The 121,896-nt window shown below is 38.2% G+C and overlaps 1 protein-coding gene across 1 annotated transcript; it reads left to right on the forward strand.

The window, feature by feature from the left end:
- The first annotated feature begins 39,538 nt into the window (after positions 1-39,538).
- gc (group-specific component (vitamin D binding protein)) lies at positions 39,539-114,539 on the forward strand. Its single transcript, NM_001015745.1, is given in 13 exon segments — positions 39,539-39,617; positions 83,471-83,540; positions 85,863-85,995; positions 86,770-86,981; positions 88,887-89,019; positions 90,935-91,029; positions 91,247-91,376; positions 93,214-93,413; positions 97,450-97,582; positions 98,608-98,705; positions 100,681-100,813; positions 108,782-108,835; positions 112,881-114,539. Coding segments are annotated over 12 exon segments (1,449 nt in total). The 5' UTR covers positions 39,539-39,559; the 3' UTR covers positions 112,881-114,539.
- The last annotated feature ends 7,357 nt before the right edge of the window (positions 114,540-121,896 follow it).

Genomic DNA, 121,896 nt, shown 5'->3' on the forward strand with positions numbered 1-121,896 from the left:
ACAAATAACTGGCATTTTTATAAAGCCCCCAGGCTTTGTACACCTAATGAAGGCATGTTTTGACATCTATGATAAACTCCAAAAATAAATGTTGGTCCAACTGCATTTTTTATAAACTAAATAAGGCATCATCATAATACGCCCTGTTCAGAAAATCAGTTACAAAATAGATGAATCAATGGCATACTAAATAATTCTTTCCTTGCTTTACCCTGTTCCTGATGCCAAAAAAACTGCCAGGGAAAATAACTTTGGGGCCAGTGCACTATTGCAATAAGAAAATGAGAATTTCACTTACCCATTGAAAACCCCATACTGACATGGAAGAAATTAAATTTAAGATATGAATAAAAGTGAAATGCTCATTTTCTTTTGCATCCCTTCCATGTCAGTATGCATGGGATCTACCAAGCCATGCCCCTAACCGATAAGGGGTGGGAATAAATAACGTATAATAAGGCTGATGCCACACGTGGCTATGGCGTTTTTCAGCCTAGTACTGGTGACGAAGCAAATCCCGTTTCCATGGTGCTAATAGTGCGAAATAGTAAAAAAACGCCGCGTATTTCCGCTAGGTCTGGCAGCTGCCTTTGTGTATACATAGGAATAGCTTGCTGTGCAAATACTGGCGTATTTCAGCAAACGCTTGAAAAATCTGTGGTAAGACGTTTTCTAGCGTATTTACGCATTGTGTGGTTTGCTTCGAGTCTTTTCAAGTTATTTCTGTGGATGATGATATTGTGCGTTTTTCAGCCGCCAAGAGAATTAGAAAATACGCAGCGTAAAAACGCCACGTGTGGCATCAGCCTAAAGCAACAGAGGCTGAAAAAAAAAATCAAGCATCACAATAAAAACTGACCAGAGGGATTTCCACATTATGGTTGCCAAAATATCCAACACCAGCTGTGGAGGATCCTCTATCAACAAGAAGAAAACTGTCTACATCTAGCCCATACCTGCTTGTCTGCAAAGAGGACACACAAGAAAACATCCTTGGATATCAAACAGCAATAACACAATGCCCCAAAAGGATGCAAGCACTTTACTAGATAACACTGGCTCATCGGCAAAATGCAAACTCCAGTCAGAACCCTGGAGAAAGGTTGCTTATTAGGTGCAGACTTCCTGGGGGAAAGGAAGGAGATGACTGCTACAGCAGTGCAACCCCCCAGTCAGTTCTTGAAGCACCTGATGTAATAATGAACTTCCATATCTGCTGTGTCTGCACAGAGAATTCAGGCTCACAATAAAAAACTTTAGATATCGGGATACCCACAGTCGGGATACCCACACCTGTATACCTTCTCAATAAGCACCAGTTTGAATACTGTGCAAAGATGGGCATACAGCAGGGGGACTATTTTAGCACAGGGCTATGACCATGGGTATGCCCACACCTGCATTTCTTCCCAATAGGCATCAGTTTGCCTACTTTGCATATTGGTGCATTAGGTAAATTCTTGTCCATTACCTGGGAATCATCCCTCTGTGTGCACACAGAGGTAAAAAATAAATAAAGAAAAAATAAAGAAGAATCAAAACTGTGTATCACTTTCTAGACTCACATATGGGTAAAGAGGCAAATCCTACCTGTCCAGTAGGACAAAAATAACAGTGGTGAGGAGGAAGTCAGGTGGTCTTATAGGTAAGGTCATTTTCATTGACTTTGGTATACAGTAGGTTCTACCTCCTGGCTGGGAGGGGCAATACTGCCATGTGTACTGACATGGAAGGGACATAGAAGAAAAATTTAGCTAATGTTTGATCTGTTTGATCACCATGTGGGAAGACGCAAGGGATCAGTAAAGTGTTATACCTTGTTTCCCATACCCCCTTCTCCTTTTAGATTGAAGGCACTTTTGAGGAGGGCACTCTTTACCTCTTGTATGGATCAATTTTTGTATGTAATGTCTGTTTTTCATGTATACACCTATCTATTATACAGAGCTGATGTATATGTTAGCACTCTGTAGATGTGTGATTGCTTTAGTAACACTAAATTAAATTCCTGTTATGTGTTAAATGCCTGTTATTCAATTGCATGGACACTCTGATCCAATTTTGTACTAGTGTTTAAAATGCGGCATATCTGTTGCACAGGTATGGGCATCCAGAGAGATTTTGCAGAATGTTGGCCTCTTCAAGGGTGTACTTTTCTGCTCTGGGTGATTTCTTCATTTTCTTGATGGTTAAGTATGGTTCTGTGTTACCCAATGTAGCAAGCCTAACCTGAAAATAAGGAGAAGAGATAATAAATTGAATGTACCAGGAAGTTACAATAAATTGGAATTTGATGAAAGACAAGAAAAAAAGAATCAGCTGCATTACTCTAACAATAAAAAAAAACTTTTTATAAGATGAATATGAAGAGCTACTATTTTATGAAACTGTTATAAAACCCTCTCTTACCTTGCCGAATCCTCCTTCCCCCAACATTGAATAGAATTCAAGTTGGTTAATCTTCTGCCTTGTAGGACAAACATGGCTTTATTTATTGATGACTTTCACATAGTGGGGAATAGAGATCTTATTTATGGGGCCTTTACAGCAAAAGAATTCATTAGGGGTTCAGCAATCTATACAGGCCAACACCTGCACTTGTAGCAGGGCCCACTGATCCCATTTTTATTGTATTGTGTCTTGCCAGAAGTAACAAGCATGCAAAAAATAAATATAGTATGCTGAATTCAGAATAGAGTTTTCTGTAACTGGGAAATCTTTTACAGTGCATGTTTCTTGGCCCTGAGGTGTTCAAAACTAGACATGTCATGTCAGGATCTTGCCAGGCAGTCTTGCTGATTTTAACCATAGCACTTGACAAGCTGGGCAAGTATAGCATAACCAGTGCTTATTGGATGGTGCATAGGTAGATGAGAAAATGAGATGCAATGCAGCTTTTCTTCACTACTTGCTGGGCAATATAAGTGCTAGCAATGCAAATCAGAACTTGAGGCCCAGTTTCTGTCTTCTTGTACAGAACTACTACTACAGTTTTCCATAAGGCAGTCAGGGTATGTAGAGAGTTGCCAACATGTAGCAGACCCCTGGCTGGCTGTAACTGCCCTATGTCTGCCTGTTTTCTTGTGATTAGGGAGGGAGAGTGTTGCACAACATAGAAAGAAGGACCAAGACTACATACTATATAGTGCTGAAACATTTCTGCTGACTCTATAGTAGTCAGGATGTTCAGACTGAGAACAGGCCCTAGCATTTCAACTACACAGTGGTAGAGATGTAGCGAACCTCACAAAAAAAGTTTGCGAACTTCCGCCAAAAAGTGCGAACTTTTGCAAACTTTGCGAACCCCATAGACTTCAATGAGAAGGAAAACTTGAAAAGCCATTTCTGGCCAGAAAACTGATTTTAAAGTAGTTTAAAGGGTGCCACGACCTGGACAGTGGCATGCAGGAGGGGGATAAAGGGCAAAAATTTCTCTGAAAAATACATTGTTGACACAGCATTGCGTTTTGTGCTGTAAAGGGCAGAAATCACACTACATTTCTAAACTTGTGTAATAAACTGTTTTAAAACGTCCGGCGTCTACATGCCAATCAAGTCGTGTAAAGGTTACAGCCGGTTCACACGCAAAGTGGATACGGAATATATTATTGCTGGTGGAAAAACATTGCTCAGGTGATTTTATTGCAATGCAATGTCACTACTATGTGTAACGTGTTTGGTGCACTACTATGAATAACAGCAAACAGCACTGGACACATTAAAGAACAGTAAGTTAAATTAAAAAAAAAAGATTAATAATAAAAAAAAGTGATCTCTGGTTGGTGCTGGGGGTGAACTACTAGGAGCAGCACACCAGTCCCCAACACAGCTAGACTAATAGCACTCGGCTCTAAAAATTACAGTAGCAAAGTAAAAAAACACAAATAAAAAAAAATTATGTGAATGTGTGGTTGGTGCTTAGTGCACTACTAGGAGCAGCACACCTGTCTCCAACACACACAGACGGAGCTGCAGTACACAATGAAAAGAAGAGTAACAGTAATCAGAAAATAAAAGCAGTCCTTACAAGGACTATTGGGTTACAGCAGATTAGATCAACAGGACAGCTGACCACAGCAGCTACATACAGAGCAGTAGAAAGTAGATTACTAGTCAGCAAAGCTACCTAAACTGTCCCTCAAACCCCTGCACAGCTCTCTCCCTATGCTAACTCATCAAGCACACACAGGCAGAATGTAAAATGGCTGCTGGGCTTCGGTTTATATATGGAAGGGAGTGGTCCGGGGGTGGTCCAGGAGGGAGAGCTGCCTGATTGGCTGCCATGTATCTGCTGGCTCTGGGGTGAGAGGTCAAAATTTGGCTCCAGCTAAGGCGAACCCAAAATTGCGAACATCGCTAAAAGTTTGCGAACTTGCGAACACCCGATTTTCATGCGAATTAGTTCTCCGGCGAACAGTTCGCTGCATCTCTACACAGTGGCCCAAACAGCCCCCCAAAAGCCAAATAAATAGTAGCTGTCTCAGACATTATACAGAAGCCCCTGGCATTTGCCAGAATCTATCAATTGGCAGTCTGTATCTGTCCTTCTATTATTGCCCGACAAGTCTCTGGGATGATATGACTATAATTCTATGCTGATATTCAGCTGAAACTTTGTGATCTGTAAATGGCCCAACCATGTTATTCTCTTTCAACTTACATAGTTCCAAAAGCCATTGCTTGCTCCAACAGGACCGCTTCTACTTTTTTTTTTGTTGTGATTCTACCAGCATTATTGCCAAACAACAAAAGAGTAGCCATTAAATTTTCATTACAAAAATCCCTTGTTCAAATGAAGTTGTTCCAAATAATCACATAAATTAAATGTTTTGTGTGCATTGCTGGTCTGCCAATTGATCATTCCTGTGAAGTAATGGATAGGCAAGACAGAGGTCTAGATATTAATTTTTCATTGGTTCACTTTATGATTGATCTTACAACTTCCCAGCTTAAACCTTCTGTGTGAATGCGGACACAACAGCCCCCTTTATATAGCTAACAGATTATGTGTATGAGACATTTAATAGAAACACTGTACACTTAATTTCTTAGAAAAAGTTGTTGGGTTTATTTTTCAGAGAAACGTTTTTTTTGCCAACCAGTAATAAGTTGAGTTTATCTAAGAATTTGGGACAGGAGAATTCTGAGGCATGTCGCATTTAGGGATATTTGAATCATATAAAATACCTTAAAGAGGAACTATCATAAATATAAAACTTGGTGTAGGGAGGAGGGATTTGAGTTTTTAGAGAACTAGGCTATCGGCTACAGCAGGGGTGTCAAACTGAATCACATAAGGGGGCCGGAATGTAAATTGTGGGCCGAATTTTTTTTTTATACTTAGTCTTAGTTACTGTGAGGAGAATGGAGCCACTGACCTTGCTGAGTTGGAGGCCTGTATCTCTGAGTCTGGAGACATTGCTACTGTAGGAGACTCCATACCTGTGAGGCTGCTACTGGCAGCAGGTGCAGGGACTCTGGCACAGTTGTGCCTAGTGCTGGATGCCATGGCCAGTGGCACAAGGACAAGCCAGGACCAGATGGGAGTGGTGGGACAGGACTGGATGAAAGCTTGACCAACCTAGGCCACAAACGAGCAGAGCAGAGGCTTATTATGTGGCCCCGTGGTGACTGCGTCTGACCGTGCAGCTGACTGACCTATTGCCTGACTATGCTGTGACTGTGTCTGACCGTGCAGACCAATTGCCAGACTAAACCACTCCAGCCAGTGGCACTGTGACTGTGCCTAACCGAGTATCTTGACCAACTGCCTGACTGCAACAATCCAGGCACTCCAAGGGTGCATGGTGTGTATTTTGTCATTCTGCACCACACACCCTGCATGGCAGAACGAAAGCGGCCAATTGCAGTGTCTGGAGCGGCGCATTCAGGCTGTTGGTCACACTGCTCAGTCAGGCAGAGTCACAGCGTCATGGGGAGTGGAGCGGCGCTGTCAGGAAATTGATCACTCTGCACGGTCAGACACACTCACCGCGGGCCACATAAAACAGCCAGGCGGGCCAAATTCGGGCCTTGTTTTTTACTTATGTGCACTACAGGGTCTTTCCCAAGGAAGGGTTGCACCTCAGTCTCAATGGCACAACTGTATTGGGACAGAGGATGGTTAAAAAGTGAAAAACATATGGGGTTATTGAAATTAACTCTTAGTACAAGTTTATTCAGGGACTGGGCATTTTGGAGTCAGGGAGGAATTTTTTTTCCACCTGAGGCAAATTAAAAGACAGATTTTATGTAGGCAAAAAAGCTAAACCTAATGGACATGTGTCCTTTTTAATCTTCATCTACTGTGTTATGTTTTATGTTTATATAAGCTTTATTTCATGGAAATGAATGGCTTCTCTCTCTCACACAGCATGCCTTACCGATGCTGCCAGGACTATACAGTGCCCAAGCTTCACCCGAGTTGTCTCTGCAAATTCCACAGGTTCTCCTAACCTATACCTGAATGCTAACAGTTCAGTGGTGCACAATTGCCCAGGGGCTCTACCCAAAACTCTTACTCCTCGCTGGGGCTTAGACTGTCCTTGCTAGCTGTTATGTTTACATCTCACTCCTAGTTGCAAAAAATAAATCCTTAACACCCCGCCCCAAGCCATATCCTAGTTAATCCCTACCAACTATTTTCCCCATTCACCCCTCCCCTAACTATAATAAAACTGGTTTTATCTTCGACTTTTATATATAATAAGAAAACTGTAAGATGCACATTTTATACACTGTAATTACTAAACAACAGCATTATTTCATAAAGTTACAGTATTTTTTCAAAGTAATAAATAAATAAGAAATACATAATTCATCTGTTTAATAAAAGTTACAATTACATTTCAATACACCGCATTTTTTTATTTTGGTTGCTAGAGGGGCATTGAAATATAACTGATCAAAAAATTAGGATTAAAAACATTAAACATTGTCTAGAATCAGCCCATCTACAAGTTAAATTTGCCATTTAAGTGAGCATGAAACAGAAAAAAGAGAGGGCTACATAATGTAAACCCCCATATTTAATTTAAGCATATTTTAAAAAAACCTATTAGGCTAGGTCAATAATTTATAGACAATATTCAATAAAAAGTAGGTAAGGCAATATTCAGATCAATATTGTAAGCATATGGCTGGCAAATGAGATTACTGTTCTTCACAAAGAAATACTAAGTCTTGTAAATGCCAGTATTGCTAAATGGCAAGTGGTAGAGATGTAATGCTAGTGCGCATGGAAAAGATAAAATTACTTTCTATTTCTAGAGTAGCTGAAAGCCAGAGGTGTTCTTGTTAGATGTAAAGCTAAGCCTGAAATTAAATGCCAAAATATGATTCATAATTAATGAATAAAAATGGGCTTAATCTATTGAGAGGGCATTTTATCACTGCTCAGTGTCTAAAGTTATGGTTGCCATGATATCAACGAAGGAATTTATGAAAATACTTCCCATGTAGAACTAAGCCAAATGTTTTCCAGCCAGTCTACTTCACAAATAGATATTGGTTCATTTGTTAACTATAGTTTGCTGGCATACAGCATAACCAGAGTAACAGGAATAACCCAGAGTAAAAGTGGCATAGATTTACTACAATAATGGATACACCTCCAGACAAACAGATGTTGGTTATGCATGGCACCTAAAATGATGCTGAAACAATGTTAAGCTTTATGTGCTTTTTACAACTGAGATAACTGTGGTGTATCTCACACAATGACAGCTTCAAAGCCGTTTAGATCACACAGTGACAATGTGACCACAGGGTTGCCATATCAACTGAGCAATAAAGCAGTTACTTTTGTGAAATAATTGCTTGTAAAAAACCACAAAAATACATTGAAAGATTCACTCTTTTTTAAAATTCATTTAACCAGCAACCTGGTACAGGTATAGGATCTGTTATCTTAAATGCATGGAACATGGGGTTTTCCCGATAAGGCATGTTTTTTTAATAATTTGAATCCCCATCCATTTCAAATACAAAAAAATATTCAAACAACCCAACATGACTGTTTTGCCACCAATATGGATGTATGCAGCTTAGTTAGGTACAAGAGACAGTTTGCAATTGGTTTCAGTTTTTATTGTTTGTATTGTTTTAGTTATTTCACTTTTTGTTTAGCAGCTGTACAGTTTGGAGTTTTTAGATGCTATCTGGTTGCTAGGATCCAAATTACCTTAGCAACATGGGAGTGGTTTGTATAAGAGGCTGGTATATGAATAGGGGAGGACCTGAATAGAAAAAGAAGTTAAAAAAAGTAACAATGGCAAAACTGTAGCCTCTCAGAGCAATATTTTTTTTTGGCTGCTGGGGTCAGTGACCCCCATTTGCAAGCTGCAAAGAGTTAGAATAAGAAGGCAAATAGTTAAAAAAAACTATATATAAAAAAAAAATTAAAACCAACTGAAAAGTTACTAAGAATTGGCCATTCTATAACATGCTAAAAGTTTACTTAAACGTGAACCACCCCTTCAAAATGGACTCTAGTGGAGATGGCCTTCCCATTATTATGAGCTTTCTTAAAGGAGAAGGAAAGGCTAAGTCACTTGGGGGTGCCAAAATGTTAGGCACCCCCAAGTGACTTAGAACGCCTACCTTGTACCCCGGGCTGGTGCCCCTGTACGGAGGGAACAGCACCAGCCCGGGGTAGCTGCCGGCGCTTCCTCCTTCCTCCTCGCATGCGCCGGCCGGCGGATTTCGCCGGCAGCGCGCAAAGGAAGGAGGAAGCGGTGTCTACAGGTGCCCCGGGCTGGTGCTGTTCCCTCCGTACAGGGGCACCAGCCCGGGGTACAAGGTAGGCGCTCTAAGTCACTTGGGGGTGCCTAACATTTTGGCACCCCCAAGTGACTTAGCCTTTCCTTCTCCTTTAATATTGAGTGTCTGGATTAAAGATGTCATATCTGTAGTATGCAGCTTTTCAAATGAATCAGTACATACTAAAAATAATAACACATTTTAAAAAGATCTTAGAGCTTATTAACAAATGCAAGTGCAGTGAGCAACATGCAATGTCAGATGCAATTTGCCCTCAATGCATAATTTTCTCCCACAATTCCAACTTAATTGTGGCTGAGCACTGAATTGTTCCCACCACACTTGTGCCAATCCATTAAATTGGATGCAATAGGGAACTGAAGGCATCAGTTGCTCGAAGGCTCCCCTTTATTAATACGGTACGTTTGCATGTTTGCATTGTCTTTGGAAGTATGTACCTTACATAAAGGGCATCAATGCATGCAACCAGATTAGACTACAGATAATGCTGAAAGTCTGGGATGGTGGGAACAAAGATTTAAGTCATCCTCTACTGTTGCTTTATTATGATATATATCGTTTTTATGCATTAGTCTTTCTTATACTGTATAACTGTCATTCAATGATCATGTTCACAACTTTTTTCATATCTTTATAAATTAACTTAGCCTTAGTCTTTTCTGACATTTTTTTTTGGTAAGCCTATGAATAAGTATGAGCTAGTGCACCAGGTATCAGGCCAGATCCTGTTTAAATAAAGTATGTGACTCTGTGTTGCCATTAAAACTTTAGTTGGAACAGAAAGTTGAGTGGAAGTTCATGTGGAAGAAGAGTAAAGACCATGAAACTGTGCAAATCAAAGTGACTGACAGGGCTGAAAGAATACTTGCAATAGCACTTTCATGTGCTACACAAACCGTGTGATATATTGAGGATATCACAGTAATACATTTTCTCTAAACCCTTTCAACTGGAACGAAAGAAGTCTGTTTTTATTCTCCACAGTGTTTGTAAACATGTAAATATTGGTTTCTAATGCAAAACAAAAGCAGTATTTTGACCAGCATCATTTTGCATTTACATTAACTCTTATTATTGAGGTAATTTTTGTCCCTGGAAATATCATGCAATGTAGCATGCACTATTGGTGATGTAGAAAGAATAATCGCCATGCTTATATATTGCTTTTTATTTTTTTACAGTAAACAGTATTAACTTAACATGGCATTTTTTTTATTAAATTATGGAAAAACTGATTTTCTAATATTCTTAAATTTTCTTCAATTTGTTTTCTTTTACACTAAATGGATTAACAGAAACCACTGAATGAATACCGTATGTATCTGAAGTATACAGGAGCAGATTTGCACATACTGTATGTTATACTTGTATATTAGAAGAAGCATCTGAATTTTAATAAGGCATGTTTCCTGCCCTTTCTCTATTAATGAACTAGCCCATTCCAGGTTCCTGACCCTTGTTCCTTGCGTTTTTGGACCCTGCATCTTGTCTGCCCTTTCTGTGCTGAATTTTGGTTTTGCCTGTCTCTTGTGCCTGTAAATCATCCTATCCCTGATATCTGCCATCTAATCCAGTCAATATTTACACTGCCTTGGTTTCTTCAAGATAAAGTAAGACTCAGATCATGACTCCATACCTACAAGTTTATATTGGAACAATCTATGGCTTACCAGCTATTGCAAAGCAATTCTCTTCTGAGGGGTTTCTTAACTTAAGGGCTCTGGCACACGGGGGAGATTAGTCGCCCGCGATAAAACTCCCTGTTCGCGGGCGACTAATCTCCCCGAGTTGCCTACCCCTGCCATCCCACCGGCGAACATGTAAGTCGCCGGCGGGATGGCAGACGCGGCGGGGCGATTTCCGGAAATCGCCGAAAAAGACTCACGAGGCAGGAGTGAGGGCACGGGGCCATGATAAGGCTAGGAAAGGCCCCGGGGTGATGTGGCTTTAAGAGGGCAAGGCATTGTGGGAATTGTAGTTCCCAAGCTGATTGGCAGAGGCGGAAGGAAGAGACAAAAAGGGGTGTGCGCAAGACAAAGGAACGATTTTGGAGTCAGCAGCTCCCACCCTCCCTCCCTTAGTTATGAAGGGGGGATAAGGGTAATAGAGGATAGATGCCTAGAAGTAACTTAGTCGCAGCCGGGATGGATTTAGCTCAAGGTAGGGCGGAAGGTCAGACGGAGGCTAGTGAGTACAGCCATAGGTTGGTGGGAAATGGGGGCTGTGGTGGCTAGAGAAAGGGGGTTCCTAACCTCAGGAAAATGATTACGGTGGGGGGGCAGAGACAGCTTCCACAAAGCAGCCTTCAGTGGCTTATTGTTACGAGGTTACCAATGAGACTGTGATGTTATGTTATGTTATGTGATGTTATTTATTTACAGTAATATGTTATTGTTTAACAAATTTATAAGGTTGTAAATAAACAGGCTGCGGCCTTTTCTATCCACAAGAGGTTGTCGTGTGTACGCTTATTGGGGGAGGTGAGGTAAGTGAGAGGGTAAGGGGGTTAGTTTGGGAGGGCCACAAAATTGACGCTGCACTTACCAAGATCATTATTTTCAGCAAAATAAAGGCAAAGATTGTTTTAATTGCTTATCTACCAGCGTACACTGCAACAAGCCCTCACACGGCACAGCACTGGGACTATATGCCCCTTTTTTAATTTGAACATCCTTTTCTGTTAAAGAAATACTAAATCCTAAACATGAATATGTCTAGAATTGCCATATTTTTATGCTAAATTAACTGCACCAGCAAAAAATTAGGCTTGCCTGTCATATACAGTAAGCTGATGATACAGGGCTGATAAATAGATTTGGGTGCTTATTGCACTGATTTCAGAGCTGCCACATAATGTGACTGTGAATTGAAGTGGTTGGTGGTGACGTTTTAAAGTGAAGAGGGCCCTCTGCAACGAATGGCGACAACGTGGAATGGCGCAACAATTATTGACTTTGTGTGCATCGCCCAATCAAGTATCAGGGGAATTGAATGGTGGTGCAGAGATTGCCGTGTGCAGAACAACATAAATATGGGCAGACAAATACTGATAATTTGATCACTTTCGACATGTATAATGTGAATCCAGGAGCCAAAATCATTGCTAATTTGATTTTAGCCATGTAAGATTTTGCCACATGTACATTTCTGCCCTACTTAAAGGAAAACTATACACCCAAACAATGTAGGTAAACTATAAAACCCTACTTCATCTAAATAAACCATTTTCATATAAATGTACTTTTTTAGTAGTATGTGCCATTGGGTACTCCTAAATAGAAAATTGCCATTTTAAGAATTAATGCCAATCTCCTGGGATCTCAGTTTAGTAAGTTACTTTAATAGGTCACTTAACATATTATAAACTGTTGGTTAAGTATTCATTTTGGGGGTATAGTTTTCCTTTAAAGGAGAAAGAAAGGCAAAGTCACTTGGGGGTGCCAAAATGTTAGGCACCCCCAAGTGACTTTAATCGCCTACATTTTACCACAGTGCCCCTGCTCGGAGAGAACAGCACCAGCCCGGGGTAGCAGCGATCGCTTCCTCCTTCCTGGTTCCCTGCGCACGCATGCGCTGACCGCTGGCATTTTCGGAGAGGGAAGCAGGAAGAAGGAAGCGCTGCGCTCCAGGTACCCTGGGTTGGTGCTGTTTTATCCGAACAGGGGCACCAGTCCGGGGTACAAGGTAAGCGATTAAAGTCACGCGGGGGTGCCTAACATTTTGGCACCCCCAAGTGACTTTGCCTTTCCTTCTCCTTTAAGCTGAAGTTTGTTACTACTGCATACTAATAGATGTGGCACAGTCTTAGTTTGTCCATCTTCTGTCACACCTGTGTTGAATAAATCTTATTTAAGCATCATTCCTGCCTGTGTTATAGTTTACACTTCAAGGTACAGCTACTTACCTTTAACCACAGAAACCAGAATCTACGATCTGTGGATGAAAGGAATGAAGTGTCACAGATCATAGACTCTACTTTCTGCTGCACTTCTGGGTTTGGGAGCAAAGGGGCTGCTTTTAAAGCCATTTCTTCACTCCCCACTCGTTCCGCAGAACCCTAGGCAAAGAGCAGAAGTGAGAAACAAGTGGCCCCTGGGGCGCAATTGCCTAGGGGCCCCATAGGAAACAACAGGCTTGTGAAAACTACGTGCCTGCTGTTTTCCTTCTCTTCTACCTCCCCCCAGTACTGCCCACTCACCAGATCAGAAAAGGAAGAGGCTCCTCCAGTTCCTGCTGCAGCTCCTCCGGGACAATTTCACTCCCTGACAACCCCAGGTTAATGTCAACAAACACAAACACACACTTATTACTCTAATACACAGTTCTACTGACACACATACATTTTGGGGGGGGGTATATATAGTTTTCCTACTTAACTAACCCCCCCCCCCCCCCCCCAGTAAATGCCCCTAAAATGAGAGAGCACAAAATGTCAAAACTTCTGTCAGCAAGCGTAACTGAAATGTGAAATACTGCTGGTGCTTAAAGGGTTAATCTGAGCAGGGGTTCTTCTGTTGCCAAATTTGCCATTCATCATTTTACTAGTTTTAAGGCCTCCAAAACCATTCTAACCAGTTCTGAACCTGACATGTGGTCCATTTTTATGCATTTTTTTATGCAGCAACTGCTCTGCTTATGGCGAGGCTGTGGTGACAGAGATTGCTTTTTTTTAGTTACATCTTTATTCCCCATGTATGCTATGTATGATTATATAGATCAGTAAGTTATATACATAGTTTTAAATGTATTCAGAGAATAACCCTAACAATAAAGTGGGTTAAACAAGATTTATCTTCCTACAGTCAGCATTCTATACATAACTATATCTGGCTCACATGGTAGTCTACTCTATAGTAATGTAATTTACTCTTTACTGTTGCAAAAGAGACAATGGTTGTTCTTTAATTAAATGTCACAAGACATTAAAGAGTACTGTTATAGTGGGGCAGCAAAATAAGTCATTAAGTCGCTGAGTAATACCAAACTGACATCAATGAGAACCACTATTATCTTGACTAATTTTAGGACATGCTATTTTTAGCTGGTTATTTGAACAGTCACCTAGTAATTACAAAACTATTAACTACTATGAGGCATGTGTCATTCTAGTCCTGCCCTTCCTGAACTTAAAACATGGCACATCACAGAACTGAATTCACAATCAAATAGAATGGTACATTCATTCCTGCAAAAATCACTGTAAATTACTTTAACTATAGAAGCAGAATTTCACTTGGAACGCAAGTTAAAAATAATTGTCTACCTGATCATTTATATATACACATATACAATTAAAGCAGCATCTGTAATTATTCTTTGTGTTCTTACTTCTTACTCATGTTCTTAATTAAATTATGCCTTCAAATTTCTGCAGCTTCTATTGTTCACTGATCATGGAATAGTCACATTATTCTACTCTTTTCCAGTTGCTCCTGTATGTGTGATGAATTGCTAAGGCCAGCATTCTCAGGAACCATTCCACAAATGCAGATGGAGTAATGGTTTTGTGGCCAGGATAGCAGATGCACAGGATTTGCTCGTGGTACAGAACGCACATCTGTGTTTTGTTGAACACCTCCTGTTATAAATTTTCTTTTGATGATAGCTGGAGGTGTCTGTTTGATTTTAATTGCTTTTATATTTCTGTGTTAACTTTGATTGCACATTTTACCTTGTGATTGTGGTGCTGTACTTTGTTCTTTCCATAAGGTGAGTTTTATGTATTTGCCCACATAATTTTGTTATAATTATTTGCATACATGAATGAGCATTCACTTGGTTTTTAGATCTTAATAATAGTTAAATAAGGTTAATGTTAAAGGGACAGTAAGACAAAATGAAATAAATTTCACACAGTAGATAAAATATTATGTACAGTTGCCCTGCACTGGTAAAATAAACCCTATTATAGTTTATATAAAATAAGCTGCTGTTTAGCCATGGGGGTAGCTATTCAAATTAAAACATGGCTAAATGGCACAGGTTACATAGCAGATAACAGATAACATTTGTAAAACACCATTGTATTCTCCAGAGTTTATCTGTTATTTGCTATGTAACCTGTGCCTTTTCTCCTCTTTTTCAGCTTGAAGGCTGCCCCCATGGCTACACAGCAGCTTTTTTATATAGACGTAGTGTTTCTGAAGCAAACACACAACTTTTACCAGTGCTGTACAACATTACTAGGAATGTTGGAACTACGGGTAGGCAAAAGAGGCACCTGCCATTGGCGCGACAGTGAGAGGGAACTAGGCTGATACCTCTGTTGCCAACCCCTAGTTCAGTATCTCTTACCCCCACATTTGATTTCCCTGCACTCCCTCCTTGCAAGCTTCACCCTTTACAGTGTCCCTGCATGTCCATGAGTTTGTGCCCGCCGGGGGGGAAGCGTTGGTTGCGAGGTGGCTGGCTGGGTCACCTAGGGCACCCAGCCGATTTGGCCCACCTCTAAAACAGTAATTTATAATTTAAATACATTAGCCCACTTTTATTTTTTGGTGACAGTGACACAAGGGGTCAGGTGTACTAGACTACTAATCTATTTCTATTCCATTCCTTATCACATAATTATGTTGCTGCCATCAAAAGATCATGAACTGATGAAACATTATTACAGGATTAAAGCACATTTATGGCTTACATAAGAGCTTAGTTAGTACAACTAAAGCCAGCATACTTAAATAAGTAATAAATATTTGCAAAAATTTTGCACACAACAATAAATCAATCCTGATAGATAGACACAAGTTGCGTTCATGTTTTGATTCCATCAGTGTGGGTGTGAAATACATTATCTGATTGCTATATCTGGTTCAGCAATGCTCACAACACTGGAAATTAGTAATTAGTAATGAGCAATTTTTTTTACCAGGCATAGATTTGCAGCGAATTTCCACATTTCGGCATTGGCAAATTTTTTTGCTAAACTTCCGAGAAAATTCGCCACCGAAATTTGTGAAATCATGTAGCGTCAAAATGGTCAGAGGCGCGTCAAAATGGGTGCAGTCGCCCCAAAAAAGGTGCAGTCGCATAAAAAAGCACGTGATCGCATCAAAATGGGTGCGGGTGACAGAAAAATGATGCGAGCGACAAAAAAATTGTGCAACAAACATGTTTCACTGAATTTTTGCCATTTCACGAATTTTGCTGTTGTTTCGCTAATTTTTCGGCGCAGCAAAACGGGACAGATTCACTCATCACTACTGGAAATATCCTACATAAAATGTCAACTACCCAACCCAGGCAGGTTGAGAGGGCAAGTGAAAAAGGATAGTTTTCCCTGCATCTATACATTTCTTTGTTTACTAACCAAATATGATCTAAACAGTCCCTGTAAATCTAAGGATTTATAGGGTATATACAGGTCCTTCTCAAAAAATTAGCATATTGTGATAAAGTTCATTATTTTCTGTAATGTACTGATAAACATTAGACTTTCATATATTTTAGATTCATTATACACAACTGAAGTAGTTCAAGCCTTTTATTGTTTTAATATTGATGATTGTGGCATACAGCTCATGAAAACCCAAAATTCCTATCTCAAAAAATTAGCATATTTCATCCGACCAATAAAAGAAAAGTGTTTTAAATACAAAAAAAATCAACCTTCAAATAATTATGTTCAGTTATGCACTCAATACTTGGTCGGGAATCCTTTTGCAGAAATGACTGCTTCAATGCGGCGTGGCATGGAGGCAATCAGCCTGTGGCACTGCTCAGGTGTTATGGAGGCCCAGGATGCTTCAATGGCGGCCTTAAGCTCATCCAGAGTGTTGGGTCTTGTGTCTCTCAACTTTCTCTTCACAATATCCCACAGATTCTCTATGGGGTTCAGGTCAGGAGCGTTGGCAGGCCAATTGAGCACAGTAATACAATGGCCAGTAAACCCTTTACCAGTAGTTTTGGCACTTTGAGCAGGTGCCAGGTCGTGCTGAAAAATTAAATCTTCATCTCCATAAAGCTTTTCAGCAGATGGAAGCATGAAGTGCTCCAAAATCTCCTGATAGCTAGCTGCATTGACCCTGCCCTTGATAAATAACAGTGGACCAACACCAGCAGCTGACATGGCACCCCAGACCATCACTGACTGTGGGTACTTGACACTGGACTTCAGGCATTTTGGCATTTCCCTCTCCCCAGTCTTCCTTCAGACTCTGGCACCTTGATTTCCGAATGACATGCAAAAGTTGCTTTCATCCGAAAAAAGTAATTTGGACCACTGAGCAACAGTCCAGTGCTGCTTCTCTGTAGCCCAGGTCAGGCGCTTCTGCCGCTGTTTCTGGTTCAAAAGTGGTTTGACCTGGGGAATGCGGCACCTGTAGCCCATTTCCTGCACACGCCTGTACACGGTGGCTCTGGATGTTTCTACTCCAGACTCAGTCCACTGCTTCCGCAGGTCCCCCAAGGTCTGGAATCGGTCCTTCTCCACAATCTTCCTCAAGGCCCGGTCACCTCTTCTCGTTGTGCAGCGTTTTCTGCCACACTTTTTCCTTCCCACAGACTTCCCACTGAGGTGCCTTGATACAGCACTCTGGGAACAGCCTATTCGTTCAGAAATTTCTTTCTGTGTCTTACCCTCTTGCTTGAGGGTGTCAATGATGGCCTTCTGGACAGCAGTCAGGTCGGCAGTCTTACCCATGATTGTGGTTTTGAGTAATGAACCAGGCTGGGAGTTTTTAAAAGCCTCAGGAATCTTTTGCAGGTGTATAGAATTAATTGGTTGATTCAGATGATTAGGTTAATATCTCGTTTAGAGAACCTTTTCATGATATGCTAATTTTTTGAGATGGGAATTTTGGGTTTTCATGAGCTGTATGCCACAATCATCAATATTAAAACAATAAAAGGCTTGAACTACTTCAGTTGTGTATAATGAATCTAAAATATATGAAAGTCTGTTTATCAGTACATTACAGAAAATAATGAACTTTATCACAATATGCTAATTTTTTGAGAAGGACCTGTATGTGTTCCCAGTTGTACATTTAGATCCTAGTTGGTTATTTAATAAGGATTGTAAGGATGTGGTGCAAACTGCTGTATATCTTGCCAATATGTACAATTAAAAAAAATCCCAATCCTTTATTACCACCCAATCCTGTAACATGGCTCAGAGTAACCTAGCTGCCAGTCACAATTCTGAGACAGATCATAGGCATTGCCTGGACTCCAGAAGATTTTAAATTATGATATTCTCACTCAGTGTCACCTAGAGGACATGGGCACTTGTGATGATTGAATCTATCCTGTTTCGCTTCAGCAAAAAAAAAAAAAATTGTGAAAAATTCTCAGAACCGCGTAAGTTTTTTTTTATGTGACCAAGCCCATTTTAATGCGACATGGTGATGTACAGTTGAGGCAAAACTCAAGAACATGCACTAAAAAGGAGGCACCCTAAAGCTGCTGAACTTTTTCTTACTTAAGTTAGCCTGCTTGGGGAAAAATACCTCAACTAATGAGGTTGTTTTTACCAAAACCCTACGTGACTTCCTTAACTCACACAGGGTTTCCCTTATGACTGTTTGAGGCAAAAGGCTTGAGCAATCATAAATCTGCCACTTGAAGGTAAAATGCCTAGGTGCCTTTCCCCATCCACCTGCACAGCCTTCTCATTAGGCTGCTGATTTGTTTCACTTTGCTCATTGGGATCAGGAAATAGAATGCCTCTTTAGTTTGATTTTCAAACCTTGCCCTGTTTAAAGCATTAAATAACAAAAAAACCATAGACAGGGACATTTAGGCCACCCTAAGGAAGCAATAGTGGTCTCTGAACTAGAAGACTTGAATTTAAAATTCTAAATTTCGGCTCTTAAAGTTACCAGAAAAGGCTTTTTTTCAGGGGTGCTTCTCAACTTGCCTCATGGCAGCAGTATCCCTGACCATAGATATTTCTTTATTAATAGGCAAAAAACAAGCCCAGTTCATTGTTTCAATGTTGAAAAACAGGTATACTGTCCCCTTAACAATCGACTTGTTGGCTATTAGGCACATGAACAAGGGCCTCGGCCCCATCACCTAAAAGAATTCCTACAGGATGTCACAAAAATTAACACATTCAAACAGTGAATCATCCCCATGAGCAACTTCACTGCGTCAAAACAAGTGAATATCTCTGGTTTACATAATACAGCACCAGGTACTTTTACTGCCAAGAAACTACAGTAGAAACTCTTTGTGCAATTTGGGACTGAAAAATTAAAACATTAAACCTTTTGCTTATCACTGCTACTATTCATTTTGATGTTTTACTTTTCCACAAAGTGTACCATTTCTTATCCAGAGCCATGAAAAAATGTCATTACAGTTTGACTGTAATAAAAACCATTTTTTAAAAATATCTTTTACTTCAAAATAGTTATACTTTGTTTGTAAAGTAAATAAACCAGGCAATGTGCACCTTGGGAACAGTTCAGTTTCCATTACAGTTTTTGCATTACCACTTCCTCTGATAGTTACAAGCACCATAAAAACATCACCTACTCATTAACAAAAACGTTCACTATAATAATGAATAAGGCAAAAGAAGAGTATTAAAAATATAGTTTTCATTGCAACAAGAAAGCAGAAAGGGATCTGGGATGCAAAAGGAGAAAGTAAAGTGCTATGCATTTGTACTAATACAGTACTTGAGGGAGCAGCTGTTAAATTGTGATAAAGGAAAATAAGTAGGAATAATGTCTTATCAACAAGAGCATTTTTCAAGTAAGACTGCTTACATATAACCTTTTAAAAGCTTTAAAACTAGGCAGAATTTTAGCGTAAATTTGTAGTCCTATTTTACTGCTGAAAGAAATTCTGTCTGATTTCCATTTTTTGGTATTGTAGGAGTCTGTGTCTCTGCTGTATGGGAGAGCACCCAGGGTCAGGACAGAGTGGGCTGTAATATCCGTCCCTGGGAAATTCTCTGATCCACAATCATGCACACAGATAAGGATAATAGCTTTATTTGCAGGGCACTGTACCTGTGTACCTGTAAAGGAACTGTTCAGTGTAAAAATGAAACTGGATAAATAGATAGGTTCTGCAAGATAAAAAATGTTCTCAATATAGTTAGCCAAACATGTAATCTATAAAGGCTGGAGTGAGCAGATGTCTTACATAATAGCCAGAACACTAGCCAGAATCACTGACGTGAGGGGGTCCATGTGGGACCTAATTGTTCAGTTAATTTGCTATCTATTTATTTAGTTTTATTTTTTACTAAACTGTTACTTTAAATAACATGCACACAGTGCGCCAGCCAGGAGCAATGTTACATAATATTATAGACTTGTTCGGTCTCTGAGATGCTGGTAGATTTCTTCTCCCTGGCAAGGACTCACTTTGGCTTTCTTCCTGTCAGCATCTCTCCCAGCACTTCCTCTGCAGGCCTTCTTTCCTGTCAGCTTCTCTCCCAGCATTTCCTCTGCAGACCTTCCTTCCTATCAGTTTCTCTCCCAGCACTTCATCTGCAGACCTTCCTTCCTATCAGTTTCTCTCCCAGCACTTCCTCTGCAGGCCTTCCTTCCTGTCAGCTTCTCTCCCAGCATTTCCTCTGCAGACCTTCCTTCCTATCAGTTTCTCTCCCAGCACTTCATCTGCAGACCTTAGTTTCTGTCAGCTTCTCTCCCAACACTTCCTCTGCAGGCCTTCCTTCCTGTCAGCTACTCTCCCAACACTTCCTCTGCAGACCTTCCTTTCTGTCAGCTACTCTCCCAACACTTCCTCTGCAGGCCTTCCTTTCTGTCAGCTACTCTCCCAGCACTTCTTCTGCAGGCCTTCCTTCCTGTCAGCTTCTCTCCCAGCACTTCCTCTGGAGGCCTTCCTTCCTGTCAGTTTCTCTCCCAGCACTTCTTCTGCAGGCCTTTCTTACTGTCAGCTTCTCTCCCAGCACTTCATCTGCAGACCTTATTTTCTGTCAGCTTCTCTACCAGCACTTCCCCTGCAGGCCTTACTTCCTGTCAGTTTCTCTCCCAGCACTTCTTCTGCAGGCCTTCCTTCCTGTCAGCTTCTCTCCCTGCACTTCATCTGCAGACCTTACTTTCTGTCAGCTTCTCTCCCAGCACTTCCCCTGCAGGCCTTCCTTCCTGTGGTCTCATTGGGGTTGGGACTCCTCTCCCTGCACAGAAACGACACAGAGGTTGGGACAGTATTGTTTATCTCCCTACATGTGTAGTTTATACCAGTGTTTTTCAACCTTTTTTGGGCAAAGGCACACTTGTTTCATGAAAAAAATCACGAGGCACACCACCATTAGAAAATGTTAAAAAATTTAACTCTGTGCCCAGCAGCAGTGCCCCCCTAGTACATTGGTGCCCAGCAGCAGTGCCCCCCTAGTACATTGGTGCCAAGAGCAGTGCCCCCCTAGTACATTGGTGCCCAGCAGCAGTGCCCCCCTAGTACATTGGTGCCCAGCAGCAGTGCCCCCCTAGTACATTGGTGCCAAGAGCAGTGCCCCCCTAGTACATTGGTGCCCTGCCTACGGCACACCAGGCAACATCTCTGCGGAACAGTGGTTGAAAAACGCTGGTTTATACTTTCCCAAATTATTTCAGTTACTTTATGCTGCTAACGATTTGTTTTGATCTTTGTATGGTTATTCAAATTAATGTATCTACTTACCGTAAACTGATTTGGCATAAGATACAAGACAAAACGTTTTTTGGTGGTTCTTTAGTAGTTTTTGGCTATTATTTGTTTATCTCTAATGCCCTATCTACCTGCAAAGGACATTGCGAGAAAAGGATTCATGTTTAGGCAGACTGACTTTAAGGAAGGTGATAGACGGGGTGATAGAAGCCCCACGACAAATCTTCATTGCCACGGGCGACTAATCTAAACTAATGGCATCCCACCGGAAAGAATGTAAATTGCCGGTGGGATGGCATACACATCACTACGATTTCGGTCGTCTGAAGTCCCCTTGAGAGGAAACCATGCATATTTGCCTATGTAAAGAGATCTGTGGCAACTAAAATATTTTAAATAATTAATCATAAGTAATTCTTAGGGGCAGATGTATTAGCAATTTCAAACACTAGCAATTTCAAAATCCTACATTTTATAGAAAAAAGTATAATAATTCAAGTGTAAAAAGATTAGAAGTTAAATCACAGTTAATTCACTGAAATCGCGCCGCCGCGTATGCCATCCCACCGCCGATTTACATGTTCGCCGGTGGGATGGCATTTCAGGGTGATTAGTCGCCCGCGAACAGGGAGATTTGTCGCGGGCGACTAATCTCCCCTTGTGCCAAAGCCCCTAAGCTGCATGATAGTCTGCAGAGGGATACCTAGGACAGATAAGGTTAATTTTCCCTCTCAGTCAGGTAACTAAGTGGCAGCTGAGAGAGGAGCTGCCTATGGAGGTAAAAGGGGTGTGCTCCCACACCTACAGTATGGGGGTCTTCCTTGGATGTCTGGCAGAAGACAGGGCTCTCCTGTGTGTCTGGAAGAGAGACACAGTCCTTTTTGTTCCTGGTGTGTGAGAGGAAGCTTGAGAGAGGGCCAAGGAACCTGGTGAGCCTGGGACATAAACAACAACACAACAACAACAAACATTTGTAAAGCGCTTTTCTCCCGTAGGACCCAAAGCGCATAATAGAGAGACTGTTATATATTGATGGCATATAAAGAGAAGCACCTTGTTGATTTGTTTTGAGTCAATAATTAAAAGCAAATTTGAACATTCTGCTGCAAGACCTGCTGTCTGGTTCCTTCACTGCCAATCGCCCACAGCAGTTTTTCTCAAATAAGTTTAGATTAGTGGAAATTAGCAATTGCAATTGGCATTGCAGCAATGGAAAATGCTCACAATATTATTACTGTGGCATAATGTACATCTTAATGTAAAATACTGTTAGTGTCAAGTGATGTGTGTAAATGCCTGTGATCATATGTGTCAATGTGTAATAGCAGATCTGTGCTATCTGTGACATTCAAAGTGGCATCCCATAAAGTGAACATTCTCAGATGTCTATTGTGACTTCTAAAATAATGCCATATTGCATGTTTATCCTCCATGCAACAATCACAAACTGTGTTCAATCTGGCACTTTCATATTTACAGATGCATGCGCTTAAATTTATGTGAGGCAATTTTGTCTACCATAAAACATGTATTATTACATTACATAAATTGCTATGTTACTATGCCTACTGTGGCCAAAGTATATCAAAGAACTGCAGAATGGCTTTACAAAAAAATACTGAAGTAAACAAAAAGATTTAAACAAAAGACAATACAGGAGAATGGTTTCCTTTTTTAAAACTGAATCTCACGTCATAAACCGTAAAGTATTGCTTTCTTATGGAATGGAATCTGGCCTGTTATTTGAAATGCTTGGAATCTGGGTTTTCTAGATAAGGGATAGTTCCATAATTTGGATTTGGAAGTTATAGGCGAGATTCAGTTGGAGGAGAAAAAGGTTTTCTTCTAATTTATTTCCACTTTTTACCATAGACTTAAACAGAGTTTTCAGGCCATATCCAATTCCATGAGAAACCATTATTTTATGGTTTGTCACATGGAAACTTATTGGTGAGAATTTGAGGAGAAAAAATGTTTCCCCTAATTTAGGTCCACTTTTGTCCCATAGACTTCAACAGAGTTTTCATATGATAAACAGTGAGCTAAGTTTTTCTGATTGAATTGCATCTGATTCTGTAGAACAATTTAGAACTGAATAAGGACATAAGTCTTTTTCATCTAATTCAAACATGTGTTGCATCAGTCACATTTATAAGTGTCCTAATTTATCTCATAAGCATTGTAGACAAGCAAATGGCTTGGCAAAAAGATTTGCAATGCATTAAAGGTGAACAGGGGCATTTTTGGTTCCTGGGTTTTTGGAGTTTTTTGGTTTCAAAGATTAGATCTCTTTTCTACTGATCACTTATATAATTATATCATTATATAATTATATATTGGATCACAAAGGGTGTATTGTTAAGAGAAAATACTACACTATATTTTTTTTTTTTTTGCTGTTCCTGAAGTTTTTCTTGTTTGTTTTGTTTAAATTATTTATTTATTATACTTATAAGTCAGTAAACTAAAAAGACTGATATATTTTGGTCTTGTTGTAAAATAGGTAATGGTATTGAAGAGCTTCTATGCATACTTTGCAGAACTGTGATGTTATTAACCAGCAGTCTTCAGCTGTTGAACTGTTTATAAAACTGGCACTGGTATCACTGGCATATACTGCTTGATAATACTAAGGTTGTCTGATATTAGTTGTCAAAAACAACCTTTTTGTTCAAATGTAGCTTTGAAGTTAATGCTAATGCATTCAGAATCTAAATTTTAAATAACACAACTGATTAATGTTCTGCACATGGAACTAGTTGCTTCTAGGTCAGAGAGCTTGTAAGCATATAATCAGGTCAAAAGGTGTTCATACACCTGATACATCTGACTCCTACCAGTTGCTGAGCTAAACTGTACTGTTAGGGCTTGTACATATTGCAAAAGAATAGAACATGCATTGTTACAATAATAAGTTTATTATTCTTATTCATGATGGAGCAATGCATTCCTTACATGGATACATAACAAGCTAGCAAGCTCTAAATTCACAATAGTATTGAAAAGGGCTTTGTCACTACTAGGTGGGGGACAGCGTTCAGTGTAGGGTTACATGAACTCCTCTTGGCAGTGTTCTGTGTCCTTGCTAGTATTCTGGAAAACAACTACATTGTTACATGGCCACTTCATATGCAGTGACTGGCATCCTGGATGGGGTAAAGTGTCATTTACACAATTAGTTAATCATTAGCAAGGAAGGTATTGTATTGTGTTTAATAAATCTGTGGTTGACTTTCACCCAATAAGATTGGTGCCTGTATGTTTATTTGTGGGTAACCTGGTTTGATCAGGGGCTCATGATTATTTGATGGTGAGGGCAGCGGACTTTTATCTCAATAGTCATAACACAAGGTAAGCACAGAAAAAGCATCTGTGCACTGCCCTCAACATTCTGAGGGGGGGCATTTAAACTGCACCTTTTTTGGGTTGGGCTTTTGTTGCCAAAACCCCCCAAAAATGGCAGAAAAAAATTTAATTTTTCTGAAATGTATTATGCAACAAATCCAAACATATGTCAGCTAAAACCAGCTGAGATCATGAAGCAGTCAATGGCAGATGTCTCTTTTACAATTGAAAGATCTTTCTTTGTTTCATGGTTTTAGAAGCTTTTGGGTTCTTTGATGCTGGCTTTTATGCAACAATAGGAAAAAGCTGCGTTATCATGCGACAAGTCAAGAAAGTTTCCTTTTTTGTGACTTTTACTCAACATTTTTAATTTGTACTTTTTCAGTTCAGATCTTCTGATAAATGCATGCCATTCTGTGAAATTACTTTTTTGTGGTTTCAAACAAATATAAATTTTAAATAAATTGAGTTTTAGTAAATCCCCCCTTAGTAATAAAAGTCTAAGTGCAGACAATTCTTAGGGTGAAGACACACTGAGCTATTTAGAAGCAGCTACTTGTCACGGCCACTAAACACCAGAAAATACTCTGCAATAGACTATACTGAGAATTGTCTCTGCTAAAACACACATAGAGACAATTATCAGTAAATGATCAGAATTGTCTATTTTAGTAGCCATGACAAGCAGCTGTGTCTTCACCATTAAGAGACTGAGCACATGTCCTACCATCAAAAAAACCCATTCCTGTTGGTAATCCAGTGCCCCCACTGCCCCCAAGAGAGTTAAATTACACCATATTATGCCATAACTCGACCAAGCATCCATCAACCAGCTGCCATTCAAGCAAGTTTTGAATCTTAATGATGCTGCCTTATCTGTAAAAAATGGCAATTCTACATTGGTGTTAGTCTGTATCAGTGAATATGACCTCCAATGAGGTAGAAACCCAACTTCTTCCCCATGACCCATTGTAGAAATGTGTTAAAAGCTTCAAAGTATGAGCACCCCATGAACAAACACCTGTCCACATAGAAGGAATTCCCAAAGTGGCAACTTAACATATACAAAGAGTCTAGAATTACTTGTAAAAGTCGAAAAATAGCTTCTATATCTGTCTTCATCATTAAAGCACCAGGACCAGTAGAAGTGTAACACATCCCAGTTAACTTATATAGAGGCTATATCTTTTTTTAGGTTACAACAAATGATGTAAAAAGCCTGTATTTACCCTACCTGAGCCAGATCTCACTGATAGTTCAGAAAATGAGAGCTGACCTGAAATGACTGAGCAAGCTACTGTTCTATATTTACTTTTGTACATTAATATATTTCTACAACACGGAGCAAATAAATGAATGGTGTGCATGTGCCAAAAAAATGTCTAAGTTTGAAATTTATACCCTTCACATCTGAAAAAAAAAATCATTTCAGGTATAGTTCAATGTTGACAGCATATTGACAGACAATCAATTACTCTATCATTATGCTTCTGCTATTAAGGAAAAGATGTCTAAAAATAAAGCATTTCTACTATATTAGATATGGAACTGAACCCCAATTGTATTGCTACTGTAATTAAACTTGGTTCTTAAATACAGGAAGTTACAGCACAGTATTTGCATGTTTAATAAGTTTTAATTGCAACTACAGAACAGTCATACAAAGCAAAACAGGCCATGTGGCACCAAGAAAGAAAAAAGATTATGTGCAGCAAGAGCAAAACAACATTATTTGGTTTAATATTTTATTTATTAATTTGATTATGAAATGTAGTTGTAATTCAGGAGGAATTCATTGACAAAATGTGTCACAAAACAGACTCATAACTGACAGGCTTAATTAAAAAAAATAACCGGAAGTATTTTTTAAGTAGAGAGGAAGACTGTGCAAAGTGCAAAAAAAGGGCAAATTGTAGCCTTTTATTTTAATTTTGCACACATAGAAATAAGAACTATAAGGGTTGATTCACTAAAGTGCGTTAAAATGTGCGCTATTTATAGCATGCGTTAAAAATTTAATTGCGTCTAATTGTTTGCGTCTTAACGCACGATTCACTAAGAACATACTTGCGTTAATTTAGACGCGATACTGCTTGCGTTATTTAAGTCGCGAAGACTATTTTCGTGCAGAATTTGACGGAACGTGCGCATCGCGCACAAATAGTCGCCACATGCGAAAAAATGTACGCCATATTAGCCATACACGACATTACTTTTGTAAAACTACTTTCATGAAAATGACCATTTCCCTGCAAACTGGAAGATGCATCACTCTAGGGCCAACACAGACTTGAATAAATCACACTGCAAAGTCCATATTGTGTTGCCAAAAGCTCATGAACTGTACTTTTCTATAATTACCGCCTGCCTCAAGTAGGTGTTAATTTTCGCACAGACAAATGCGATATTTAGCACGTCTAAGGGGCTGATTTACTAATCCACGAATCCGAATGAGAAAAATTTGGATTGGAAAACAAACATTTTGCGACTTTTACGTATTTTTTTGCGATTTTTTCATCACCGTTACGACTTTTTCGGAAATTATCACAACTTTTTCGTAACCGTTACGACTTTCGTGAATTGTCGCGACTTTTTCATAGCCATTATGACTTTTGCGAATTGTCGCGACTTTTGCATAGCCATTACGACTTTCGCGAATTGAGCGGATTGAGCGCTCGAAAATTTCGCAACAATTCGCGAAAAAGTCGCAAAATACTGATCATTACGAAAAAAAACGCATTCAGACGCTTTTCGGATGTTCGTGGATTAGTAAATGTGCCCCTAAGTGTTTGTGAATCATGCGTTAGTATTATTTCTGTGCGCTAATTAATGCAATGCGGTAAAATTAACGCACGCGATATGCGACTTAACGCATGCGATAATACTTTAGCGAATCACACTTTTTTTGCGTCAATTTTAATGCAAAAAAACGTGCAATAAAACTTATCGCACTTTAGTGAATCAACCCTATAGTGTAGTATATTTAAAATATTATCCACATTTTTATCACCTCTGGATTTCATACTTCTAATCCTATTTTGGCATTATAAATCCTTGATAAAAGATAAACGTTGTTAATGTTAAACAGTGTTAAAAGTGCAAAAAGAGCCCGCAATTTAGAGCACAGAGACCTGTGCAGATAGCGCTCTTGAATAGAGAGCTGTCTGCATTGGGAAGTGCTCTTTCCGAGAGGGGTGGGCAGGGAGAGGCATGTAGGCATTCCTCCTCTTGCTCCCTACATGTGGTTCAGTTGCACAAGTTAGGGAGCAGGAGACGCAGACCACAATGAGGCCCTGTCCTTGAGCCAAACTGTGCTTTTATTATGTATAGTTTTTTTTTCTTCATCCTTGATCTGACCTTTCCTGAACTTTCACATTTTAAACAAGAGTGTGAGATCCATTTTAATAGGAGTTTGATTATCCTCTATTAGAATTGGACCAGTATTGGCATAAAGGGTCTGCTAAACCTTGCATCTATACTATACAATAAATTGATGCTTAGCCTTTGTTTTTAAGATGTCCAATATTAAAGTTGCTGTTTGTAACTCTGCTTCTGGCTTTTTTTTGGCAGGTTTCAATTTTTTGCTTTGTTTGTGAAGAAGATAGTGGTATAATAATGACATTAACTTATTTATGTAACTCCTGTATGTTTTGTCCTTCACTAAGATCTCTGCAGTTTGCCACTTTTCTCTCATTAAATTGAAGGTTTTTCCAGGTTCCCGAAGAAATCCAACAGTACAAATTTGCCAACTCTTGCTAGTTATTGTGTGAAATTGTCCAGAGTAATATAGTTTAAGCTACATATCTCAAATGTTGTTGAGTGAATCTCCAGCAAACGGCTATTGGTCCTGGATGGCCATACTAAGGAAAAACAACCAAATTGGGCCACTTTATTAAGGTAAGAAAAAACAAGTTCAGATTATTGTATCTTTTCCCCATATGTAGAAAGAGCAAAAGAGATTTGTTAAAAAAAATGATGGTATAATTTTTCAGGAATATTCTCATGGAAAGGTTTATAAGAATCACCTTGGTTAGGAAGTATGCAGGCAATTAAATTGCCATGTTTGTCAGTAATCACAGTGACTGTCAAATATCATCCTCAGATACATAGGGTCTCATTTTCAAAAATACCGCAAGGTTCATAGTGCAAAAAGTAGGTGAAAAGCACTGTATTTTATACTTCACATGATGTTTTAATTAGATTTACTGCTGCACTCTGACCTGGGACAATTCTTTGTTCTCCTAGAATGAAGCACATTCAGAAGACAAAGATGTGGACTGCTGGGGGATACATTGTGCTAGGGAGCCCTGTACTTAATGTCTTATTATGGTAAACGTTATATAATGTGCTCCTTTGCCATTGCCACAACTGATCTGAGCCCCTTCCACTAGACTTCTAAGAGGCAAACATTTTCACCCCTTACCCCTCTTAGACTTGCTCCTGTACCCAGATCTGGGCCACAAGGCAAAAGCTCTCCCTGCTCAATGTGGCAGAATCATCCCTACTCATCTGGACCCCTGCTGGTTGTCATTTCCCTCTGCACATAGCTACCTCGCCACCATTATAGTCTGAGGCATGTGCCTTTCCCTGCCTGTCCATTGGTAAATAAACCGTGTTTTGTTCTACCAGTTCCCTACCACATCCGGGGCATGACCAAACAACTAAGTGCTTTTTACTTTTTATACATAGGTGAAAGTGAAAGAAGTTTATTGAAGGTATTTGGAGCAACTGCAGGGAGGTCATGAGGTTGTGAGACTTGGCTTGGTAAATTGGATCTATAAGTTCATAATGCACAAAGATAAATAGTAATATTAGAAATATTAATTGCCTTTCATGAGCAAACTCATCAAAGCAGATCACAACAGCATGTCCAATGTCCAGTGATGCCATGCTTCCTAGAGCAGAAGAAAGTCATGGAGAACTCTAAGGCCACTGGCACATATAGATTTTTTTTTGCCATTTTGCCACATAATTTGTCCTGCATGGAAAATAAACCAGCAATTTACCCCATTGTTGTCAACAGGAATTATCTAAAAAAAAATGCCAACATTAATGATTTCCATGCAGATCTTTGGGAGAAACAAGGCTAACTAAATAATCTGATATTGCTATATGCCTTACGGCATATATACTGATGCCATATTTGACATATAGCCTGTGGCAATTCATAACATTTTGACAGGAATTTGGTACTGATATCTGAGGGACACAGGTGGCATTTTTATTTGCTTTAAGTATTTGCATTGTTTGCTTGTACTCCCTAAAATTGCTTTGACCTTTTTCATTCCAATCAATTGAAATTCTTATAATATTTCATATATTCAGTACACAGTCACTTTTAAGAACATTTATCTAACACCGGTGATATGAATTGGATTATTTATCATTGCTTCTGCTTTGCTACTTTCAAAGAGGCGTGCTGCTTAATAGTCAATCCAGGTATCTAATTATACTTGATCTCTAACTCAGGACAACAGCAGCAAAATGCCCCCACCCAGTCTAATGTTGTGTATTGGCGCTGCACTTCACCTCTGGGACTCCTGCTTGAAACTGAGATTTCTCTACCTAATTAAATGTTCATAATACTCCATTATCCGGACATTTGTCTTACCTGATAATAAGCCCCCTTTATTATTGTCATAAGTTAATGTTGTGTATTGTATACATTTGTCTGATGTATAAATAAGGGAAGGTTAGTTTAGTATTAACAACTGTGGCTTTTGCATAGTATTATTAATACTGACTAATAAAAAACATTTTTCCTTTGAGTTGAGTGTTATATCTTTTATTGCAAAATTAGCAAATATATTCTTTCCTGGTATCTGCAAATCAAGCAAACCATTGTGTTGACCCTTGGTTTTCACTGCTGAGTGACAACTTTTACTTATAAGAGTTTTGCTGGGTTCTAAATTTTAAATCCTCTACGGAATTATTTCTCTTCTTCCAGGCTTGTGTATGCAGTGTATTTGAGAATAATATGTTAGGCATTACCTACCTCTGTTCATTTCTCTGTGAGAGATCAAAAACCTTTGCATTCCCTTTTAGTTTGCTCTACGATTTCTCAGGACTTCTCAAGTTTCTTTTGTGTTTGGCCTACAAAAAATTCCCAGTTGATCAAGCAGTGATTCTCACTGAGATGTTGCAACAGAATGCTTTGTTGCTGATTTAGAGTCTCCACATGTAACATGTATCTTTTATATACAACACAAAGACCTGTTCTGTCCCCTATGCAATGGACAGAGTATTTTAATGACTATAGTCCTCTCAGGAAGAACCATGGTGCCCATGCCTTCTGGCACACCTGATTCCCCTTTAGGATAATGACAGACCCCCTGCCAAAGAATTAAGCAGTAGTAATATACGAGAAACCTTTTTCATATAGGCCATATATTGTTTTTAAGTTAAATCTCAGTTATTAGGAATATAAAAGTTCTTTTTCTTGTTTTCGTCATCTACAGGCAAGACGTATACAGTTGCATGATTTCCTAGAAATGCACCCCTCTCCATTCACATTTGGAAAGTGTTTCTAATTTAAGCATTAGTAATAATAATTATAATGTACTGTTTAGCACTCGTTCAGAATATGCCGACCCATCTCACTAATGCATTCATACATATGCACAGAGTGATAGCAAAAACAAGACAAAGAGGGAATAACAGCTCATAACTGGCGAGTGATTCAAGAAATCAATTCAATGACTTTTTTTGTATAAACCTAGCCAGATTATTAGCCCCATGTAGATACAAAATAAACAGCATGAAGTTTGTTAGAGGAATTGTACTAACCTGAAAAGTAATAAAAAAACAGCTTTAACTTTGAGGTAGGACACAAGGGAAAAATTTAAGTTGCAAAACTATTTCATGTATTTTTAATAGGATCCCTTAAATAGCATATCAATATATTTTGCATGTAAACTTTTTCCAGAACATTTTACATGTATTTACTGGATGCTAGTAGCCTGAAGGTGTTTTGTTGTACTGTAACAAACACAAATGTCTGACACTGATACAAAATGTATAGCTGTCAAATGCATTAAAGTGTTTTTCTAGTTCCAGCAACCTGCTGCTTTTAAGAAGCTGAAATCAAGCTGTTTTAAGCAAAATGCCTTAAAGTTATAATATTTAAGAATCAAAAGTGCATGTGTTGACAAAAATGAAGACTTGAAGAAATAAAATATAACTTTCTTTCCTGTAATATTGGGATAGACCAACTAATCATCAGCAATTTTGCTTAAAGTATGGACAATCTTATTTTTCGTTCTTGTGTGTGAATTTACAATACATTAATAAGAATTAGGTTCACATATTGCATATTCTTGTTAATACCCAGATTAACAAATGTGGAAGAATTACACAATATGCAATGATATTTATGGTATATTGTGCACTGATTGCAAACTTTGTTATGTTATCTGGTTATTGGCATATGCTACTTACTAAGGTAATGTGAACCATTCTTGAGGCTACCAAAAGGTCACTGTGTAAAGTTCAGTGCTTCCATTCTTTATTGACAAGGGGACTCATCAATTGACCCTTCACTTTCATACCTTAATGAAACACTAGGAGCCAGAAATCTGTAAAATGGCCATAGCATTTATTAACATTTAATAAAAAAAATAGGACCTTGCCAGCCTCACCTCAAGGCTGTAATCAAAGACAGAATTCCATAAGAAATCACTACTATGCTCTGCCATTCCTTACTGAAGACTTGAGATCAGCACTATGTAATTATATCCACCAATGAGTATTAGGCTACCTCTACCTACAGAGAGGATGGCCCCAAACTCTGCTACCAGCAGATGCTGCATGTCCCATCATGAGAGACGTTTAGCAGCCCTGCTGCCGGTCCTGAATCTGCAGTGCCTCTATGATAGGAAATCCAAGCAGACTGTCACCTAGCACAAGCAGTAGTAGCATCTGTAATAATAATAATAAACCCACTGTGCAGTCAAAAGAGAGAACCTCCTTTCTCCCTCTTCTAAAATTAGCTGTGCAGTACTCTGGCAAGGTCCTACCGATTTGGTAATCGGTAGGATAAGGATTTGACATGCAGACTCTATACTGTATAACATTACCGAAACCACAATATAACAGTGCATATGGAAAAACATCCACATTCAGTGATTAATAGATAATATGAGAACATAAAGAAGAGAAACACCTGGCATTTTACATGTTTCTACCTGCTCAGAAGATAGGAAGTGAACTGTTTCTCTTGTGATATCACATCCCTATCCTTCTCCGCCCCCAGCCCAGCTTCCCCCCCCCCTTAACTCATTGCTTCGCACCCAATTACAGCTGCATCTGATTCTGCGAAATTTTAAACATAAACCAGTGTAATCTGGCTGCTGGTCATTCGGATCCCTTGTCATGCAGCATTATAGCTCCAGGGCTTTCCTTTTCTTCAGTAGTTAGCATACATGTTTTCTGTAATGATATCTGCTAGTGGTTAGTAAGTGTTATTTTGCAGAATTAAAGCAGTTTTTACATTGCTATACTGTGAACTTAACCAAAACTTATGGAAATTGTAATGACATTTTTGCCTGTCTTTTCTTTTTGTGGTTGTGGTTTTTTTGTTCAGCACACTTCCAGTTGAGGGCTCTCCCAAAAGCTCCAATGCACCACATCCCAAATCTAACAAATCACTAGCCAATCTGGGGCTTTATGATCAGTAGTTCTCATTCCTGATGGTTAGTGTTCAGCACTCTGGGAAGAGATGCGAGAAAGTATACATAACTTTATTTATATAGTGTGTAAGAGATGAGCTGGGCATGATGTATTTTCCACCAGTATTAAAGGTGATATACAATTAGCCTAGACAACAACAAGAGATCCTCTGCACTCCATTATCAATATATATATATAGGACATTAAGACATTATATACATTAAGTTACCAAGAAATGCCCTCCCCTTAATATCTTTTTTAATTTAAATATGGCCCCATAGTAAGGAGGCTTCCCACTAAGACCAGGCCAACAGTTGGCAAAGATGGATTGCTTCATAGTATTTCTGCAGAAGTGGGATTCCTAGCCCTCCAAATCTTGTAGAGGTAGTCAAGGTTGTTTTGCCAATTCTATGTCGTTTGTTTCCCCATATGAACTTGTGAAACATGGTTTGTGTATTTTAGGGGGAAGAGAAACAGGCAATGTTTTAAATTAAAACAGCAATTTAGGAAGGATGCTCATTTTGAGTGCAGCTATCTTTCCAAACCAAGAGAGTGTGGGCTTCGAACAGCGCAACAGTGAAATTATAGTCATATACTGTAGCTTATTGTATGAAGAAGAAATGTTTGTTCCCAGGTAGGTGATAAAGTTCAGTTTCCAATTATACTTAAATTTAGATTGTAAGATCTTTAAAATGGTCAAAGTTAGATTAACTGAGAAGGCTTCAGTTTTGCTCAAGTTGATCTTGTACCCTGAGAGAGCACCATATTGTTCCAGAGTTTAATGTAGGGAAGGTAGAGATGAAATGCCCTCCCCTTTAAGCAAAACAGGGATTGTTTGTCCATATATTGCAATATACTTCAAGCTGGCTACGTCAAAGTCATCCCTTCTGGCCAGTCCTACACTTACTTATTTGATTCTTACTACTACTATTTACTACTGCTTCAATATACATTTAACAAAGGGACTGAGTTTTACCTTCAACTTTCTTGCTTTCAAGGTTAAAACCCCCCAGTGGTTGCCCTTTTATTGGCTCTACTGGGATCACCTGACTGTAGCTGAGAAGGGTGGGAGCTACAACATGGAGCTGGCTATTGCACCTGTATAAACTATAACAAAGTTAATTTGGTGGGTTATAGGGTAAACATTTATTAACAGGAAAAATGCCTGGTTTTGCAGCAAGTAATGTTGTTTTTTTGTTGCTGGTTTAGACAAAGCCAGATAAATGTGTCCCTGAAGTGAATGGAAGGAGAGTAACATGGGCCTTCCATTGAATACTCCATTTAGTGTTTTCAGTTGGCCAGCTGTAAGTAGCTGCCTGATTAGGCTGCAGGTGAGCAGCAAATAAAAGCGCTGTGGGATTACACAGCAGGAGCTCTCCAGGTGTTCGAGGGAGGCCTAGATCTCTCAGAGCAGGGGACAGAGCAGGAGGCAACCTGCCTGTGCTAGGACCTCCCAGAGGGGCTTGGGGTGCTGCCTGGCACTGCAATGAGCAGAGGGAGTCGTGACAAGTGTACGAGAGCTAAGAAAAGCTAGACCATTCCAGAGCTGGTGAGCTGGTATGCGTGAGAAGCCCAAGTGTTTACAGGTGTGAGAGCCTCCATGGATGTATGAATGTCATTGGGGATGGTGAGAAACCTGAAAAGGTTCCATAGTGTGAAACTTACCCAGGAAGGTGAGAGTCCCAGAATAGGGATAAGTCTTGAATATGTTAAAATACTACCGAACTGTGTTCCTGTGATGTTTTGTTGGGAAGCGCTTGCCAGAAATAAACCTGTGTTTTTGACAGACGTGGTGTTTCTGTCTATATGCTCCAGATCCTCTGCTTACCTGCCTACCATAGCTAATTTCCCCCTTAACACAGGCAGACGGCACCTCACAAGGGCTACTAGTATAAGCAGCTCTGTACAATACTGATAAGTATATCTAAGTGGGAGAAACATTGAAACAAATCAATATACAGAGGTTGCTGTCATTTTTGGCGCTCACCATTAAAATAAGGTGGGCTGACACAATGCAGGCACAACAATAAGCTTTTTGTAGTGAAGGGGCAGATTTCTTGGCCTGGGCTTAGAATTTGCCACGCGTGGCAGTAGCCTAAAGCCATTCCTTGCACTTGTGGGTTTTGGAGTGATGTGCCTATGCACCTGCAAGTTTTTTCTCATAAATAACATTCAGATGTTTGGTTGGTATAATTATGGATGCTTACTTCATCTATATAAAAAAGCTTTAGTTTTAGAAAACTGTGAAAATGTGATATGACTTCAAGTAACCCCCCCCCCCCCCCCATTTTATCTTTATTTACTATGAAGTTAAATATAAAAAATGTTGTCATTAAAACACAAATCAGTTAAACAGGGATGCTTTTTAAGGAAGGAAACCCACAAGTCGAAAATATACAAACTTCATGCAGTACATTTGTTGAAAAACTGTGGATATGTAATATAGCAACAACATTCACCATTCAAATTAAGAATATTTGACCATGATGTTTTAAAATAATATTGAGATTTCCAGGGTAAGTAAATTGAACAAAGATAACATCAGCAAGCAGGAATGCACTCTGTGACATAGCTTTCAGAAAGTTGAAAAGGTGCACAAATTTTGATCTGTTTATCATGGGCACATAACCTAAATCCAAAGTGCTGTTAACTTTTATTCATTTCATATAATTACTTTTTTCACAGCAAACACTACCACATTACAACTCACAAAGATGTTATTAAAGAGTACAGAATATTGCAGACGTATGAAGAGAGGAAAATTACGGAGCTGCGTTCCAATCAATAGATACTGCACAGCAAACAAATAACAACAGAAAATATGTTATTTACAAAGGCATAATGCTGTTTAACAAGGAAAAATGCGAATTCTGAGTAAGCATTTATCAGGAGTTGTCCAACTGGGCCCACTAACAAATCAATCAAATTGATGGCACTATTTTTTTCTTTAAGAGTGATGAGAACAAAACATTTCAATTTCAGCCCTATGTTGTTGGGTTCTAATGAGTCATGCTAATGTATTCCAAGTTTGTTATAATTAGTATTATATTTATTTATTATAATTGATGTAATTAAGATGTCAATGTTTCCATGTTGGGGTATTTATCAGGGTTCTGCCTCAGAAATAAACATATTGTTCTAATTTTAAATAAGAGTTAAACACACCATTTTTACCTGCAGAATTTCAAGAAGCTGCAGACTGCTTCCTTTACCCTGTATTATAATACAGCCAGCGCCGGATTTCAAATCCACCCGCCCCGAGGCCGCCCCCCATTCGCGCCCCCCTCTCTCCCCGGAGCGCATGCGCAAACAAACCTCCCTGCCATGCTGTGCTGCGCCGACGCAAGTGCCATTTAAACTCCTATACGGAGCAGTGGGGAGAAGTCCCCATTGCTCCGTATGGCCATTAAATGTTAAAATTTCGTTGCGGCGAGGCGGCATGCCGCCCCTAAAATTGTGCCGCCCTAGGCCTAGGCCTTTGTGGCCTCGCCACAAATCCGGGCCTGAATACAGCAGTTAGGAATATGCAGTATTTTATTTAAGTCATACATGTTAAGGTTATTATGATATTAAACCACATATAAAAAAAAACATTGGTTACCCAGAAACCTATTATACAGAAAGCTCTGAATTACGTGAAGGCCATCTCCCATAGACTCAGTTTTAATCAAATAATGCAAAATTATTGAAATAAATTATTTTTTCTCTGTAATAATAAAACAGTATCTTTTACTTGATCCCAACTAAGAAATAATGAATCTTTATTGGAGGCAAAACAATCCTATTGGGTTCAATAAATGTTATAATGATTTTTCAGTAGACTTACGGTATAGAGATTCAAATTAAGGAAAGACCCCTTAAAAACAAACTTAAGGTCCTGAGCATTCCGGATAGCAGGTCTCTTACCTGTAATTGTATTTGTTTACAATATTTATAAATGCAAATGTATTATAAATGCAAATTTATATATATTTATAAATGCAGAACTCTGCAGAGTTTTTATGGAGATATTAATTATTAACAGCTGCCCCAGTGATCTAATTGAATCTTTTATACGCTGTGGTCAGGTTGATGTGAAGCCAATTAGTCTACCATATGTTTTTGGGTTCTGGGATATAATTTATAAACTTACTGTCCGTACAAAAATGAATTTTAGCAGACTTAATCCTTTTATTTTCTCACCTGCACCTTCCTCTGAGTGGAAAAAGTTCACTAGACAAGAACTGCACTTACGTTAACGTTATAACCTCTTTCCCCACTAAAACTATCTATTTAGCTCTAAACCAATATTATCTTAGGGAAACTGGTTAACCCTCACCTTATCTAATTACTTTATTATGGAGGAACGGGGCAAAGGTTACCTTGGTCCAGTAAACCATGTTATCCCAGTTGACAGTTAGCGACGGTATTACGGATAATATTATTATAAGTTATTTGACCATGCCAATTACAGTTTAAGAAACTGTATGCATGTGCAATATGAGGTCTAACCCATTATTTTTGCATATGCAATTATTTTTCATGCATGATATGATTTTATTAGCCTTTACTACTGCTACATGACACTAAGTGCTGCAATACGTCAGTCTTTTATTCACATTTTTTGTGGTGAGCAGTTAATATAAAGTGCAAGGTACACTTAAAAAGCTCATCATTTTAAGACAGTTACTAAATCTTTACACTCACTCATCAGCAGTTAATATTATCTACTTAGATATTTATACCAGAGTTGTATTCTGTGTACCATAGGCCTTAAATATTAATCTACTACTGCTTTCTTGGAATTCCAAGAGGCAGATTTATTAAAGCAGTTAGTGACTACACTTTTTTGTCATGAATGAGCGTATTTATTATAGCTGATTTGTATTTGACTTGTCTGTATTCTACAATAAGTTTCCTCAAGCTATAATGGTGTATAGTAAACTTACATAGGAGTGTAGGAACCCTTAGGGTTAAAAATCTCCTATGGCTTTAAACCCCTACAAGATTAGTTCCCTTACTTACTTGGCAGAATGAATTGTATCTATTTTAGTTTATTTACATGTGTATGCTATTGGATAGCAGGTGGGGTGGCCACTTAATATAGCTTTGGGACAAAGGTGGCACTTCCTCCTTGGCCTCCACCCATGTAACAGGGTGGATGTTGCTGGGAGCCTGGGATGTAGGACCCAGTAAGGAAAGGTCCCAAGAGTAGTTGGCCATTGGTGAAGTTCAGGATACAGGGACTCCTGGAATAAGGTGTTGTTAATGATAGGTTTTGCTTTATCAGAGTATGTACTAGAAACGTAAGATAGGAAGGGAAGCTAGTAACAACAGCTTGTGCTTCAGCAAGCATTGATAACTGAATGTAGCTCTCCCCTCAGGCAAGACTGCCCTGTAGTGTAGGGACCATAATACAGAACAGGGATTTAGGTTATGTGTTTTCCTTGATCTAGTGTGCGGATCCAGGCCATTGAGAGAGGCCCTGCTGATGTATCTAGAAACCTGACAGGCAGATCTCCAAAAGCGTATTACAAATTTGTGCTCCGTTGATTACTACCCCAAAAGGATATGTGAGTAACCCTGTGTTGTGAATAAACTTTCTTTCTTCTTTGGTTTGCAAGAACCTCTGCCACCCTGTTTGTTCTTATTTTCTATATAGCAGCATGGGAGGTGCAGTCTCCTCTTTAACTTAACGAAGGCCCATTCTGGGTAAGAGAGTCCAGTGTGACCCATGTTCTACAGGTACTAGTCTGGGAAGGGGCAGTTGAGCCAATTATAAAAGTCACAGGAGTAATGGAAGGCTGTAATGCAAGGCTGTTTATTGGCTAAGAATTCTCATAGTAGCTGGAAGGGTGCTTAAGGTATTTTTAAATGTATGTAGTATTATTATTATTATTATTTTAGTTATTATTATTATGGTATATGAAAAACAAAAAACCCAAAAAGTAAAATTAATTATCCATGAACCCATTAACCAATGCTGGGTTAGTTTCCTTTTATTAATGATTGACTGAATGACTGAATTTGCAGAAAGGTTCCCTTTGCATATTTGTATTTTGCTGTCTTTTTTTGTTTATTCTAAATCAAAGGTCAGGGCTGAGCTTGCCTTGCCTAATGCTTAAATTAATGATTTATTACAATAATATATAAATATGTAGAACTATCTGTTGGTGCATTTGTAAGCACATTGTCTGGCAGCACAAATCATTGAAAAATGAGGAGATTAATTGTTCTACTGCTAGCCATATCCATGAATTATGCAGATGAGAGAGGTAATGTACATATGCAATATATAGATATTTACTTATAAATGTATTTATATAGGCTCTGGCTTTTTACTAAAAAGTGTTCAGCTAGACATAGGCTTTGTGAAAAGTCTGTTATTCCATATGTGAATGCAGCTTATAGGTTAGTGTTTGTCTTTTGTGCTTGTTTCTGACATAGTGATAACTGTCTAATGGGTTGTCAGGGCATTATATATCAACTGTTGCTTTAAAACGAAATGCTTGCTTTCTAGGAATAGAGAGAGACAAAAATATAAAGGTGGGCAAATTTGAATTGGGTGGGCAAATTTGAAATCTGCATTGTCCTTACTTATTGAAGTCAATGAGACTAATTCAGGCTGTAAATAATTTCTGGTATCAAACGTTCTATGTAAAATGCTGTTTAAAAAAGCACAGCAATTTGAACATTTTTGGAGAAGCTATAAAGTTGCTAGGTTACACAGAATGTGCAGTGCTACTGGAGCTGCTTTATACATTTGTGTACGGAATTATTTGCCACTTTACTGCACTGTAACTGTTTCCCTTGAACAGTTAGCAGCAAATGTGCAGCCAGCTACTGGGAAATTGTAAATGTAGGGCCAAATTTATTAAAATGTGTATTATGCATACATTGCGTACATTTCTGACAAAGTGCACTGTTTTGCATTAAGCATTGAATGTATTACAAAGCATGAAGTACCCTCAGAGAAGCTGACGTGACAGTTACTCAACCCATCAATCTGCTAGCTAGCTAGTTAATTTAGGCATATGGTGCAAAGAAGTGTATCTGACAGTGTTGCAGCTCTTCTCACTTACACATTTGCCAATGCGCCATGCATGCCTAAATTGACAGATAAAATATCAGTTTGTACAAACCAGCAAAGATCTGAGTAGGATTAACAAACAGTCTAAGAAAACTGCCACTATCCAACCCCCTGAGTGCTCTACATGCCCAGATGATAGGGAAATATGGCCAATAATAGCCATGCAGGGCTATTGGCTAGTTTTATTGACACAAGTTTTTCACCATTTTCTCATTGTATGTTCATCTGCAATGTTTTTTGGGACCTTTATACAGGTATAGGATCCAATATCTGGAAACCTGTTATACAGAAGCTCTGAATTACAGGCCATCTCTCATAGACTCCATTTTAATCAAATCATTTTTTTAAAAATGTATTTCCCTTTTCTACATACATAGTAACATAGTAACATAGTAACATAGTAAGTTGGGTTGAAAAAAGACATACGTCCATCACGTTCACCCATAATGACTATATATATAACCTGCCTAACTACTTTCTCTGTAATAATAAAACAGTACCTTGTACTTGACCCCGGCTAAGCTAACAATTAATCCTTATTGGAGGCAAAACAATCCTATGGGTTTATTTATTGTTTAAATAATGTTTTATTAGACTTCAGGTACGAAGATTCAAGTTATGGAAGGATCTCTTATCTGGAAAATTCCAGGTTCCAAGCATCCTGGATAACAGGTCCCATATCTGTACTAAGGACACATTCAAATGCTTCAGTTTTGCTGCAAAACTGTTGCCTGCTGAGTATGCAGAAATATTACACCTCTGTCCCAAAAGATTCTAAAACTGTATTATGAGTTTTTCTGTGGGGGCCCTTGTTTCAAATCAAATTTGTCTAATTTCATACAACGAAGGAGAAGACCTTATACCATTTGCTATACATTTATATCTATTGTAAACTGTATTTTACCATAGTTTGTGGAATATTGAAGGGACAAAGGATGACTGCTATAATTTATATTTGTTTGGCAGCATGCTGCTCTCTGCAGTAATTTTTACCTTGTATAATATACCTGTAAATTCCAAACCCCTAGCAGTAATTGTCTTTTTTATATTGCATTACAGTGCCTAGCTGTTTTACAATGATTTGTATACTGTGCCAATGAGAGCACAAGATAAGAAAGCAATGTTGATATCAGGCACAAAGACACGATTCTGCTGTGACCCTATTTCTATTCAAGGCAGAGGCACACGAAAGGGATTATCTGCTTTTATCTGCCTGAATTTTTTTTACCTAGGCGGATTGTCCCAGGCGGATTTCTTCATATGCTCCATCTTGTAGCTCCATTCACAGGTATAGCATCAGCCTGCGTGGAGCTACATGGAATGCTGGAATGCAAAAGTATGCATTTTTGCACTAATATCTGCTCCATGTAGCTTCACACAGGGCAATGTCATGCCTGTGAATGGAGCTACAAGAAGGAGCACAAGACAGTGGAATCTTTTGCCAGTCACAATTCTTCTCTTTTCTGGCATCTTCTTACCAAGTCACTGTCTACAGATGGAGTGCACAAAAGAAAATTTGTATTTGGATCAGTTATTATGAACCTACTTATCACAGTCATAGCTGGCACTTAAATAGAAGAAAATGCAGTTTATGCCAAGCACGCCAGGCTCATACTTGCTAAAGCTTAGGAATCTGATGTTACCCTTAAAACCACTTTGTCACCAAACTGTACACCTGCTCTGTGCAGTCAATATAAGTTTTTATCAAAGCATGAACTCCTTCTTTTCTATTATTTATTTTCAATATTGTTCTCAAATGATTCTTTTTAACTCAGAAATAGTTTTAAATTAGAATTAAGGTTGAAAGAGATTCATAGTTTTTACAGTTCTTTTCATAAGTATCAAGGGAAAACAAAAATGTTTTAAGACTCTATCTTTATCTTACGTCTGAAAACCATTATATTCAGAAGGAACTTGCCATTTAGAATACAGTATGTATAATTCAAATTTGATAGATGTCATAACATTCATTTTTATATAGAGCAGAAAGGGATTTTATATTAGTTACATATTAAATGTATCACCTTTGTTAACAAATGCTATAAAGTAAATGGAAGTTTATGGTGATACATAAAATGTAAGGTTTAAGATGTTATACATATTTAAACAATAAGTGAAGAATCTAGATCAGGATTGTGTGTACACCATTTAAACAGGCATTTTCTCTTGGTGCTGGCTTTTGGAAATGTTTACTGATCATGCCCCAGAGGGTTCCTCATGAATTACCGTTTATTTTATATTCAGTTCTCAAATGCTTAAGTATTCAAGACCGATAATCCATTTCTTTTAGGGTAATGCATTACTGTCTGCTCATTGCCAGTTAAGGTTAAACACTTATGGCTGAAGGGATTTTAGTTTCAGTAGATTATTATTAAAGATTTTCTTATTTTCACAGATTCCTACACTGCTTATCTTATCACTTATCCTGATAGCACTATGGGTAGAAAAAAGATGAGAACAGAATAAATCATACCAAGGCAATCTGTAATATAATCTAGGTTGTGCTCACATTGGGATTATTTAGGAATATACTTCCCATACCCCAATCTTCTTCCCCATGTTTAGTACAAAGCCTGTTCTGTGGTTATGTTACTTTCATTTCAGACATTGGTTAGAGCTTTTAATGTTTTTAAACTTTAGATCAAAATCACTTATACAATTTAAATGCACCCAGAAGCAACGGGAACCTTTATTAAAGGAGACATATTGCATAAAAAACAAGAATGTGCCTGTGCATTATATTCCTCTAAATATAGAAGGAATGTGCTTAAAAAAGTAATGTTTCAGGCTGATTTATTAGAAATTCCTTGAAAACCCCTACCAGTCCTATCCATCTGTTCCACTCCCTGCTGACTCCTTTCCCAGGCTGTGCAGGCTGGCGGCACTCAGCACAGCTAGGCAAACCTGATAGGGGACTGAAGCCTGCCTTTGCAGAACTGTGCAGAGATGCAGAACTGTGATTGGCTATTCCCCTCCTACTGTGCTCCTGGCAGGGACTGTTAGAACATGCTTGCTAGGGGGTTAAGTGTGTATTACCTACACAAAAAAGCACAATGGTGCTGAGGGTGTTCATTGGTCTCCTTGATCACAGTGACCCAAGGGTGAGAAGGGTGCACTTTAATTGCCTACCTAATGCAGCTGCAGATAGTGGCTGGCATGGCAGGCAGCCCATTTGTGTTAGCTAGCAGGCATTTCAAGAAAAGGGTGTAAGTTGAAAAATGTTGATTTTACTTAAAGATCTGTAACCTAAGTGTTTATTATGCCATGTTACGATCTTGTTGTTTAATTGTGTTATGGGAAGGTATGGTTTTACAAGTTCTTTGTTTGTATTGGAAAACTGTCATTGACACTGGACAAAATGATTAAATTAAACCTAAAATGTTACAGAGAAGGCAATTTAAATTGCTGTTAAGGCATCTTATACATAGCCCTAAACTGATAGAGAAGCGCCTTTGCACTATGCCACAACTATTTCTCGTAGGAAAATATGTTTTCCATTGTGTCAGGGTGATTGTTGGTCCTTAGTGGGTAAAGGAAGATCTGTGATGTCCCGTGATCACCTGGACTTTAGGCCACAAAGAAATATATGTTCTAATACACCAAGACTTATAACTTTTTTTGGTGTAGGGGCTCCTGGCTTCCAATTTCCAATGCTAAGGTCCAGGGTTCAATTCAGACAGTTGGTGGTGTATTTATTAACATTAGAAAGAAACATCACCGGCGATGTTGCCCAAAACTCGCGTCTCTTCCTGCCTGTCCGCTATCTCCACTTGGATGTCCCAACGTTACCTTAAATTAAACCTCTCTAAAACTGAACTGGTTCTCTTTCCCCCATCCAACACCCACATTGTTCCCGAGGTATCTATAACGGTTAACAATTCTACCATCACCCCATCTTCCCAGGCCCGGTGCCTTGGGGTTGTCCTTGATTCTGCCCTGTCCTTCACTCCTCATATCCAATCACTTATCAGATCATGTCACTTTCACCTAAGAAATATCTCCAAAATCCGATCATTTATCACCCAAGATGCTGCCAAAATTCTTATTCACTCTCTTATAATATCTCACCTGGATTACTGTAACTCCCTATTAATTGGCCTGCCCCTCCAAAGATTGTCCCCTCTCCAGTCCATAATGAATACTGCTGCCAGGCTCATACACCTCTCCAACCGCTCCTCCTCTGCCATCCCACTCTGCCAATCCCTGCACTGGCTTCCCCTACCATCCAGGATAAAATTCAAACTAATGACCCTCACATTTAAAGCAGTCAATAACTCTGCCCCACCCTACATCTCTGAACTCATCTCTAGATACCATCCAACCCGCTTGTTACGCTCCTCTACTGACCTGCTCCTCAACTCCTCTCTCATTCCCTCCTCACACGCTCGCATTCAAGACTTTGCAAGGGCTGCCCCCCTTCTCTGGAATTCGCTCCCACAAACTGTCAGACTTTCTCTCAATCTCTCTGCCTTCAAGAGATCTCTAAAAACACATTTATTCAGAGAAGCTTACCCTAATCTAGTTTAGCAATACCCTGTGCCACACCTCTCACAACTCTGGTCATGCCCATTCCCACACCTTGTGTCTCAACCCTTTCTCCTTGTAGATTGTGAGCTCTTTTGGGCAGGGCCCTCTTCACCTCTTGTATCGGTAACTGATTGCTTTATATGTTACTCTGTATGTCCAATGTATGTAACCCACAGCGCTGTGGAATGTGTTAGCGCTTTATAAATAAATGTTAATGTAATGTAATGTAAAAGCATGCCAAAAGAAACTGCATGAGTGTCAGAACAAAATGGCATAATCTGAATTTTGTTAGTATTTTTTTAAAGTAAAATAAAATACACAGCAACACATGCATTTTGGCATGAATTCACAAAAAAAATTGCAACAGGCAAAATAGTGTATTTTTCCACAAATCCATAAAAGGCATAAAAATTTGCTCCTCAAGTCCAAGTTATAGCTGACCTGGTTTTGTTCTCTGGCCTGTAAAACACATTTGTTTGTTTGCCAGTTACCTGCCCTGAACTGTAGCTTCTTTACACAATGTTACACAGCACATAGGCTCCATCCGGCCAGTGCTACACTTGTGACAATTGTATACATAGACTATGACCATCTACTAATGCATGACCTTTCTTTTATATAACAGTTATCCACATGGCCTGCAAATATTTGCAATATTTCCATTTATCTTTGGACAGGAAATGCATGAATAAACTTAGCAATATGTTCTTCATATAAACCCAAGCAGAAAGCTATTTGTTACTTCAGTTTCTGTAAATCAGTCAGGGCAGTTTTAATAAATGGGTAAAAGAAACATTTGCCAAGGGCACGAGAACAAGAGTCCCACCACCAGATATCCGGTGTCAGACTGGCCCACCAGGATACCAGGAAAACTCCCGGTGGGCCCAGGTGTCAGTGGGCCCCCCTGCTTACTCAACCATTTGCCTTGTGTGCCTATACAGGTATGGGATCCCTTGTCTGGAAAGCTCCGAATTATGGAAAGCCCATCTCCCATAGACTCCATTTTAATCAAATAATTTAGAATTTTAAAACTGATTTCCTTTTTCTCTGTAATAATAAAACAGTACCACCTATGATATAAATAATTCTTATTGGATGCAAAACAATCCTATTGGGTTAATTAATGTTTTATTGATTTTTTAGTAGACTTAAGTTATGGAGATCCAAATTACGGCAAGACCCCTTATCCGGAATACCCTTGGTCCCGAGCATTCTGGATAATGGGTCCTATACAGTGGCGTAGCGTGGGCTTTCGTCGCCTGGGGCCGACCGGAAATTTGCCGCCCCTCTATTTAGTTATTCTTAAAAAAAATAGACAAAATAAAAAAAGCAGCATTAAATTTTTTTATTTTTTTTTATTGAATTTGAAATGCGGTGCGCATGTCATAATTGTCAAAAGTGGATTCAGCTGTGCGTCCGTGGCTGCCCATGGTGGCAGGGCCGCCATCAGAAATCACGGGGCCCCTCCCATCAGTACAGGACACACAGACATAAAAAGTATTAGGGTCACCCTACCACAGTGCCCCCTAACACTATGCTGGCCAGGCCCCCCTAACGCTATTCTGGCCACGGTCCCCCCATACAACTGCCCCATAGACAGTACCCCCATACACAGTGCCCCCAATTGCCCCATACACAGTGCCCCCCACACACATTGCCTCCAATTGCCCATAGAAAGTGCCCCAATTTCCCCATAGACAGTGCCTCCAATTGCCCCATACACAGTGTCCCCATAGACAGCCCCCTCCACACAGTGCCCCCAATTGCCCTTAGACAGTGCCCCCAATAGGAAGTGCCCCCATACACAGTGCCCCAATTTCCCCATACACAGTTCCCCCATAGACAGTACCCCCCAAAGACCTTGCCCCCCCCCACAGAAAGTGCCCCCATACACAGTGCCCCAATTGCCCCATACACAGTTCCCATAAATAGAAAGTTCCCCCAATAGAAAGTGCCCCCATAAACAGTGCCCCCAATTGCCCCATACAAAGTGCCCCCAATAGGAAGTGCCCCCATACACAGTGCCCCAATTTCCCCATACACAGTGTCCCCATAGACAATACCCCCCAAAGACCTTGCCCCCCAATAGAAAGTGCCCTCATACACAGAGCCCCAATTGCCCCATACACAGTGCCCCCAATAGGAAGTGCCCCCATACACAATACCCCACAAAGACCTGGCCCCCCCCATGGAAAGTGCCCCAATTTCCCCATAGACAGTAGCCCCCACACAGTGCCCCCAATTTCCCCCATAGTACATACCCCCAACAGACCATCGGCGGCGGCTCCTTCTCTCTTACAGGCAACAGGCGCTTCTATAAGGTTGCGCCTCGTCGCTGACGTGTGACGTCATACGCACGGGCGCAACCTTATAAAAACGCCTGTTGCCTGTAAGAGAGAAGGAGCCGCCGCCGCCCCTTCTGATACGCCGCCCGGGGCCATGGCCCCCTCGGCACCCCCCTCGCTACGCCACTGGTCCTATACCTGTACTATGGCCATTACTCAATTCTATATGAGAAGAAACAGAAGAAATGGAGGAAAGGATAGATAATAGTATGTAAAAAGAAGTAATTAAGAGACTAAAGAAAGTGAGTGAACAGAGAAGGAGAGAGTGGGCCTAGGATCTAAGAGTTTTCTGGTGGGCCCTTGGACACTGCAGATATCTGTCTGGTATAAATTTTAAATAAAGCATCTCTCAGATTAGACAGAACCCCAATGAATCGACTGTAAGAGCATTACAACATAACATCAACATTTTTATTCGCTTATTTTTTTTTTTGCTTTAATTTTCTACTGGAACATATGATTTTTTAATAAAAAGTTTATATGTTTAGAGGAGACATTTTGGGATTTCATATAGTATGGAAATGTGTTAGCTAGTAAGATATTTAAATATTCATTTAAAAATAGTTGCAAATGAAAAATGAAAAATTGAAAATTTTTGGTAGCATGAAATTTAGGTTTTGGCAAATTGTTTTGAATAGGGCTGCAAAAGCATGGTTTGTGTAGCATTTGGGTTACTGACATGTTAAACAGAATCATCATAATTTATAATCATTTTAAAACACAACACTGAAGAGCAGATTACAATTCGAGTTTGTGAAAGAAACATGAGGTGAAAAAGATAACCAGGACAAAACTCATGTGACTTTTTTCAGGAAGAATAGCTTATTAAGAGACAGAATATTCCCAGGTGACTTTTGTCTTACATGAAATAGTTACATATCGTTACATAATTACATAGGGTTGAAAAAAGACCAGAGTCCATCAAGTTCAACCCATCCAAGTAAACCCAGTACACACAACCCACACCTACCAATCTATACACTCACATACATAAACTATATATACAACCACTAGTACTAACTGTAGATATTAGTATCACAATAGCCTTGGATATTCTGCTTCTTCAAAAACTTATCCAGGCCCCTCTTAAAGGCATTAACAGAATCTGCCATTACCACATCACTAGGAAGGGCATTCCACAACCTCACTGCCCTCACCGTGAAAAACCACCTACGCTGCTTCAAATGGAAGCTCAGTTCCTCTAATCTAAAGGGGTGACCTCTGGTGCGCTGATTGTTTTTATGGGAAAAAAGAACATCCCCTACCTGCCTATAATCCCCTCTAATGTACTTGTACAGAGTAATCATGTCCCCTCGCAAGCGCCTCTTTTCCAGAGAAAACAACCCCAACCTCGACAGTCTCACCTCATAGTTTGAATCTGTAGTGGGGTATATACAATACCAAGTCCTCAGCGCTCTAGATGTGATGAAATTCCATACAGTGTGCAGTCAATATAACAAATCGTATTGCGTTTAAGCTTGCAGCTCCACCTTAGATCAACCCCTTTGACTGGGTCCCAAGACGTTCATAGATATAGATAGCTGGAGCGCATATGTGGAAAACAAAAAATATATAATAGTGCAAAAATGTTTACATAAAATGAGCCCTTCTCCCCATATAAGTGAACTTGTGCTCTACGAACATATATAAACACCAAAGTGCAGTAGTATAAACTGCTTACCAGATGGCAATGTTAGCAGGCCAAATGAATTAGATGTACTCAAGTGCAGATTGTAGCTAAATGGATAAAAAGTGATCCTGATGCAGATTGCAACTGTATCCAAGTGCAGATTGTAACCAAATAAGTCAGATGTATCTTGTTGCAGATTGTAGCTGTATCCTCAATGAGGCACAAAGAGAAGAGCAGCAAATGGTGCAATATTATTTATTATAGGAAAACTGCTAAAATCAATATAACTTACAAGATGTAGAAGAAATACAGGTTCTTAAGAAGCCCAACGCGTTTCGTGTACTGGTGGTACACTTCCTCAGGAGCATAAGTAACAGTAAATCAAATAGTCACATCACCCCAGAAGTTATCCTTATATAGCCCTTTAATGTAGGGTCAGTACCACGTGTAAAACTTTCGTCTGACGTTTATGACGTCATCCAATGCCTACCTACGGTCGCATCAGTATTTTAAAAAAAAAAAAAAAAAGGGGGAGTGTCTCAAATAAACTAATGCACACCTATGGAAGTGTGTGAGAGAACACAGCGCCAAAAATAGGTGCGTAACCATTAGGGATGTAGCGAACCTCACAAAAAAAGTTCGCGAACCCGTTTGCGAACTTCTGCCAAAAAGTGCGAACTTTGCGAACCCCATAGACTTCAATGAGAAGGCGAACTTTGAAACCTAGAAAAGCCATTTATGGCCAGAAAACTGATTTTAAAGTTGTTTAAAGGGTGCCACGACCTGGACAGTGACATGCAGGAGGGGGATCAAGGGCAAAAATTTCTCTGAAAAATACGTTGTTGTAATCATTAATCAGAAAATAAAAGCAGTCCTCAGAAGGACAGCTGCCCACAGCAGCTACATACAGAGCAGTAGAAAGTAGATTACTAGTCAGCAAAGCTACCTAAACTGTCCCTCAAACCCCTGCACAGCTCTCTCCCTATGCTAACTCATCAAGCACACACAGGCAGAATGTAAAATGGCTGCTGGGCTTCGGTTTATATATGGAAGGGAGTGGTCCGGGGGTGGTCCAGGAGGGAGAGCTGCCTGATTGGCTGCCATGTATCTGCTGGCTCTGGGGTGAGAGGTCAAAATTTGGCTCCAGCTAAGGCGAACCCAAAATTGCGAACCTCGCTAAAAGTTCGCGAACTTGCGAACACCCGATTTTCGTGCGAATTAGTTCTCCGGCGAACAGTTCGCTACATCTCAAGTAACCATCAGACGAAAGTTTTACCCGGTTACAATCTGCACTTGGATACAGTTGCAATCTGCATAAGGATACTTTTTATCCATTTAGCTACAATCTGCACTTGAGTACATCTAATTCATTTGGCCTGCTAACATTGCCATCTGGTAAGCAGTTTATACTACTGCACTTTGGTGTTTATATATGTTCGTAGAGCACAAGTTCACTTATATGGGGAGAAGGGCTCATTTTATGTAAACGTTTTTGCACTATTATATATTTTTTGTTTTTCACATATGCGCTCCGGCTATCTATATCTATAACCTCATAGTTTAAATCTTCCATCCCCTTAACCAGTTTTCATCCCTTGAGTCAATGCCCTTTTTTATACAAGACAGCAAAAATAGAAACATTACTCTCTATGCCCACCTCCAGGTCATTAATAAACAAGATAAAAGCAAAGGACCAAGGACTGACCCCTGCGGTACTCCACTAACCACACTGGTCCAATTAGAAAATGTTCCATTTACCACCACTCTTTGTAATCTATCCTTCAGCCAGTTCTCTATCCAATTACAGATACAGTATTATGTTCTAGACCAATATTCCTCAATTTGATTATTAACCTTCTGTGAGGTACTGTATCAAACGCTTTAGCAAAGTCCAAGTAGATGACATCAACTGCCATTCCAGCATCGAGGTTCCTGCTCACCTCCTCATAAAAGGCGACTAAATTAGTCTGGCAAGATCTGTTACGCATAAAACCATGCTGGCACAAACTTATAGTATTGTGAACTGCAATATATTCAAGTACCCTATGCCTTATTACCCCTTCCAAAAGTTTTCCTACTACTGACGTCAGACTAACAGGCCTATAGTTTTCAGGCTGAGAACGGGATCCCTTTTTAAATAACGGCACCACATTAGCAATCCGCCAGTCTCTCGGCACCATGCCAGACCTCAATGAATCCTGAAAAATTAAGTGAAGAGGTTTGGCAATCACAGCGCTTAGCTCATTTAATACCCTGGGATGAATCCCATCCGGTCCTGGACCTTTGTTAACCTTTACATTGACGAGAATCACATTGTCCATTAATTTCCAATGAGGCTAAAACTAAAATACTCAAATGTTTTAATGAACTGGCTTTTACTAGCTTTAACTTGTTAAGTTTTTTTTTTGGTGACTTATTTTTTCTTTAATAAATACCGACTATTTGTGGTTCTTAAGAATATTCTCGAGCATATCTTGCCATCACATTTTTTCGGTGAGTTTTTTCTTGAATCATGGAAAAATGCATACTTGGATTTTGATAAATCAGCCCCCTAAAATTTGCTTTGTTTAAGAGTGAGAAAAATTCTTTAATTATTATGCCATTTGCAAATATTTACAGTTCAGATGAAGGTGTTCATATGTGTGATCCTTGGGACTCCTCTACTACAGTACCTGTTAGATTTGTGGGTTAAGGTTTACTATGTGTAACAATATGTAGACTGTTTCTATACCATTTAAAAATGAATGCATTGTCCAATACAATATCATTTTAATACCCAACTCACCTCATATGCCTCCACTAAGTAATTAATTTGATAAGAGCATACACAAAGTAAGAAAACAAAATGGTTACTAAATACCGATGTTAAGGAGTTTCAGTACGTCCATCTTTTGGGACAATTAAATAAGAGGCTTCAATTATGACTGCAACACAATTGCAGTTGCCCATAAATGAGTATCAATATACTGTATGTAAACGAGCTCCCCACTCTTGCAAGTATTGGCACCAAGTGCCATTGCATATATTTAGTCTTCTCAGATAAATCACACAAGGGGGGCCTATTATTACAGGAGGACCCCAAAGCTACCACCACCTTGAAGTGAAACAAAATAAAAAAGTATAGGAAATCCAAAACTATCATTTTACTGGTACGGCAGTGGTGGAAACTTCAATTCATCATGTTTTTAGTCTACAGCTAAGAGAGGCTTACCATTGAAATCTTGATCACCAGAATTTATTAACCAGCTGTACTCTAACTGCTGTACTAGTTTTCACCCACTTTTTTTGTGCACTGTTAAGATGTTGAATGTTGTGGCAAACTGAATTACTTCCTCCTAAATAGAAATCACCTTAGGGGTGCAATTGTCAGGCCCTGACAAATAACTAAGTGTGCAACTTATAGTGCCAAGAGCATATACACAAACAACAGTTTATAATTACAATATATAAAAATAAGTACAAGTTTGCAAATTGTGTATATTATTTTTTTTAAAAGTATACATAAGCTCATTTATTATCTTGGCAGGGGAGCAAAGTGCAAAAAAACAAGTAAAAAGCCCTCTCTGCACACAATTCTGCAGTCAGAAAACAAAGTAATAGGGTTCTTGCACTTTGCTCATGACTACAGCACTGCTTGAGCTAAGCAGCACTATATTCATAAGGTGCAAGTTGGAGAAACATGTAGTCATTCTTTTAAATTGTGAAGGATGCCTGTGGTCGGGCGGAAACAGGACAGGACTTCCTTGTACCTGCAGTCACAGTGTGAAGGTTGTGTCAGATTTCTAAAAATGAACTAAGGGGCCCAATTTTGTGTCCGGGGTATGGGTAAATGATGGTAAATGACTCCTATAAGTTCATTAAATTGTTTCCCATATTTGTACAGACATGACATTTTCGGTGTTTACTTTTGTCAATGTTTTACATTTCCTAAATTAAAGTAGCAGACCTAGTAGTAGTATGCCTGTGTTATTGTTGCACAACTCTATGGGGCTGATTCAGCAAAGTACGAGTTTGAATCGTATTAAAAAAAAAAATCGTATTAGTCACGATCATATTGTATTGGTGATCCGAAAGTCCCAAAATCTTTGTATCCGAACGATCATAAACGGCGATAAAAACCTTTCTGACTTTGATCCTTCTATTTTTGGAAGCCTCCCATAGGACTCAAAGGCACTCTGCAGCTCCAACCTGACCAAAGGAAAGTCACGATACCGAAGCTTGAATGAATACAGAACTTTTGTACTAGGCGCGACAAATACGTTTTTGTCGTATTTTGCGCTTTTTGGCACAAAGTACGAAAAAGCTGCGCAAATTAATGAAAAAGCCACAAAAAATACGCACAGTACGAAAACTTAGAAAAAATATGAAATATTTATTCTGAAGCGATCGTACCTTGATAAATGGTCCCCTATGCCTATTATTTCATATTTAAAACTGGAACTGCAATAGAGCAGGTTTAAACAGAAACCTTTCAGGGCTATACCAATTGAAATTATCTGACTGCTGCAGCAGTCAGAGAGACCCCCCAGAGGTCAGAAACTCTTTTACCATTTGACCTCAGTACCAACTATCATAAACCACAGGCAACACATAAAGTTGACATAGATTACTGGACAGGATCATACTTTATCCATGTAAATATATATATAATATATATATATATATATATCTTTGTTCTTTATATTGTGACCCTAATACATTTTTTAGCAGCTGTGCACCACTCGGACTGTATATATATTGGTCCCTTGGCAATAATATATCTATTCTTGTTGGAGTACCTTTTGCACAAACAATACAATATATTATTTATTGAATTATGTACTGCTGAAACAGAACTGACAAAAAAATAAATGGCAGTTAATCATCGCAATACATCCCAAATGGATTTAGCGGTTGTTTTTATCCATATAATTGGAAGAAAGTCCAAAAGCGTGAAGATAAAACACCTTCACTAACACACTATTTTGAACAGATATATTGCTTGAAGTTATTTCTATCCAGTTTAAAAATACGTGTGTAACAATGAGGAACGTGTGGGTAAATGGTTGACAAGTCATAAATTCAAGTTAGCATGTTAAACCAATATTTATGTTCCCTGGTATATCTTGACACATTGCAACATCTGGTACAGATAGAGAATCGGGGACACAAATATCAGCAAAATATTCTTTTCTGGCACCATAAATCTCTGAATGATTTAAAAAACGACCTCAGAGAATTATTATAACCTCCTGAGGATGAAATTGTTGTACAGGTATCGGACCCCTTATCCGGAAACCCGTTATCCAGAAAGCTCCGAATTACGGAATGCCTGTCTCCCATAGACTCCATTTTAATCAAATAATTCAGAATTTTAAAACTGATTTCCTTTTTCTATGTAGAAATAAAACAGAACCTTGTAATTGATCCCAACTAAGATATAATTAATCCTTATTGGATGCAAAACAATCCTATTGGGTTTAATTAATGTTTTATTGATTTTTTAGTAGACTTAAGGTATTGAGATCCAAATTACAGAAAGACCCCTTATCCGGAATACCCTTGGTCCCGAGCATTCTGGATAATGGGTCCTATACCTGTACAAGTATTTATTTCTCTTGCAAGCAAAGAGGTCTAAATGTGGCCATACACGAGCCGATTTTTTACTTTAAAATGACCGATTCCAGAACGATCTGATTATACTGTTAACTTATCATATAGTTGATGGTGTATGAACGATCGTCGGCCCATTAATCAGCCCGACATTATCGGGAAAAAAATGAATCGGCTGGGTTTAAAAAGTTTTCTCGTTCAGCGATAAAATCTGCCAGTTGGTGTGAGTGCCAGACTGAACATGTTTTTTTGAGTAGTGCAGCAAGTTGCAGGCAAAACTCCCCAGAACTACTGGTAGAGTAGGGTATGGCACACACAGGGGCATGGGGCAGGCAGGAGTATGGCACACACAAAGCTAAGGGCAGAGGGGTAAATTCTGCTGGGACGGCCAAGTTTCTATTATATGCTTTAACCTTTTTACTGCCAACGACGTATGGGATACGTTGGCATTTAAAGTCTTCTCTTTGCAGCGGCGGCATGTGCCGCCGCTGCAGAGAGTTTCTAGCGATGACAGCCCCCCTGGGCAACGAGCCAGGGGGGCTGTCATGAGGGTCCTGCGAAGCGATCATCGCAGGACCCTCCTGGAAGCAGCAGACGTGATCGCATCGCGTCTGCTGCTTCCTGCTTCCCCCCAATGCCGCCACCCACTGCTGCATGGAGGACCTGGAGGTGATCGGGTGCTTCAGGACAGGTAAGGTGTTTGGTTTTTTTTTTTGCACTTACACACTTACACACACTTACATACATTTATACACACTTACATACATTTACACACACTTACAGCACACAATTTAGCAGGTTTTTTTTTGTTTGTTTGTTTTTTTCATTTTTCACACTTATTTACACTCATATACACACTTACACACTGTCACACAACTTTTACACATGTACACACATGTATACACAAACACTTTGTTTTTTTTTTTCATTTTACCACTTTGTTTTTAGTTTCTTTTACCTAAAAACTGTTTATTTTGACAGCGTGACTATTGGATCAGATATTCTGACCACTAATTACACTGTCATGTGACTTATTTTGTTGTTTCACTGATTTGCACAATTTTTGTGGTTTTATCGCATTTTATCCCTGTATAAGTGTTCCTAATCTGTTTTTAGCGTAGCTTTGCCAGGTGTAACTTTGGTGTACAAAAATAACTTTACCTATTTTGAATTCATCAGAATGTGTACTTTCCAAAAATATATGGTTTTCTGGGGGTCTCTGTATAGTTAGGGGGGGTTACTGCACATAATACGCTGTCAGGGGGCTCTGTGCAAAAGCTGAGTTGGCAGGCGAGAAATCCATATGCGCTATTTTCATTTTGGGGTCAGTACTTACCGCAGACTTTGGTATATCTATGCATATTGGGCATCAAACTGTTCAGTAGACCTTAGGTGTTCCTATTTGGGGTGATCTGATCTTTATCAAGAAATTGTGAGAGATAAATGTGGCAAATTGCAACATTTTTATGCAATTTTCTAAATGTCATATAAATCTGCAAACTTAGGAAAGCTTTACAGCTTGGTACTTTGGAGCAAAAAGAAATGTTTACCTATTATAGATTCGGGGGGATGTCTACTTTCCAAAAATATATGGCTTTCTAGGGTGAGTGTACTTTTTTTGTAGCATTATCCCACATAAAGGATGTAAATGTGTTGATTTTGCAGGAGCTGTAATGATAGATCATATGGGGGTATGTTCCCATTGGGGCCCCTACATGCCGCATACTTAGGTAAACCTATACATATTGGGCATCATACTGTTCAGTGGACCCTTGGCGTTCAAATTTAGGGTGTTTTATCTTGGTACCTAATGCTATGTGGGAGATAAGATGCTGCAAAGTGTTAGCTTTGAGGGGATTTTTGGAAATGTCATCAAAATTACTAACTTTAGAAAAGCTGTGTGGCTTGGTACTTTGGAGTAGAAAGATATGGGTACCCATTTTAGATTCGGGGGAATGTGTACTTTCCAAAAATATATGACTTTCTGGGATGAGCGTACTTTTTACTAGCTTTATCCCACATATAATGATGTAAATGCATGGATTTTGCTGGAGCTGAAATAACAGAAATGATTAATCATATGGGGGTATGTTCACATTGGGGCGCCTACATGCCGCATACTTAGGTAAACCTATACATATTGGGCATCAAACTGTTCAGTGGACCCTTGGTGTTCAAATTCAGGGTGTTTTATCTTGGTACCTAATGCTATGTGGGAGATAAGATGCTGCAAAGTGGAAGCTTTGAGGGGATTTTTGGAAATGTCATCAAAATTGCTAACTTTAGAAAAGCTGTGCGGCTTGGTACTTTGGAGTAGAAAGACATGGGTACCCATTTTAGATTCGGGGGAATGTGTACTTTCCAAAAATATATGACTTTCTGGGTTGAGCATACTTTTTACTAGCTTTATCCCACATATAATGATGTAAATGTGTTGATTTTGCAGGAGCTGAAATGACAGAAATGATAGATCATATGGGGGTATGTTCACATTGGGGCCCCTACATGCCACATACTTAAGTAAACCTATACATATTGGGCATCAAACTGTTCAGTGGACCCCTGGCATTCATATTTAGGGTGTTTTATTTGGTTACTTTATGACCTGTAGGAGATAAGATACTTTAGACTGGAAGCTTTGAAGCGATTTTTAAAAAAAATCACAAATTTTGATAAAAACCAATAACTTTAGGAAAGCATTGTGACTTGAAAGTTTGGAGTAGACAGAGAGTTGTGCCTATTCTTTATTCCCCAGAATCTGTTCATTCCAAAAATGTACAATTTTCTGGGATAAACCTTCTGTTAGTTAAATTTTGTCCTTGAAATCTAAAGTATGCAGCTTTCTGGAGCAGTGCTTTGGAAATTTGGTAGTGTACTGCTGGGAGTTTTTGACCTATACAAGTGAGAAATCTCCATAAAACTATATATATTTGGTATTGGCATGTTCAGGAGACATGGGACTTTCCAAATCAGTTGTATATTCGTGCATAAAATCATTTTTGTTTCTAGTATGTGTGTTTATATTATGGAAAATTTGATTTTTTTTGCATTTTTAGACATTTAGAAGTCTATATCTTGTTACAGAATTGGAATTACACAAAAATTCTACCATATTTTGAAAGCTTAGGTTGTTCTGAAAGAAACGATATATTATTTTCTTGGGTAAACTAAAAGTCCCCCGAGGAAAGGCCCCTAAAGTGAAACAGTGCAAAATGTTCAAAAACTGTCAGGCAATACAAGTTCCGCTTTGACCAAAACGGCTGGCAGTAAAAGGGTTAAAGTCTTTTCTTTGACTTAAGCGTAATAACACACAAGGAGATTTGTATGTTTTTGTTTCCCCAGTAACACAGTATATTTCTTTGAAAGAGGGGGCCAAAACTCTACACAGCTACCCCCCATCCATAGTGAATAGAAATTGCCACAATTATGTTGTGGCCCTGCATTTTTCTTGGCCGAATCTCAAACTGAATCCCGTATTTGGTGCATCCCTACTGTATAGTACAGTAATTTAGTAGAAATCAAAAAATCTAGGTGTAAAATATCATTAACATTAGATTCAGTTACAGTACTTACACATGGTGACTCCTTCAGTAGATAGTGATAACACTCTTTGAGGATATATTTTACCTTTAGTTGAGCTCCCAACATTATAATTCAACCAAAGATTTTGCTTGGATCAACTAAAAACACAGGGATAAAAAGTATTAGCAAAATACATATCCATTTGGTTCTTTTAGTCCATCACTGGTGAGATCTATTTTTTATTATATTTCTACCTGCAGCTCTAGAGTCTGAAGGAAATGATTGCTTTATTAAATATTGGGAAGTAATAGAAATGAGATATCTTTATGAGCACCCGTGAAGAGCTGGGCTGATGGGCATAAATAAGGGAAAAAAACAAGACATTTAATCAATAGTAAATTCAAGCCACCTGTTATATTTTGCTGCACCTCAGGAAAAATCATTCAGCTAGTTGTTACATTATGTTGGGTTTTTTTTCAATTGTTTGTTTTATGAAATCTGGTAGCTTATTTATTTAACAGCATGTAAGATATGAATTTAAAGCTCAGAGATGGACAGCAAGCAAGATTTTATGAGTCTCTTTCTTTTCCCCGGGGAGCAAGGATGTCAGTGCTCATCTAACAAGCACTTTCACCCCAGAAAATGCTGCATTCTGCTCCTCACACAGGACTGAGTAATATAATCATGTGTATCATATACACATCCAAAGTGCTTGGGACCTGGGGTTTTTCGAATTAGGGCTCTTTCCATAAATTGGATCTCCATACCTCGTCTGATAAAAAAAAAATAATTTAAACAATAATTAAGGTCCAAAGGATTGTTTTCGCTTCAGTAAGAATTAAATAAATCTTAGTTAGGATCACGTACAAGGCACTGTTTTGTTATTACAGAATAAAAGGGAATAATTTCCTAAATTTTAAACTATTTGATTAAAATAGATCCTATAATAATGCTGTATTAGAATTATTTTACATGCAAACATACAAGTAGCCATATACAGTCCCTATAAATATACAAACATAGAGGGGCCACAAGTAGCCCCTGGACAATAAGGCAAATGGCATAAATTGTTTTAGATTTCATGGGATTAGATCACAATGTACTCTATCAATGCTTTTAAACCTCAATGAGTTGATGGCCATGAATTCTGTTTTATGTATTTAAAGGGTATGGAGCCCTACAATTAAACATTGAAATAACACAAGCAGGTGGACATTACAACCTAACATAGATTTTTCAGGTGTTACTGTAATGCATATTTCAGCATGTTAGTCTATACAGGTGAACAAGGGGTTGTTTACCTTTGAGTTAACTTTTAATATGTTACAGAATGTCCTATTCCTAACAACTTTACAATTATTTGCCTTCCTCTTATCCATCTTTCCAGTTTTCAAATCGGGGTCACTGACACTGGTATCTTAAAATCTGTTGTTCTTCGAGCTTACAATTTTATTATTATTGTTACTTCTTTCTACTTATCTTTCTTTTCAGTCTCCTATTGATAGACCAGTCTCTCATTCAAACTACTGCCTGGTTGCTAAGGTAAAGAAAATCCTAGCAACCAGATAGCTGCTGAAATTATAAACTGGAGAGTTGCTAAACAATAAGCTAAATAATTGAAAAACCACAAATTATAAAAAATGAAAACTGATTGCAAATTTTCTCAGAATATAAGTGTCTACATGATATTAAAGTCAAATTAAAGCTGAACAACCCATTTAAAAAGAAAAGTGATCTGTTTATATTTTTCAATACAAATGGCTTGCCTAAAAAGTTTACAAATCCTTCTATTTCTGAATTCATTTTATTCCTTTCAGTACATTTTAAGACTCTTGGAACAAGAGGTTAATAAGCTTTATACACAACTGAAAATCAATTACAACTCTACTCTACATCATGATTCCCAAAACAATGGAAAGACAGTTTAAAAAATCATGTAAAGCAAGGTTCCGTATTGTGATTAATGACATTGGGAGAGGTCAGTACTCTCACTCTGAAACTGCTACAAATTAGTGCATGAAAGGCTGACCTCACATGGCACCTAACGTACAACCTATTTGTTTAGAGATTGATGTCATCTGATCTTTGCCATAAATCTAAAAACGTATATATGTATTTTAAGTCAAATACTATTAGCTCTCCCCTTAGATAATATTCTTAAAATAAATCTCCCAACTAAGTCAGCAGGCCACTCATATATATTATATATATATAAAAGAAACAAAAGGAGCACTCCCTACAAACAACCAACTGCCCCTGGTGCTGGCCAGAAGTTTATGTAAATGAAGAACAGAGTGCCGCACACACAGGGAAAAGAACAAAAAATAAAAAAAAATCAAACAAAAATCCAATAAAGATTAATAAAGATTCCCTGTGTGTGCGGCACTCGGTTCTTTATTACATATATATATATATATATATAATACTCCAAGGATTATGCGCACTCCAATTCCAAATGTTAAACTTTATTCATGGATAATCACATATTTGTTACATCAACATTTGGGTCCTGGTCTAGGACCTTGTTCACGATGTTATACCCTCCTTAATAATAATATATACATTACATTTAGGGGCAGATTTACTAATCCACGAATCCCAAAAGGGAAAAATTCGGATTGGAAACGAAAATGTTGACGTCTTTTCGTATTTGTCGCAACTTTTTCGTATTTGTCGCGACTTTTTTGTCGCCGCCGCGACTTTATCGTATTTTGCGCAACTATTTCGTCGCCGTCGCAACTTTTTCGTATTGAGCAATTGTAAACGGCGGAAAAACCAATCTGATTTTTTCGCAACGGCGACGAAAAAGTCACGGAAAATACGATAAAGTCACGTCCGCGATGAAAAAGTCGCGACAAATACGAAAAGACGCCGAAATTTTTGTTTCCAATCTGAATTTTCGTTTCCAATCTGAAAAAGTCGCAAAAATACCGATCATTGCGAAAAAAACGCATTCGGACGCCTTCGGACCGTTCCTGAATTAGTAAATCTGCCCCTTAGGAATTGCTTAGAAAGCATTGTTTCCTACAATGGACACACTAATATATAATATATAGCCTGAACTAGAAAAGTCTGTGTAGGAAAAAGTTGCAGAAAATCACAAAATTTCGAATTATTCAACTTGTAACAAAACCTCTACTTTTTCTAATTCTCGTACAAAAAAACAGTGGCCTTGCCTCAAATCCGGGCCTGATTGTGGGACCTTTTTTTCTGCAACTTTTTGCTCTTAAACATCCACACACAAAAAGAATTAGTAAAGAGAGTTTTCTCTGATTTTTCATTGGTCACAATTAATATCCATATATTAATTATGTCTAGTAATGAAGGAATTTTTTCACCAGGCATGGATTTGCTGAGAAAAAAATCCACTGATTTTAAAATACATTAACATACTTTATACTTTATAAAACATAAAATTTAATGTCAATTTTATTTATGCTCCACTTAAAATATCCTATCCCATAAAACGAAACATGATAAAATGTACCATGTGCATATAGGAAAACCCAAAGCTATGTCTTTCAATCCCTATTGAGAATTAATTAATTTGTGTAATGAACCATATTTTATTGAAAAACCACTGACACAACTTGCAATACAGAAATCATTTTTAAATCATGACGTACTTAAACATCTCTATGGCATTCAAGTGCCAGTAACACTGCCAGGATATGAAACTCAGCAGAAACTGACAGAGATAAATAAATACATTCACATTAATTGTGAGTTTAAAATAAATACAAGGTGTTTAACAGCAGGGGTCCCTTGGGGGGTGCGGGGCGCCTGCTGTGACAGCTTCGGTGGGCCCTGAACCCCCCCCCCCCAGTCCAACCGTGGATATCACATGTGCAGAGAATTGTGGGAGTTGGAGGATGCAGGCTGAAGGCTAAGGACAATCGACTGCAGTAATCAGCCAGATCAGCAGGAGAATAAGGAGCATGCACGTCACTGCGATGTCCCGTAGTCGCCTGAAGTTTCATCTCAAGAAAACTCCGGGAGACTGCGGGACATCGCAGCGACACGTATCCCATCCAGCGATTTACTTCTAGCCAGTGGGATGGCATTGCAGGGAGACTAGTCACCCGCAACAACGAAGAATTGATGCAGGGCGACATGTACCACTGCCCTAAGTAAACTGTTCCAAACTATAATTGCATTAAGAATCATGAAAAGGCTGCATATTTTTTATTGATGTACATTGCAAAATTGCTTGAAATTATGTTTACTTCTCAAAAAGCTTTTTAATCATGTTTGGGTGGAGTTCCTCTTTGATTAATTCCAGACAGGAACACTATTGAAAATAAACATAAATTAATATTTCTTGGTAGACCATTAATAAAAGCAATACTATTTAAGAATATTTAAACCTAAAAATATACTTTGCTTAATGATCATAAATGTAATTCCAAGAATCTTTTCAATTTACAATAATGAAAAATGTTCAATGTGTTTAATTTGTATTTACTGTATATACTCGAGTATAAGCCTAGTTTTTCAGCACCCAAAATGTGCTGAAAAAAGTCACCCTCGGCTTCTACTCGAGTTGGGTGCCATGGGTCCCTCCAGACTAGCACCCTCTGTCCTTTGTGTGCAAATTAGGCCACCCACAACCAGACCCTCCAGTGCCCTGTCCCCTCCCAAATTCATCTTCATCTACCATCCACCTGTCCCATTCTGCACTAGACATTGCACTTTATATTCTATAGAAACTATATATAGTTTTGACGGACTTTAACTCTTTGTATTTTAGCTTGGTTGCAAGGTATCATTGTTGATACCATATTGTTTTTGTTGACCCTCTTCTCCACAGAGCTAGTTTACTGTTTTTCTTTGAAATAAATATTTAAAAACATATACCCCACTGATGCCTCATTTAATGTAATTTTATTGGTATTTATTTTGATTATTGAAACTTAGCAGTACCTGCTACATTTCCCATCCTAAGCTTATACTCGAGTCAATATGTTTTTACAGGTTTCTTAGGTAAAATTAGGTACCTCGGCTTATATTTGGATCAGCTTATACTCGAGTATATACGGTATTTGTGTTGTGCAAAACTTGAGAGAGTGGTACTGTTTTTCAATATCTATGTTTTTTACCGACACCCAGGTACATGATTTTGTAGAAGGATTGGTTTTCATTGGATATACATATATACAGTACAGGTATGGGATCCCTTATCCGGAAACCCATTACCCAGAAAGTTCCGAATTACCATTTCCCATAGACTCCATCATAAGCAAATAATTCTAATTTTAAAAAATGATTCTCTTTTTTTCTGTAATAACAAAACAGTACCTTGTATATGATATAATTAATCCTTATTGGGGGCAAAACAAGCCTATTGGATTTATTCAATATTTAAATGATTTTTAGCAGACTTAAGTTACAGAGACCCAAAGTACAGAAGGATTCCTTATCCGGAAAACTCCAGGTCCCGAGCATTCTGGATAACGGGTCCCATATTTGTATATATACACAGGTATATATATACACATAGCTATGTTGTTCACATGTATATTGTATTTCCTTTCTCTTTGTCAGGTTTCTTTGTGCATCAGTCATCTGCATCGCTTTCATTGCATGCAGCAATATTGCAAGTAATCAATAAAGCAATTACAAACAGACAGCATGGGTTTATGAAGGATAGGTTGTGTCAAACTAATTGAAGACTTTTGTATGAGAAAGTAGAAATTTGGACTAGGGCAATGCAGCTGATGCAATATATTAATCTTTTGTTGGGGCATTTAATACTGTTCCTCCAGTTTTCTACGTAAATTAAATTTTTATGTCTTGTAAGAATAAATCTATACCTGTATAGAAAATTGCTGAAGGTCAGAGAACAAAGATTTGTTGGAAAATGGACAAATAAACACATAAATAAACCTTGTTATAGCTAAAGACAAATTCACGCTTTTTGGGAGGAAACAAATAGGTATCCTCAGACTGAATCATAAAAGTGGTTGTCATGAAATAGAAGAAAACCAAACAAAGAGACCAATTTACAAACAAAAGCCAGTTAGTAAATGGGCTTCTATTTTAAGCACCTGTTTGGCAGAAAAACAATGATATAATAATCTCCTTAATCACAACATTATTGCAAGAAAGGCATGTATAATTTTGTCACAACTAATGATAAAAATGATTACCTGATGTAGTTGCCAAGCTTGAATATATTGCAATATATGAACAATTGTAGTAACCTCTGCTTGTGAGGACCTTTTGGTTCAGGGCAATCCCTGTTTTGTTTACATGATGGTGGGGCATTTTTAGTAGCTTAATACACAAAATGTGTTAATGTCCTTAAAGCAGAAGGTAGAAACTAAGTAAGCTTTATCAGAAAGCTCCTCTATCAACAGAAACACAGGATTTCTTGTCTCTTTTTTTGTAAGCATGATGTTCCAGTGTCTGACTTCCTCTCTCAGAAACATCCTTAATTCCTATGGCCAGATTCTGTGCAGTTCTCTCCTCTTTCCCCCTCCCTCTAGAATGCTAAGAACTCCCTCCCCCCTCCCTTAGGAATGTGTGATCTGAGCTATAACGGCTAGACTGCAGGAAGGAAACTGCTTAAAATGACAGCTACTATCTTACACAAACGGAGAAAGCAGCTCCATTTTGTATCTCCCATCATTTCCTACTACAGTTTGTTGATCCCAGACGGGCCGATAAATAGTGCAATCATTTGGGAATTTTAACCTTTGAAAGCAAGTGACAGGTAAAACTTGTGCCTGTGAAAAATGTATGATGAAGAAGCAGCATTCTTAATGAATCAGATGAAAGCAAGTGTAGGACTGGCCAGACTGGGGATGATGTAGTTGGCCAGCTTAAATATATTGCAATATATGGACAAACAATCCCTGTTTTGTTTAAAGGGGATGGCATTTTCAGTGGAGTAAATGCACAAAATACCTTTAATATATTTTTTATAGGTGAATGCCGAGGATCTCAAAGGCGCCCATTATTCAACTCTAGATATTTAATAATTCAACTCAGTTTTAAGCTGAATAAGTTCTATTAAAAACAATGAATGATTTTGCAAAACCATAATTAATTTAGTGATGATCTAATCACACCACTGTAATTAGTTAATGTACTCTGCAACAGAAGCATAAGCAGCATCTGATAATAGTGCCTGTTATGTATTGTAGACTGACAGGATATCTGCTTTGACAAGAAATGTAATCTGTAGATCCAAAACAGCCCATAGCATTCAATTGGTTTTATATTACTTATAAATGTAGACAGCAATAATAGTGGTAGAAATGCTTAACTAGTTCTCATGAACAGTATTAGGATCACAAGTCACATCAAGTGACCTGATACTAGGGGGCTGATTTACTTACCCACGAACGGGTCGAATGGAGTCCGATTGCGTTTTTTTCGTAATGATCGGTACTTTGCGATTTTTTCGTATGTTTTGCGATTTTTTCGGATTCTTTACGAATTTTTCGGATCCAATACGATTTTTGCGTAAAAACGCGAGTTTTCCTATCCATTACGAAAGTTGCGTAAAAAGTTGCGCATTTTGCGTAGCGTTAAAACTTACGCGAAAAGTTGCGCATTTTTCGCGTAAGTTTTAACGCTACGAAAAATGCGCAACTTTTTACGCAACTTTCGTAATGGATACGAAAAACTCGCGTTTTTACGCAAAAATCGTATTGGTAACGAAAAATTCGTACAGAATCCGAAAAAATCGCAAAACATACGAAAAAATCGCAAAGTAATCGCAAAATGTTCGTTTTCAAGTCGGAACTTTTCCAATTCGGGTCGGATTCGTGGGTTAGTAAATCAGCCCCTAGGCCTGTTCTTAATTATCATTTGTAAAATCAATTGTGTGCTGTAGATGAATGACATTCTAAAAACCCTGCTACCCTCAAGGCTTCTATTTGGATATTAGGAAAGGTGATTATCTGCCAATTATGAAAGGAAGCCCAGAGGCAGGGAAAAGGGGAAATAACAAAGCACATTCAAACCTAAAATAAAGGAAGGGAATTTTGTTAGTCAAACCTTATCAACACTGCTATATAATGTCTAACTTCTAACAAATAACAGTCAAAAAGTATCGGTATCATTACCAGACAATATGCAGCAGAAGCAGGCTTAGAGAACTTTGCTTATTTTATAAAACCTAGTTTGCTATCTCATGGTAATGTGCTATGCTCTTTTTGTAACTATACAAGGCTTTTTAAAAAGGCATTCCACGTGGTGCTTCCCTTGAAAAGGTATGTTAATAATAAACAGCACAATGCATTGCAAAATTTACCAATACAACTCTTATACCTACTCTTTTTATTGTGTTTTTCTGGCATGGTGTTTTACAGTAGTATTATTTAAATGTGCTTTAGTGGAAATAGTTTTTGTTGTTTAAGCCCAACCCAATTTGTTAACCACTATTTTAAAGACATATAAAAATTTAAGGAGGTGAAAGATTGGTTAGTCACGGTCAGATGAAATCCGCACTACTATTGCTGTAAGTATGAAAACCTAATAACTGCTGACCAGCCAGAGAAACTCCATAATTATTATAAGCACTAAAACTGCAACCATCATTAATCATATCTTTCAGAATTAGAGGCCATTTAATATTCTTGGCAGCAGCACCACATTTGTTCTGATGTCTGGGTCGGTACATGGCAGTAATAGAGAAAGAAAAAAATAAAGGTTAGAAAAAGATTACCAAAGAATTTATGTCTGAAGTTATGACAAGCCTAGCTGTATCTTTCCCTTTCTGAGTTCTTGCAGCAGTTTGGAGAACAAATCATTATAAAAAGGCAGCAGCTTTGTTTCATGATCCATTTCTCAGATTAGCTGCAAATGACTAATGATGTTCAATAATGTTTCAGAGCTATAATGAGATTTACACAGAAACTGAAAAAGAGCACTTTTAGTGATATAATGATACTTTTTTATGATAAAATACCAGTTAAGGTTTTATAAGCTGAAGGCAGTTTCCCTGATGAAGCTTGGGGTTTTTTTTTTGAATGCGTGAATGATTTTGTTGTCAGCTTGCTAATGTTCTATTTCAGCACAAGCTTCATGTAAAGAAAAGACCAGAATTCCAATCATTTTTATTATGTTGAATATTAATTAAATGTGCAGTTATAATTATTACCAAATTGGCATAGCAGATTATCCTGATGCTAAATTCATTTACTACTCTAATAACTTGAGCAGCTTTATGAATTGGTTCTAACCTATGTCAGAATTCCTTTGTGTAAGTGAGGTGGACCTATTGTCTGATCCTCACAAAACACAAATTTCCCTATAACCTGTTACTTCTATTCAGAATTTGCTACTCTCAGCTTACAGTTTTCAATATACTCTTAAGACCTCCTGTCCCCAATCACCTTGAGTTGACTGAGCTCCAGAACATCACTCTGTTCTCCAGCAGCCTCCTGATACAGCAACATCTCTTCCTCTTAGACACAGTGGAGAGTGACCAGGTGTGTGTCTGCACCTCTTTAAGTGAATCAGCTCTGCACTCAGCTGCAATTACCTGACCAAGAGAAAATTAGCCACTTGTTCCTCAGACAAACATCTGCAAATCTGCCTATGAACCATAAATCCACACATCTCCAATCCATACATTTGGGCCACCATGCAAGTTTTCAGCTGTTAACGATATAATAGAAAATAAGATGATGCAATCTTTCATAACATGAGTGAACTGAGACAAGGATAAATTATAGCACATTCTATATATTTTATAGATTTGATATATCTATGAGAAGTAGTGCATGTAAATTGTAAAGATGAAGAAAACATATAATTCTTGGGGGATGGCAATTGGTTAGGCAACCACCAGACATTATACAGTAATTGATTACCACCGGACCAGTGCTGATGTTCACTGAAAACTGCAACCCACCCAAGGCACTACTGTGGGAGCACCACATCACCATCTTTTTACTCTTTATCAATCCAATCTCCAGGTGCGCGTGCATAGTTTGTCTTTTCACTTTATGACTCAGATAACCTGGCAGCTCTTTTTAGTTGTAGACTAGGAATCTGATTTACCAAGGTCTATTTAATGTTTATGAAACAAATCATTTGTACTGGTTTGCTTCACTGTAAGTGTAAAGCATCCAATATTGCCATTTTAGGGGTGATTATTTAGAGGTACTTGCCTTAAAGGAGAAGGTAAGGCTAGTAAAGAGTTAATCTCAAGATGCAGGCATACCTTCAGTTGTCTCAATAGTGCCTTTAAGTCTCCCTATATTTCTCCTGTTCAGATGATCAGAAGCCAAACAGGAAGAGCTGAGCTGTGTAAAGAAAGTGTCCATAATGCCTCACTCCTGCACTGAGACCCAGACCAAGTGAACATGCTCAGTTAATTAAACTATGAGCCAGCTTCCCCTAAGGCAGGGAGTGAGTTCTTAGCATTCTTGAGGGAGGGGGGAGCAGGAAAGAGCTGCGTGTCCAGCACATGAGTTACAGATAGAAGAAATCTTTTCACAGAGAACTCAGTGCAGCGTTTCAGTGGGTGGTATGGCTGTATTTACATAGACCTTTCTGATAAAGCTTACTTAGTTTTTACCTTTCTTTCTCCTTTAAGACCCTAAAATCTGTGGATTTTATGTATTTTATTAGTCATTCCTTTACAAAGGCTATAGGTTCTCCTCTCAAATATTTTGTTGTAATACATCTTAGCAGTGTTAAAAAGAGTAGCTAAAACAGATTTGATATAGTTTTGGGTAGGCAATGTGTTTCTATGTAATAGGAGCCAGAATTGCCTATTTTACAGTCTGTGAATTTAGGCAACAGGGTTTTGATTTTTTTCCAAATATAGACAGCACAAAATTATATGGGACTGAGAATATCCATTTTAAAAGAAAGAGAAAATCTCAGTTTTTAAACATGGAAATTCATTTAGGCAATATTAATATTTTGTTATTTTTAACCTGCAAGGAAGTTGTATATTAGTTATAGAGAGTAATTTATTAGTTAGTGATTGTCATGACAGCAGTATTGTCCTGGCATTATAAAGGGTTAAACCTGGCAACATTTTGCTTTGTGTTCACAAAAGGCCCTTAATTAAGTAAATATGCAACAAGGGACTGTGGAAGGTGACAAACCTATCTGGGGTATCAGACAATTCTGAGCCAGCCATCTGGGGCAGGGAAGCTGGGGCCTTTGGTTTCTTTGATCTGTTGATCAAAGAAAGGCAATTATGGACATAAAAAACAGCAGGAGGGAACAGCCATGAGAAAATAAGGATTATAGAAAGGGATCCATATCGTCTTTGCTTTAGGGTTCACATCCTCATAAATCACATATTGGTTATGAGGAGGTCCCATGCTTCCCAATGATACCAAACAGGGACAGCCTATAACCACCAGTTAGGAGGGATAGTTAGGGGGACTGGAACAAGAGACACCCCTCATGTTTGGTATCATTTTGATCGCCCACATATGGGTTAAAGCAAGCCCATATTTTCATATTAATATTGGATACTGGCAAGGACTAATATGACAAGAAACTGGCATGAGAAGTGCAGCTCTCTACAGGGGGTCCCAAGGGACAAGTTCCTGGACACTCCCCTCTCATGCATACGGTAAGGAGTAAGGGTCCCAGTGGGGGATAAAAAGGGCAACAGATCCAGGTACTCATTAGCTCATACTTGAGGTCCCAATGCTGTTGGGGTGTGAGCTCAGGTTTTCAAACTCTTGGCCTCTGGAGGATACAAAGATAACTTGGTAACGTACATAGGGTTTCTCTGTGTTTTATTCCCTTTTATTTTATTTACTGTTTGTATGTGTATGTCTCTTTTTTGTAAAATCTTTTTAAATGCACTGTTCATCCAGCCCAATTTTTTTAAACAGATGGAAGTGAAGATGAGCTGTGTCTCCTTTTCACTTCTGCAGAAGCTCCATGAACTGACAGATATGGTGCACTGACAGATAACATCTTTAAACCTGTCCCGTCATCAAACCATCCCATATCCATGTATTATGGCTATTGGTCAGTTTGCTGCTTTGACAGTTTGGATCATCAGGCCAAGATAAAAATATAAAAAAGTTTAACAACAAGAGGGCCATTTACTTAAGATTTTTTTCAAGATTTAATATGCAATAACACAAGGGCAATTTTGAATCCGACAATCCGACTAGTCAACGGCAGATGTCCCTTTTTTTTGCTATGAAACTTTAGAGGTTTTCTGATTTTTGATGCTGGTTTTTTGTGACAATACTAAAAAGTTGCCGTTTTCAAGCCACAAGTCAAAAATTTGAGTTTTTACAATTTTGCTGTGACTTTTTGTAGAAATTTGTGGAAATTAGTTTATTCGAATAAAAAAAATTTAGTAAATCTACCCCTAAGTGTATGGCCTTCTTGTTATTTATAACATAAAACTCAGTACATTGATTGGTCAGTGATACTCATTAATACCATACCTCTTAGTTCAAGATCCAAAGACTTTCCATTTTATTATCTGGCAGAAATAGCCACGTTTATACAGGTTGCATTTTCTTTAAATTGTATTCCATAAATGGCTATTTTTTCTGCTTGATTGGTTATGGAAGTATTTACTGTAGTGTTTGATCTTTCACCTCAGAAAAATGTTTTCGCTTTTCTCACTGTGCACATTTTTTGTAGCCTTAGTAATATCAATACCGATCCTTTAAGCATAATTTCTACAGCTCATATTGAAAGCTCTTAGACATCATTTGCAGAGCTCTACTTGAATATTACTTGATCTCATCAATATACATTTAGCAACAACGGAATTAGAAGCCTGTCATTATCAGTGCAAAGGTGAAACATTTCTCTTCCTCTCAGCAGTAAGCTCCAAGCTTGCTCTCTCTCATACCATATCTGTGTATGCAGAAATCTCAGTACAAATAGAAATTTTGATAATGGCATGCAAATATTTCCTTAGAATGTGTATCCTATTCTAGGGACAGCTGCTCTGATATTAATAGACTGCCTCTATCTGGAATGGCTTCTCTAATCAGATGTGAAAGTCAGCAGCAATTAGAGATGAGCTTGTTTAGGGTTCATTCCAATGCTTCTTCCTTGGCTTTGCTGAGAGAAGCAAGTATTATGTGGACTTACAAGCCAATTTGATGTAAAACACATGACAGAATCCTGATTCAAATGGATAATCACAGCACTAGAAAAATAACTCAGCAATCAGAAGTTACAATAAGGACAATGGTAGAAAATAACATTTTAGCAGGGAACAAAAGGAACAAGTGGGCAGGTGACAAGGACAGCAGTGGTAGGCAGCAGAGAGTGAGTCAAAGAGAGAAAGAATATTTGGTAATTTGAGGCAATCAAAGGGAAAAGTTTGGACAGAGGCAACAGAGGAGAATGAAACTTAAAAATTCTGAAAGGTTTGGAAAATGACACAGGAGAAACCAAATATTGAACAAAGGGAGGAGAAATGAAAATGACACTGAAGAAAATAAAAGATAGAGTGGGTTAATTATGGACTGCCTAATTTGTAGACATCACAACAGTATTTTTCCAATTTTTTGTTTACTTTGTTTTACTGTACTTACAGTGCCTTACAATTGTGCAGTATTATAGCCAGAAACACACAGTACAGGCTCTGCAAATATTACTGTATTGTTTGTGAGAAGAAAGATTTGCAGATATGTGAACCTTGCTATTTACATGCTAGATCATGTGTTTAAGAACAAAACAAAAAGTTGGGTTCATTAGTTTTATTTCCAGTAGCCTGGAAAAGCGAGCCTGGGACAGGTAGAGCGGCACGAGGCCATGACAGTGGGGGTGAATAGGAACCCAGGAAGTTAGTGGATTGGATGATGGGAGTTGTAGTGCAGAAAGAGCAAGTGGGAGGAGAGAGAGGCAGCATAAATAAAGGAGACAGGAAGAAAGGGGGATCACTACCTCGTGGCAGCTGAAGAGTGAGGACAGCGTTCCCGCCCGCCCGCCCTAGAGTAAGGGACTTTGGGGGTAGGCGATAATGGGGTAACGGTTAGTAGTCGCAGCTGTAGGCGTGGTGGGGCTGCCCTAGGGGGAGCCAAAAAGGGGATAAATAGATGAAGGTACAGGTGTTTTTCTGGAGGGGCAGGCCTGGGGGCTAGGCTTTGGGGGGAAAACAGGCATAGTAGGCACAGGAGGTAGGAAAGTTTGGATGCGGAGGCCTAGTCACAGGCTTAAAAGGGTCCTGCAAATGTTTAAGGTTAATTTAAGGTTACTTAATGGTAACAATTGTAATGCAGCCTTCAGCGGCTAAATGTTATGTTTATGTTATGTTTATGTAATTGGTGAAAAGTGTATTGTAAGTAAACATTGATTACAGTTCTGTGATGTTATTTAATAAAATAAGCTGCCGCCTTTCCACCCAAAGAAATGTAAGTCTGTGTTTGGTGTTGCGGGCTAAGTGGGAAAGGGGGGGGGTTAAAAGGAAGGGGACCGCTATTGCAACCTCCCCATGTCAAGTAGGAATGACCAAACTTTTTTGTCTCAGACGACAAATACTTTTGTTATCTGCACTAGAATTAAGCAAAAAAAAAGCACCAATGATTACATTATTGGAATTTCTCCATGCATTTTCTTTGCATAGAGAAAAACTCCCAGTGACTCTTATGCATTTTTTCAGTATCACTCATTATTAATTATTAGCAACATTTTGGTATTCATACAAAAAGACGGAGCAATTGCAATAGGTTCATTAAACAGAAGGACAGATTTGAACACAAAGATAGACAAGTACATAGAAAGATATATTCGATTTTGTAATTTTAAAAATCTAGTGCATAATGTGTTTTGGGTAAAGGTATGAAGCATAGAATGGAGCAGTGTACAACAGGGTAAAGCTTTAAGGAGACTTTTCTGAACGCTTAAGGGACATATTTATTATGCTGTGTAAAAAAACGGCGAGAAAATTCGCCACACATCGCCAGGCTTCGCTGTGTAAAAAAACGGCATAAAATCGGTGTAATTTTTTATGCGTTTTTTTCTTCTGCAGGAACTTACATAAAATAAGCCCAGGGTATTTTTGCTGTTCTTCGCCATGATCTTTCTTCCTCATGTGCACTAGAAGGCTTTCACCCTACTGCACATGCACCTGCCCGAACCCAGCGTCAGATTTGTCCAACGGGCACCCAGGGGCCATCCTCTTTTAGCCTTCCCTCTCACTCCCTCCCTCTGCACAAAAGCACATCCATTTGTCTCCCACGCAAAGCACTTTCAGCTAAGGCAAGCTGAAATATCTTCTGTTTTGACCCCTGTTGTATACAACTGAGTAATAAATGATTTCAAAATAAAGAATATTGCCTTGCTTTGCTATGGTTTGAAAATTTACGGCAAATAAAATGTTATCTTATGTTGTACAAAAATGCTACATTGAATAATATTTTGAATAGTGGGTAGTCTTTTCTGATTTCTTTTAATATGGACATTTCCATTTGAAAGTCTCTACAGAGAATCTGCGGATCCATTAGTTTTTGTGAGCTAAAAGCATTCTGACATGTTTCAGGCATGCATATATACTAATATCTTAATTCTTCACATAGTCCAACCATTTTGCTTTTCCCTGTTTTTTTATGTGCATAAAGTCCAGTTGTTTAATTTAAAATTGAAGGCACACAGACAGAGGTATTTGCAATATTTTTCCAAATGTAATTGGACATTTTTTTGAAAGCCCGACATTTGGGTGGGCAGGATATAATTTTCATGAAAAATGCTGGTTAACTTACTATTAGACAAACTAGTGATTGTAGGAAAATGTTCCAGAATAGAAGAGTGTGCCCTTTAAACTGAAATGACTATTATTTATTAAAGGGCACAAGATGGTTTTTACAAGACCTTCAATTTTCACTCTACCTTTATTTTAATGGCTTCAGAACATTCTGTTTTGCATTAATATTACATATCCAATTATGTTGCTGGCTTCTCAATGGCAAGGCAACATAATCCAAAAACAAAAAGTCAAATGTTATTTTGTAAATCATAACCCTCGGCTTGCCAGTGACTTATCCTGCATAAGATTTGGCAGCTATTTTCCCGTAATTAACTACTTGCTATGGCACACTGAACTGTAAAACAGAACTGATGCTAAAAGATGTAGGGTTTGCTGGTAATGAGTAGTTTCCTTAGACATTTAGAATGAAAGTGTGTAGAATTACAGGTGACTGCAGGTTATTTCTACATGGTTTTAACTGCAATTTCAAAAAGTATCTGAGGCTAGGAAAGCAGGGAACTGTAAAGTGTAACCTGAGCATGAATTCTGACTGGAGATTGGAGAAATCTCAGAACTGGGCAACATACTGTTAACATGAACATGGGGGTGGAGTGTAGGTGACTGTTTAATATACAGTAAGTAAATTAAAGATCAGTCAATATCCAGATTTAATAGCAGTATTGGGGAGCTCAACCCTCTGTTAACTTACCCAAGCGGGTATCAGGTGCAAATACTGGAAGAACCTCACCTTGCATGGGGGTCAATATCCAACAGCAAAAAAATCCAGTAGCACACTGAAGATACAAGCCGTGAAAAAAATGTGTTTTATTTGCCCAAGTACATATAAACAAGCAAAGAGCAACGTTTCGGGCCCCTCCGGACCCTTTCTCAAGCTTGAGAAAGGGTCCGAAGGGGCCCGAAACTTTGCTCTTTGCTTGTTTATATGTACTTGGGCAAATAAAACACATTTTTTTCACGGCTTGCATCTTCAGTGTGCTACTGGATTTTTTTGCTGTTGAATATCCAGATTTAAGACTTTCATGCCCTTTGCAAAGACAGGTGCTGCTGTATTCCAGCATAACTAATTTTATTCAAAATACAAGAATAAGAATACTGGATTGCAGTGAGCAATGTGCATTGTTTTTTCTATTACACTTTTTTGTTGTTACATAGTTACATAGGGTTGAAAAAAGACCAGTGTCCATCAAGTTCAACCCATCCAAGTAAACCCAACACACACAACCCACACCTACCAATCTATACACTCACATACATAAACTATAAATACAACCACTAGTACTAACTGTAGATATTAGTATCACAATAGCCTTGGATATTCTGATTGTTCATTGTTGTTGCAATGGGGCAATGCGTTTAATGCAATTGCCCTGTGTCTGACACAATTGCATCCAGTTTGCCAAAATACAACAAAAATGTGCTAACATTTCAATATAAAGTGGATGTTAATGATTGGAAGTCTATTTGCTATAATTTCTGATGTTTGGTGTGCGCCCAATTTTGTAGGCCCAAGTGTGCTTGCGGACATAAATCAGCCTTCATATGTACAAGTTCACAGTGGACACTATTTGGAAGCCCAAGTCTTTCCTCAGCACCAGAATTGCCTTAGCACCAGAGATAAGTGATGAGCGAATTTCTTTGCCAGTCATGGATTCAGAGTGAATTTCTGCATTTCGCCATTGGCGAATTGTTTTGCGAAACTTCCGTGAAAATTTGGCGTGAAATTGTTTTTTTGTTGCACGTCGAATTGGGCGTGGTCATGTCAAAAAGGTGTGGTCACATCAAAATGGGTGCGGTCATGGCAAAATAAGGGTGCGGTCACGTCAAAATGGGCACGGTCGCGGAAAAAATAGCACAGGCGACAAAAAATAGCTGCGGGTGACAAAAAGATGGGGGCGACAAAAAAATTGCGCGAGAAATGCGTTTAGCAAATTTTTCGTCATTTCGCAAATTTTCTTGCCGTTTTGCAAATTTTTATGGCAAATTTTTATGGCTGTGCTATATCCATGCTGGGAAGTTATAATATTTAGATCACTGCCAAATAGTGATGAGCAAATTTTTTCGCCAGGCATGGATTTGCAGGGAATTTCCACATTTCACCATTGGCGAATTGTTTCACTAAAGTTCCGTGAAAATTTGCTGCCGAAAAATTCGACCATAGATGCGGGCTACAAAAAAGATTGCGCGACCAGAGCGTTTCGCGAATTTTTAGCCGTTTCACGAATTTTATGGCAAAACAGGACAGATTTGCTCATCACTACTGCTAAAGCCATAATGCTGGTCTATCAGTAATAAGTTAAGTGTCCCATATGCAACTTAAGGGCTATTTATATCCCATACTCATAATGTTTGCATTTATGAGCACAGCATTCGTTTTTAAAAGCTGATACATGCACAATATGCATTATTCCTGTATTATTACTGTTGCATTGTAATTTCATAGTAAATGGGGTAAATGAGCAGAATATGCAGGTACTCATTAATCAAGGCTGTGACAGTAGCAACAAAAAGAGGTTGCTTGGGGCTATCCATTAACTATTATAATGTGATATCACTCACAAAAATGTGCAATATCTAAACAGACAAGATTTTCAATATAAAATGGCATATTGTTCATTCAGAATAGGTATCTTGCCACACATATATTGTTGAAGCATAGATAGTACTCGGGGATTCATAAACATGTGCATGGTACTTGTGTGTAAGGATGCACCGAATCCACTATTTTTTTCTTATTCTGCCTCATTCAAAATCCTTTGTGAAATATTTGTCCAAACCGGATTTTTATAACTGTTTTATAACGAATGCCGGCCACTGCAAACGCAGTGGGCATGTGAAAACCATCAAACACCACCAGAGATTAAATGGCCAAGGACTATCCCCCGCCATTCGCTGTGACAAACCAAATATGTAAAGTATATATATGTCTTTTGGAATTTTTTTTTTTTTTTTTTTGCATAAAGAGAACCTGCAAAGAAAAATAAACATGCAAATTGAGAGAACTTACGGCCTATGGTTAATATCTAATTGCTCTTAAAGAGGGAGGGGGGGAGGGAGATGCTGCTACCGTGCCTGCAGAGTGAGACGCTGCTGAGAGAGCTGACAGGCAAGGGGAGGGGGTGAGTACAGTTACTTTTCTTCCCGCCCAGAGGCTAAGCTAATTAACTCCATGCGTGCCAGAGGGAATTGGGCACAGATTGGCTCCCCAGTCCCTCTGCGCTTTCTTTAGGTATTTCAGCGCCCTCTAGGATAAGGAAGGCAACATTTTCAATTTACACGTTTATGTGACAAAATGTCACGTGATTTTAAGGATTCGGATTTGGTTCAGCCAGAAGTAGAGATTCGGCCACATCCAAATCCTGCTGAAAAAGGCCAAATCTTGGCCTAATCCCAAACCAAATCCTGGATTCATTGCATCCCGACTTGTGTGGCATGTGCCAAGATCGTGCCCCGTGCCTGATTTGGTTTTTTGCTGCTCTGCAGGGTCCAGGAGAAGGGGATGCGCAGGGAAATGTTGCACTTTCCTGGTCCTGCAACAATGTGGCACACAGGTGTCTGGAGACTATATTCATTTCTGCTTTCCCCTGCCAGCATTGGAGACAGATGGCAGATCTGCAATTATGACTATATACTAATTTCATGCCACCTGAAAGGACTGCACCTGGATCCAATCCATGTAGTTGTCTGTTTCTAAGCTTTTGCATAAATATCAGCAGGAATAAATAATTGTGATTTACTTTGCAGTTGTCTCAGATCTGGCCAAAAAAAAACAAGTGTCCCCATATATCAAAAAGGCAGTGCTTGGGACATTAAAGACCCACCATAAAAACCTCTCTCACTCTTGCTTAGTCATCTACAACAATATGGGGTCTGATTTCAATTGTAAATGTATTGCAGTAATACTTTCAGAAAAGTTCTATTTATATGCATAATCCTGATTTTTTTTCAGACTGAACTAAATGAAAGTAATAGGTCTGCATTACGTATATTTATTTCAGGACTCTGCAGTATCCTGCAAATTGGGGAAAAATAATCCACTGTTTTATGAAATAGTCTAAACCACTCTCAGCAGGCTAAGGCTATAATTTCTGAGCAGGCTGAATGTCATTTTAAACTCCCAGGCTTTGCCATACAAACTTTATGAACTATTTCATGTTTCATTAAGGAAATTCTGTTGCAGAAACTTCATTGAATCCTTAGCTTGAAGAAGCAGCGCAATAGCTCCCTCTAAGGGGAATATTATGAACAACCTGTTCTCCAAAAAATACACGAATGGTATTGCTAACATGATTTAAAATTTACAGTAATTTGTCACTGTTTTCAACAATGGAAAAATGGTTTGATATTAAATGAGTTCTCCTTTTACAAATGATCCTAGTCATTTACATGATCCCTAAATCCTTCCACTTAGTTACAAGAAGGACTGTAAAATAGCTCATTATACAGTGGAATTGAATCATATGACCTGAAAATATAATGTCTGTGATGATTTGCATAATTTGTATAGTAGGTCTTGTTATTCATGTGTCTATACTCTTGTGCTAATGTTGCTATTGTGTTTGTCAAGTAATGGAAAATTGTCTACATTTATTTCCTTCAGTCTTGGGGCCCAACGACCCGGAACCTAGTGTAGGGAAGCAGGGCATGATGGGGCTAGGAGGGCAGCCCGCCCCCCTTCCCCCCTACTCTTTTTGGGTTCCTGGTGGCTGGCCACTGAGAGCCCTGGATATTTCCCGGGCTTAGCCGGGGGAGGGGCGATCAAGGCAGTCCTACCTTCCATTCGGTCCCAGGCAGAAGGAGGATCAGCAGCTCACAACGTCCCACCCTCCCTCCCTATAAAGTGGGGTTGTTGTTGTCGCGGAGGGTACCTTACTCCGTGCCCCCAGGGGGGAAGTTTAAGGGGGGTAATTGCCAAGGAGAGTGTTGGCCGGTTGGCCTGGGGTCCTGATCGGCAGTTAGCCTCGGTTTAGGTCGGGGGAAAAGGAGGCAGGAACCAGGTGTTACATTTGGGCGCAGGGCCAGCCCCTTGGAGGCGAGTAAGGATTGTTGTTACTGTAAATGTTTGTTACTGTAAATGTTTGTTATACAAAAGGTTTTGTACAAATAATGTTACAAATGTTAACTGATGTTAAGTTTTATTGTTAATAAATAAATAACTGTGGCCTTCTCCTCCCAGCTACAGTGTCTAAGTGTGTTGTTTGGGAGAAAGGTTAGGGGCGGGGAGGGGTAAAATGTGGAAGGGGTATGTTGCAGACTCGACGCCGCACCTGTCATGGAATTACATAAGCACAACAAGCAGGCAGGTGCAATTTTGTGGGTACTGTTATCAAGGCAAGCTTTGTATTACCTCAAAATCATGTTTATGTACCAAAATGGGAGACCTGATACCCATGCACTGGATACAGAATTAGATGTTGAGAAGGGAGAGAGCATGTGAGTAGTGATATCTAGGAAGTGTTGAATGGAAAGTGAAGTAACTGTCTGCCCCACCTCTATGCCTAAGGCAGGGTAGACAATATATGATTGACAGCTAGTATGTTTAATTAGTTTTATAATGGGTATGGATGTGTTATTAAAAATAGGAATTTCAGCTTAATATTTAATTTGAAAATGACTTTCATTATACAGATTTTTATATCTGGGTGACAGGTCCCCTTTAGGATTTTTATATTTTAATAGAACTACTGTATGTGTACAGATCTGGGATGTCAGGCACATCTATATTTTCCATGGCTATTACGCATTACAGTGATTTTGCAAATGTAAAATATGTTAAGTAAATCAGGACTTGTGGCACTGGTCGATCATGCTTCTTTGTTAGTGCACCTTGAGTGTTTTCTTGTTGCATTTATTAAAGGGACTGTTATGTCTTGTATTGCTTCTCTGTCCCATAGGATCACAAATGAATCACCAGGTTCTGTTAATTCTTTCCCCTTTGAGTAAGACTTGAAGCCTTGGTTGTCAACATTAACATGTATGCAATGGCAAGTGAACTATTAGCCAAATGAACTGTATTCAAATATCTGAAAATAATTTTGAATTTTGAATGGATTTGATTGTATGAATGTATTCTTGCTAGTGGCTGGCAGTTGTGCCTTATCAAATGGTAGCCATTGCTAAAGATCCAGTTATTCCAAATGGCCAAAGCCCATATATCTTGGAAGAATTTCTAAACTTGAAATGGTATTATGCCCATTTGATTGGGCTAATCTAGTACCATAAATGGGCTCATTTAAGTGAAAATATGCTAAAGTTGCATAGTTGCAAACAAAATTGCATAGTCTTTATTCGTTCAACAAGTTTCCCACAGCAGATTTGTTTTTTATCACCAATTATGTAAATATATATGTATGTTATTTACTTAGTAAGTATGTATGCTCTTAGACCAATCATATGTTACCAACTGCTAAAATAAAAAAGAGGGTTATGTCATACTGTTTTTTGGATGGCATGTGTATAACAATACAAGCTTTTGAGATGTAAACTATAGATCAAGCACTGATGTAGACCTTTGAATAACCTTACTTAAGAGAAATGCGTATGGTGAAGATCAATGACATAGTTTATTTAGGTTGGAAAAAGATACAATAGTCCATATGTTCATACATACAGTATATGGGTTACCAATAAAACGTTTGATTTTTTTTTTTTTTAAAGCCCTGTAGAGTGCTTTACTTTAAGATATATATAAATAATTATGTCATCATGTCCCCTTGCAGGCACATTTTCTTTAGCGAATATAAGACTAACTAACTAATTGTTCCATTCCTATCACAAGTATAGTACCAGCTGAATAACATATTCCTTATTAAGGATAGGGGCCCAAAACTGCATCCAAATTATGAAATTATGTTTTCATCTTTCAAGTAAACTGCCTTTTTATGCAAGACAGTACTTTATTCGTTTTATTAGATACTGACAGTTGCACAGTTTATTATTCAAAGAAAACCCAAATCCTTCCCAATTAAGGTGGCCCCAACATACTAACATTAAATGCATAATTTGCATCTATATTATTTCTACCAAATTGCATAGCCTTGCACTTGTGAACATTGAACCTCATTTGCCAGTTTGCTGCCCAGATCTCCAATTTAGTCAACTCTTTGCAAAGCAGTAACATCCTGCTTGGAACTTAAAATTTTGCCCAATTTAGTATCATCAGCCTAAAGTCAACAAAACGGTATCAAAATATTCAGTTCTAAAAATAATATTTGATGCCAGTGTCAAATTAAGAGGGTTAAGTCGTGAATTTAATTTCAAAACCATAAATTATAATAGCCTTCCCGTAATTTAGAGGTTTTAACAAATGTGTTCACCAAATATTTCTGTCTATAACAGAGTTTATTAAAAATGATAGTTAAATAAAATAATTCAGGAAAACAAGCTTTTATAGCAGGGTAAATACCCAACACCCCATCCTTATTTTCAGAGAGGTACAGATATACGACCTGTTACCCAGAATACTTGAGACCTGTGGTTTTCCAGATAAGGTATCCTTCTGCTAAGGATACACCTGCTAAAAAGGATTTAAACATAAAATAGACCCAATAGGATTGTGTTGTTCCAATTTGAATTAAGGCAGCTTAGTTGGGATCAAGTATAAGGTATTAGGATAATGTATACTACACTGTAGTAAAATGTGTAAAAACAACATTACATTTTAGGAGAAAACCATGTATGTTCTCTGAGTTTGTATTAAATGGCTAAAGCTTTTATGTTGCCTTTTCTGTGTCACCTTGCTGAGTACAACAGTACAATAATATGAATATTTAGAGATGAACTGAAGTGTGTGTGTTTAATAAAGAATCTCAATAAAATGTTCTTACTGCTCTACTAGACTTTGAATCACTTGATGAGCAGCACATTGGGACTGAGAAAACTCTAGTGGAGTCACTAGCTTTTCTGCATCCTCATATATGAATGCTAATAACATGTTAACTAACTTCATATCTTCAGAGAGTTATTCATACCTTATTGTCTACTGCCTATGCCATTCTAAATATGTGGAGGCTGGCAATGAATTCACAGAGTAACTTTTCATTATATATCCACAAGAATAACTGACTTGTAGAGTGCAAGCAAGAGGCAGAATCTCTTTCTGTGGTAGTGCTGAACTATGTTTACCTAAACTTGAAATTGTAGTCAACATGCTTTTTCAGTGAAATCGTTTAAAAAATATGAATTTTAATTTTGCTGTTAGAGTGCAGTTAAACATTGGGATTTCATGATATACAGTAGATGCTTCATTGTAAATCAACCTCTTAAAGACTTTTTTTAAATTAATTTTTAGAATATTAGAGCAAAAGGCAACGATAAAAGTGATTCAGTAATCTAAAGATTTATTTTCATTAATTATTAGCCCTTTTTACATCTTTGTCTTTTAATGTGTAGGCTGTGTTAAATGAATTAGGGGATACTCATTTTTAATGTAATAAATATGTTTGTAAAGATATTTTAAAAAAAAAACCTTTCTTATCATAAAAATGTATATTCCTTGCTTGAGAGGGCTTGGGTTTCTTTAAAATAATAGTAGACCCATTTTAAACATTAGTTTTATGAATAATCTTTGAGCTAAACATTCTGTCAATTTTATTTAGAAATATGTATATTTTTTTATTTCACCAAACAGGATCTGAAACTGAAAGTAAAGCCACATTCTACTTCTTGTCCTTAGGAGCAGTGTCAAAGAATACCAGTTCACTAGGAATCTCTCTGTATAAAGAAACCCCAGGCACCTATAGATGCAGTCTATTAGGCTTTTAGATAAAGAACAGCTCATTATACAAAAACTTATCAGTGGACTGATAACAGTAGGTTACAGTAGATAGGTACACTTTGGGAACCTTTTATGATTGCTCAAGCTTTTGTGCTCAGGCAATTATAATGGAAACTCTGCATGAGTTTGCCCCAGTGGGCTTTTGTAATACAGAAAATCTTCAGCACCTAAAAGCTGCCAAAGTTTTTCTTTGGGCAAACTTATTAAGATGGCCAAACTTTTGGGGCAATCATAAATGGGCCTAGATGCATTAACCTATAGCAACCAAACAGCAGGTAGCATTTACTGTTCACCTGTTTATTAGCAAACATCTTATTAGTTGCTATGTGTTACTGCACCTAAGATGCAACAAGCAAAGTTAAAGAAGCAGGCACAAAGCACCCTGTATTTTTTGGAACTTGAACATTGCCCCAATTGGTAGCAAATACTTATAATGGATATTTTTCAGCAGGCTTTCCTGTGAAAAAAAACCCATAGACTCCAATGGGTGCAAAAAAAGTTAGACAAAATAAGGTCTCAACAAAAAACGTCAATTGACTTCAATGTGTTACACAAATTTTTCTTCAAAGCTAAATGGGACAGATTTACTCACTAATCACTAGTTGCACACTAAGGCAAAGCTATTTGTGTTCCTAGTAGGGTAAAGAACTGTGCCTTGCTATGAATATATAACTACCTGCATTTAACACCACTGCATTCAAAAAGTGCAGATTGTATGGCCATACCCTGGAGCACCACCGCACAGATTTACTAGAATTCTCTAGTAAATCTAGTAAATGTATCACAGACACCAATAATTTAATGTCTACAACATTATAACGTTGCATTTCAGTCAACCTGTCTGCATGTGTATTCCTAATGTAGAAAGAAATTATCTGACAATTTTAAATATGAATTATGCTTATTTAATGGAAAGTTAAAATAAAAGTATAATTTTACCATTTAGTGATGAGTTGTTTTATTATTTTGTTTGTAGGTAAACCATACCAAAAGGATAAAGTATGCCAAGAACTAAAGTTTCTGGGAAAAGACAAATTTTCTGCAGTGTAAGTTTACCTAAGACCAATTACTTTATTACAATATGGTATTTATTTATTATCCAATATGGTATTGGAACTATTATCTGGAATGCTTAGGTCTTTAAATAATATTATGTCTTAAGGAGACATTTAAAAACAAGATGATTGTTTTTCCATCTGCATAAGGCACTTTTGTATTGTTGTTTAAACGGAATACTATGGAATATAATAATTGCATATAAACATAATATTCTCAAAGTGTTCACAGGGCTGCTTTATAAATGAATGTTCAATGTGCTAATAAATTAGCAAAATTGCATAAATCAAAGTGCTATTCACAAAGGTATTTGTGTCAAAACACACTTCTCTATACTTGTGCCAAAATACCATTGGTTTCTGCTTTCCAGGTATGTATTATAAGCATGAAAACAAGGTCTTGAAAATGTGTTCCTTTTGCACATTGCAACTACGCATGCAACTGATATGCACAAATCATACACTAACAGAGCTTTAGGAACTGCATGCATTGGCACAAAGATAATGCCGTGATTCCTACCAAGCAAAAGCAAACAGCTATATATTTGGCACCCATTATAATTAAAGGGATACACCTACTGTAACACAAAGCACTTCCTTTGACTTAAACCTATAATTTGACCAAGGTAATACATATTCAAGAAAAGGCATTGACTTATCTTAAACAACACCCAATATACATATATACTGTATATACAGTATATAGATATAAAATTATATGACACTTGCACTATGCTTACACACTGTAAAGTGACTATTCACTAGAATTTTTATGTAACTGGCCTGGATTGCTTCAAGTTGGATGCAGTTATGTAGCTTTTTAACAGGATTTAGCTAAAAGTGTAACATTGACATGGGGATAAATCACGCTAGACTCTGAATTTCTATATCTGCACTTCATCATTCAGTTATTGTGTGCCTGAAACTGTAAAACCACTCTAAAAAAATGAAGAGAACCTCATGCAACCAATTTGTTATTTGTGCTGTTATCTTTCAATGTACGTATCACCTGCTGTTATTTTGTGTGCTACTCAATGCTGGATGCTACAGCATGTCTAATAATTCCCCTAGATGTTCCAGACTGAAGAAGAGATAAACTAAGCATCACATTGCCATGAATCGTGTTATAGACTTGCAGACAACTTAGACGTTGTCTTATTTCAAGAGGTTGCTGTTATTGTTTTTATAACAATTATAAGGGATGTTTTTACCATATACCAGAAAGTACAGAGAGCTCATTTTGGGATACATTTGAGGCTTTTTGCACACAAGCCAATATGCAGGTTTTAAAGCTAAATCCAATACTGATGACATACAGTTTAGCTGTATGACCATACTGCAAGATACTTTCAAAATAAACAGCTACAGCAACATTGCAGTTCACAAAACTTTTTTTTTTTTTAAATTAGTACCATTGATAACTGTTTTGGTTAGTTTTTTTTGTTTTATGCTGTGTATGCCCTCAAGCTGTTGTAAGAATATACACGGCAAAGCAGGATGATCTTACTAGGGATATTGAGGAAGTCAGGACATGAAGGGCCAGAACTTTGTATAAGAATGAATGGGAAATTATACATTCACTTTTTGAAATTGCAAACTCATTTTAATTTACTTCAAACTATAATCATGTATATTGTGTATAGTGTATAGCAATTTATATAAGTGTATAGCTACTGCACTTTACCTTCCTTCAAACTAAGTTACCTCAGATAATACTGAGTAAAATACTTGTTTCCACCTCTTTAAACACAGGGACACAGCATTACAGGGGAAAATTCAAGTGTACAAAAGCATTTATTTTCGTATTCATACAGCAAATGTAAACAGTAAATTGTTCCTTATTTTCCACATGACAGATTATCTGCAAAGGAATTTCAATTCCATTCTTTCCTGTCAAATTATGCTGAATTTTTAGTGATAGTGATTTTTTTGTCAAGTAGAAAACCTAGTAGTTTACTGATGCAAAATTCAATCATTTTAAACAGCAAATGGGCCTTCTTATGAAACCTGCAGCTCCTCTTTACTTTCGGCTGTTCAGGTAATCTGCTGGAGAAAATGGAACAACACAAAAGTGGCCATATGCCTGTATGGCCACAATTTGGTGTCTGCCTATTTGGCCCATGGGTTGAAGTACCATTATGGTCAGCCTTTGTATGGCAATCGTTACACATATCTGGGGCAATATGGTCACCTTTAATTTACCCAATGTCTTTGATTTGTGTAGTTATTGAAAAACAATTTGGATGAATTTTCTTCTTTTTATCTAGCTCCGTTACCTATATAACACGAGTTGTAAATCTTTATTCTTTTAAGAGCTCTCGTCATGAACAGCAGGAAGTATTCCAATGCAACTTTTGAAGAAATAGGTCACCTGGTGACGGCAATAGTCTCTCTTTCAGAAACATGCTGTGCCACAGAAGCTGCTGCTGATTGCTATGACAAAAAGGTAACTTACTGCTTAGAATATTGTTTTGTATTGTATTGATGCTTGCAAAACATATTTTCCTATTGATCTAAAACATAACTTTTCCATGACTACACCATTAAAGCTTCTGTTCTTTACAAACAAAGGTAGGACAATAAACCAGTGACGAGCGAGTACCCAATAGTCTAGGACATCGATGAAAGGATTTACAAGGTAGCATTTCACTTAGCTTTCAGTATGACTTTCCCCTGACATTTACAGCAACCTAAATAAATTTTAACTAATGTGATCTTTTTATAAAGTGGACATACTGTGGCTTTGGAAATATCTCATAAAGTTTGTTTTTTTTTGTTTTTTTTTAAATCAGAAGGGATAAATTAGGGCAAAGGCAATTAAAGTATCTAGACACTGTTTAGGTAATTGCATTGACCCAATGGCTATAATGTAACTTTAATAAAATCAGTATAATGGAATCATTTTTTAAAGATAGCGATAATTATTCTGGAAATATGGTTAAGCTTCGAATGATTTTGATTTGTTTGGAATTTCACTTACACAGAGAGGTTATTTAATTCCTGCACCTATTTATAGATATGTTTTTTTGATAGACACTTATTTATAGACATGGGTTATTCCCTTACTATACCCTATCAGTGATAAAAATTCCCCCATAACTTAAAGATTTCCTTTTGTACAAACCTAAATCCCAGACACACTAAGCAACAGAAGTCAGAGCCTTAATTGCCTTTAATGCTTTAACCAACAATTCATTTAGGGGTTTTTTTTACTTTTAAGGCAGATGCTTTATCTGTTCAGTCTTGTGATCCAAAGTCTCCATTTCCAAAACATCCTGGTGTTGAACGATGTTGTGTTCATAAAGGTCTTGAGAGAAAGCTGTGCCTGGCAGATCTGAAGCAGCCTCCAAAAGAATTTCCAACATATACTGAACCATCCAATGAAAAGTTGTGTGAATCTTTCAAAGAAAATGCTCAATTGTTTTCATCCAGGCAAGTAAAAAAGAATTTTCTGTTCCATAACATAATGTGTCTGGATGTGCTGTGTATACAATGTGTTCTTGGGGAGAGGGAACAAGAAACTGGAAGTGCAGTGAGCCAGAGCACAGCTGTTGCCCAAACCAGCTAGTAAGATCACTGATGTTGGTACACCCATAGTTATTAGTAGGGCTGGTAAAGATGGAGGGATGGATTTCACCCTCTGGCCTTTTATAAAATTGAGATGGGAAAGGCCAAAACCAAATGCTAGACCTCATTAAATAGTAGTTCTATAGATTCAGCTAAGCTCAACATTATTTAAACATGTGTTAGAAAAAAACATATAAAATGCAATTGTGCCTTGTCACCATCAATACTTCTGTTAGGTCTTTGGGTAGGGGGAAAGTCACAGTTCTATAATGATCAAAGAAAGCAATGCTCTTTTTACTTTTAATTGACCAAGTATAAAGATGCCAATGCCCATAACACACCCAACTAACACCCATAATAACACAGATGCGAGTAGACAACATTTTGCCACTTGTGAGGAAATTGTTTTAACTATTCTATTCTAGAACAGGCTTTGTTGCAGGGTTGAGCACACAGGGTTGAGCGCACAGGGTTGTATCACATGTGTAAACTGTTATTAAAACCACAGAACTTATTTTACTGTTTAGCAGTTGTTAGGAAGTTTTATAATATACTAGGAATGCTATTCAGCTGTTAAACTGTTAACTTCCAAGGAATATTCTGGAAGCTGTAGTTCTACTACTTGTGCTTAGGGGTACCTGGGACCCCCTGTGTTTTATTTTAATCTCCACCATTAGAGGAGTCTCCTCTAATAAGAATAACACCTGAAGATTTCCAGGCAATTTGATTTTGCCACCGCAAAGCATTACACATGGGGAACTGTTGACTCCCTCAGTAATTTTAATTGCAGTTCCAAATGAGGTTGTTATACCAGTGAGTGGTATTTTTACCATAGTGCTAACCTATAGAACTACCTGAAAAGGCAAAGAGCATTTAACTTTTGTTGTACTAGAAGGAATAGTAATATCAAGAACTATAAGTTACCCTGGCTACATCAAATTCACATTTTTCTCACTCACTTTTCTCACTCACATTTTTTTCACATTTGTTCACTGCACATATTCATTATTATGAATATGACACTCTGGAGGTTACAGGCATTTATGGTGAGATACACTTTTCAGCATTCATCCAGCACAGAGCTGTTCCTCAGGAGATATGGTGGGCTGTTTTTAAGGGTAGATGCTACCTAGCAGAACACAAACTAATCATTAATATTAATATCAATCTCCATACAGCTGTAGATGAGACATACTGTAGTGTTAATCTTAGCTGTTTAAAAGGATAGTCATTTATTGATAGGTAGGTTCCTACACTATTGACAAATTCTTTCTTTCAGCATTCCTTTACATCTAAGCACTTATTAGGGCAATGGCACACAGAGATTTCTAGCCAGCGTTAAAATATCACTACTGCTTGCTACAAATTTCCCCAACAATGATTTGCCACCATTGGGATCGCTGCAAGGAAAACATATTACTTTCGCAGATCTGGCTTAATTGTGAGAAACTGCTTCCCTTGGAATTTCCCGTGATTAATTCAGACAGCCACAAGTAATATGTTTTACTCTCAGTGACCCTAATGTTAGTTTATGGCAAGGCATTTTCAGGGAGATTTGTAGGCAGCAATAGTGATTTTTTTAACAGTGGCTACGCCTACAAATTTCCCTGTGTATCATTGTCCTTGATGGTGTGATAATTACGTTCAAATAGATTTTTATTTCATATTGAAATATTTATATCAATATCACTAAAATATTACAAAAGTAAATAATCAGTTCAATCATAACAGTTTTACTTATTAATGAAAAATATTTTTCTGTTTTTGTAGATTTCTGTATGATTACTCTAGCAATTATGCTCAAACTCCTTTCCTCGTGGTGGTAAATTACACTGAAAAATATTTAAAGATGATAACAGAATGCTGTACTAAACCCAGACAAACACAATGCTTTCTGAAACAGGTTTGTACACTCACACTTAAGCCTATGTACTGCAAAAATATGCTACATTTATGTTTTTTGGCCTTATGTATAGCGATGAGCGAATCTGTCCCGTTTTGCTTTGCAGAAAAATGTGTGACTTTTTTGACGCATGTGACTTTTTTTTGCGGCAAATTTTTGCTGCCGTGTAGTGAAAAATTCCACCAACTGCAACACAAGGAATTTTGCTGCGTATCCATGCCTACAAAAAAATTTCGCTCATCGCTCGTCCCAAATTTGACAAGTGCAAAAAAGACTACAATTAACTTTGCTTATAATAGCATGAGCAAATTATTAAATATGCAAATTATTGTGGGAAACAGGTTTTGAAGCCTGATTAAGTCACCAGGTATACAAACGAAGAACTAGATAGATAGATTTATATAAATATAGCTTGCCTACTTATAAGCACAGCAGAGCTATTTACTTTTGCAGTTGTGGCCCACTGTTGCACAGCAGCTCCATGTTAATCCTAAGCCTCTATCCTAAATCCCTACTGTCTGCTTATACTTTGTAAAGGACAGAAGTAGCATGACTGTTCAATGTCGTAATATAGAATTATTATTTTCTGAAGTTAGGATAGAATTAAAAGTTTTTCCAATGCAGAGATTAATTATAAGGGCAGCGGATAAAATGTTTGTGCTGGCATACTTGTAGCCATTAAAATGTGCCATTAAAATTACTGTGGCAATAACAACATGCATGAGCGTGCATGGCTTTACATAGCATGCCATATCAGCTTCTACCAAAACATAATTCCTAACATTTGATTTCCATACCCCAGTCCACCCTGATAATGCCCAAATATTCTTTGGCATGCCCTGAACTGCCAAAAACTCCATTTGGAGGTATGTTATATTCTTTATTTCTTATAACACACAATGAAGAAAATCATAACCAGTTAACTTAGTTCTTGCACTGTGGGAGGAACATAGTTTAAACAAACTCAAGTAGAACCTACAACCACCATGTTTATATGAACTATTTTACAGCATCAACAAACAGGAACCTCACTAACAGCCACTGTCATAGAAATAATGATCCCTGACAAACCCCTGGTAAATAGTCAACGAAGGCACCAGTTATCATATCTGTGATAGTAGGCTTTAGAACAGTAATGCCTAACCACTAACTTGCGAGCAACATGTTGCTCGCCAACCCTTTGGCTGTTGCTCCCAGTGGCTTCAAAGCATGTGCTTATTTTTGAATTTCTGGTTACAAGGCAAGCTTTTATTGCATAAAAAACCCAGTGTAATTGCCAGACAGAGCCTAGGCTTCCAGTCAACATAGGGGCTATCAAATAGCGAATTATAGCTCTCATTGGCACCTCCAGGAACTCTTTTCATGTTTGTGTTGCTCTCCAAAACTTTTTCCATTTGAATGTGGCTCATGGGTATTAAAAGGTTGGGGATACTGAATGAAGGGGACATTGAATTCTATAAGGCAGTGATCCCCAACCAGTGGTTTGTGAGCAACATGTTTTTCACCAGTCCCTTTGCTTCCAGAGGCCTCAAAACAGCTGCTTATTTTTTAATTTCTGACTTTGGAGGCAAAAAGACCATGTGTTCTGCCGAACAGGGTTTCTGACGTCTGTCATTCCACATCGGGCTGCCAAATTACCAAATGTAACCTTGTAAGTCACCCCTAGCAATTTTTTTATTTTTATGCTTGTGTTGCTCCCCGACTTTTTATATATATTTAAATGTCGCTCACAGGAAAAAAAAAAGTTGGGGACCCCTGCTTTAGTGGGTCAAACTAAGACAGCGCAGCATGATTTATCCCTTAAACAGCATAATTTGCACAAAGGCCAATTTAATGTATATATATATATATATATATATATATATAAAATTCTCTTTAAATGCTTTCAGTATTTGAACTTGTTTCTCACATTTAGAGACTGCAGATAAAATCACTTCACTTATTGACCATGATGTCTAATACACTGTGTGGACGCTACAACATTTATGGGGAGGAGAAATTTAAATTCAGGTAAAAAGATATGCTTATATTTTCATTTATTTATTTGTAATTTTTAAACTATTTAGCTAGCTACAGATACAACATATCCAGAATTTCAGGACAAATATCAAATCCACCAAAAAATGACAAACTGAATCCAGAACTAAGGATTTGGCTACATTCAATGTCTACTTTGTTGTTTTTTGAGTGTTTACTGTATTAATGCTTTGTTTGTTTTTCTTTTTAGTGCATCAATAAGGTTAGCCCAAAAAGTACCTTCAGCAGATTTAAAAGATGTGATGCAATTGGTAGAGCAGTGTGCAAAGGTCCTTGCTAAGTGCTGCAATACCATAACTGATGACTGCATGGAGAATGAGGTAGATGCAATTTTCTACTGTATTATTCATAGGCATTCACTATAACAAAGTGTTGTCAGTCAGCATGTATCCCATACCACATGGGTATGTATAAAGTGGTAGTTAACCTTTATGTTAACTTTAAGTATGTTATAGAACATTCCTATTTTTAGCAAATTTTATTTATTATTTATTTATTCATTTCTTTCTAATGAGGTCACTGACCCCAGCAGCCAAACAAACTGTTATCTAAATTACAATATTATTGGTATTGCTACTTTTTATTGCTTATCTTATCTTCCTATTCAGATCCTGGCATATTTAAGGTATAGTAAACCCTACCAACCAAATAGCTGCTGAAAGAGCTGCTGAACAAAAAGCAAAATAAACAACAAAAAATAAAAAAGACCAACTGCAAATATTCTTAGAATATCACTGCCTACATCATACATTGTATATCACATTAATTTAAAGGATAACTATACCTTTAATTCACAGTTCAGACTGTACTATATGTTTAAAACTACAACCTGTGGCAGTAATGTAACATTAACGTAACTAGCGACTTATGGTCTCTCTTAGGGTTGCCACCTGTCTAGTTTTGACACAGACAAGGGCTGTCCGGGACAAAACCTTCTGCCCAGTTTTCAGCATTCTGAAAACTGGGCAGAAACCCTCCAAATTGCATCCAATGGACACCTGACATCATCATGTGACCAGAAAACTTCATCACAAGATGGAGTCAGTGGATTTCATGATGACATCAGTGCACGGCGCCGATCATCACGTAACCCGACAAAGGTGGCAACCCTAGTCCCTCTAGAAGTAGTGATGAGCAAATTTTTTCACCAAGCATGGATTTCCAGTGAATTTCAGCAAAATTTGTAAAAAAAAAAAGGCACTGTTGCATTAAATTGGGTGCGGTTGCAGCAAAAAAAGACACGCAAGACAAAAAAAAAGACACGAGCACCAAAACAGTTGCGCGACAAATGCATTTCGCAAATTTTCCTGTTCTTTCACAAAGAAAGTGAAACGGGACAGATTCGCTCAACACTGTCTAGCAGTACTTCCTCCTCTCCTTGCTCCCGGTAACCCACTAGGTATATTATACAATGGCCAATTCTAAGCAACTTTTTAATTGGTCTTCATTATTTATTTGTTTTGTTATTTTGTTTTTTAATTATTTGCCAGTTTTTCGTCACTGACCCAAGCAGCCAAAAAACTATTGCTCTGTGAGGCTAAAGTGTTATTGTTATTGTTACTTTTTGAAACTTTTTCTCTGTTTAGGCCCTCTCCTATTTATATACCAGTTGCTCATCCAAACCACTCCCTGGTTGCTACGGTAACTTGAACCCTAGCAACCATAAAGCTGCTGAAGCTCCCAACTGGTGAGCTGCTGAACTGAAAATGAAATAACTAAAGAACTACAAATAAACAATGAAGACCAATCACAAATGATCTCGGAATTTTACCCTACATCATACTATAAGTTAACTCAAAGGTGAACAACCCTTTTAAAAAGGAGATATTCAGTTTTTTGCCACTGCTCCTAATCTGTCATGCAAAGTTTAACTTAAATTAAGCATCTTAGGGTTGCTGGCCATGAAAAGTAGCTCTATGCAATTTAGCTCTATGCAAAAAAGATTAATAAAGGTAACCAATTTATTTTCTATATTTAACTTGCCCTTTAAGACACGTTGTGCAGAATATATTGGAATACTGTGGCCTCTATAACTGTTTTTCCAGCTCCTGCTGCACTGTAATTTCCCCAACTCCTGTAGTGTAAATAACAGATTGAAGTTAGTGATTATAAAAAAGTCAAAGCACATTTAACTTTTATTAATGTATGATTCTGCAGCTGTCAATGCATGTCCAACAAGTTTGCAAGAAGTTTACCTCAAAAGATGCCAAAGTGGCTGAATGCTGCAAAAAATCTCCTATTGAAACACTTCATTGCCTGTACACTTTGCCATCTGCTGAACCTGTCCAACTACCAACACTCCAATGGCCATCAAGTGATGAGCTCTGCAAGAAGGGAAAGAACCAGGAAATTGTGAAGTAGGTGGAATATAAGGCAGTGCCAGAACTGGGCAATACATTGCCACAGTATGATCAATTAATATAGCAAACTGGTAGCAAAAAGTTATTTGTAGACATTTGTGTTATAGTACTTCTAGTGCCATCTTTACCAATTATAGATCACACTCTCAGTCAAGTGTGATCCCCTCTATTCTCTGTCTAAACATAGTCTTGAATCCCTGGTGGTGATAACCCCATTCATACTTACCTATTAATATTAGGCTACCATTTAAAATAGATCATCTTGTTTTGGTAGATCATCTCAGTTTAAAAGATAACCCTTGCACTTGATATATCATTATCCATGTTGGCCCTGTCCCAGTTTAAGCTCCTCTGGATTCATGTAACATAAAGCATTCCTTCTCACAGCGCATTTAACTATAGTTGGTTAGATGGAGAATGCCTCCTGACAAATCAAGCCTATAAACAGAAATTGATATCTAATGGTCACAGATTAGTAAGAGAAACAAGCAAGAGTGGATTAACACTGGTACATGGGAATTAGGGAGAGACAGGCATGTCTGCAGGCAGAGAACATAATTCCATATTATGAACTCCTGTTTATTATATGTACAATGTAACAAGAACTGTAAAAGTCTCTGCAAATACCAAAAAGACATATCTGAAGCCTATGTCTAAGTCATACCCCGAACATTTGAAAAATGTAAAAAGGGACAAAAAGAAATGTCCCCTAAATACCACTCCCATTTTCCAAAATTTGACATTATTTAATTTTTTGTTTTATGTGTTATTACAGGTTTGCTAAAAAAAAGAGGTGAAATTGCCCTTTAAGCTGCAAGTCTCAGTTCCCTCAAGAGACCTGTTTAGCTAAGTTTACTTTTTTAATTAAGTTTGAGAAATATTGCATCTTTTTTAACATTCAGTGCAGGTTCAGTGCAGGAGATCAAAGGGAAATCAGGGACTTTTCAGAAAGAATTCGGGACGGCAGCCTGAGCTGTCAAATTCTTTACTGTCCCTTTAAAATCAGGACAGTTGGGAGGTATGGTCTAAGTGCCCCAGATGTTCATGTATTGTGTAAGGCTTTCTTTTTTTGGAACACCCTGTGTCATAAAAAAACAGAAATGTATACATGAGCCTTTTTGTTGAGATCTCCTGTGTAGTTTTCTATTCTAGTTCCATTTAATTGATTTATAATATATAGTGTGTTTCACTCTAGGTGTCATTGTAACAAGATAAAACAGAATAATGCTTTGTACATGGTAAAGTAAAACTTGCTGGTCTAGGAGGTTCTGGGTCCACCTTGAAGATCAAAATGTCTCCTGTGTTATTCTGAGTAGCATAAAGCTGAAAGGCTTAAAGTTTAGAAAAATCATAATAATGACATGGTGTCAGAAGTTGTTGATTTTACAGCATGGAGTTTGCAGATATACAGCCACCCAGCACAGAGCCTTTCCGAGGAGCAGAAAAGGTATAAACAAGGCAAAAAATAAGCAAGATAAGTGATATTATTTGGTATTATGGGACGACATTCACAAGTCATGGTGTGCAAAGAAGATCAAGCATTTTAAAAGACTGATTATGTGACCCCCAAAAGCAAATACCTTCTTTGCAATATATCAATTCTGTAACAGGGTGAAAATGTAAATGAACCTATAGGGCAGTTTATGGAATGTTATGGAAAGTTCTGGAATTACTAGCCAGTAGTGATGTGTAGGTCAGGAAAAACTCAACCTGAACCCAACCTTAACCTGCAAAGCCTAAAGATGCACCTGGCCCTAAGCTGCAAAATGTTGCCATTGTAGGACCTACAACTTTCTGCTCTGTATGCTACTTCTGCATGTGCCTTAGGTTTCAAGACAGGGAAACTTTGGGAGCAGAGGAAGAGTGTACTTCTCAGTCTGATCCACATACAACCCAAACCCACAACATTCGCCAAATTTCAATCCTAACCCTCCTATCCAGGGATAGCGAATCCACTAATGCTCATTAAATGATTCATGACAGGATTTTATTTGGCACATACTCTCCAAAAGTACAAGAGAAATTACTAAATCAAGCTGCTGATCTCACTTTAAACAAAATGTATATATTCAATATATATATATTGCAAGATCTCATGAAGCAGTTCAGACACCACTTGCACTTATGAATGCCTAAATAAAGTACATGATGTAAACAAAACTCCCACTCCATACAAACAGCCATATGCAAATAAAGGTACAAAGTTCCACAAAATAAATGTAGCATATGAGGAAGATCACACACATAGTAAACTTGACCTACAAAAGACCAGATGTGCCACAAGTGTAAAAAGAACAGTCATTATGCCAGAATGTGTTAAACAAAAGATGTACAGGACATTGATGTTGTTTCCAATGAGGACTAAAGCCAATTGGCATTCATGTATCAACCTGACTAGGTTTTCAATGAAACTGCAGTAGGAAACAAACCTTAACGGATAAAATGCAAGCTGGATACTGCACAAGTGAACGCAATACTTTTAAAGGTAAAAAAAATCAGAAACCCTCACACCAACTAACTGCAAACAGTATGGATTTGCTGGTAAACAACTGGATGTGCACAGTATGTGCAATCTGGACTGTACCTGCAAAAGTAAAAGTTGTATTTTACATTTTCAAGTCTATAGCCGATACTGATTTGAGAATCAGAGCTTGTCTAGATTAAAAACTAATTCAGCTGCTAAATTCACTAAACACACAGTAACCATGCTTTGATATTCATAACGTAATGAATAAAAATATGTCTTCCACATACAATATTTTCCTGAAAAGTAAATAATTCAGGTGGGTAAAACAATTATTCCAAAAGTGCATGTTCCTTAGTAGAGGAGAGTTCTAGTGGACGATTATTACAGTAAGTTATTGAATAGAAATGTTTGAAAAGCATGTCTACTTCCAATGTCATCGCAAAAGTCAAAGCAATATTTCCAGGCATGGAATTCCAGATGAGTTAGAATCAGTCAATGGTCCTCAGAATGCAGAATCTGGAAAGTTTTCCTATGATTTTTAAGCACACACTTCTGGTCCAAGCTATCCACAGTCAAATGAACAGATTGAGAAAACAATTCAAGTACCTGCTTTCAAAGACTAGACAAAGTGATGGATATCCCTACATTGCCATGTTGGAATCTAGAAATATACTAATTGATGGCATAGGGTCTCCAGCTCAGCTGCTAACGGGCCACGGACTGCAGTGAACTCTACCATGAAAATACAATAATATATTTAACCAAATATTATTCCATCAGCCCTTGCAAGCACTAAACTGCAGATAAGCCACAGACAAACCAGATACTACAACAGGAGTTCCAGACTCTATTTTGAAAAGGAAGATCAGGTCTGATACCAATACCTGGAGGAAAATGGTAGCCAGTCTTTGTCACTGCCCCAAGAGGATACTGGGTACAAACTGAGGATGGTGGGATATACAGATAGTACTGTAGATATTTGATTGAAAGATGCCCATCAAACCAAATAGTTTGATTGATGACTAAAAAAGTAAATGACAGTATACCAGTGCAAACTACACTGCAAGAAAGAGTTTCTATTTTCCAAGGAGGGAGAAAGGAAAAAGAACAGCAAAAAAAATAGCAAATTGATCCTGTTTTTTTGCACCTTACCCTGCAGGTAATTATTGATCATTCTGTTTTAGCTGTAAGGTATTGTATCTGCAGACATCTTCTATTTGTTTCCAGAACAAAGCAGATTATGGAACTTTAGATAATACATATTCAGTATCAGATAGGGCCTCCTAGGGTCCATTATGAGCCCTTTCACAACAGTTACATGCAAACTGTAACAGATGTAAATGGTGTTTTATAGGTTTATGGTGGAAATAGGAATGGCCGAATGGTGTCCATAGCTAAGGTCCACAAAGATGTAAGCACACTGGAAAATTCTCTGGTGCTCCACACCAAAATTTGTTCTTTGAACCAAATCAAAGTACATGTAGGATAACATGATTTACTGGCCCTTTAATAAGAATAAATATAATGAATTTGATTTGGTTTAATTTGTATTGTTTTTACTTCCAGATACACTCTTGAACGGGCACGCAGAAACACAAAACTGCCATTACTGTTTATCAATAAGCTTTATGATTCCTTTAAAGAGCTTGTAAATGGATGTTGTATTTCCCAAACACCTAACGTCTGCCTGGAAAACAAGGTATTGTAGCTTTGGGCTGTATGGATGCTCCTGTTACTGAAGCCTTAGTTATTGAAACAATGGTGGTTCTGAAATTATAAATCATAAACTAGAAATAGCTGTATGTAAATATGTACATATAATACAATGAATAATAAAATTGCATGCTAGTTTTGGATGAAGCAATACATCCAATCAAAGCCAGTGGAGCTCTCAATTTGAAATATGACAATAGGGAGAACACTTGTCCTTATAAGTCTAAAGAATTTTAATAAATATTCACATCACAATTTGCCCAAGTCCCTGGCCCACAACAAACTCTGGACATGTTTCAGTAAAACCCACCCCATTTTAAATTTAACAGTACTAAATCTGATTAGATATGATTTAGGAATTTTAATGACCATATACAATAAGGCCTTGCTTCTTTGGAGCCTTACAAGCCTGAGAGTTGTGCAAAGTGGAGTTGTCACAAGCAACTAATCAATTATTATCTTTCAACAATCTACTGTAAAGTTTAAAATGTACAGATGTTATTGGTTTCAATGGGTAGCTGCAGTAGTAGTTTCATATATGAGTCTCTTTGGCTTTATTTTGGCTTAATTCAATCAAATTTTTCGTTTCACAACAATATATATATGTGTGTGTGTGTATAATTTTCATTTTGTGCGTTATCTTATAATTTCATGACAAAATATTTATTATTAAAGGGTTACTTTGCCCCCAAAGTATACCTGAATAGACAGGCTATAGCCAGCCAGCAACTGTACAGGCTATATGAAAAATTCAAGGTACAAAGTATGAACTGTACAGTGTTAATGGAGTTTGGCTGGCCACAGCGCTTTTAACACCATGGACCCCTTTTACTCTTAGTCCACACCCCTCCTGGTTAGTTGTGATGGGATTATGAACAGAATATAAAATGGTGGTGAGGTGGTGATAACAGCACGTAAATAGGGAAACAATGTCATTTCTGCAGGGCTATAATGGCATACTGAACAGGTATGCATGCCCTATAAATGGAAAATGTCTGTTCTCTTCTTCAGAAATCACAGCTTAATGAAGAAATGAATAAATATATCAGCCAGGCAACTGAATTGTGTGGAGATTACCATAAATACCCATTCCTAGAATTTAAGGAAAGGTAAGATCTTGATACTATACAAACTTGCTTTCTTTCTGTTTGATCTGTTCTTCATATAAACATATCAGGAACCATACTTTTCTTAATGCTGTTTACAAACCTCCCATAACTCAGCTGTAGGGACCCATAGGGTTAACAATCCCTATGGCCTTACCCTACCACTTCCTAGTTTGCTGTTACTATGGAGAAGTACATGTTACCTATTATCCTATTTACATATGTGAAGTTATTGGCCCTTAGATGTGTCTGGCAGGAGGTTGGCACCTCTTTGGCCTTCCTCTTTTCATCAGAAGGTTGTGTTCCAGGGAGCCTAAACCAACTAGGCCGATAAGCATCGAGCCATAGACAAAAGCCATAACTCTGGAAATAAGTCAAGGAGCAGGCATCCCCTGAATGAATGTAAGTCAGTTTGCAGGTTATATATTTGTGAGAACATGTTTTATTAACGTGAGAAGGTTCAGGATTATTTACAAAGAGCTGTTGTGTGCTTCACAAGGAGAAGTTAGTGGGAGCAGTTCTCGCAAGGCTCTGCTGCCGTAGTGAAGTAGCAATAGGGAAATGAGGCATAGTTCAAACTTCCTGATTCAAGTCGGAAGTAGGGATCCGGGCCATTTGAGGTGGAAACCCTTGGGACCATTTGCTTTCTACTACAAATAAATCAAGTTCCAGTTATTTGCAAAGACTCTTTGGCGTCCTATTCTTACCCTTACTACATCTGGCAGCGGAGTGGTGAAGTTCCACAACACTTCTCATGTACACTCTTCCCTTTAGCAAAGGCTCATCCTGTGTGTTAAAATCACGTGTCCCCCAAGCTTTGTATCATCTAGCTGGACATTGCCTAATATCAGCCAAAATACGATTACACAGCTTCAGATTAACTTTTATTATGTGTTAAATGAACCTCCTCTAAGCAATTTTTCAGTCAGTCATAAGGATAATTTGAACAATTATACTTCCAACAATGTGTCTTTTCAGCCAGAAACTAAACATGGTTACCAGGGTCAACAACAAAACTGACTAAATGTTCTAAATTTTTTTTTTTCTAATAAAGCCTTTTAATGTTCATGCAGGCATTTGTGTCATGCTAAGGCAACATTATAGGCACAGGATAACTCTTGGGGGCACATTTACTTATCCACGAACGCTCCAACTGTTCACTCGATCGGTCCATTCGTATTTTCCGCTACTTTTTCTACGCTTGCGTGGCTTTTTCGAAATTTTTAGCACACAAAAAATTGGATTGGTTTTGCCACTGTTTACAATTGTTCGGTACAAAAATTTTGTGACTTTCGGATCGGCAATACGATATTATCCTGACTAATACGATTTTTTCGTAAGCATTTTCGTGATATTTGCGATCTTCAGAAATTTTTGTTTCCAATCCGAATTTTTCCCGTTCGGGATTCGAACTCATGTTTTAATAAATCTGTCCCTTAGTCATGTCAAAAATTTCACAAATTTTTCAGCAGTTGTATACATTTTTTAGTGAAGCGAAATGGGACAGATCGTCACTAACTGGAACATAGTACATACAAGTGGCCATACACGCACCAATGATATTGTACAAAACCTTGTTTCTTACAATATTTGGTGCGTGTATGGCGGCTCGATGAGGCTGTGATCGGGCGGGTTAAAAGATTTTGATCGGGCACCATTGAAGGCGCCCAAGCAAAATCTACGTTCAGCTAAATCGGCAGAAGTAGGTAGAATTTCTATTGTGTGCCTATCGGTCACACAAAAGATCGAAAATTGCTATGTATGTGGCCAGCTTAAGTCAGGCTGCAGGCTTTCCATATGCACATGGCCTTATAGGACTACATGATGTAAACTCCAAATCTCATGAAAAATAATATTTAGCAAATTTTATCATTCAGAATTTTTTTTTATATATTCAGAATCTGTATTAAGGCAGCACCAGAATTCAGCTTTGTTTTTAAGCCTTTTCTAACAAATGTGGATCTCTTTGTTGTCGCAGGCTGAACAAAGCTCTCAGCAGGAGAGTTCCTAAACTATCCACAAGCCAAGTGAAAGAAATGGTGGAAGCACGATCAAGCCTAGCATCAACATGCTGTTTAATTAATGCTCCTCCAGTTTACTGCAGGGAGATGGTAAGTTAAAAGCTAGCAAGCACACACTATGGACAATTTAGAAACCAGCTGAATCTAAAGCAAAAGCACAGGCCAATTACAGGGTGCTCTGTCAAAAAGCATTTTGTGGCATTCAAGACTATATATTTCAGTGTTGCTATGACAAAATTATTATCATTACTTTTATTACACAGAGCTCCTAAGAAAATATAAACATTGATGCAACATGAATTGCTTAGAGCAGGAGAGTAATACTAAATGTATAGTGCAGGCCAAATTTATGGAAGAAACATGTTCATTCTAAATGTAATGTTTGGGTTTAAAATTTTGACCTTTTATCCTTCTACTTTTCTATTTAGAAAGGTAGGTAGTGTGGGTCAGTAAGTGGGAAAAACTCTAGAAGGAAGTTATACAATATCTGCCCCATAATGCTCTATGAGACAGAGCAGATTTGAAGATTAATAGAGGCTGTGTTTATTCAGGCTGAAAAGCCAGTAGAGGTGCAGGAATTAATCAATCAATTAATTGACATGGGAGTGAACTCTGCCCAATAAAGTGAAAAAAAAAAGATGCAGCAGAGAAAGCTGAGAAATACACAAAAAATATTGTGGAATATTCTCCACAAAGTGGAAATATTTACTTTATTGGTTATTGAGCCACAGAACTGGAAAAAAACAGGTGTTCTTCTGGTTTTAGAAGAATGAACATGGATTTGTTTGTATATGCTGTATAGAATTCCCTGAAGTGAATTAAACACAGACACACAGCTGCTTTAAGTGAAACTGGGTGTCACTGTGTTTTCTTATAAAAAAAAAATTGCCTGCAGCATTCTTTCATTGCTCAATTATGGCAAGCCAAATGTCCATACTGTCCCATGGCTGCCTGTGAGAATGACATAAAAGATCAAAACAGATTATTTTGATTCACCAACAAAACCCAAATAATGAACAATTTATGGTATCTGTATCTGCTCTTAAACTCAAAATGCACAGGGGAAGGGCCGATAATCAAATTGTATAGGAGTGAGAGATTTTAATGCAGATCTTTAATATAAAAGGCTTTAATAATAGCCTCCCCTTTTTTCAGCACTGTCCATTAGACAATCAATGCCCAACATTGTATACATAAGAATCACAAATAGTCTCTGTAGCAGTATAGTTCAAAACATGAAGCAAAAAGGATATCTAAGAGATAGATTATCTAAACCAGTGCTGTCCAACTGGCGGCCCGCGGCCCCCCTCTGTGTGGCCCCCCCACCTGTCTAGCTGCTTTGATGGCTTACCTTTGAGTAGTCTTTAAATGGTATCAGTACTGAGATTAACTGGCCCCCTGCATGGTTCTCACCTCAGATTCAGGCTGTAATCCCTCTGTATTGTTTAAAATGGTAATCCCCTGTGTTGTTCACACCTTTTAAAGGAACAGTAACACCAAAAAATGAAAGAGCTTTAATGTAACAAAAATATAATGCACTGTTGCCCTGCACTGGTAAAACTGGTGTGTTTGCTACAGTAACACTACTATAATTTATATAATAAGCTGCTGTGTAGCCCCGGGGGCAGCCATTAAAGCTGGAAAAAGGAGAAAAGGCACAGGTTACATAGCAGATAACAGATAAAACACTATTGTATTCTACAGAACTTATCTGTTATCTGCTATATAACCTGTGCCTTTTCTCCTTTGAATGGCTGCCCCCATGGCTACATAGCAGCTTATTTATATAAATTATAGTAGACTTTCTGAAGTAAACACACAACTTTTACCAGTGCAGGGCAGCAGCACATTATATTTTAGTTACTTTTATACACTTTCATTTTTTGGTGTTACTGTTCCTTTAATTCCTGCATTGTTCACCCCCTGCAGTGTTCACACCCTAGGCTAAGGCTGTAATCACCCACATTGGTCTCCTGTTCACACCTCAGACATTGTATGTACTGCCTGACCTATGCTGCCTGTGTGTATGGCACACAGAGGCAGCATAGGGTAGGCAGAGTATGGCACATAGGCAGCATAGGGCAGGGAGGGTATGGCACACAGAGGCAGGGTAGGGCAGGCAAAGCATTGCACACACAGACAGCATAGGGCATGCAGAGTATGGCACACACAGGAAGCATAAGGCAGGCAGAGTATGGCACATACAGGCAGCATAGGGCAGGCAGAGTATGGCACACACAGGCAGCATAGGGCAGGCAGAGTATGGCACACACAGGCAGCATAGGGCAGGCAGAGTATGGCACACACAGGCAGCATAGGGTAGGCAGAGTATGGCACACACATGCAGCATAGGGCAGGCAGAGTATGGCACACACAGGCAGCATAGGGCAGGCAGAGTATGGTACACACAGGCAGCATAGGGTAGGCAGAGTATGGCACACACAGGCAGCATAGGGTAGGCAGAGTATGGCACACACATGCAGCATAGGGCAGGCAGAGTATGGCACACACAGGCAGCATAGGGCAGGCAGAGTATGGCACACACAGGCAGCATGTCAGGCAGAGTGCTGCCTATGTGTGCCATATTCTGCCCACCCTATGCTGCCTGTGGGAGGTGAACCTGGCAGGGGTTTGTTAGCAGTTGGAAATAGCCATTAAATGGTCCCTAAGGTGTGTAATTATGTGCGGGGGGTAGCTGTGCTATCCAAAGGGGAGGTGGAGGAGGCATATGGATTGAAGGCATATGTCTTAATATGACATAATATAATTGTTTCACATATCAATGATGGTTGATATCCTCGCAGTGAGGACCAAGCATTTGGGTTTTTGCTGCACTACCACCATTGTGATAAAATGGGTGTGGTTTGAAGTGGGTGTAGCTAAAGGGGGAGTTGTCAAACTGGCTTCCATTAGGGGCCCTCCACCATGTATGCTAGAGAAATTCCGGCCCTCGGCACCGCAGAAGTTGGACAGCACTGATCTAAACTATGGTCACAATTACTTATATCTGCATAATTGGTGTGTTTGCATCTCCTATGATAGGCATCACATATACAAAATAACATTTATTGGATGCTACATTAGACTGGATGTGCTAAACTAAGATTTAATACTATAGCTGCCATTACTGATCTATGTGTACTCAAAGTCAGAGACCAATTGAGGAATTCATAAGACTGAAGTGGATTTGTACCAAATTTAATATCATAAAAGCATGGGTGAAGGAACATTCTGCCAGATCAGTGTGCTTGATCGCTGTTATCTGCTGGGGAATATTGTACTTTAGCAACAAGTGATGTGATAGAAAAATATCTTAGTCTACAAAGTGTTTGTTTTACTTGAGTAGCCTCCATGCAGGTTTCTAGGCAATATTATTATGCGCTTCAACAGGCTAGCAATCTTTACTAAGGAAATACAACCAGAATTTAAAGCTATGCTGTGTCTTCTACTGATATATGACAGCATACTACAGCTTAGCATGTTTCCCAATTTTCTCAGTTCATTAATTATCTGCTTCTTTTCATTCTTTTGCTGTTTGGAATAGATATAAAAATTCTAATTTGTGCAATTACCCAGCTATTCGCAAGGTTAATAAAGTAATTGTCATGGTTATTAAGTTGTCTTCTTTATAATGCAAAGAGTGAAAAACACTCAACAGATGGTATAAAAAGAATGTATCATTATGTTCAGCCTGCAGAACCAAAGGAAAATATATCTGTGTATTTACAGATTCATAGAAAATGCATTTAGATTGATTTATTGTGTAACTCACGGCTTTGAAACTGCTAAAAAATTGTAACATATTTGTAATTGCTTTTAAAGACTTCACTTTGAGTTGGGCTATTTGAAAATGGGAAGGCGTAGTAGTCAACAACCTAACAAAAGAATAAGCAGACCCTGTGGCTGCAGATGGGGCACTGAAGCACAACCAAAAAGAAAAGAAGAAAGAAAATTACTTACTTACATTTTATTCAAATCATCTTCCCAAAGGCAACTATCAGTAGTTATCTAAAAATGTTGCATGTCTGAAGAAATCAATTTATGTCCCAAAATCTTGATTGTGTGCTTCTGTTTTTACAGTAAATAAACCCAGTAAGCATTAGGGCTCTGGCACACGGGGAGATTAGTCGCCCGCGACAAATCTCCCTGTTCGCGGGTGACTAATCTCCCCGAATTGCCATCCCACCGGCGAAAATGTAAGTCGCCGGTGGGATGGCACACGCTGCGCAGGCGATTTCGGCAAATCGCCAAAGTTGCCTCGTGAGGCAATTTCGGCGATTTGCCGGGCGACTAATCTCCCTGTGTGCCAGAGCCCTTAGCTTCCACACCTGATCAGTAACCAATAGCAAACAATCACCAATTAACCCCTGTGTTTCTGGGCTGCTGTAACTACTATAAGCTGCTTTTTACTTAGGGCCAACATTGGCACAGGTGTTGCTTTTGCTGCCTCACAATTCTAGCAGTCTGAGTGCACAATTCATAGAAGGGAAAAACTCACAGTTTCTATATTTTTCTGGTGTTTGTGGGGTTTCCTAAGGTAACCTCCTATCAGTGGCCCCACAGCAAAATCATTTAAGGGCCTTCAAACTTTGGGAATACATATTTTTCTAAACATATATTGAAGTTGCTTTGTCCCATTTAGGGGCATCTCAGGACTCAGTGCGACTTTAAGGCACCGAAGCCGATGCTGCAGTCCCTCTGTTTTTTGTTTATTTCCCATTGGAGCAGGTCAATGGGGGGCTGCATTGCTAGTCCAGGGAGTGCAATAGCACTCTCTGCACTAGAAGAGCAGAAATTCTGGAGAGGCTTTTTGCTGCCCTTGGTAACTTGCAGGTAGTTGCCACCTGAGGTGAGTTTTCAACCTTGCCTCATGCCAGCAGCGCCCCTGTACCCACTGTGCACACCCCATGGTCTGCTTCCTATATAGTTATACCACAGCTTTCTGCATTGCAAAACAACACCAGTTTCTTGGGTTCTGGTAAAACTGACCCATAGTTTTGTGGTTCTGAAATGTTTTCTTGCATTTCATGTATGATTTATAATATATTTCTATCTGTACAATTTCTTTTATACCTATAGTCCTCTGAGCTTTGGGGAGCATGACTCCACTTTGCATGTATTATGAGCTGCAGGCAGCATTTTCTTTCAAGAGACACTATCTAAGAGAGATTAATGACCTGAAACACAATGCAAGAAAGACCCCCTATAATGCTTCTTAGAAGAGTCTGCTCTGGCAGCCTTTAATTGTAAAGGCAATTTAAGAGTATTGCATCACACAACTAGCAAATGTAATTCTTGCAGAAGACCAGACATTAATAATAAAAGACAGACCAATTTGAAATTCCGATAAACCAGGGTCATCATAAGTTGACAGTCACTGCATACCTTTTATGTACGCAGTCTTTGGCTCTATAGCAGTTTCAAAACCACTAAAACAATAAATGTAGAATATTATATATTTTGGTTTCATGTCACGTTCCCTCAGCTTTTAGCCTACCACCAAGTTGAGATTTAAAAGGTTAAGTATTCATTCTGCAGTTTAAGGATATAGTTACCTCCAACTGTGGAGGGAAAATTAATGAAAATAAAATGCATTCCATTAAATATGAGTTTTAAAATGACATTACTATTGATCTGCAAATCTTTTCTTTCAGCATTTTGTGGCTGTGTCTGTAGAAAATGCCAGTCTGTTTTACACATTTGCGTTTATTAATAGATATAAAGATCGCAAAAGCCCTTGTGCCTTATGCACAGCATAGATTCAGAATAATGGAGATTTGTGCTTTCTCTAATGACTTTAGAGTAGGACGTGTATGTTAGTGATATAGACATCTTAACATCATTAGTGACTAACTAGGTCAGCACGTATGCTTAGCAGCAGTTCAACACACAAATCTGAATTGCAGCCATGCAATAAAATATGCTGCTGAATATAACTTGAATGTGAGTACTTAAAGTACCGGTACCACTAAAGCTGGTGTTTTCAATTATTTGTTTAACCAAAAGAATGCTGTATGTATGTTCTGCAGATTTATAAGTAAAATAGGCACATGTGCTTAAACAAAGCACTAATTAGTAGTACTCCAGATACTGGCATTACCGTTTTTTTTCTATGATTCACATTGTTGATATTTACAATTAGAGTTTTGTGTTAGATCTATTGTGCATCAGTAAATGAAACCTTTTTCATAGAGGCCAAGGTCAGATTTCCTTTTGGTGCTACCCACAGCATCCAATCAGATGCTGTCAAACAACAGATAAGTAATTGTTATCTTTGGCCTGCTTTGGCTTGCATTACTTGAATCGGAACAATCTTGCATTACCCCAACAACCAGCCGCCATAATGCAGAAGTTAATTACATGGCCTTGCATCTTTTGCCATTAGGCACAGTTACATGTTCTATTGCACAGGAAAGCATTTTCTAATTAATCTAATTAGAAAATCTGGAGATCATAATAAATTCAATTTATTTTTTTCCACATTCAGCATTAAAACACTCAACTGCACCACAGTGCTGCTTGGGCCTATGCTTGTCGGTCTGGTGCAATGCACAGAGAGCTTGTCTGCGTGAAAGTGTTTTTTGACACAGGCTCATTCTAAAAAAAGAGTTGAGCTCTCCAATTCTACTACTACTAGAGATAAACATACAGACATACATTTTACAGACATACCAGATTCCACAGATTCCATCATACAAACTTTTCCCCAAAATGCCTTTGATTGCCTTTGTCATTCAAGCCCTCCCTCACCTTGTTTTACTGAGAAGTTATAGATTGTGAGACTAGAAGTCCCAGAATTCATCACTTGGATCACGTTTTGTGCCTAATGAAGGGAGGATGTGGAGCTGGTCCTTCTTGCTATCCCTTATGTAATGGGACAAAGTATGATGCAAAAGCTGGGCGCAGAGATTTGTGTCAGGTTGAAGGATGTGCAATTACACTAGAATGCTTGAAAAGCAATGTGCATTGTGAGCCTGTTTTGTACTCTTGTTGTTATCTAGAGGGGCTAAAAGAGCGAAATTGTGCTCTCTGCACTAGAGGAGCCAGAATTTTAGGTTACTAACCGAAATTTCAGCTCTTAAGGTTACCAGAAGCAGCCATTCTCTGGTAACTTGGGGGGCACTGCCGCTTGAGCCAAGGTTCTCAATTTGCCTTATGGTAGCAGTGCCCCTGTCTGGAAGAGGCACCCTGAAAAGTGATTTTATATTTAAAGTAAGTTCAACATTAAATAATATTTTCTTTTGAACATTAAAAGCAGTGTTTTACTGGGTCTTTTTATAAAGCTATATAAAATAATGGATGCTGACAAACCCACGGGTCATGATAATCCCTACAGTCATCCATTAAAAAACAGTTATGGTATTTTATACATTTATCATATTTTTAGCATTTTAGCAATCATTGTTTGTTCAGACAGCAATGTTTTTACAAAACTGATTAATTTTACCATTGCAGTGCATTGGGAACTGCAGCTTTCAATCATTTAACAATAATTCAAACATACTGTACAGTATGTCAACTTTGCCTTTTATTGTGCTTTAGAGATTCTGCCTTTTATTGTGCTTTAGAGATTCTGCCTTTTATTGTGCTTTAGAGATTCAGTGATCTTGACCTAATATTTTCTGAGAAATCCGTATGCATTGTGCTGTAAATGACTTACTGGGATGGCTGGCGACTGCTGGTGAGTCAGTGAGGCTTTTCTGGCAAGGTGGCGCAGTAATGTTTTCAGTAGGTTGCAGTAATCAGTGGTATTATGAGTAATAACATTTAATATTTATTATGATTAATTAAGTAGGTTATATTTGACACAATTTTTTTGTTTGGCTATACTACCAACTACATAAGTCATTCCATCTGGATAGAATATTATGTGCTGAGTTTCTAGCATGCATTTATATTAACCATTTACATTTTTAGTCATTCTACAGTCTATTTACCTCAAAAACTTGTTACTCAGTTACCGACCTGCCTTTAACTTGTTTTTTTTTTTATTTCTATTTTATTTAAACTTCCAATTGTGCGCCATTTTTGTGCTCTAATAATTTTATTTTGTTGCAGATAAACAAGTTTCTGAACAGCACATGCCTTCAAGAATCATGCCTCCTACAATAGGTAAATAACTTAAAATGTACTTATTGCATATCTCTTATGCCATTTATTTCTATAAGTTTTATTTGGTTTTGTTATTAACTAAGAATTAAGAATTGTTAAGAATTCTAACAAATACACTTAAGGGCCAACTGGACATTATTCATTTACTATTCTATTTATGCATAATTGCATTTTAGCTTAATGGCTAAATATTGTCAAGCACAACACATAGGGGCACATTTACTAATCCACGAACGTCCGAAAAGCATCCGAATGAGTTTTTTCCGTAATGATCGGTATTTTTGTGATTTTTTTCGTCGCCGTCACGACTTTTCCGCGAATTGTCGCAACTTTTTCGTCGCTGTCACGACTTTTCCGCGAATTGTGGCAACTTTTTCGTCGCTGTCACGACTTTTCCGCGAATTGTCGCAACTTTTTAGCCGCCGTCGAAATACAATAAAGTCGTGACGGCGGTGAAAAATTCGCGCAAAATACGAAAAAAAACACGACGCCGATGAAAAAGTCGCAACATTTTCTTTACAATTCGATTTTTTCCCATTCGGGATTCGGATTCGTGGATTAGTAAATGTGCCCCATAAGGTGTAGCACTTTATTCTTTTTTTAACTTTATTGATTTGGATAGGTGTTAGTGCTTAACACAGCACCGGTGTCTTAATGTGTCAGGTAACACTTGACTCTTGGAATGTGTGTTAAATAAGAAAAAAGGAATCCCTAGTTCAATCCTCAAAACATCTGCCCCAATAAATATATGAAGTTACAGTTTTTCGGAAAAGCCTTTATGATACACTTGAATTCCATGGGTTTCTTTTATCATTGGGTTGCTGTGCTATTTTACACCAATGTGGTAAATTCCTTGACACCCGTGCAGTGTTGGCTCAGCTGTTAGGAATGAGCGCTGATTAATTAGGAATTAAGCAAGCAGCTAAAATGAGCTTTGACAATTACTGCATGTCAGCCAATAGCTGATGCTAGATACTGAGCTAAAATTTCAGTATCATAGTAAGTAGTTCAGCCATTCCATATGAACCCTAGTGCACATGCACGCACATACTTATGTTATATATAAGCATATATAATATAATTATATATATATACATGTATATATACAGGTATATATATATGTACATATAGGTATAAATAACTAACTGTAGATGCTTGTTCAAGAAGACAATCAAGTCACTCTTACTACTCTTAAAGGCATTAATAGAATCTACCATCACTAGCAAGGGCTTTCCACAACCTCACTGCCCTCAATGTAAATACCAACCTACACTGCTTCAAATGAAAGTTCAGCTCCTCTAATCTAAATAGCTTGTCTTGCTGATCCTTTCTATGGGAAAAAAAACATAAAAAACATTTCCCACTATCTAATCCCCTCTAATGTACTTGTACAGAGTAATCATGTCCCCTCACAAGTGCCTTTTCTCCAGAGAAAACAACCCCAAACATGACAGTCTAACCTCGTAGTTTAAATCTTCCCTATTACCAGTTTGGTTGCACGTTTCTGCACTCTCTCCAGCTCCACTGCATATACAAGGTGAGGCCTTACCAGAGACCTATAAAGAGGCAAAACTTTATTTTTATCCCTTGAGTTAATGTCCTTTTTTTAAGCAAGACAGCACTTTATTTGCTTTATGAACCATGGAATGACACTGCCTGGAATAGCTTGCTAGTTATCCACAAAAATCCCCAGATTATTCTCAGTTATGAAGGACCTTAGCACATTACCATTTAGTGTGTAACTCACATTTATGTCGTATTAAGTGCATAACCTTGCAATGTATTAACATTAACCCTTATTTGCCAGTTTGATGCCCAGTCTCCCAATTTTGTCAGCTCACTCTGCAAAGTGGCAGCATCCTGCATGGCATTTATAGTTTTGCATAATTTAGTACAGGTATGGGACCTGTTATCCAGAATGTCCAGCTCCTGGGGTTTTCCATACAAGGGAAATTATTATTATTATTACTTTCTGTAATTTGGAACTTCATACCTTAAGTCTACTACAAAAAATCACTTAAACATGAATTAAACCAAATAGGATTGTTTTGTCTCTAACAAGGATTATATGTTATCTGGTTTAAAGTACAAGGTACTGTTTTATAATTACAGAGAAAAGTAAAAAATAATTTTTATAATAATTGATAAAAATGGAGTCTATGGGAGACAGACAACCTATAATTTAGAACTTTCTGGATAATGTGTTTCCGATCCCATACATGTATGATTGGCAAAAATAGTGACAGTACTTTTATTAAAAAATATTATGTTTCGGGTCAATTTTGCTTTTCGTGTAACCTTCTGCTTGGTACTGTATCAAATGCATTACCAAAGTCTATTTAAAAATATGTAACAATAGCAATAAAATTGCAGGCGCCAGAACAATAGTATTTTGACTGCCAGGGTCAGTAACCCCCATTGGAAATCTTAGGCAGTTGAAGACAGCAGGTAATTAAAAACAATAAAACATTAAAACTTACTTTAAAGTTGCTTAGAGAAGGCTTATAAAATTCTACAATTTAACTGAAAGGCGAACTACCATTTTAAAGATCCCAAACTTAGAATTCTGTATTTTTGCTATTGTTCCATTAGTTGTACAAAACTGGATAAAACTCTTTTACATTTTTATATTTCCCTTGGAATATTACTGGTTATTCTCACAAGGGTCAGATTTTCCCATTTTTCGTTCCATAATACTACACAGTTACAGAAGATGAAGGGTAGAACTGAGGCCTAATATATTACCATACCTCCAGCAAACTGGGCTTTCCCTTACAATTAATCCCCAGTGAAATTGCAATGCCTGGAAAATGCATGCACAATGTTCCATACTAGAAATATATAATTAACTTTTCTTTTTAATCAGTATGCATCTGTACCACAAAGATAACGATAAACAATAAATTAGCCCCTTAATGCAGAATAAAACTTTCTATTATGAGTGGAAAGTTAGGAGCTGAAATGAAGAAAGTAGTGAGCAAATGGGTCAGAAAGGGATATACAGCAGTGTTCGGGAAGAAAGCATTTTCAGCTAGGAACTATTACTTCTTTCAGGAAATGTAATTAATTCATGCACTTGACCCAGCAATCTCAAGAAAGCATTTATGTTAGCTACTTGTCTTTTGATAGATGTCATCTCACTAGTCAGTTGGCTGCAAACATAAATCAATAGTGCATAATATGGAAACTACAAAGGGATTTTAATCTCCTTAAGTGTTCTCTTCCATCAGTATAATTCACATATGTAAGAGAATCAAACTTTCTAACCTACTGTCTCCTTGGTCAATGTATATTGGTTTATAGATAACTATTATATTAATAATCATCCTTATATGTAACCTGTCAAGTGCCAAGCTCTTATTATAATAATACAGAGGAAATGGTTGTGGTTAGTTAGCAATAATAAATGGTTATATAAAGAACATTTAACAAAATACACACTTTCAGTGCAATCTGTAGTATGTATTTGTGCAGATTACGAATCTGTGACTAGTATAAAAGGGTAACATTGTGTATAACAGAATGCAAAAAGTTATCAGCTTTCTTGGTTACGACAGGGTGCACCACTACCAGCTTTTTAAAGACTAATGCACATTAAAGGAGAGAGGGACAACCAGTGCTGGAGGTACCCATGGCACAACCTAGTATGTCATACAGTATAAAGCTTATAAAGCATGTCATTTTCCCCTATATGTAATAAAAGGCACTCTGCCGAGGAATAGTAACCAACCAATGTTTGTTTTTAAACAGGTGACCAGTAAATTCTGCCTGCTGATTGGTTGCTATGGGTTACTGCACCTGGGCCTTTTATTACATAACCCCAATAAAGCTTATATGCAAAACAATTGGCATCAGGGCTGCATGGAATTTCACTGACCCACCACAGAATTCCTGCAAATCAAAACTGCAGCTTGATCACCAAAAATATGGCGACCTCATGACACAGAAATGAGATTGCACAAATGAATAAGTCAGCTGTAACAATTTAATGACAGCCTTTGCATTGACATAAATGGGGGTTACTAAAATTATTTATCATTTTCAGATGGCAAAGCTGCAGAAGTACAGAAGCCTTGAAGATTTGATGTGGATTAAAACACGGCCTCCAATGAATTTTCATCTGCAGACATTTTCTTAATTAAGAAATGCTAAAATATTACAGTATTTCTAGACTATCTATCTCAACAGAGGTATATGCTAGCCATCTATATACACAGACATTTCATACTTCATTTTAACTGTCCACATACTCATATTTGTACAGAATCATGATAAAAAAAAAATGTGTCATATGTCACCCCAGTTATATTTTTTTTGAAGAAGGAAAATACTGATAAATGTACTTTAAGTATAAGTGAATAAAATAGAACTACTACAGGGATATGCCTCAAAAATACCGGGATATGATTTCCCCTGAATAATATCAAAGCACAAGATTGTTACAGGAACAACCATTGTTTCTTTTATCATCTCGTTTTATACTACAAAGGCTTCAAGATATTATCTGACAAAGGAACAATATAGTTATCTTACCTTTTCCTAAGGCCATTTCTTACTTTTACAGCAGTTTGCATTCTCCAAAGCTTTTCCATAAAGTCTGGTTTGCAACATTAAATAAAGTAGTTTGTATCTGTATAAAATATCTCCCTGAAGTCTAAATGTACAGATAGCGAACTCAAGGCCACCATCAGAAAATCTGGGGTCCCGCATTTTTTATGGGGCCCCTATGAACACAAGCACACAGTACCAAAATTTTGGCCATGCCCCTTGAGTGTGCAATATAAATGACTGATACTCTATAATAAGCAGTTCATATAAAGAGTTTGCCCTAATTTTAACCCCTTCCCTCCTACCTGCCTCTGCTCTGGCTGTCATTGCTTGATATGGAAATTATGTAAGTTTATGCATAAGTTACGTAAACTGTGTAAGTTTAGGGCCCCAATGATATTGCTGTGGAGCCCAATAACTAGTCGTTTATAAAAATAGTAAAATTAATTAATGTGCTAATTAACTTTATACGTAACTTATGCAATTTGTATCAATTTTGTGACACAGAAGATTTCACAGGGCACATCTGAACCCCCTCTGCCCCCCACTGATGGTGGCCCTGAGCGTACTGCCTATGCCAAATACAACCCTTAAGCATCTGAATCAAATTCACCCTCAGGAACATATCTTAAAAAATGATCCATCATTCTATGTTTACTATAAAAGAGGAAAGAAAAAAATCACTGGGGGGTCTCAAATGTTAGGCACCCTCTCGGGACTTTTATCTCTTACCTTTTACCCCAGGCTGGTGCCCCTGTTAGGAGCCCGGGGTAGCAGCAAACGAGTGTTTCTTTCGTCTTCTGAATCCTGGGGCCGGCGAACACGCAGTAGAGTTAGAAATCCGGCTTTTTTGTTAAAGTTCAGCTTTTCACTCTACAGAGCATGCGCAAGTCACAGACGAAGGAAGAGGAGGCACTCGCTCACAGCTACCCCGGGCTGGTGCCCTTTTCTTTTAACAGGAACACAAGCCCGGGGTAAAAGGTAAGCGATTACAATCATTGGGGGTGCCTAACAATTTGGCACCCCCCAGTGACGTAGCCTTTCCTTCTCCTTTAAGGTATTTTCTTTCAGTAACGCTGAGATCTAATAAAAGTTCACGCTTATGTAATCTACCTTCATTGTACAGAATGAACTAAAATAAAAGCTTCCAAAATGATATAATCTGTGTTTGATGTGGTAAATTTGAGTGCATTTATTACAGATATATTATTGTTCATTTCCTTTCAAACAATGATTGCATATCTATGGGATCTATAGGATGGGGTGGAATGCTTGGGTCCTGTAAAGGAAATACTTTTAAAAATGTAATTATTTACTTTAAATGGATTCTATGGGAGATAGCCTTCACATAAATCGGAGCTTTCCACACAAGAGGTATAAAAACAGCTTTAGTCATTCTTGGAAACCTGTCATCCAAGTCCTGTATTGTGTGTTGGGATATTGCACTATTCCTCTAGAGGAAAAGCCTTCAGTTCCTTGAGAAGGAGAAAGTGAAATTCTGTGTTTTACAACTTCCCATAAAGGTTTAGTGGTCTTTAGATCTAGGTTTAGTGGTCTTTTTGTATCAGGGTTGGGGGGCGCATCGGAATTTTGGCTCATCGAGTTACCAAAGAACGGCTTTTTGTTGCCCCTGGTAACTAGCTGTGCGCTGCCGCCTGAGGCAAGTTTCTCAACTCACCTCATTGCGGCAACGCCCCTGCTTGAGATTGTTTACAGTGTATATAGGTGTAATCCCAGTGAAAATAAATATACACCATAGTGTGTGAGATGGTCCCCCTTTTAGGTATCAGCAGACCTAAACCTCTGCTCATTATAGGAGAACTGAATGCTCTGTGAATGTATCACTGGTATCTTCACTCAATATGAAGAATGCATAAGGAAAGGGCCATAAGTCAGGGGCCCATGTGTAGGAACACATGGTTGCCTCTGCATCAGCACTGCACAATAAGGAAAATGTATAATATTATATATTCCAGATATAAAATGTTCCGTTTGTTGTACAGTATTGCATAATATGTTGCCTCTTTATAAATATTTGTTAATACTACTTACAATGGGATTCAGGCCTCTTTTGTCTTTTGTCTGGTAAGACGGCCTGTTGAAAGCTCGCCATTCTCTTAGCAACAAGTATGTGTGTGTAGAAAATTGATTTGTAACTGGTATTACTGAAGATTCATTTTTTTAATTCATTGTCTAACTGGGAAACCAATGGCCCCACAGAGAACCTAATATCAAGGGCCCACCAGTCAAAGCCCTAAAAATTCCCGGTGACCCTATGTTTGGGAGGTTAATTGTTCAAATGTTGATTAATATAGCCCAGAAGGCACTATTTTTGCCTACTAGATTCCAGTTCATTGAAGTTTATGGGAAAAACATTATACATAGAGGTATCACAGCAACCAGAGTGGCAACTTTCAAATAAACACATTTGTGACTAGTTTTGTGTGGGCACCTGTGATCTCCTGGGTGTTCAGTTTGTTGCATTGTGCTGTGCTTGTTGCATTATTGCTAGTACAAATTGTGTAAGAACAAAAAGCAATGAATATTTCAGACTGCAGAGGATAGCACAGACAAACAGACTGTGTGCAGATGGAGCATCTCTGTCCCAGTGCTGTTTAGTTTAGTACTTGTGTAAGAACAAAAAGCAATGGATATTTCAGACTGCAGAGAATAGCACAGACAAACAGACTGTGTGCAGATGAACACCTCTGTCCCAGTGCTGTTTACCGCCTAGACTATATGGTTGTTTGAGGATTCTATTAGTGCTTACTCCCCTGCCAGCTCTATATATATTTATCAACCTCCTTGGATTCTCCAGCTTATCTGTGGCAATAAATATGGCCTCAGTTGTTTCCCAGACCACATAACAGACTCTGAGCTAACTCCTTCTTAGATTTCTCACTACTTGGAACAAATAAAACCCAAGCATAACCTCGAAAAAAAAGAAAGAGTTAATGCTCCGTGTTTCAGAATGGGCAACCTCAAAAAAGAAAGAAAGAGTTAATGCTCCGTGTTCCAGAACGGGCAAAGGGTCCACTAAAGGTGAATGAAGATCAGGGCCCACCAGGAAAAGTCCAATATCACAGCAGACCAGTCCAACACTGTTTTTATCTAGCTTTCTGGCTTTAGCCTAATAATTACCTAATTTTACTCATTTTATTTCTGATCATTATATTTGTTTGTGTAGCAGTGTTTTCTTTTACTTTAAATCAGGGATCCCAAACCTTATTTACTAGTGAGCCACATGTAAAAAGTGTCAGTGAGACACACAAGCATGAGAAAAGTTCTTTGGGGATGCCAAATAAGGACTGTAATTGGCTATTTGGTAGCCCCATGGCAACTGCTAGCCTGCAGGAGGCTCTGCTTGGAGTAAATTTGTGTCTCTGTGCTTCCAAAACTTGCCTTCAAGCCAGAAATATAAAAATAGGCACCTACTTTAAGGCCACAGAGAGTAACATCAAAGGGGGTGGTGAGCAATATGTTGCTCATTAGCCACTGGTTGGGAATCACTGCTTTAAATGGTAGATGTACAAACAGCATTTTGTGGTTAAAAAGCATATGCACTAAATTCCATGTCTGTAAGAAAAACCTCACTTTCAATATTACATTTAGGGAATTTTAGGTGTTCGTCTATTTTGGAAGCAATCTTTGCATACATTTGCATAAGCATTCCCAGCAGACTCCTATAACAAGATGAATGTGATTATTTTTAGGGAAACAGTGGGTGTGGGGGGTGTTTCTGGAAAACAATAGAACAGGTTTGGCAACAAGTATATGCAAAGGCACATTTTTTCGTTTTGACTTGTTAACTACAGCCTATAAAATACAAGGTAAAAAAGACGTGCCCTCACTTGGCTGCCTAATGGAACAGAAAATAGCACTATAAACTTTTAATGTCAGTGCATCACGCTTGTTGCATGACTTGCTCTTAGTATTGTTTTATCCTTTATTCAACCTTTGTATAGTAAGTGTGAAGCGTGTAAAATAGATAATGAAACACAAATAACTGTCTAGATCCTAATTAAACAAAAGCTTATACTAGAAAATAACTTATTTGCTCAGTAAAATACAGTGTATTTATGTTGGAAATGTTAAACTGGTTTTTTTTTTAGTTATCACAATAATATCTACTGTCCCAGCTGGCTTATGTCATACATGCTATTTTGCCCCCAACAACTATCCCTTAACATAATGCCACTAAGCTGCCGTGAATTAATGCAGATCCCTCCTCATCATAGTAGTAGTTGTCACCACAAGTCTGAACTGTTATCGGAAAACTCCATCTGTGTTCCTGGCGAATGGTCCCACCAATTGTTTCAAATATCAAAAACCTGCAACCATCCACATGAGAACAGCTTTGCCTGCATTTAGTAGCATTGTGTTCTTGAGGGGCATGTAGTAGGCCAAAGACTTTATAGGACATAGGCTTTATGGATAGGGAGGCCTGCACCCAACACTGCTGCTCGCTGAATTTCAGGCCCCTATAATGCACCTAAAGTTCCAATATTTAGGATCCCCTGCCAGTAAATCAAATGAAATCTAGCTGATATTTGGTGGCTATGGGTTATTAGAACTGCAGTAAACTTTGCCTGTTTTGATCCGGACAGTCCAGTTTTTGGAGGGTCAGTACTGCCTGCCCAGTTCTCCAACTAAAGAAATCTAGATAGGACTCCCCCTGACTGATTAAGTGATTTGACAATGTCATTGTCCAGCCCCTGTGATGCCATGGTCCTACCCCACGTCACTGGCCCCACCTGTGACGTTGCTGCTCTGCCCCATGACATCACTGGCAACCCTGTCATTCAGAAACCCTCTACATAAGAGTTGAGCAGACAGATGTAAAAAGTCACCAATCATATTACAGGCCATCTTTGCAGTTAGAGAGAATTTGAAACTTAAAGGAGAAGGAAAGGTAAAAACTAAGTAAGCTTTATCAGAAAGGTCTATGTAAATACAGCCATAAGCACTCACAGTAACGCTGCACTGAGTTCTCTGTCAAAAGATTTATCTGTAATTCCTGTGCCAGAGACTCACAGCTTTCAGCTTTCTCCTCTCTCCTGCTCCCCCCTCCCTCAAGAATGCTAAGAACTCACACCCCCCCTTAGGAATGTGGATATAAGCCAATCAGCAGGAAGCTGACTCATAGGGGTCAATAAGTGTTATCGCATGGTTTTTTGCGTTTAAATTGATGCAATAAATAACGAGCGATTCATCAAAGTAATTTTGCATGCGTTAAATCACGCGCTACTGATATGCGTTAATTTTAACGCATGCGTTACTTCGCATACTAACGCATGATTCACAAACACATATGAAGCGTTAAACTCACTAAATATCGCATTAGTCTGTGCAAAGTTTAACACCTACTTGGGGCAGGGGGTACTTAAAGAAAATTATGGTTGGTGAGCTTTATAGCAAGCGAAGATATATATCGCGCACAGCAGGAATTAACACACGCGTGGAAAATAACGCAAGAAAAACGCTCATCGTGACTTAAATAACGCAAACAACAACACGTCTAAATTTTTACGCCTTTCCTTTTAGTAAATTGTGCATTAAGTCACAAAACATAAGAAGCGATAAAATTTTTAACACATGCTATAAATAGCACTTGTTTTAATGCACTTTAGTGAATCAGCCCTATAGTCTAACTAACTGAGCATGTTCACTTGGTTTGGGTGTCTGTGCAGGAGTGAGGCATTATGGGAACTTTCTTTACACAGCTCAGCATTTTTTTTTTTCCTGTTTGGCTTCTGATCATCTGAACAGGAGAAATATGGGGAGACTTAAGGGCACTATTGAGAGAACTGAAGGTATGCCTGCAGCTTGAGATTAACTCTTTACTAGCCTTTCCTTGTCCTTTAAAAAGTTTAAGAAAACAGTAATTTTTCTAAGTAAACAGTAAAATCTAAAAAGGATCAATGCTATACTCACCATAGGGGTCATATAGTTATGTAGTAATGACAAGATCATGCATACTGTTTTTAGCATTTAGCACATGATGACTTATATCTTTTATAGTTCAATTATTTAGCCAGTAACTATACACTAAACTATACACAAAATGAAAGACAAAAATAAACAAATTCTTGTGCATTCTTTACTACTTGGTGTAGTATACAATATTCATTTAGGGAGCACACAGAGACGCACAAAGTATATAGCAGGGGACCGGCAGGACACAAAGGCCAAAAAATGTAGGCATGGCCTAGTGACATCCCAAATGCTTCTTTTGAATTCCCACTGCACATGTGCATAGGCCCATCCACAGCTACTTAATAATTGGAAATTGAAAAAATAAGGGGGGATGGCATATTGTGACAGGAGACCAGGGGACAGGGCACAAAACCGGGTAACTCCAGGGTAACCTGAAGGACTTGATGGCTATGTTAACACATGTAAATAACTATAAAATATACTGTATATATACAATAACCAGGTTTGAACAAACATCTTCAGTGGAGGGCAGAGGTTAGGAGGTCACTTACTCACTTACTGTACTTGCTGATACTCACAGGTATACACACAAACAAACAGATTCAGCCACTGATGCTATGGGTATGAAAATTAGTGACATGAAAAAAAGTGTTCAGGGGGTTCAGTGTTTACTGACTGCATGCCTTTTGAGAAGAGAATTAATTTGAGCACTCAGAAGAAGCCCTGACTTTTTACTTTCTATTTATTGCAACAATACTCGTGTTCTATGAGCTAAGTGTGCTGAGTGCACAAGAATACTGCCATCATTGGAGAAAAGCAGAATAATTATTATTAAATATGTTCTTGGAAATGTTGTGATATCTTTACCTTAAGCACTGTGGATGTTATAGGAAAATGAACTATATCCCCATCATAAATTAGTAATTTATAAGGTTCAAGTAAAAAGCATAAATGGGCCACTAGATGGCAGCAAAATGCTGTCTCATTGTTTTACTGCAGCTCATTTAGAAAATTGAATCTAGTTCTATAACCTCTGTGGCATGAAAGTATCACGATATAGAATTCACCAGCCACCCCTTGACCTTACATTATAAAAATGCTATAAGACAAAACTTTTCCCAAAGTTCTACAAAGTAATTTTGCAAAAGTCAAGGTGAGATATGTTTTTTGCAGTACTTAAAGCCGATTTCTTTGTCCACTTTGACTTTTTTCCATTTAATGACAAAATAATAGTTATGTACCTGATAAAGAGCAGCAAACCAATTATCACTTATTAAGGCCTTTCTGCTGCACCTTTGTAAGTCAGTGAAATCAGCACCTGAGATTAAATGCTCCATTGGGCAATTTATTGGGATGGTCCTTTGTATTTATTTATGGTAGTGGGAGCAGCTCAGACCCATCAAATAGTTCTCTCAAGTCAAATTAGTGTAAAAAAATGGAAATATAAGAGCCTTCAACTGATCAATGCTATTCAAATAATGATCTATTAGGTTATTGCCATGAGTCATTGGCAAAAATGTCACGCAAACATGTATTAATATCTAATATCTAAATAGTCGTATATAATTCCTTTAGTAACAGAAAACTACACATAATTAAAGGGGAACTCCACATAAACAACTTTTCAAAATTAAACATAATTTTAAGCAATATACAATATGCAATGTACATCAGTTGAAAAATATGATTTTTTTTTGTGATTTTTATTGTAATAATATGGTTTGGAAAAGTTACCTAAGCCTAGTCAACTGTTCTCCTGCTGATCTGGCTGACTACTTTAACAGTAGTCGACTGTCTGTAAGGTGGCCATACACAGATTTGAACTGTCAATCCTGGTCCTTCATACCAATTCAACAGCTTATCTGCTCATGTAAGGGTACCCCTCACAGGCCTCCCTGAACGATATCTGCCCTAAAATTGGGCAGATCATGAACAAAAAGTTTTGATTTTCCGTCGGGGACCACATTTGTCTCGTTTATGCGGCCCACATGGCGGCGCCTATGCCTACTGTTGTAATTGGCCACCTTAGGTGGGCATATTGGGAGAAGATCCACTCATTTGGCTACCTTGCTAAACAAGCCAATCTTGTAAGGTGTATGACCACCTTTCGCCCCCCCCCCCAGGTGCACGCATGCGCAAACGAGCGAATAAACCTCTCTCCACCACCCCGCCGCTGCCACAAGCGCGCATGCGCGCATGCCTTTAAACTCCCATACGGAGCAGTGGGGAGAAGTCCTCATTATGCTGCCCCATAATTGGTGCCACCCTAGGCCCGGGCCTTTGTGGCCTCGCCACAAATCCGGGCCTGTCAATAATGAAAGGAATATCACAGTGCAATGCATTGTGGGTTATGTAGTTCCTGCATGCTGTCTGTAAGGTGTGGATAAGTTGTTATAATTTGTAACATCAATGTTTTAGTCCCTCCTCCCCTCGCCACAAATCCGGGCCTGTCGATAAGGAAAGGAATATCACAGTGCAATGCATTGTGGGTTATGTAGTTCCTGCATGCTGTCTGTAAGCTGTGGATAAGTTGTTACAATTTGTAACATCAATGTTTTAGTCCCTCCTCCCCTACC

Source organism: Xenopus tropicalis, chromosome 1 (assembly GCF_000004195.4).
Source record: "Xenopus tropicalis strain Nigerian chromosome 1, UCB_Xtro_10.0, whole genome shotgun sequence".
Classification (NCBI taxonomy): domain Eukaryota; kingdom Metazoa; phylum Chordata; class Amphibia; order Anura; family Pipidae; genus Xenopus; species Xenopus tropicalis.